Raw genomic sequence first — 143478 nt, forward strand, 5'->3', positions numbered from 1 at the left:
GTAACAAGTTCTACCAGATAAATTTGAGAATTCTCACTACCTGTTTGCCTCATAATGTGTGAATATTACAGAGAGGAGTAACATGTTAAATAGGGTTAAGCTGAAGAAAGAGTAATTCGTAATTATTATGCATTTGTAGACTCAGCATAAACCTCACCATGAAGGAACATTAGTTGATGTTCTATCATGGGGAGTAATCAAGGAACTTTCTGTAAATGTTTACTTATTTACTAATTCACTTTAATTCAATTTCATTCAATTTACTAAACATTCAAATTGTCAACCATTTGATCTCTTCATAGTGCCTGTTCAGGAAAGCTCTGACCCCCCTGTTGATCAACCTCTCCAGTCCCCATCATCACCAGAGCCCAGTGGCAAGAAGAGCGTAAGTAGAAAGTTCAATGGAACTTGCATTTGGTATAAAAGAACCTTTGATTTATTTAATGTTCATATATTCATTAATTTATTAATTTTATTTTCATTTCATATTTTTATTTATAATTTTTATTTTCATTTGCCAAAGGATGACGTAAGAGTGTCCTTCGGCAAGTGGCGGCTGTTGATTTTCCTTAGGATAAACCTTATCAGTGGGCGCATTAACAGTCACCCAAGGCTAATGAGAAGGAAAATGTATAATATAGAATAAATAATGTAGACAGTTAACCTGTTTAACAATCAAGGCAGTGGTTAAGAAGTTCAATCAACATGGGCTGATCATTTATTAATGATTGAATGATTTTATTCTTGATTAGAAATCCCGCTGGTTCAAACGGCCACGAAAGTCTTCAGCAGTTAGGCCAACAACAGAGGACACTGAGAAAGGTAACTTGTAATGTATCTTTATTTGTGATGAAAAAATTGAGGCAGTTACATTCTATCATGCTTAGGGTTTTACTGACAGTAAACTCTCGTATCTGATGAGTGTTTTCCTATGAATGATAGATAAAATACCTAAAGGTGAGATAATTAATGTATAATTAATTTAACGATTTCTTCTGATTAATTAACTACAGTTGAATTAAAAAGGAAATGTCACTATTAAATAAAAATTTTTCAATCCCTGCAGACTCACAGGTTGGAGTACATCGCATTGCTTTTGAAGAATCTCATTGTGATGAATATGTCGGCTCTTTTTTCACAAAAAGTGGTGAGTGATTGAAATCACAATTTAGGCTCGAGTTTTTGGTTCATTTAGTTTAAGAAAATAAGTCTTAACAGTGGTACGTTAATCTTTTCTGAAAGGAGTTTTAAACATTTCTTTATTCAGATCATTGTGACGAATCAGGCAATGATGTTTTCCTTTTGAACACTGGGAAGGTACCTTTGGTATCAAAACTGTTCCGAAGGTCAGAATCAAAGACGCTTGCTGAAAATCTCTGCTCGTAAGTGAGAGTATTTCTTTAATTCTATGTTAATGACTATACTATGTTTATTACTATGTTATCCAAAAGAAAACTTTTTTAAGGTGGTAATTAGATGCACACTCTGCTCTGGATATTTGGGATCCAGTTGAAAGTGCGATGTAGGTACTCACATGATGGTCATATACAATTCAATCATTCCCTATCGTGCAAAATGCAATGAAATTGAGGTCAATTTTTTGTTTCCTGCAATGCAAGATTTTACATCTTGTATTACCAATCATTATAACTATAATGTGGGTTAATCATCTTTGTTGGATCTCTGAATTCAGAGATGTAGAAGAATACATAAACAAAAATCTTGTCACGGACAAATTCACAGTTGTTATCCATGGAGAGGATGATGGTGCAAAGCTTTGTTCATTATAACTATAATGTGGGTTTATCATCTTTGTTTGATCTTTGAATTCAGAAATGTAGAAGAGTTTGTCCTGAAAAACCTGGTCACTGACAAATTCACAGTCATTATTCATGGAGAGGATAATGGTGCGAAGCTCTGTTCCCTTCATTTGGCGAAAAAATTTTACAAACTATTAAAGACCAGGTAAGAGAAGTTTGTACTGATGGAAACATATACCTACTTCAAATATTAGCAACCAAATCAACAAAGTCAGAAGTCAGATGATAAATTTGGTGAATTATACTGGTACTGGTAAAAAGCAACTGATGATGCTGATAACTTTGTACATCAGCGGATGTATTACAATTATTTTCCTAAACGGTACAGAATATGGTTTTATCTGACAGATTTTAGTAATGATATATATCAAACTGTAACGTTTCTTTCTTTTTTTTCTGCAGGTTCTTTGAAGGATTGAACTTTTGCATCATTTTAAAGGCCAAATTCACCCTGAAAGCTGTTTTCAAGCTTGCCAAACCCATTCATCCCGTGAGTATAAGAAACAAATAGTTTATTTTATAACTGAAAAATATGATACTGCTTGATTTTTTATATTCTTGTAAAATTAAAACCAAGTGGATTTAATAAAATTGATTTTACTGCACTTGGTTTGAGTTCATAAAACTAAAATGAAAGCCATTGACTTTAAAAAATGCAATCAGAAGTAAAGCAGAGACTGTTAGAAACAGATTATCTGGTTTCATTAACTGAGTCAATAATGTAAATTGACCGCTGTAAAGAGTTTCTTAAGCTGATGTTTCAAGTGTTAGTCCTTCGTCAGAGCAAAAGAAGGATTCTATTAGAACTAAAAGATAAAGCATGACTGTGAACTGCCTATAGAAGGGTTAAATGAGATTGAACACGTTGTAATAAATTCGTGTTATACATGTGAATGGCTGACAGGCTCAAGTTTATGCTAAGATTTTATGAATCTGAAAAATATTTTTGTTATTAGTAGACAATGGAAGTTTGTGTTTTCAAGTAACAGCAAGATTAAAAAGAAATTTTCATTGAAAAACATCTGTCAAAAATGGGAAGTTATTAAGTTGTACCATAATTCATGTCATTTGCTGACAATGTTCATCTTTTTTAGGAACAATGTGAAGCAAAAGATTTCTATGGTAAATGACGTTGATGAACTTGTGTTCCACGGTAAGAACTTCATTGAAAGGTGTACGAAGTATGTGCTAGAAAAGAATATAAATACATCTTTTTAGCATTTTCAAATGATGGAATGGCATAGCGATGAAGTTTAAGTTTGATGTTGTGATGTACTGGATTGCATTACATTCCGTGACATTTAATCAGTAGGTACAAATTACGACAAGTGCAATCAAAAGTTAAAGTGAAGAAGAAGTGAAAACAATTTTGGATTCAAAACTCCTTGGAAAGCTTATTGTTATATTAGCATTTAATGTGTTAAATTATGAGTGTTTGTCAGTTGATTTCCTTTTTGTTTTGTTCTAGGTATTCCGGACACAGTTCTCCGTTATACATGCTAGTTACTACAGATATCATGTTAGGGTTGGGGGGGGGGGGGGGGGGGAATGTTTCATATTGTCTTTTCTTTGTTTTTATATTGTAAACAGAGATTCAAGTTCTGTCAGATTTTTCTATACTTCAGTATGCCATGTCAGGGACGGACGGGGGGGGATGTTTCTTATCGCCTTTTCATTTCATGTATCAAGATTATTCTAAAATATTCTGCATACCAATGTTGCATGCCGCCCATGGCAGATTAGTTGTCAAGCTGTTGCACAGTGATTGATGTAGGAAGTACTTGAGAGATCAGAGGTTTCTCAGTGTCATTGTTAGGCCTTCAGTAACAAGATCGTATCGGTTTTACCCAATTTCTTCCAGATATGTCTCTGTTCTGATCATTAGGAAGCACTGAAAGCAAGAGCACTGAAGATACATTGTAGGGGATTTTTTAGGGTTTTCAAATTTTAGGGGCTTTTTTTAGGATTTTCAAATTTAATAGTATCTTCAAGAGAATAAGTCATGAATAAGTTTTAGTCTTTTTAACATGGAGAAGTGCATAATGTACTCGCCATCAAGATCAGTTGTGTCTCCTAGTGTTACATCACAAACTGGCTGCAAAGCACATTGCATGCTTATTTCTTGCAGAGACCCTTGAGGATCTCCTGAAGAAGAGCAGCATAACAACAGCTCTCTCTTTCTGTAGTATTCATCATTTTATTTACTACCGAATGTGACAGCAACCAATGACTGTGCATCATGCAGACTGTTATATAGCTAATCATTATAACAATTGGGCATATTTTTTTTCATTTTGTAAACTGAAATAAATATCTATATATACATACATGAAAAAAGAAGTGATTATCACCAAAGCTGACTGTTGAACATGCATTCAGCTAGAGTTTTCATAAGAACTCTACAAGTCGCCGTCGAATAAAACCAGCGGTGTTTTTAATTCAAACAAGCGCCAGGGAAATCCAAAATGACGGACGAAGTAGAAGAAGATTTGCAAAATAAGACGTTTCGGTGTCATTAACGCCCGATATTCGTCGTGTTTTATTTATTTTGTGTCTCCAAGATGAAGACAAGATTTACCACCGTTGATCTTTGCGCGGTGATCACAGAGCTAAGGGGAAGGTGAGATTATTATCGACGAAAACATTTCGTTGTCGAGTGCTTCCTCTTCTGCTTCGAGTTTTCAGTTGATGGCACTTTGAATTATCATCTTACTTGCTGAACTTGATATAAATCTCTTTTTATGACAGCCTCCTTGGCATGAGGGTGGCCAATGTATATGACATCGATAGCGGCAAGACCTATCTTCGATCCTTAAAGTTAAGCTTAATTGGACGCCATCGTAACGTGAACTCGAGCTTCCTGAAAAAAATAGGTGATTTTTCACGTGAGGCTGTAGTAACTACTCTACCTCGTTGACAGTTTTGTTTAGGATAGCTTAAGCAAGTTCGGTCATGATAAAACACAGACTGCAGACTGTGCAGGCCCCTAGAAAGAAATGTCATCAGATGACCTGTTCGTCTCGTCCTAGGAGATCGTTTCATTCTTTGTATCAACCGAAAAACAAAAAAATAGCCTTTGGCAACATTATTTCTTTTTAGGATCCCTGAAAATGATTTCCAAATGATGCTTTTGGATGATATTTAATCAGTACTCTAGAATAGAGGGAAATATTTTCAAGACCGAGGTCACAGTTTTTCACCATACGAAATTCTTTCCGAAAGAACCCGAATGATTTAGGGCTATAAATACGGCAAGTTCTTTCATAAACTGAACGGTTTTTGAGTGAGTCAATGGTAGTTAAAATAGAGGTTACGCAAATTAGAGAGAACATTTTCATTTGCGTAATGATAAAGGTGATTTAAAAGGCTTCCAAACAAACTTTGAAACATTTTTATACAAGTATCTGTCACAATCTGACACCTTTCAATTAGAGAGCGCGTAAGAAAAGAAAAAGCGCATGTACACTTTTGAAAAACAACGAAACTAGTTTGGCAAGAACTATCACGACAATGTTTTCTTCAAAAAACAGTCAATAGTCTAACGGAAAGTATTATTCGCTCTCATCGACGATCAATTTATGGACGAAGATTTACCTTTGTTCATTAAGTAAACGGCGAGGAAAGTAATTGTAAGTAAATTCAAATTTTTTATTTTGAAGTTGTGGGAGTTAGCTGGTTTGTTTGCTGCCATGGCGTGTGTAAATCTGTTTTTTCCTCCACAAAAAGTAAATTCGAATGATACACTCCAACGAGACACAAGGAGACTTAATGCGGCTTTGTTTCATTGAATTCCTTCTGTTAAGAAGAAAGTACCGGACCAGCGTGTCGTGCGATTCAATTTAACGCACGCGCGCTGAGACATTTAATTTGAACAGTTCGTAAGCAAGTTACGCGTACGATTTCTCGCGTGCTTTTTTTCAGATTTAGTCGCATTTTGGAGGTTTTTGTTTTTGAGTATGTATTTTAAGCCGTTACCGTTTTACCGTCTTTTTACCGATTAAACGTACCTGCTTTGAAAGGCGATTTTCGTTATCGCTTCCGAACATTTCTGGAGACCATGATGGGAGAAAGGTATGAACTGGTGTTTGTTTGAGGTTTCGTTTGTGATGTGAGTTTTTTAGTTCTGAGTTGTGCACTATGGCTGCCGAATCCGAGGACAGCGATGTTACCGAGAAAAATGACGAAATTGCGAATGGAGTCAACAGACAGAAGCAAAATGACGATCTGTTATCCGCAAAGACAAAAGTGACAAAACTCAGACATGAGTTAGAAAGACTGTGCGTGAAGGATTCCGAAGTAACGGACATAGAAAGTATGATTGAGTAGTTGTGGGCAGCCCTTGAAGACGCACAAGAAATTTTAGAGGAGCTGTCCGCCTTCTATGTCGAAGTCGGAGAAGACACTGGGAAAAACGAAGCTTTTAAAAAGTCAGAAACCATCGAAAAAGACGTACAAAGAGCGATCGAAGCGGGACAAAATGCGATCAAAGTCCGATCGTGCAAAATCATAAATATGAACACGCCATTAAGCGAGAACACGACGGATCGCTAAGAGCAATCGGCCAGAGAAGATTTGCTAAACGAGAGTCACTACAGCCACAACGACCGAAACCGATAATAGAAGCCGTTAAAAGTTTCGACATTCAATGGTGACAAAAGAAAGTTTGAAGATTTTTTGGGCCTTCTTTACAAGTCTAATAGGCGAGTCAACAGAGCCAGTAAATTTGAAGATGGCAAGGCGGCGACAATGCCTCACAGGGAACGCCTGGGAAGCCATCCGTGGTCTCGGAGTCACCGTCCACGAATACGAGGAGGCCAAAGAGATATTAAAAACGAAGTATGGAGGTACGCGCCGGGTTCTGCGAGCCTGCTTGGATCAACTAGAACAGGCGCCGGAGAGGTAGAAGATGGAACTCTTCACAGCTTGCTGGTGAAAAAGTTGCCTGACCGCCAGCTGGAAAATTACAGTCGCTGGTTGAACGAACGCGCCAGACAAAATTTAGTCACAGCTTTATAGAAGCAGCGGAAATGGCGAATGGAATTGAGCCGAAACCTGTCGAGCACGTTAGACCACCGAGAGTACCGAGTTACCAGGAACAGAGCAGGATGCGAAATTTTCAAGCTGCTGCAATAGGGAAGGAGCCAAATAGTACGAAGCCTCCATGTTCTCTCTACCAGAGTTTCGATCAGGGGGTGTGGTTTTGTAAGCAGTTTATGACCGAGGTGTGGATGACTGCTGGAAGATCGCTAAAGAAAAAAAGTTGTGTTTTCATTGCTTAGCCTCTGATCATAGAGGGAAAGATTGTCCATAGGCTCGCATGTATGGAATAGATGGTAGTTCTCGAAATCCCCACCGCCTTCTTCGTGGAAGTGAAGTTTCATCAGAAACCGGACCGATAACAATGTTACCTCATGCTGACGATGGGAAACGCCCAGATGTTCCACGGGAGGGAGCGCTCACTGTGACCCTGACCAGCTGTAATACAGAAACGCCGACTTAGTCTTACTCGTTACAGATTGTCCCTGTGTGGATGAAGGCTAATGGAAGAAAAGTAAAAATAAACGCCATCCTAGACGATGCATCGAACAAAACTTTCCAAAACGAAGCGGTTACTGAGATGCTGGGACTGCAAGAGCCATTCGGAAAAGTTCAAGTTTATGTGCTCAGTGACACCGTCGAAACATTTAAGTCCATGCCAATAAAAATTGAAATCGAAAGTGTAGATGGCAGGTTTTCAAAGGAAACAAGCGCAAAAACGTGTCCGTAGAAAGTCACTGGCAATTACAGAGTTGTGAACTGGAACGCCGGACCATCAGAATAAATGGCTGCATCTGACCCAGTGCAATTTTCCTAAGCCGGCAAATGATGGGCTTGTCGATCTTTTGATTGGCATTGATAACACTGAACTCCATCATTCGCACGTTGATCTCCGTGGAATAAAATGGTGGACCTATCGCCCGACTCGGACAACTTGGGCAGAGCTGTATTGGTGCACCTGACGAAAACGAGACCGCGAGAACACGATCTCACGTTATCCGTTCCTTGTTCAGTAGAGAACCTATTTGGAGCGAGGGAAAAGAATCCTGTTGTGACGTCGACAACAGCTTAAAGAGATTCTGGGAAATCGAGAAGTCTGGCACAGACCGCGATGGCAGACTCGTACTCACCGAAGAAGAAAGACTAGCCTTAGGCAAAAAGAAAGATTCCCTTAAGTACGAAAATGGAAGATATCGTGTAGCCGTCCCTTAGAAAGAAAACAAACCCGATCTCCCTGATACTAAATCCATGGCACTCTCTCGCCTCCCAAGCACCGATGGAAATCTGAAGAAAAACAGCCGCGTCGCCGATGAATATCGAGCAACTATTCAGGCCTATGTTGAAAAGGAATATTTACGAAAGATACCCTATGGAGTCGCAATTTGTTCCGCAGGAGAACGCTCGAAGAAACCAAGACCGCTATCCCCTTGCCACTGAGACCGTCCTTAAGTCAACCTTCATGGACGATTCTATTGACTGTGTTGAAAACGATGAGGAAAGCTATTGAAGCGATTCCGACAGAAGAGCGCACCAAAGAGATCGTGATGAACAGCGGTCAAGATCCGATAACGAAGACACTTGGAATTTCGTGGAACAGCACTGAAGATGTGTTTACCGTCACCTCTTCTGCAGTTTCTGCTGGTCCTTTGTACACTGTTCAAGGACGCGGAAAACCACGACAGAAGAGGTGGCTGTGCCTTTTTACTTGCTTGGAAACTCGAGCAGTGCATTTTAGAGATGGCCTGGGTACTTGATACCGACACTTTCTTAAACGCCTTCGCCCGTTGCACCAGTCGCTGTGGATTTCTTAAGGAAGTGATAAGCGACAGAGGCACAGAGGGTGGGTGCGGTGAGCAAGTTAAAGAAATTAGCCAGCAAGTTAGACCTACGACACCTTCAGAGCAAGACAGCGGAACTTGAACTGACATGGAGATTCAATCCACAAGGTGCCCCACATTTTGAAGGAGCCCACGAAGTAATGGTGAAAGCTGCTAAGAAAGCCATTTATGTCGTTGTAGGAGGACGAGATGTAAACGACGAGGAGCTGATCACTGTGTTCGCTGGGGTGGAATCCCTTCTTAATTCCCGTCCGTTGACTTATCAGAGTACAGATCGACGAGACGATGTTCCATTGACCCCTAACCATTTCTTGCACGGCCAAATGGGGAGACAGTTCGCGCCTGAGTCCGTTGAAACCACTCCTTTGCATCAGCGTCAACGGTAGTGAAAGGTCCAGGACATTATTTCACGAGTGTGGAGGAGATGGCTCAAGGAATGTATTCCTGCCCTTAACAGCCGACCGAAGTGGACTTCAGAATTCCGAGACCTAGCTAAAAGCTGGAGATGCAGTTCTTGTGATTCAGCCCGATACACCAAGAGGACGTTGGCCGTTAGAACGAATTGCTGAAGTGTATCCTGGACGTAATGGCCACACCCGTGTAGCTAAAGTTGCGTGTGGCGTCAAAACTGTCGTGAGACCAATTAATAAACTGATTTCGCTTGGAATTAATTGTTAATCACTTACTTAGAAACACACAAGGACTACCTCCCAGTGTGGGGAGGGGGCGAGTGGCGAGTTTTCCTGACCAATCACACAGTGTTTTAAGGTATATTCAGTGGAATTTGCAGATCGCTTTCGACACTCGTGTTCTATGTTCATCATCCTAAAGATGCAACAGTTCTCTTAGAGTTGCAATTCAATTTTTCTTAAGATAGATCTTATTTTCAATCTGAAAAACATAACTAGACGTGTAAGACTATTTAAACATAGTGATTGATTACAATAATCTGCAGTATTTTTTTATCCAAGACCTTCTTCAGCTTCGGTAATATTACGCTGGACAGCCCCTGGGACTTTCCGGCGTAATATGACCGAGGCAGAGGAAGATAGAGTCACGGAAGAGATCCTATTTGATCCTATTTGACAGTGACATGCCAGAGTCCAATCAATATGGGTACTGATTCATTAATTAATTGTACCCAAGACTGTATAAAGCTTTATTTATTTTTATTTTTTATGGCACTAAAGGATGAGATGAAATGTTGTTATTACCCGTCAGTCATGTCTTAGACTCGTGCGCTGGATGTCTCTCAGTTTTGATGTAAATATATGCAATTTCTTGTGAACTTTTTTTTTTGCAGGAGTTCGAACGGTAGATGGCAAAGATAGACTTCCGAAGAAAGATCATTTCAAAAATAGGAAGGAATTCAAACAGGCCGTGAGAGAATTCATCTCGTAAGTATCAAAATCACATAAGCTCAGTCCTAAGCGTCAAAAAATGAACAATGAAACAATCAATGAATTCGGTTTTCTCATGCTATCATGAATTATCAAACCTTCCTTTTTTTTTCTTTTTTTTTTGGGACAAGGATGTTGCAACATGTAATCCGTTTACGCAACGGTTACCAACGATAGAATGTCTTTTGCTTTTTGCGGATACCTTGAAGCTTTTATCCTCACTTTCGTGGACACCAATAACTTTTTTATTGTCGTTCATGGCGGAAGCAGTGGCACATAAGCTCAGTCCTAAGCGTCAAAAAATGAACAATGAAACAATCAATGAATTCGGTTTTCTCATGCTATCATGAATTATCAAACCTTCCTTTTTTTTTCTTTTTTTTTGGGACAAGGATGTTGCAACATGTAATCCGTTTACACAACGGTTACCAACGATAGAATGTCTGTTGCTTTTCGCGGATACCTTGAAGCTTTTATCCTCACTTTCGTGGACACGCATAACTTTTTTATTGTCGTTCATGGCGGAAGCAGTGGCACTGCTTCCGCCGTGAACGACAATCAAATGAAAAATGTGCTATCAAGGATGGGCTCGGAAAAGAGATCTACCAGAAATTGAAGAATGTTCTTTAGTTTTTGGTAGATCTCTTTATGGATCGGATGGGTAATTTGTGGTGATTTTGGATAAGCAGACAAATGTGATATACATCCTTTGTCGTCAGTATTCCGTTGTCTCACTCATGAGCCAGCGAGTAGTCAAACACTCGAAGAACAAGTAAGCAAACAAAAACAGTCTTGCAGACTTAAAAGAAAAAGTGCTTAGAGAACAAGTAGATTCAAAATATATTAAAAGAGTAAAACAAAATAATGGCTAAAGAGACAGCAGAAAAAATTAACACCGGCAGTAGAGAAAATAAAACAATTTAAAAAAAACTACAAATACAAAAAGACAATAATGATAAAATTCAAAATAAATATATGAGGCAACAAAGAAAAAAATTACACATAAAAATATTATATCAAACATAAAGACCTTACAAAAAATAAGACCTGTTAAAAAACAAATTAAACAAATAAAATGGAAAATAAGCAAAAATAGGAAGAAAACAAAACAGCCCAATCAAATGAGTGAGGAAGACAGGATCCGAAAGTCAAGTACTGAAGCATAAATTATGGTGAACGACTAGGGCGAGATGGATGTCATCTTTGCAGTTTTCCAACCTGCTCTACGAATTCCTTAAATCTTCTTTTCGTTCGAAAAGAAGATTTTACGAATTCGCAGAACATGTAAACTACCGTTATACAACTACTATAAAATGTACAAAGGTTACAACGTTTTCAGTACAGGTACAAACTTTGTACAAAATGTTTGTACCTGTACTGAAAACGTTGTAACCTTTAATGCTAAGCCTTACTTAATAAAGTTTAAATAGTATTGAGTCTATTGAATCTCTCCTGTAAGCTTCTTACGAGCGTTTGATGTCCTTGTGCAATATTGCCTCACTTCTTTATCGAGTGTGGCTCCAAGGCGTTTATGGAGACAGGCAAATTTCAGTTGTTAACCCGTTTTGAGTTTCCTTCTTGTGCGTCGATCAAATCGAAGCTTCAACATCCTCCCCCGACAAACCCTCAGGCAGTTGAACTTTTGAAGATTGGTTTGGGCAAATCCCCTCCCCCAACCCGCGCTGCAGAATTGCTAAGCCTTGCTTAATAAAAAAATAGCAATATACAATATTCCTTCACTTCGTGATCGAGCCAGGCCCTGAGGCGTGTATGAAGACAGGCAAATCTCAATTGTTCTCCCGTTTTGAGTTGTCCATCTTCAACATCCTCCCCCGGACAAACCTTTGGGCGCTCTCGCTTTTGAAGGTTGGTCTGTCCATATCTCTCCATTCCCCGCCCCCCTCCCCCCCAGAGGAAAAAATTGTTGAAATTCCCAACCCAACTTTTTCGTAGAAGGCAAAATCGACGACCGTGACTTTCTACTCGTCGACTAAACCGCCGCTTGACACTCCGGTTCAAATTCCCCACCCCAGCCAGGCAAAGGTTCAAATTCCCTAGCCTAGCCCCTGGGCACAGACGACGGTCAAATTCCAGTGGGTTTCCCGTGAGATGTTGAGATGGAAGATTGTCTTTAACTGTTTTTAACTCTATGCGCGCGCATGATTGTCGATAAAACTTAAAGCAAATCACCTCGTTACCCCGCTAAGGATATCAGCCAGGCTTCCATTTTGGTCCTGATCTCTTTACAATTATTGATGAATAAGATGAAATTTTAACTCAGGAAACACGAAACTTTCCATCCATCTTATTACCCAATTATTGGTTACATTTCGAATATTTACTATCGCTGGAAAAGGACACGTCATCACATTTGTTACGACAGCGTGACGAAACTAATTGAAACAAATTCTTTTTCTTCGCTTCTCTGAGCGTTACAGCTTTATTGTCGTAAAAAGAAAATTGCATTAGAAATCTGCTATTGGCGTTTCGATTCATGGAGGTATGTGATGCCTGTTTCTTCTGGTCGTCAGAATTTTCTCTAGAATGAATCAATATGATTTCAGATGTTTTGCCGCGTTCTCTGAAATCTTTTGGTTCCAAAAAAAAGAGAGGAAAAAAAAAACAAGCGCACAGTTTCATAAGATTATTGCTTGCACATACTTAATAATTATTGACTCTTAGCCTGGAGAGGCTAGAGATTCCACCCTGCTTGGAACTGCTGTCCGACATATGCAATCGTTATTAAAAGCATCTCACTTATTCGCAGCCTTCAGGGGATAACAGTTCGGCAGCCTCAGTCAAGTCCTGTGTTTTAGCATCGTGTCCGACGGATAATCCGGAACGAACGAATAGTCAAAGACTTTCTACCGAAGAATATGCCTGTAAAGAACCTGGAAAAGCATCCATTGAGGTAGGACTGTAGCGAAAGGCAATGGTTTATATTGGTATTATAATAACGTTGTAAGACGTTTGAGCCTCAATACGAGGCTATATGTTGTTTTCGTGAATCTTTTTAGGAGTTAATTCCGTTTACGGGACTGGAACAGTGGCTCGTAAACCATCCTATATTTATGTTAAGGAGATTTAATTTATGTAGGTATGCTTTTTTTCTAGAATTTTGCCGCCGCGGACGATTGCCTCGATACAGTTGACAACTCGGCAGAGCCTCGTCCCTGTTCACCAGAAGAGGTATGTATGTATAAGCTGTATCCAATCGAAACAGTTTTTGGGCGTAATAATCTATTGAAATCAATCTGCATTTACGACCAAGAAATAAAGGGGGTAAGTTTCTAAAGAAACTGTAGTGCTGCGTCAGTGGGAGAGTATAGCAGGTGATTTAGCGTTAACAATTTAGTTGAAAACATAAATCGGCCACCGTAAATCAATCTGCATTTACGACTAAGAAATAAAGGGGGTAAGTTTCTAAAGAAACTGTGGTGATGCGTCGGTGGGAGAGTATAGCAGGTAATTTAGTGTTAACAACTTAGTTGAAAACATAAATTGGCCACCGTAAAGGATATGAAAGCTGACGTTTCGAGCATTAGCCCTTCGTCAGAGCGATTGGAGGAATTGTGGGTTGTGGGTGAGTTTATATGCAGAAGGCGGAGCTACGCTATCGGTGGGATAGCCCGCAACTTCGACTTCCCGAACTGCCTAGATGTAAGGAAAGACCGCAAACTGCCATTTGCTGTTTTGTATGGTTAGGGAGATTAAAGTGTCTAGCGACTGGTTTGGATGCGTCTTTGAGATTTCTTTCCACGTCGCGAAGGTGTTTTGGAGTCGGTCACCTCATTCGTCTTCCTGTTTCGCCAATGTATAACTTATTACAATAAGTGCAAGTTATGCAGTAAATAACATTGGCGGAGGTACACGTAAAGTGATCAGTGATCTTAATGGATCTCTTGGGTCCCAATAATTTCTCTACGTTGTGAATGAAAGGACAAGTTTTGCATCGTGAGTGAGCGCATTTGAAAGTTCCAGATTAGTCATTGGTTTGAAATGAACTTCTGACCAAAAAGTTGCCTATGTTTTTGTCACGTTTGAACGAAATAAGTGGGGGTTGCGAAAAGATAGTGCAAGTCTCTGAATCGTTTTGGAGTAATTTAAAGTTTTTAAGAATGATAGATTTGACCGCGTGTTTGTGAGGGTGAAATGTAAGAGTGAATGGAATGCGGTCAGTGTTTTCCTTAACAGTCGTTTGTAGTGCTGACTGTCGAACAATTTGTTGGGCACGGTAATGGTCCGCTTGGACGAGAGAAACAGAATAGCCACGTTTATCGAAAAACTGGCACATTGCCTCTGATTTTTCGGAAAAATCATAGTCGTCACTACATAAATGACGAAGTCTGAGAAATTGTGAAAAAGGTATGGAGTTCTTGACTTTCATCCGGCTCTTAAATATACCTGGGAAATTTCCGACACTTCTTTGACTTTTCTAGACATCAAAATTTCAATTGAAGGCAACGGTTTATCCACTAGTGTTTACTACAAGCCTACAGATTCACAGAGTTACTTGTTGTATTCATCTTCACATCCTTCACACGTCAAGAACTCCATACCTTTTCATAATTTCTTACCCTTTACGGTGGCGAATTTACGTTTTCAACTCAGTTGTTAACTCTAAATTACCTGCATTTACGGCTGTTAGACTAAACCAGGTATCTAAAGCACGCAAATGCGGCCTGACATGTTATAATTAACTATCAAAGCAATGGTATCTAGCAAAGAGATAAAAGGAGCCTTAGAGATTTCTATGAACCCGTGCAAAGATTCTGCGGGCGAATTATTACAACAAGAAACTTTATTTTCTTCAGCAAATATCATATAAAGATATATTGTAGGCGTGGCTACTTCTAGTTTTCTAGCTATAACTGCTCCTCCTCTGGCGAATCTGCGGCTCAATTTGACATTTTTTTGTTATTCCTTAGAAGAAGAACAGTCCTGCAAAACAGGGTAATGTGGTGAACAACTTTCCTGATGCTGAGCCAAGCACTTCTTTTGGTACGGCAGTTTTCTCCAACCTCGTGGAGTGGAGAGTGAAGGATAAAGCCTCAGAGGACGACAAAAGTTCTGAGGTAAAACATGTAAACTAACTCTCATGATCCACTCTTATAAAAGAAAATGATCATTACCTCAAACACTCATTTACTTTGCACAGTCCAACACCTCACATATTTCTTCTCGTGGTGTAAAAGGATGAGACCTTGCGCGTCTACTCTAAATATACACACGAGGATTCAGTAATCGCTGTTAGAGACGCAACAGAAAAGACTGAGCGCACTCAACCTTCTATTGATAAAGTATAAAATAAATCTTATTGTATCTATTTCCTCTCGTAAGTTAAGGTGATGAGATAAAACAATTTTAGCTTAAAAAAATCCAAGGGCTAGCGACCTAAATATCAATCGTTTACGTTAAAGAACAAAGTTCCGGAGTTAGAAATTTGGCAGGAACCCTTCAATTTCACAAACTTTTATTCCGGCCTGGGTACAGCCTCCTTTACATTAAGCATCGTAAACATGCTTTGAAATATTTCATTGAAACATTAATACTTGTAACATTTACTCTTGTCTATCAGGGACAATCAGATGAGGATTGCGCCAAGCAACAAAGCAACAGAAAACATTCGCTGTCTTTTCTAGAAAAAAACGTTGTGGAACCGTTGGAAATTGGGCCTTGTAAGTCCTAAAAGTAGGGGAAATGACGCACACAACAAGTTTTTACACCTTATGAAAGTCACAAACACTAGTAAATTGCCTATTACGGTCATCATGTGTTTCTTAAAGGACTAAATTCGATTTCAAAGCGGAAAAGGGGTAATCTGAGCAGGGCGGGCAAAACGAAGCTAATATAACAAGTATAACAACTTACATGTACGTCAGAAATCAAAACAAGTCATAAAATAAATCATTTGTTGCATGGTGTAGCCACCTCCAATGTCATCATAAGGAGGTTTCGTTCTACTTGTCATCTTTACGCCTCGCATATCGTACATGTTGTGTAACCTCGTCCTTTGTCCTTTTTCTTTATTTAAATATTCAAAGCAACTTATTTACATATCTTATAAATATTTCCCCCCAATATTTTTAGCCCGGAAAGGAAAGTGGCCGACATATAAATGTGGAAGCTCAAACCTGGACGGAGGAAGTCGTAAGTTTTAAATAAAGCTACTTAGATGAACTAATGTTTTTAATATGAGCTGTTAATTTAACCGGCGTCAATTGGTCGGAAGCCTTATTGGTTGTTTGAGTGTTGTCCCGTATCTGATTGGTTAAAACAGTGTGGCGAGTTTTCCTGACCAATCACACAGCGTTATATGGTATATTCAATGGAATTTGCAATTCGCTTTCGACACTCTTGTTCTATGTTCACCGTCCTAGATCTTTTTTTTTTCTTCAATCTGAAAACGATTGCAATTAGACGTGTAAAAATATTTTAAACATGATGATTAATTACAATAGTATGTAGCATTTGTTTATCAAAGATCTTGGATAGTTTCATACAAGCTACTTTCTGTTAATAAAAAAAACATACCCAGCTTTTGAAGTACGTTTCTTCACAGTCGTGTACTTAACATTCCTTATTCTTGTCAAAAATATTAAAATTTGAGATCTCAAATAAGACTGCACCCATTTTTATTGATATGTTAAAGAGAGAAAACGAAACTAAAAGCTATTCTTTATTTAAGCATTTAAAAACAAGGAACCATTCGCAACATCAGTGACCACATCCAGCTTCGGTCCTACTGCACCAGACAGCCCCGGTTGTGATATGTCACAGGATGACCAAGTCACGGAAGAGATGCTATTTGACAGTGAGGATCCAGACTCCAATCGATATGAAGACGCCTTATATCGTCTGGGTAGTGATTCATTTATCATTTAAGCTCAAGACTTTATAAAGCTTTAGGGTTAGGGCCAGAATATTTATTTGCAACTGCCTTATTTTGGCTTTAATGGTTTATTTTTGATGGCACTCAAGGATGAAGTGAAATGATGTTATTACAAGTCAGTCAGGTCTTAGACTTGTGCGCTCTATGCCTCTCAGTTTTGATGTAGATACATGCAATTTCTCTCCTGATTTTTTTTTTGCAGGAGTTCGAACGGCTGACGGAAAAGATATCATCTGTATGGATACAGATAAACTTCCGAAGAAAGAACATTTCAAAAATAAGAAGGAATTCCAACAGGCCGTGAGAGAATTCATCTCGTAAGTATCAAAGTCATATAAGCTCAGTCTAATATGTTTGCCCAACGGTTACCAACGATATAATGTTGTTTTTTTTTTTTTGCAGATACCTTGAAGCTTTTATCCTCACTTACGTGGACACGCATCACTTTTTGATTGTCGTTCATGGCGGCAGTGAAAAATGCGCCATCAAGGATGGGCTAGGGAAAAAGATATATAAAAAACTAAAGAATGGGTAATCCAAATGATTTTTGATAAGCAAACAAACATGATATAGCTTCCTTGACGTCAGAATTCTGTTTTCTCACTCATGAGTCAGTGAGAAATAAAAAAAACCAAAGCTTTTATCCTCCCCTACGTGGACACGCATCACTTTTTGATTGTCGTTCATGGTGGCAGTGAAAAATGCGCCATCAAGGATGGGCTGGGAAAAGACATATAAAAATATATATATATTTTTATAAATTTCTTTTCTCAGCCCATCCTTTGATGACTAAAGAATGGGTAATCCAAAGCATTTTTGATAAGCAAAAAAATATGATATAGATTCTTTGACGTCAGAGTTCTGTTTTCTCACTCATGAGTCAGTGAAAAGTCAAACAAACAATCGAAGAGAAACTCCATATCTACGCACGCCCATGTATTATTCTCTATTTCTTTTCCTTTTCAGTTTCCTGGATCGCTTGTCTAAATGCATCATCTTCAAACCACAGAAGAAACTTAAGGCACTTGGTCTTTTCCTCCGTCCATTTCTCAAGTGAGTGTAAATATTTGTTGTATCCGTTTTGAAAAAAATTTAGACAAAGAAGGATTTGACAAGCAAAAAACACAACTATTTCATATGCAAAGTTATTCAGAGACGATATAATACAGTTTGTAATGTTAGCAGGATACAGTGATACGAGTGATAACAAAAGCGGACGAACGCGACGAGTATGATGACTTACAGCTGATTTAGTGTTAACAACTGAGTTGAAAACGTAAATTAGACACCGTAAAGGGTAAAAAAGCTGACGTTTCGAGCGTTAGCCCTTCGTCAGAGCGATTGGAGGAATTGCGGGTCGCGGGTGAGTTTATATGCAGAAAGTGGAGCTACGCTGTTGGTGGGAATGTGGTGACGAGAAAACAGGAATAAATTAGTTGAATGACGAAGGGCTAACGCTCGAAACGTCAGCTTTTTTACCCTTTACGGTGGCTAATTTACGTTTTCAACTCAGTCGTTAACACTAAATTACCTGCTATACTCTCTCACCGACTCAACACCACAGTTTTTTTTAGAAACTTACCTTTACTTTATTTATTTATGATTACTTACAACCGAATTGGACGACACAAAGTCTTATTATCAATTAATCAAAACAATTGCAATTTCTGAGAAAAGAAGAAAAGCCTAGTAATGAAAAAAAGGGAGAATTTGCATTGATCGACTGACAAAGGAGGCGTAAATTGTTTAATGTCGCTCTTGACTTAAACTACAAAATTGGAAGGTGATTGGCTAATTGAAATCTCCCTCCTCCCCAGCGCTTAACAATAAAGCTCCCCTGTCCTCTCCTGATTTTAATCTGAAACTTGTTTAATGTTTTTGCAGTAGAGAAATGAAGCAAAGGATTGCTATGACAAGGTCCAAAAGGTACCTTAATGATATCCAAGGTGAGACTTATAGAACAGGGTGGTAATCAATGTAGAGATATCTAAAATACATGCTGGAATAAAGGTGGAGGAGGGGGGGGGCAATTGTTACAGCAAAGAGCAAAATCACTGGTTGTTAAACCGTGGTAAATCAAATAATTTATGGGTAGCGAAAACTTTTATTGCAAAAAATTAAAAAAACGACATATTTATTTGAATGAAGCCGAACCCAGGAGGCTGAACTTTCTCTAGTGATAGCTTTCACATTTTTTTCTGCATTTGTTTCCAGGTATACCGGATTTTGTCACCAAACACCTTTAACCGTGCATTTACCATGAGTTGCAAGTTTGAAACAAGTAACGTAAAAAAAGCAAACAAAAAAAAAAAAACAATGGTTAAGCAAAACAAACAAATAAATGACCGAAATTCTAATTAGGTAAAAGCTCAAAAAAAGGAAAACAAAGAACAAACAAGCAAAAAAAAAAACCATATCAGACTTAAAAGAAAAAGTAAATTCAAAGCAAAATATATCAAAAGAATTTTAAAGAATAATAGCTAAAGAAACAACAGAAAAAAAAAAGATTGAACACAGCAAAGAAAATAAACGAAAGGTAACTAAATCTAAAAATAAAACACAAAATGGAACACAAAATAAAACAGAAAATAACCAGAATATGAAGAAATCAGAACACAATGAGCTTTTGAGCTTCTTGCGAGTTTTGATGTCCTTGTACAATATTGCCTCACTTCGTCATCGAGTCCGGCCCCAAGGCGTTTATGGAGACAGAAAAATTTCAACTGTTCACCCGGTTTGAGTTTCCTTCTTATGTATCGATCAAATCGAAGCTTCGATGTCCTCCCGCGGACAAACCCCTGGGTATTTGACCTTTTAAACATCGGTTTATGCAAATCCCCTCCTCCTCCTCGAGGCAAAATTGTTCAAATACCCCACCCACCCACCCAACTTTTTCGTAAAAGGCAAATTCGACAACCGTGACTTTCTAATCCTCGACCAAATCTCCGCTGGAAAGACTTGACACTTTCGGTTCAAACTCCCCACCCCAGCCAGGCAAAGGTTCAAATTCCCTAGCCCCTGAGCACGGACGACAGTCAAATACCAGTGGGTTGCCCGTGAGATGTTGAGATGAGAGATTGTCTTTAACTGTTTTTAACTTTGCGCGTGCGCATGATTGTCAATAAAACTTAAAGAAAATCACATCATTACCCCGCGAAGGATATCAGCCAGGCTTCCATTTTGGTCTTTACACTTATTGATAATAAAAAATAAATTTTAATCCAGAAAACACGAAACTTTCCACTCATCTAAAACCCAATTAATGGTCACATTTAGAATATTTATTATCGCTGAAAAAGGCACGTCATCACTATATGTCACGACAGCGTGAAGAAACTAGTCGAAACAAATTACACTTTCGCCGGATATTTAAGAGGCCCTGCGCCTAAGAAACGACCGATGATTTCTGGCTAAAAATTAAAATCGGCCGATTTTTATCTTCCAAGTAGAGGTTACCTAATACTATTCAAATATGAATTTATTTTGCTTCAGTTTCGCTTTAAACCAAAAATATCGAGCCGCGAACTTGTTACGTCTGATAGCAGCAAAATCTGTCCCAAAATATGCCCTTTCAAAAACCAGTTCTAAAATACCTATCGCAACACAAAATAATGATAAAACTACGCAGTTATGAAGAAAAAGGCGTTTTAATGCAATATCGTTCGATAAACATCGAAAACCTGCAGAAGCGAATGAAAAAATAAATTTTCAAATATTGCATATCAAATTGGATGGAGCGTTGGAGATGATTTTAAAATAATTATTTCTACAAAATCCAACACCGTTGAAAGCATTCACAGTGATGAATCAGACATTAGACAGATATACATTACGTTTCTGGAAAAACATTTTCCGGCCAAAGTATATTGACCTTGTACGAAGCGTTCAAATTTGCAAAGTTTACCGTTATGTTGCAACTTCAATGAAACACTTCTCTGTTGCCAATATGTCCATGGATAGCGTGGTAAATGTCACTTTAAACCTCGCTAGGCGCTCAGATACCATCCTAAATAGAACTATATGGTATTAAAAGAAAAAGGAAGATGAAAAATAGGAAAAGAAAATAATCTACATTTATCATCTGTTGAGGTGATTTGAATCTTGGAAATGCTATCGCGTGACAGCACTCATTTCTCAAAAGTACGGCGGAATCCAAGCAAATGCGTAAAATATAATTAATTTTAGCTTTTTTCCGATAATTGAAAGTGAAATTTCGGAACAAGCGAGCCGGCAAGTAGCAACAGAAGAACCAAACAAACGTTTGTAAACACACCAGGCGCCGTGATTTACGTTATTAAAACGTGAGCAGATACGAAAATCCTCAACGTAAAATAGGCTTATTAAATATTAAATCCGCAGTGTGATGATGTTTAATGATGATTTATAATGTTTTGTAGAGAGAAATAAAAAGAACTCCTTCAATTTTGTGCAGAAATTTTGTTGTTCTGCTCCGTAGTTCGTTGCCTTAATTTTTTCTTATAAATGGCAACCTAGTTGTCGTTTTTTTTTTTTTTTTTTTTTCATTGACGTAAGTTGGCCTTTCCAGCCTCGACAACATATCTGAGAGAACGGTATTTTCACCTAATGCATGGGCATCGAGGAATAAAAACATGTCCGGCACATTAAAAGAGGGCTATTTACATGTAGTTAATGAGACTTATTGGACCTGATGACGTCCTCAGCCATACCCCCAGGGGTACCTACCGACCAACTCTCCCGTCCCCTGATAGCAAGCGCTCTAACTGTTTAGGAACTGGGCATGCTCTGATGGTATTTTGGATAACAAGACGGTTACGGAACAGGTAAAATGAAGCATGATATCCAAAGTGAAATACTTCCTAGAAACCTTTCCAGTTTTTTGAAGCTTAGTACTCACTCTCAGCATCTGAAAACGGATGTTCATAACTGGTGCCCCATATATATTTCCATGTCTTTTGCTAGCGACACTTTGTTGTGATATTAAAGCTTCCTAGAAACCTTTCCAGTTTTTTGAAGCTTAGTACTCACTCTCAGCATCTGAAAATGGATGTTCATAACTGGTGCCCCATATATATTTCCATGTCTTTTGCTAGCGACACTTTGTTGTGATATTAAAGCTTCAATCCAGTCTAGTCCCTTTTTTTCTTTTCATTGCCTGTCCGTCAAACTGTGTAATGCACTTGTGGCCAAAAATTACTTAATGATCACTGCTTGTGGTCAAAGGTTTAAAATCATCTCTTTTGTATCATTCACGGGTCCGAAGAGCAAAGCTTATTGTTGGGGAGGAATGTCAGTTAATTTATAGGCAAGTGGTTTCATGCTACGTACGCTCATTTTCATATGCTCGCAAGCAAACTAAGCATCAAAGACAAAACAGCTTGTTTGAAGACTTGGTTTCCTTGAGGGAGGACGCGCTCTTTTCATTATTTCCTGGAGAGCTCCCGATCTTTCTCATCCTCCTATCCAGAACCTTTCATTTGCGAAGAAGTCTGTGCTAAATTCTTGCGGTCAGAAGTCCGCGCATCGTGGTGACCAAAGCAACCGACAGCCCTAGACTAGTTTACCTGCGCAATGACACACCCCTTTATTTTTCCTGACAAGCTGCCAATCTTTCTCACTCTCGTTTCTTGGACTTGTCCGTTGGTTTTCCAATCACTTTGAGTAAATGAGAGCCTGAGGCAGTCTATGGGCGAACGTTTACTAAAACCTGTCAATATCCTCTTATCCAGCAGTCTGCGCACTTGGGCAGTTTCCCGTGCTTTCCTAAACCAGTGCAAAGGCGCCTGAAAACGAGGTAGAAGTAACGTATATTTGCTAATCTGTTGATTAGTTAATTATCTCGTCTGTTACGTCATCACGACGTGCGAAAATTACAACCCGTCAGCATAACTTTGCGTTGGTTGGAGTTAGGCTCGTCATGATTCATTTGGAGTAAAATTCAAGAAAGTGATGGAAGGAATCAAAGAGATGAATTCTCTCAACGTGAGTACTATATAGCTATTCATTATCAATTTTTTTGTACTTGGGTTAAAATGAGCTCCTAACTACATTTCGTCTGACAAATTCGGAATTTGTCGTGTGCCAGGCCTTTGGGCTCTTGCATACATGAAGTTGAGTTGTCTTTAAATGAAAAGAAAAAGGAGAATTTATATGTGTTAGAGGAGGAAGCGAAGAGACAAAGCGTAGGAAATGAAGGACCAGATGTAAACGCAAAGGACTCGTATCCCCAAAACTCAAGTCAAAGTGACACCGTTTGAAATAAACACGGACCATGGAAAAAAAACGGAGCTGGGGACCAAAAAAACTCCAAAGGGCGGGTACTAAAGCAAGCACAAGGAAATCCTATTCTTAGTTATTGACAACTACGGCCAACTAATAAACATAAAAGTCTGCTAAATCAAGATGCGTAGGTCTTAGATAATCAAAATACGTCTCTTGTACGAATAAAGCAACAACACAACCATGGCAACAACAAAAACAACAACAACAACAGTCTTAGAAATCGACGGAATAGCACCGCTCCGGGTGGACTTGTTGGTAGTCCAAAATGGCTCATAGTAAGAACAAATCTGACTAGATTTCGATCTTTCAGCATTTTATGTGGTTAAGAACAATGAAAACTCGGAAAGATTTTGTCGCGGCAAGTGGATCTTTTCACGCGTGAAATGAAAATAAAATGCGCGCGCTTCATTATTTCATGAGCAGAGTTGTCAAAAATCCGAGACTGTAGCAAGTGAAAAAGACCCCAGGTTAGTGCAGACAGGGGATAGGCACAAAACGAAATATTTTCAAAACAACATAGTACTATGGAAAACATTGCGAGACGGAATTTCTGAACAAGGTTTTTTCCTATTCGTGCAATAGTACGGTCTTTTTGCACGCGCATACAGGTTGGAGAAAGACTTACTTACTAACGAGGTTTCGTTTCTACTGAATTGTTAATCTCATTCGTCATTCTTTTTGTTTGAAATAACTTTTTCAATTTTTGGGGATGATCGCCATCAAGAGAAGTGTCAGGGCAATAAAACGCAATAATGCAATAATCTACCTTTTTTTTAAGAAAGAACGCAGTTGGATTATTTTACCTATTACAATGGCTCACTTTTAAGCTTATTTTTAACATTTCCCAATGGGGCGAAATTGTTCACATAATCTGGATGCTAGAACAGTGGAGGAAAAATGATGATGATGATGATGATGATGATGATGATGATGATGACGAATCTCATCACATGTCAAATGACGTCTAGCAGAGGAGGAATACCACCCCCACTAATGAAGGGGCACCTAAAATATCCCTAGCCATGCAATATATTAAAAGTGTTGCTTGAAATCAATTAAAACACCCAAACTAATGATACATACAACTAACCTGTCTAAAGTGCACTAGATCCTGCTCAATTTGAAATCTTTATTATCAAATATCTTTGAGTCTACTATGCATGAACCTTTAAGGATTTACCAGCTTTTGGTTTACCAGTCTATATATTGTGACAGAACTCTAAAGAATGAAGATCTAGTGTGTATATCATACATGAACTACTTGAACCTCTAAAGGAATCAAGCCCAGAGTAATAGTTTGTTTACTTTTCTCAAATGACTTTTCTCCTTTTTAATATGTTAAAAAAAAATTTTTATTTGTTTCATTTTAAACTTGATGCATTAGCTGCCTTAAAGTTAGGAGCCTAATAAGTACCAGGTTCTTGAGTTTAAATATAGAATTATTTATGCAAATTCAAATAAGTGTAGTGCATGCCGTGCTTCAGGAACAATTTGTATCAAAAGACTCAATGATAACATTTAAATGCCTTTTTTAATTAATCATTAATATTATAACAGCAAATAGGAAGTTTATTTATACTTTTCTCTTTCACAGTTTTTCAGCTAAGAAGTAATTGTTATGATTTTTTACTTTCAGAATGCTACTCCCAGTTCTAGCGAGTCAATAAAAATTGACAAAGAGAAGCTTGACCGTTACGTAGGGAGTATAATAGCAGCAGCCGCATCAAGCTTGCAGGACGTGGTGATAAGGGTATCAAGCAGCACTAGAAAGTCAGAGAAAGATTCTGATAATGGTGTTGCATCATCTTTAAATGTGTGTGGAATCTTGACATTATCCTACAGTGAAGTGACTCCAAGTGAGAGTCTTACTGCAGTCTGTGAGCCTGAGGGAGGAACTCCAGTCCATGCCCCTATTCAAGAAGGTAAGAAATATGAGAAATATGAGGCCCAATTCCTGGGGCCTCATATTTCTGAGTTGGAATTGATGACCCTAGTCAAGAAGGTAATTACTGCTGTTTAATGAGTATGTTCTATTGCAAGTAGTTCAGCCAAGGGCTGCCGTTAGCCTTTTGTATATTCCAATTGGAATATTCTCTCAATCTGTTCTTACTTAGCATAATTAACTTAATTTGTAAAATTTGCCAGTGTTTTTAAACCCTTTAACTTAAATATCTGAATGTTAATTCTCCCCACTAGCTTCTACACATTTCCTTGTAAATTAGTTATGAGTATTTGGTTAGATCAAGGTAACAAGTTCTACCAGATAAGTTTGAGAATTCTCACTACCTGTTTGCCTCATGATGTGTGAATATTATAGAGAGAAGTAACATGTTAAATAGGTTAAGCTGAAGAAAGAGTAATTTGTAATTATTATGCATTTGTAGACTCAGTATAAACCTCACCATGAAGGAACGTTAGTTGATGTTCTATCATGGGGAGTAATCAAGGAATTTTCTGTGAATGTGTACTTATCTACTAAACATAAAAATAAATGTTCAAATTGTCAACCATTTGACCTCTTCATAGTGACTGTTCAGGAAAGCTCTGATCCCCCTGTTGATCAGCCTCCCCAGTCCCCATCATCACCTAAGCCCAGTGGCAAGAAGATCGTAAGTAGAAAGTTCAATGGAACTTACATTTGGTATAAAAGAACCTTTGATTTATTTTAATTAGTGTTCATATATTCATTCATATATTGATTTTATTTTCACCTTCATTTGCCAAAGGATGATGTAAGAGTTTCCTTCAGCAAGTGGTGGCTGTTGATTTTCCGGATCATGTGTACTATAGGCGGCCTCGGTCGACATATCGGCCGATACCTCGGCCGATATATCGGTCGACTATCGACCGACTATAGGTCGATTATCGGTCGACAGTCGACCGACTATCGGTCGATAGTCGACCGACTATCTGTCGATAGCCGACCGATAGATCGGCCGACAGTGGACGGATATATCGGCCGACAGTCGACCGATAAATGTCCACATATCGGCTGATGTATCGGCCGACAGTCGGTTGATTTATCGGTCGACTATCGGTCGACAATCGGTCGACTATCGGTCGACTATCGGTCGACTATCGGTCGATAGTCGACCGATAGATCGGCCGACAGTGGACGGATATATCGACCGACTATCGGTCGATAGTCGACCGACTATCTGTCGATAGTCGACCGATAGATCGGCCGACAGTGGACGGATATATCGGCCGACAGTCGACCGATAAATGTCCACATATCGGCTGATGTATCGGCCGACAGTCGGTTGATTTATCGGTCGACTATCGGTCGACAATCGGTCGACTATCGGTCGACTATCGGTCGACTGTCGGTCGATTGTCGACCGATAGTCAGTCGATTGCCGACCAATAGTCGACCGATATATCGGTCGATTGTCGGCCTATATGTCGACCGAGGCCACCTATAGTACACATGATCCTATTTTCCTTAGGATAACCTAAATTATCAATGGGCGCAACAACAGTCACCCAAGGCTAATGAGAAGGAAAATGTGTAACATAGAATGAATAACGTAGACGGTAAACCTGTTTAAAGAAGTTCAATCAACATGGGCTGATTATTGATTAATGATTGAATGATTTTATTCTTGATTAGAAATCCGGCCGGTTCAAATGGCCACGAAAATCTTCAGCAGTTAGGCCAACAAATGAGGACACTGAGAAAGGTTAATTGTAATGTAACTATCTTTGTGTTGAAAAAATGATTTAAAAGTGTTTTAACTCTTTAACTTAAATATCTGAATGTTAATTCTCCCCACTAGCTTCTACACATTTCCTTGTAAATTAGTTATGAGTATTTGGTTAAATAAAGGTAAAAAGTTCTACCAGATAAGTTTGAGAATTCTCACTACCTGTTTGCCTCATAATGTGTGAATATTACAGGGAGAAGTAACATGTTAAATAGGGTTAAGCTGAAGAAAGAGTAATTCGTAATTATTATGCATTTGTAGACGTAGCATAAACCTCACCATGAAGGAACATTAGTTGATGTTCTATCATGGGGAGTAATCAAGGAATTTTCTGTGAATGTGTACTTATTTACTAATTCACTTTAATTCAATTTCATTCAATTTACTAAACATTCAAATTGTCAACCATTTGACCTCTTCATAGTGCCTGTTCAGGAAAGCTCTGACCCCCCTGTTGATCCACCTCCCCAGTCCCCATCATCACCTGAGCCCAGTGGCAAGAAGATCGTAAGTAGAAAGTTCAATGGAACTTGCATTTGGTATAAAAGAACCTTTGATTTATTTAATGTTCATATATTCATTAATTTATTAATTTTATTTTCATTTCATATTTTTATTTTTAATTTTTATTTTCATTTGCCAAAGGATGACGTAAGAGTGTCCTTCGGCAAGTGGCGGCTGTTGATTTTCCTTAGGATAAACCTTATCAGTGGGCGCATTAACAGTCACCCAAGGCTAATGAGAAGGAAAATGTATAATATAGAATAAATAATGTAGACAGTTAACCTGTTTAACAATCAAGGCAGTGGTTAAGAAGTTCAATCAACATGGGCTGATCATTGATTAATGATTGAATGATTTTATTCTTGATTAGAAATCCCGCTGGTTCAAACGGCCACGAAAGTCTTCAGCAGTTAGGCCAACAACAGAGGACACTGAGAAAGGTAACTTGTAAGGTATCTTTATTTGTGCTGAAAAAATTGAGGCAGTAACATTCTATCATGCTTAGGGTTTTACTGACAGTAAACTCTCGTATCTGATGAGTGTTTTCCTATGAATGATAGATAAAATACCTAAAGGTGAAAGGTTTTTTTTTGTGTTAACTATCTTGTATTGCATGAGATTTCAACTGCAAGGTCTGTGAAAAGTTGTGTGATTGTTTGGGTTGAGATAATTAATGTATAATTAATTTAACGATTTCTTCTGATTAATTAACTACAGTTGAATTAAAAAGGAAATGTCACTATTAAATAAACATTTTTCAAACCCTGCAGACTCACAGGTTGGAGTACATCGCATTGCTTTTGAAGAATCTCATTGTGATGAATATGTCGGCTCTTTTTTCACAAAAAGTGGTGAGTGATTGAAATCACAATTTAGGCTCGAGTTTTTGGTTCATTTAGTTTAAGAAAATAAGTCTTAACAGTGGTATGTTAATCTTTTCTGAAAGGAGTTTTAAACATTTCTTTATTCAGATCATTGTGATGAATCAGGCAATGATGTTTTCCTTTTGAACACTGGGAAGGTATCAAAACTGTTCCGAAGGTCAGAATCAAAGACGCTTGCTGAAAATCTCTGCTCGTAAGTGAGAGTATTTCTTTAATTCTATGTTAATGACTAAACTATGTTTATTACTATGTTATCCAAAAGAAAACTTTTTTAAGGTGGTAATTAGATGCACACTCTGCTCTGGATATTTGGGATCCAGTTGAAAGTGCGATGTAAGTACTCACATGATGGTTATATACAATTCAATCATTCCCTATCGAGCAAAATGCAGTGAAATTGAGGTAAATTTTTTGTTTCCTGCAATGGAAGACTTTACATCCTGTATTATCAATCATTATAACTGTAATGTGGGTTAATCATCTTTGTTTGATCTCTGAATTCAGAAATTTAGAAGAATACATCAACAAAAATCTTGTCACTGACAAATTCACAGTTGTTATCCATGGAGAGGATGATGGTGCGAAGCTTTGTTCATTATAACTATAATGTGGGTTAATCATCTTTGTTTGATCTTTGAATTCAGAAATGTAGAAGAGTTTGTCCTGAAAAATCTGGTCACTGACAAATTCACAGTCATTATTCATGGAGAGGATGATGGTGCGAAGCTCTGTTCGCTTCATTTGGCGAAAAAATTTTACAAACTATTAAAGACCAGGTAAGAGAAGTTTGTACTGATGGAAACATATACCTACTTCAAATATTAGCAACCAAATCAACAAAGTCAGAAGTCAGATGATAAATTTGGTGAATTATACTGGTACTGGTAAAAAGCACCTGATGATGCTGATAACTTTGTACATCAGTGGATGTATTACAATTATTTTCCTAAACGGTACAGAATATGGTTTTATCTGACAGATTTTAGTAATGATATATATCAAACTGTAACGTTTCTTTCATTTTTTTCTGCAGGTTCTTTGAAGGATTGAACTTTTGCATCATTTTAAAGGCCAAATTCACCCTGAAAGCTGTTTTCAAGCTTGCCAAACCCATTCATCCCGTGAGTATAAGAAACAAATAGTTTATTTTATAACTGAAAAATATGATACTGCTTGATTTTTTATATTCTTGTAAAATTAAAACCAAGTGGATTTAATATAATTGATTTTACTGCACTTGGTTTGAGTTCATAAAACTAAAATAAAAGCCATTCACTTTAAAAAATGCAATCAGAAGTAAAGCAGAGACTGTTAGAAACAGATTATCTGGTTTCATTAACTGAGTCAATAATGTAAATTGACCGCTGTAAAGAGTTTCTTAAGCTGATGTCTCAAGTGTTAGTCCTTTGTAAGAGTAAAAGAAGGAGTCTATTAGAACTAAAAGATAAAGTGTGACTGTGAACATCTTTTAGAAGGGTTAGAAATGAGATTGACCAAGTTGTAATAAATTCATGTTATACATGTGAATGGCTGACAGGCTCAAATTTCCGTAGAGTTTATGCTAAGGTTTTATGAATGTGAAAAATATTTTTGGTATTAGACAATGGAAGTTTGTGTTTTCAAGTAACAGCAAGATTAAAAGGAAATTTTCATTGAAAAACATCGGTCAAAAATGGGAAGTTTTAAGTTGTACCATATTGCATGTCATTTGCTGACAGTGTTCATCTTTTTTAGGAACAATGTGAAGCAGAAGATTTCTATGGTAAATGATGTTGGTGAACTTGTGTTCCACGGTAAGAACTTTATTGAAAGGTGTACGAAGTATGTGCTAGAAAAGAATATAAATTCATTTTTTTAGCATTTTCAAATGATGGAATGGCATAGCGATGAAGTTTAAGTTTGATGTTGTGATGTACTGGATTGCATTATATTCCATAGCATTTAATTATTCCATAACATTTAAAGTGAAGAAGAAGTGAAAAAAATTTTAGATTCAAAACTCCTTGGAAAGCTTATTGTTATATTAGCATTTAATGTGTTAAATTATGAGTGTTTTTCAGTTGATTTCCTTTTTGTTTTGTTCTAGGTATTCCGGACACAGTTCTCCGTTATACATGCTAGTTACTACAGATATCATGTTAGGGTTGGGGGGGAATGTTTCATATTGTCTTTTCTTTGTTTTTATATTGTAAACAGAGATTCAAGTTCTGTCAGATTTTTCTATACTTCAATATACCATGTCAGGGATGGACGGGGGGGAATGTTTCTTATCGTCTTTTCATTTCATGTATCAAGATTATTCTAAAATATTCTGCATACCAATGTTGCATGCCGCCCATGGCAGATTAGTTGTCAAGCTGTTGCACAGTGATTGATGTAGGAAGTACTTTAGAGATCAGAGGTTTCTCAGTGTCATTGTTAGGCCTACAGTAACAAGATCGTATCGGTTTTACCCAATTTCTTCCAGATATGTCTCTGTTCTGATCATTAGGAAGCACTGAAAGCAAGAGCACTGAAGATACATTGTAGGGGATTTTTTAGGGTTTTCAAATTTTAGGGGCTTTTTTTAGGATTTTCAAATTTAATAGTATCTTCAAGAGAATAAGTCATGACTAAGTTTTAGTCTTTTTGACATGGAGAAGTGCATAATGTACTCGCCATCAAGATCAGTTGTGTCTCCTAGTGTTACATCACAAACTGGCTGCAAAGCACATTGCATGCTTATTTCTTGCAGAGACCCTTGAGGATCTCCTTAAGAAGAGCAGCATAACAACAGCTCTCTCTTTCTGTAGTATTCATCATTTTATTTACTACCGAATGTGACAGCAACCAATGACTGTGCATCATGCAGACTGTTATATATCTAATCATTATAACAATTGGGCATATTTTTTTTCATTTTGTAAACTGAAATAAATATCTATATATACATACATGAAAAAGAAGTGATTATCACCAAGGCTGACTGTTGAACATGCATTCAGCTAGAGTTTTCATAAGAACTTTTCAAGTCGCCGTCGAATAGAACCAGCGGTATTTTTAATTCAAACAAGCGCCAGGGAAATCCAAAATGACGGACGAAGTAGAAGAAGATTTGCAAAATAAGACGTTTCGGTGTCATTAACCCCCGATATTCGTCGTGTTTTATTTATTTTGTGTCTCCAAGATGAAGACAAGATTTACCACCGTTGATCTTTGCGCGGTGATCACAGAGCTAAGGGGAAGGTGAGATTATTATCGACGAAAACATTTCGTTGTCGAGTGCTTCCTCTTCTGCTTCGAGTTTTCAGTTGATGGCACTTTGAATTATCATCTTACTTGCTGAACTTGATATTAATCTCTTTTTATGACAGCCTCCTTGGCATGAGGGTGGCCAATGTATATGACATCGATAGCGGCAATACCTATCTTCGATCCTTAAAGTTAAGCTTAATTGGACGCCATCGTAACGTGAACTCGAGCTTCCTGAAAAAAATAGGTGATTTTTCACGTGAGGCTGTAGTAACTACTCTACCTCGTTGACGGGTTTGTTTAGGATAGCTTAAGCAAGTTCGGTCATGATAAAACACAGACTGCAGACTGTGCAGGCCCCTAAAAGAAATGTCATCAGATGACCTGTTCGTCTCGTCCTAGGAGATCGTTTCATTCTTTGTATCAACCGAAAAACAAAAAAATAGCCTTTGGCAACATAATTTCTTTTTAGGATCCCTGAAAATGATTTCCAAATGATGCTTTTGGATGATATTTAATCAGTACTCTAGAATAGAGGGAAATATTTTCAAGACCGAGGTCACAGTTTTTCACCATACGGACCGACCCTTAGCCGGTAAATAACATATTTATTTTTTTTAAACTTGACGAAACTCTTTCCGAAAGAACCTGAATGATTTAGGGCTGTAAACACAGCAAGATCTTCTATAAACCGAAGAATTATGAGCGATCGAGTGAATGGTAGTTAAAATAGAGGTGATGCAAATTAAAGAGAGATGCCTCACCGAAAATTTTTCGTTTGCGTAACGGTAAAGGTGATTTAAAAGGCTTCCAAACAAACTTTGAAACATTATTTTTACAAGTATCTGTGACAATCTGACACCTGTCAATTAGAGAGCGCGTAAGAAAAAAGAGCGCAAGAACATTTGAAAAACAGTGGAACTAGTTTTGCAAGGACTGTCACGACAATGTTTTCTTGAAAAACAGTTAATGATCTAACGGAAAGTATTATTCACTCTCATCGAAGATTAATTGATGTGCGAAGATTTACCTCTGTTCATTAAGTAAACGGGAAAGTAATTGTGAGTAAATTCAAATTTTTTATTTTGAAGTTGTGAGAGTTTGCTGGTTTGTTTGCTGCAATGGCGTGTGTAAATCTGGTCTTTCCTCCACAAAAACTAAACTCGAATGGCACACTCCAACGAGACACAAGGGGATTTAATGCGGCCTTTTCACGATAAATTCCTTCAGTTTTACGGTACAATTGTCCAAACTGAACGGACTTGGAAAGACTTACTGAGAGCGTATATTTGTTGTAGAACTGAAATTAAAACTTCGCTCGCTCTTTGACTACGAACAAATTGTTTGAGAAAATTCAGGTATTCAATAAATGAAAGTTCCATCGTTCAGTTTACCTGTAACCAAATACCTCACTTTTTAACTTTCTAGGTAATTTTTGTGAACGATTAAAATTAATTGCAGACGGTTTTTAGGCCGCTTGTCAACCAAAGTAATGACGCTATTGCTTATACAAATTCACTCTGAAACCAATATTTTACTGTCAACAAAAGTGATTTGAGAGAGAGAAAAGAGAGGATTCATAAGTTATTTATCGGCTTGAGGTAGTGGCCGACGTGTTTGCTTAAAAATACTGCCCAGCCGGAAAAACGAGATATATTTATGAAAAATGGCAACGAAAGTTTGGATGTACTCGGCGACTCACGAAAGCGTTACCGTGGCCCGCGGACAGAGATAGGAAAATACTGACCGGGTAAAGAGCCAATCAGATTGCAAGATTCGTTACCTTGCCCTCGGAAAAAAAAAATATGTGTTATTTTTTTCAAACTTAACGAAATTCATTCCGAAAGAACCCGAATGATTTAGGGCTATAAATACGGCAAGTTCTTCCATAAACTGAACGGTTTTTGAGTGAGTCAATGGTAGTTAAAATAGAGGTTACGCAAATTAAAGAGAACATTTTCATTTGCGTAATGATAAAGGTAATTTAAAAGGCTTCCAAACAAACTTTGAAACATTTTTATACAAGTATCTGTCACAATCTGACACCTGTCAATTAGAGAGCGCTTAAGAAAAGAAAAAGCGCATGTACACTTTTGAAAAACAACGAAACTAGTTTGGCAAGAACTATCACGACAATGTTTTCTTCAAAAACAGTCAATAATCTAACGGAAAGTATTATTCACTCTCATCGACGATCAATTTATGTACGAAGATTTACCTCTGTTCATTAAGTAAACGGCGAGGAAAGTAATTGTGAATAAATTCAAATTTTTTATTTTGAAGTTGTGGGAGTTTAGTGGTTTGTTTGCTGCCATGGCGTGTGCAAATCTGTTTTTTCCTCCACAAAAAGTAAATTCGAATGATACACTCCAACGAGACACAAGGAGACTTAATGCGGCTTTGTTTCATTGAATTCCTTCTGTTAAGAAGAAAGTACCGGACCAGCGTGTCGTGCGATTAGCTCACGCGCGCTGAGACATTTAATTTGATCAGTTCGTAAGCAAGTTACGCGTACGATTTCTCGCGTGGTTTTTTTTTTTTTTCAGATTTAGTCGCATTTTGGAAGTTTTTGTTTTTGAGAATGTATTTTAAGCCGTTACCGTTTTACCGTCTTTTTACCGATAAACGTACCTGCTTTGAAAGGAGATATTCGTTATCGCTTTCGAACATTTCTGGCGACCACGATGGGAGAAAGGTATGAACTAGTGTTTATTTGAGGTTTCGTTTGCAATGTGAGTTTTTGAGTTTTGAGTTGTGCACTATGGCTGCCGAATCCAAGGACAGTGATGTTACCGAGAAAAATGACAAAATTGCGAATGGAGTCAACAGACTGAAGCAAAATGACGATCTGTTAGTTCAGAAAACGCTCCGCAGAGGCAAAAGTGACAAAACTCAGACATGAGTTAGAAAGACTATGCGTGAAGGATTCCGAAGTAACGGACATAGAAAGGATGATTGAGTAGTTGTGGGCAGCCCTTGAAGACGCACAAGAAATTTTAGAGGAGCTGTCCGCCTTCTATGTCGAAGTCGGAGAAGACACTGGGAAAAACGAAGCTTTTAAAAAGTCAGAAACCATCGAAAAAGACGTACAAAGAGCGATCGAAGCGGGACAAAATGCGATCAAAGTCCGATCGTGCAAAATCATAAATATGAACACGCCATTAGGCGAGAACACGACGGATCGCTAAGAGCAATCGGCCAGAGAAGATTTGCTAAACGAGAGTCACCACAGCCACAACGACCGAAACCGATAATAGAAGCCGTTAAAAGTTTCGACATTCAATGGTGACAAAAGAAAGGTTGAAGATTTTTTGGGCCCTCTTTACAAGTCTAATAGGCGAGTCAACAGAGCCAGTAAATTTGAAGATGGCAAGGCTGCAACAATGCCTCACAGGGAACGCCTGGGAAGCCATCCGTGGTCTCGGAGTCACCGTCCACGAATACGAGGAGGCCAAAGAGATATTAAAAACGAATTATGGAGGTACGCGTCGGCTTTTGCGAGCCTACTTGGATCAACTAGAACAGGCGCCGGAGAGGTAGAAGATGGAACTCTTCACAGCTTGCTGGTGAAAAAGTTGCCTGATCGCCAGCTGGAAAATTACAGTCGCTGGTTGAACGAACGCGCCAGAAAAAATTCAGTCACAACTTTATAGAAGCAGCGGAAATGGCGAATGGAATTGAGCCGAAACCTGTCGAGCACGTTAGACCACCGAGAGTACCGAGTTACCAGGAACAGAGCAGGATGCGAGATTTTCATACTGCACTTCAATAGGGAAGGAGCCAAATAGTACGAAGCCTCCATGTTCTTTTTGCCAGAGTTTTGATCACGGGGTGTGGCTTTGTAAGGAGTTTTATGACAGAGGTATGGATGATCGCTGGAAGATCGCTAGAGAAAAAAGTTGTGTTTTCATTGCCTAGCCTCTGATCATAGGGGGAAAGATTTCCCAAAGGCTCGCACGTATGGAATAGATGGTTGTTCTCGAAATCACCACCGCCTTCTTCATAGAAGTGAAGTTTTATCAGAAACCGGACCGATAACAATGTTGCCTCATGCTGACGATGGGAAACAGATGTTCCACGGGAGGGGGCACTCGCTGTGACCTTGACCAGCTGTAATGCAGAAACGCCGACTTAGTCTTATTCGTCACGAACTGTCTCTATGTGGATGAAGGCTAATTGAAGAAAAGTAAAAATAAACGCCATCCTAGACGATGCATCGAACAAAACTTTCCAAAACGAAGCGGTCGCTGAGATACTGGGACTGCAAGAGCCATTCGAAAAAGTTCAAGTTTATATGCTCAATGACACCGTCGAAACATTTCAGTCCATGCCAATATAATAAAAATTGAAATCGAAAGTGTAGATGGCAGGTTTTCAAAGGAAATAAGCGCAAAAACGTGTCCGTAGAAAGTCACTGGCAATTACAGAGTTGTGAACTGGAACGCCGGACCATCAGAATAAATGACTGCATCTGACCCAGCGCAATTTTCCTAAGCCGGCAAAGGATGGACTTGTCGATCTTTTGATCGGCATTGATAACACTGAACTCCATCATCCGCACGTTGATCTCCGTGAAAAAAATGGTGGACCTATCGCCCGACTCGGACAACTTGGGTAGAGCTGTATTGGTGCACCTGACGAAAACGAGACCGCGAGAACACGATCTCACGTTATCCGTTCCTTGTTCACTAGAGAACCTATATGGAGAAAGGGAAAAGAATCCTGTTGTGACTGCTGGTCCTTTGTACACTGTTCAAGGACGCGGAAAACCACGACAGAAGAGGTGGTTGTGCCTTTTTACTTGCTTGGAAACTCCAGCAGGACATTTGGAGATGGCCTGGGGACTTGATACCGACACGTTCTTAAACGCCTTCGCCCGTTTCACCAGTCGCCGTGGAGTTCCTAAGGAAGTGATAAGCGCCAGAGGCATAGTGGGTGGATGCAGTGGGCGAGTTAAAGAAACTAGCCAGCAAGTTAGACTTACGACACCTTCAGAGCAAGACAGCAGAACTTGGACTGACATGGAGATTCAATCCACAAGGTGCCCCACATTTTGAAGGAGCCCATGAAGTAATGGTGAAAGCTGCTAAGAAAGCCATTTATGTCGTTGTAGGAGAACGAGATGTAAATGATGAGGAGCTGATCACTGTGTTCGCTAGGGTGGAATCCCGCTTTAATTCCCGTCCGTTGACTTATCAGAGTTCAGATCAACGAAACGATGTTCCATTGACCCCTAACCATTTCTTGCACGGCCAAATGGGGAGACAGTTCGCGCCTGAGTCCGTTGAAACCACTCCTTTGCATCCGCGTCAACGGTAGCGAAAGGTCCAGGACATTATTTCACGAGTGTAGAGGAGATGGCGCAAGGAATATATTCCTGCCCTTAACAACCGACCAAAGTGGACTTCAGAATTCCGAGGCCTAGCTACAAGCTGGAGATGTGGTTCTTGTGATTCAGCCCGATACCCTAAGAGGACGTTGGCCGTTAGAACGAATTCCTGAAGTGTATCCTGGACGTGATGGCCACACTCGTGTAGCTAAAGTTGCGTGTGGCGTCAAAACTGTCGTGAGACCAATTAATAAACTGATTTCGCTTGGAATTAATAGTTAATCACTTATTTATAAACACACTAACTCACTCCCAGTGAGGGGAGGGGGCGAGTGGCGAGTTTTCCTGACTAATCACACAGTGTTTTAAGGTATATTCAGTGGAATTTGCAGATCGCTTTCCACAGTCATGTTCTATGTTCACCATTCTAAAGATGCAACAGTTCTCTTAGAGTTGCAATCCAATTTTTCTTAAGATAGATCTTATTTTCAATCTGAAAAACATAATTAGACGTGTAAGACTATTTTAAACATAGTCATTGATTACAATAGTCTGTAGTCTTTTTTTTATCAAAGACCTTCTTCAGCTTCGGTAATATTACGCAGGACAGCCCCTGGGACTTTCCGGCGTAATATGACCGAGGCAGAGGAAGATTAAGTCACGGAAGAGATCCTATTTGATCCTATTTGACAGTGACGTGCTAGAGTCCAATCAATATGGGTACTGATTCATTAATTATTTATAACCAAGACTTTATAAAGCTTAAGGTTTCATATTAAGTTTTGAAAACCAAGGCCAGAACATTCGTTTCCAACTGCCTTATTTTGGCTTTTGGTTTATTTTTTTGTGGCATTAAAGGATGAAATGAAATGTTGTTATTACACGTCAGTCAGGTCTTAGACTTGTGCGCTGGATGTCTCTCAGTTTTGATGTAAATATATGCAATTTCTTGTGAACTTTTTTTTTTGCAGGAGTTCGAACGGTAGATGGTAAAGATAGACTTCCGAAGAAAGATCATTTCAAAAATAGGAAGGAATTCAAACAGGCCGTGAGAGAATTCATCTCGTAAGTATAAAAATCACATAAGCTCAGTCCTAAGCGTCAAAAAATGAACAATGAAACAATCAATGAATTCGGTTTTCTCATGCTATCATGAATTATCAAACCTTCCTTTTTTTTTTTTTTTTTTTTTGGGATAAGGATGTCGCAACATGTAAACCGTTTACACAACGGTTACCAACGATAGAATGTCTTTTGCCTTTTGTGGATACCTTGAAGCTTTTATCCTCACTTACGTGGACACGCATAACTTTTTTATTGTCGTTCATGGCGGAAGCAGTGGCACTGCTTCCGCCATGAACGACAATCAAATGAAAAATGTGCTATCAAGGATGGGCTCGGAAAAGAGATCTACCAGAAATTGAAGAATGTTCTTTAGTTTTTGGTAGATCTCTTTATGGATCGGATGGGTAATCTGTGGTGATTTTGGATAAGCAGACAAATGTGATATACATCCTTTGTCGTCAGTATTCTGTTGTCTCACTCATGAGCCAGCGAGTAGTCAAACACTCGAAGAACAAGTAAGCAAACAAAAACAGTCTTGCAGACTTAAAAGAAAAAGTGATTAGAGAACAAGTAGATTCAAAGCAAAATATATTAAAAGAATAAAACAAAATAATGGCTAAAGAAACAGCAGAAAAAAATTAAGACCGGCAGCAGAGAAATTAAAACAATTTTAAACAAACTACAAATACAAAAAGACAATAATGATAAAATTCAAAATAAATATATGAGGCAACAAAGAAAAAAATTACACATAAAAATATTATATCAAACATAAAGACCTTACAAAAAATAAGACCTGTTAAAAAAACAAATTAAACAAATAAAATAGAAAATAAGCAAAAATAGGAAGAAAACAAAACAGTGCAATCAAATGAGTGAGGAAGACAGGATCCGATAGTCAAGTACTGAAGCATAAATTATGGTGACCGACTGGGGCGAGATGGATGTCATCTTTGCAGTTTTCCAACCTGCTTTGCGAATTCCTTAAATCTTCATTTCGTTCGAAAAGAACATTTTACGAATTCGCAGAACATGTAAACTACCGTTATACAACTACTATAAAATGTACAAAGGTTACAACGTTTTCAGTACAAGTACAAACTTTGTACAAAATGTTTGTACCTGTACTGAAAACGTTGTAACCTTTAATGCTAAGCCTTACTTAATAAAATGTAAATAGTATTGAGTCTATTGAGTCTCTCCTGTAAGCTTCTTACGAGCGTTTGATGTCCTTGTGCAATATTGCCTCACTTCTTTATCGAGTGTGGCCCCACGGCGTTTATGAAGACAGGCAAATTTCAGTTGTTAACCCGTTTTGGGTTTCCTTCTTGTGCGTCGATCAGATCGAAGCTTCAACATCCTCCCCCGACAAACCCTCAGGCAGTTGAACTTTTGAAGATTGGTTTGGGCAAATCCCCTCCCCCACCCCGCGCTGCAGAATTGCTAAGCCTTGCTTAGTAAAAAAAAATAGCTGAGTCTATTGAGTCTCTCCTTTAAGATTTTTACGAGTTTTTGATGTCCTTGTACAATATTCCATCACTTCGAGATCGAGCCGGGCCCTGAGGCGTGTATGAAGACAGGCAAATCTCAATTGTTCTCTCGTTTTGAGTTGTCCATCTTCAACATCCTCCTGCGGGCAAACCTTTGGGCACTCTCGCTTTTGAAGGTTGGTCTGTCCATATCTCTCCATCCCCCCCCAGAGGAAAAAAATTGTTAAAATTCCCCACCCAACTTTTTAGTAGAAGGTTAAATCGACGACCGTGACTTTCTACTCGTCGACTAAACCGCCGCTTGACACTCCGGTTCAAATTCCCCACCCCAGCCAGGCAAAGGTTCAAATTCCCTAGCCCCTGGGCACAGACGACGGTCAAATGCCAGTGAGTTTCCCGTGAGATGTTGAGATGGAAGATTGTCTTTAACTGTTTTTAACTCTGTGCGCGCGCATGATTGTCGATAAAACTTAAAGCAAATCACCTCGTTACCCCGCTAAGGATATCAGCCAGGCTTCCATTTTGGTCCTGATCTCTTTACAATTATTGATGAATAAGATGAAATTTTAACTCAGGAAACACGAAACTTTCCACTCATTGGTTACATTTCGAATATTTACTATCGCTGGAAAAGGACACGTCATCACCATTTGTTACGACAGCGTGACGAAACTAATTGAAACAAATTCTTTTTCTTCGCTTCTCTGAGCATTACAGCTTTATTGTCGTAAAAAGAAAATCGCATTAGAAATCTGCTATTGGCGTTTCGATTCATGGAGGTATGTGATGCCTGTTTCACCTTGTCGTCAGAATTTTCTCTAGAATGAATCAATATGATTTCAGATGTTTTGTCGCGTTCTCTGAAATCTTTTGGTTCCAAAAAAAAGAGAGGAAAAAAAAACAAGCGCACAGTTTCATAAGATTATTGCTTGCACATACCTAATAATTACTGACTCTTAGCCTGGAGAGGCTAGAGATTCCACCCTGCTTGCACCTGCTGTCCGACATATGCAATCGTTATTAAAAGCATCTCACTTATTCGCAGCCTTCAGAGGATAACAGTTCGGCAGTCTTAGTCAAGTCCTGTGTTTTAGCATCGTGTCCGACGGATACTGCGGAACGAACGAATAGTCAAAGACTTTCTACCGAAGAATATGCCTGTAAAGAACCTGGAAAAGCATCCATTGAGGTAGGACTGTAGCGAAAGGCAATGGTTTATCTTGGTATTATAATAACCTTGTGAGACGTTTGAGCCTCAATACGAGGCTATATGTTGTTTTCGTGAATCTTTTTAGGAGTTAATTCCGTTTACGGGACTGGAACAGTGGCTCGTAAACCATCCTATATTTATGTTAAGGAGATTTAATTTATGTAGGTATGCTTTTTTTCTAGAATTTTGCCGCCGCGGACGATTGCCTCGATACAGTTGACAACTCGGCAGAGCCTCGTCCCTGTTCACCAGAAGAGGTATGTATGTATAAGCTGTATCCAATCGAAACAGTTTTTGGGCGTAATAATCTATTGAAATCAATCTGCATTTACGACCAAGAAATAAAGGGGGTAAGTTTCTAAAGAAACTGTAGTGCTGCGTCAGTGGGAGAGTATAGCAGGTGATTTAGCGTTAACAACTTAGTTGAAAACATAAATCGGCCACCGTAAATCAATCTGCATTTACGACTAAGAAATAAAGGGGGTAAGTTTCTAAAGAAACTGTGGTGATGCGTCGGTGGGAGAGTATAGCAGGTAATTTAGTGTTAACAACTTAGTTGAAAACATAAATTGGCCACCGTAAAGGATAAGAAAGCTGACGTTTCGAGCATTAGCCCTTCGTCAGAGCGATTGGAGGAATTGTGGGTTGTGGGTGAGTTTATATGCAGAAGGCGGAGCTACGCTATCGGTGGGAATATAGTGACGAGAAAACAGGAATAAATTAGTTGAATGAAAAGCGCTCGTTGATTCCGTGGGGATTAAGGGTGCCGATTTGGAAGATAAAGTTTTTCTTCTAGTGTTTTGCGACTTCCCGAACTGCCTAGATGTAAGGAAAGACCGCAAACTGCCATTTGCTGTTTTGTATGGTTAGGGAGCTTAAAGTGTCTAGCGACTGGTTTGGATGCGTCTTTGAGATTTCTTTCCACGTCGCGAAGGTGTTTTGGAGTCGGTCACCTCATTCGTCTTCCTGTTTCGCCAATGTATAACTTATTACAATAAGTGCAAGTTATGCAGTAAATAACATTGGCGGAGGTACACGTAAAGTGATCAGTGATCTTAATGGTCTCTTGGGTCCCAATAATTTCTCTACGTTGTGAATGAAAGGACAAGTTTTGCATCGTGAGTGAGCGCATTTGAAAGTTCCAGATTAGTCATTGGTTTGAAATGAACTTCTGACCAAAAAGTTGCCTATGTTTTTGTCACGTTTGAACGAAATAAGTGGGGGTTGCGAAAAGATAGTGCAAGTCTCTCTCTTGTGAGGGTGAAATGTAAGAGTGAATGGAATGCGGTCAGTGTTTTCCTTAACAGTCGTTTATAGTGCTGACTGTCGAACAATTTGTTGGGCACGGTAATGGTCCGCTTGGACGAGAGAAACAGAATAGCCACGTTTATCGAAAAACTGGCACATTGCCTCTGATTTTTCGGAAAAATCAGAGTCGTCACTACATAAATGACGAAGTCTGAGAAATTGTGAAAAAGGTATGGAGTTCTTGACTTTCATCCGGCTCTTAAATATACCTGGGAAATTTCCGACACTTCTTTGACTTTTCTAGACATCAAAATTTCAATTGAAGGCAACGGTTTATCCACTAGTGTTTACTACAAGCCTACAGATTCACAGAGTTACTTGTTGTATTCATCTTCACATCCTTCACACGTCAAGAACTCCATACCTTTTCATAATTTCTTACCCTTTACGGTGGCGAATTTACGTTTTCAACTCAGTTGTTAACTCTAAATTACCTGCATTTACGGCTGTTAGACTAAACCAGGTATCTAAAGCACGCAAATGCGGCCTGACATGTTATAATTAACTATCAAAGCAATGGTATCTAGCAAAGAGATAAAAGGAGCCTTAGAGATTTCTATGAACCCGTGCAAAGATTCTGCGGGCGAATTATTACAACAAGAAACTTTATTTTCTTCAGCAAATATCATATAAAGATATATTGTAGGCGTGGCTACTTCTAGTTTTCTAGCTATAACTGCTCCTCCTCTGGCGAATCTGCGGCTCAATTTGACATTTTTTTGTTATTCCTTAGAAGAAGAACAGTCCTGCAAAACAGGGTAATGTGGTGAACAACTTTCCTGATGCTGAGCCAAGCACTTCTTTTGGTACGGCAGTTTTCTCCAACCTCGTGGAGTGGAGAGTGAAGGATGAAGCCTCAGAGGACGACAAAAGTTCTGAGGTAAAACATGTAAACTAACTCTCATGATCCACTCTTATAAAAGAAAATGATCATTACCTCAAACACTCATTTACTTTGCACAGTCCAACACCTCACATATTTCTTCTCGTGGTGTAAAAGGATGAGACCTTGCGCGTCTACTCTAAATATACACACGAGGATTCAGTAATCGCTGTTAGAGACGCAACAGAAAAGACTGAGCGCACTCAACCTTCTATTGATAAAGTATAAAATAAATCTTACTGTATCTATTTCCTCTCGTAAGTTAAGGTGATGAGATAAAACAATTTTAGCTTAAAAAAATCCAAGGGCTAGCGACCTAAATATCAATCGTTTACGTTAAAGAACAAAGTTCCGGAGTTAGAAATTTGGCAGGAACCCTTCAATTTCACAAACTTTTATTCCGGCCTGGGTACAGCCTCCTTTACATTAAGCATCGTAAACATGCTTTGAAATATTTCATTGAAACATTAATTTGTCTATCAGGGACAATCAGATGAGGATTGCGCCAAGCAACAAAGCAACAGAAAACATTCGCTGTCTTTTCTAGAAAAAAACGTTGTGGAACCGTTGGAAATTGGGCCTTGTAAGTCCTAAAAGTAGGGGAAATGACGCACACAACAAGGTTTTACACCTTATGAAAGTCACAAACACTAGTAAATTGCCTATTACGGTCATCATGTGTTTCTTAAAGGACTAAATTCGATTTCAAAGCGGAAAAGGGGTAATCTGAGCAGGGCGGGCAAAACGAAGCTAATATAACAAGTATAACAACTTACATGTACGTCAGAAATCAAAACAAGTCATAAAATAAATCATTTGTTGCATGGTGTAGCCACCTCCAATGTCATCATAAGGAGGTTTCGTTCTACTTGTCATCTTTACGCCTCGCATATCGTACATGTTGTGTAACCTCGTCCTTTGTCCTTTTTCTTTATTTAAATATTCAAAGCAACTTATTTACATATCTGATAAATATTTCCCCCCAATATTTTTAGCCCGGAAAGGAAAGTGGCCGACATATAAATGTGGAAGCTCAAACCTGGACGGAGGAAGTCGTAAGTTTTAAATAAAGCTACTTAGATGAACTAATGTTTTGAGCTGTTAATTTAACCGGCGTCAATTGGTCGGAAGCCTTATTGGTTGTTTGAGTGTTGTCCCGTATCTGATTGGTTAAAACAGTGTGGCGAGTTTTCCTGACCAATCACACAGCGTTATAAGGTATATTCAATGGAATTTGCAATTCGCTTTCGACACTCTTGTTCTATGTTCACCGTCCTAGATCTTTTTTTTTTCTTCAATCTGAAAACGATTGCAATTAGACGTGTAAAAATATTTTAAACATGATGATTAATTACAATAGTATGTAGCATTTGTTTATCAAAGATCTTGGATAGTTTCATACAAGCTACTTTCTGTTAATAAAAAAAACATACCCAGCTTTTGAAGTACGTTTCTTCACAGTCGTGTACTTAACATTCCTTATTCTTGTCAAAAATATTAAAATTTGACATCTCAAATAAGACTGCACCCATTTTTATTGATATGTTAAAGAGAGAAAACGAAACTAAAAGCTATTCTTTATTTAAGCATTTAAAAACAAGGAACCATTCGCAACATCAGTGACCACATCCAGCTTCGGTCCTACTGCACCAGACAGCCCCGGTTGTGATATGTCACAGGATGACCAAGTCACGGAAGAGATGCTATTTGACAATGAGGATCCAGACTCCAATCGATATGAAGACGCCTTATATCGTCTGGGTAGTGATTCATTTATCATTTAAGCTCAAGACTGTATAAAGCTTTAGGGTTAGGGCCAGAATATTTATTTGCAACTGCCTTATTTTGGCTTTAATGGTTTATTTTTTATGGCACTCAAGGATGAAGTGAAATGATGTTATTACAAGTCAGTCAGGTCTTAGCCTTGTGCGCTCTATGCCTCTCAGTTTTGATGTAGATACATGCAATTTCTCTCCTGATTTTTTTTTTTGCAGGAGTTCGAACGGCTGACGGAAAAGATATCATCTGTATGGATACAGATAAACTTCCGAAGAAAGAACATTTCAAAAATAAGAAGGAATTCCAACAGGCCGTGAGAGAATTCATCTCGTAAGTATCAAAGTCATATAAGCTCAGTCTTAAGCGTAAAAAAATGTATAGTGAAACAATTACTGAAATCGGTTTTCTCGTGCTATCATGAATTATCAAACCTCGTGTCTGATGAGCCTCTTTCCAATCAGGCCCTACGTTTTTTTTTTTGATAGGCCCCGCCAAAGGATGTTGCAACGTGTAATATGTTTGCCCAACAGTTACCAACGATATAATGTTGGTTTTTTTTTTTGCAGATACCTTGAAGCTTTTATCCTCACTTACGTGGACACGCATCACTTTTTGATTGTCGTTCATGGCGGCAGTGAAAAATGCGCCATCAAGGATGGGCTAGGGAAAAAGATATATAAAAAACTAAAGAATGGGTAATCCAAATGATTTTTGATAAGCAAACAAACATGATATAGATTCCTTGACGTCAGAATTCTGTTTTCTCACTCATGAGTCAGTGAGAAATAAAAAAATCAAAGCTTTTATCCTCCCCTACGTGGACACGCATCACTTTTTGATTGTCTTTCATGGTGGCAGTGAAAAATGCGCCATCAAGGATGGGCTGGGAAAAGACATATAAAAATATATATATATTTTTATAAATTTCTTTTCTCAGCCCATCCTTTGATAACTAAAGAATGGGTAATCCAAAGCATTTTTGATAAACAAAAAAATATGATATAGATTCTTTGACGTCAGAGTTCTGTTTTCTCACTCATGAGTCAGTGAAAAGTCAAACAAACAATCGAAGAGAAACTCCATATCTACGCACGCCCATGTATTATTCTCTATTTCTTTTCCTTTTCAGTTTCCTGGATCGCTTGTCTAAATGCATCATCTTCAAACCACAGAAGAAACTTAAGGCACTTGGTCTTTTCCTCCGTCCATTTCTCAAGTGAGTGTAAATATTTGTTGTATCCGTTTTGAAAAAAATTTAGACAAAGAAGGATTTGACAAGCAAAAAGCACAACTATTTCATATGCAAAGTTATTCAGAGACGATATAATACAGTTTGTAATGTTAGCAGGATACAGTCATACGAGTGATAACAAAAGCGGACGAACGCGACGAGTATGATGACTTACAGCTGATTTAGTGTTAACAACTGAGTTGAAAACGTAAATTAGACACCGTAAAGGGTAAAAAAGCTGACGTTTCGAGCGTTAACCCTTCGTCAGAGCGATTGGAGGAATTGCGGGTCGTGGGTGAGTTTATATGCAGAAAGTGGAGCTACGCTGTTGGTGGGAATATGGTGACGAGAAAACAGGAATAAATTAGTTGAATGACGAAGGGCTAACGCTCGAAACGTCAGCTTTTTTACCCTTTACGGTGGCTAATTTACGTTTTCAACTCAGTCGTTAACACTAAATTACCTGCTATACTCTCTCACCGACTCAGCACCAAAGTTTTTTTTAGAAACTTACCTTTACTTTATTTATTTATGATTACTTACAACCGAATTGGACGACACAAAGTCTTCTTATCAATTAATCAAAACAATTACAATTTCTGAGAAAAGAACAAAAGCCTAGTAATGAAAGACAGGGAGAATTTGCATTGATCGACTGACAAAGGAGGCGTAAATTGTTTAATGTCGCTCTTGACTTAAACTACAAAATTGGAAGGTGATTGGCTAATTGAAATCTCCCTCCTTCCCAGCGCTTAACAGTCAAGCTCCCCTGTCCTCTCCTGATTTTAATCTGAAATTTGTTTAATGTTTTTGCAGTAGAGAAATGAAGCAAAGGATTGCTATGACAAGGTCCAAAAGGTACCTTAATGATATCCAAGGTGAGACTTATAGAACAGGGTGCTAATCAATGTAGAGATACCTAAAATACATGCTGGAATAAAGGTGGAGGAGGGGGGGGCAATTGTTACAGAAAAGAGCAAAATCACTGGTTGTTAAACCGTGGTAAATCAAATAATTTATGGGTAGCGAAAACTTTTTTTTGCAAAAAATAAAAAAAACCACATTTTTATTTGAATGAAGCCGAACCTAAGCGGCTGAACTTTCTCTAGTGACAGCTTTCACATTTTTTTCTGCCATTTGTTTCCAGGTATACCGGATTTTGTCACCAAACACCTTTAACCGTGCATTTACCATGAGTTGCAAGTTTGAAACAAGTAACGTAAAAAAAGCAAACAAAAAAAAAAAACAATGGTTAAGCAAAACAAACAAATAAATGACCGAAATTCTAATTAGGTAAAAGCTCAAAAAAAGGAAAACAAAGAACAAACAAGCAAAAAAAGAACCATATCAGACTTAAAAGAAAAAGTAAATTCAAAGCAAAATATATCAAAAGAATTTAAAAAAATACTGGCTAAAGAAACAACAGAAAAAAAAAGAGATTTAACACAGCAAAGAAAATAAACGAATGGTAACTAAATCTAAAAATAAAAAACAAAATAAAACAGAAAATAACCAGAATATGAAGAAAACAGAACACAATGAAACGAGTAAGAAATAAATACCTAAGAGGCGGCAACATTAACAACAGGCAGGATCGGAAAGTCAAGTACTAAAGCATCAAAGATCGTTCAATTAATCATGGTCAACAAGTAAGGCGACTTTGTGGATGTCATCTTTGGAGCTTCTTCAACCTGTTCTACGAATTTTTACCGACCTTAAAATTTACAAAATGTTTGTACTTGTACAGAAAACGTTGTAACCTTTAATGCTAAGCCTTATTTATTAAAATGTTAGGAGTAGTGAGTCTGTTGAGTCTCTCCTTTGAGCTTCTTGCGAGTTTTTGGTGTCCTTGCCTCACTTCGTGATCGAGTCCGGCCCCAAGGCGTTTATGGAGACAGAAAAATTTCAACTGTTCACCCGGTTTGAGTTTCCTTCTTATGTATCGATCAAATCGAAGCTTCGATGTCCTCCCGCGGACAAACCCCTGGGTATTTGAGCTTTTGAACATCGGTTTATGTAAATCCCCTCCTCCTCCTCGCGGCAAAATTGTTCAAATGCCCCACCCACCCAACTTTTCGTAAAAGGCAAATTCGACAACCGTGACTTTCTACTCCTCGACCAAATCTCCGCTGGAAAGACTTGACACTTTCGGTTCAAACTCCCCACCCCAGCCAGGCAAAGGTTCAAATTCTCTAGCCCCTGAGCACGGACGACGGTCAAATGCCAGTGGGTTGCCCGTGAGATGTTGAGGTGAGAGATTGTCTTTAACTGTTTTTAACTTTGCGCGTGTGCATGATTGTCAATAAAACTTAAAGCAAATCACATCATTACCCCGCGAAGGATATCAGCCAGGCTTCCATTTTGGTCTTTACACTTATTGATAATAAAAAAAGAAATTTTAATCCAGAAAACACGAAACTTTCCACTCATCTAAAACCCAATTAATGGTCACATTTAGAACATTTATTATCGCTGAAAAGGGCACGTCATCACTATATGTCACGTCATCACTATATGTCACGACAGCGTGAAGAAACTAGTAGAAACAAATTACACTTTCGCCGCAGAGGCCCTGCGCCTAAGAAACGACCGACGATTTCTGGCTAAAAATTCAAATCGGCCGATTTTTATCTTCCAAGTAGAGGTTACCTAATACTATTTAAAAATGAATTTATTTTGCTTCAGTTTCGCTCTAAACCAAAAACATATAGCAGCAAAATCTGTCCCAAAATATGCCCTTTCAAAAACCGGTTCAAAAATACCTGTCGCAACACAAAATAATGAGAAAACTACGCAGTTATGAAGAAAAAGGCCTTGTAATGCAATATCATTCGATAAACATCGAAAACCTGCAGAAGCGAATGAAAAATAAATTTTCAAATATTGCATATCAAATTAGATGGAGCGTTGGAGATGATGTTAAAATAATTATTTCTACAAAATCCAACGCTGTTGATAAGCATTCACAATGATGAATCAGACATTAGAAGGATATATATTACGTTTCTGGAAAAACATTTTTCGGCCAAAGTATATTGACCTTGTACGAAGCGTTCAAAGTTGCAAAGTTTACCGTTATGTTGCTACTTCGGTGAAACACTTTTCTGTTGCCGTTGGATGTCATGGATAGCGTGGTAAATGTCACTTTATGACATTTGTCACTTTAAATGTCACTTTATCTTGATACTTTTCCCTGAAGTTTCTTTGTACAGAATCTGGAAGTGAAATGTTCATTGAAATCCGGCCGAATTGAAACGCGTATTTTTTCACATCACAATTGGAAAACGAACTGCTTAAGGCACCTGCTTTATGAATCAACGACAGCCGGATTAACAGGAACTGCGCCTTAAAACTCGGCTACTTTGACTAATGTGGCCTTCCATTCAATGATTCGGAAAGGATATCAGAGCAAGCTCTTTTTAGTTCACCCGAAGGGCGGCCAATGAATTAAACAAAGAAGATATGGTCGCAGAGATTTGTTTCTGTAAAACAGCACAACGAAAGTTGGTTGGGAAGATGTGTCTAAACGGCATTTCGTGTTGTCTGTAATAGAATTGTCAACTTGTCGGTTTAAATTCTTGTGAGGTTGTCGGCCACCTGCAAATATGACAACAGGCACTTGTTGGCGATAAAACTTGAACTGGCGCAAAGAAAGAGCAGGTACGTAACAAGATCCGCCTTATCCACCCTCGCCTCGTTAAAAATGAGAAACATCAGGGCAGAGAAATGAAGCGACAGAATGGCGGGCAAATTTTTTGGTTTCATCGCTGCGATTGTGTTGATCGTACTTCAGTCGGGACAGGAGGTGTTGGCAAGCGGAACACCTCAACCGGAACAGATTCACATATCCAGCACAGGTGGGGAAAATTACTGTGATGTCTTTTTGTTTGAACTTCAGTCTCTGTCAGCGTTGTCACGGGTAACTCCAAACCAAACTACCGGAGCAAGGCAAAGATGAAAGTGCTTCTTGTACCATTTGATCGATTAGTCTCTGTATTTAGGTGAATTAAACGTGAATGAAGGTTACGGAATGCGATAAAAAAAAATCTCTAAACAATATGGCGCCGTACATTTCATAATCCATAACACTCAGCTAACTTTCCCAATTTTACAACAAAGATACTTGAATTAAGGTTTTGTGTAACCTTAAATAAAAGAAACAGTTGAAAACTATATTACGGTAAATACGGGACAATTTATGGCTGAAGTTTCTCTCTACGGCGACAGACTGTTTATTATATTTGTCAAAACATCAGACAGGTTTTTAGTTAAAAAATTGAAGGAAAGGTTCAGAGATATATTTTATATTTCAGTCAACGCTTGTGTCGTATTGAACTTTTTTAAATGCGCGACAAGATATATAACTACGGCTTAAATTTACTTCTGCTCAGAGATTTCAAGATATTGTTCTGAATTTGGTTGGAATTTGACCAGAGCCGACAAAACGTGTTACATAATGCGTGGGTTCGTCCAGATTGTGAAATGCTAAAAGAGAAGCCCGGGAAAAGCGACGCGTGAACTTTGGTTTGCCATTTCGTTTAATCCCAGTTAGAAACAGAAGTTAAAAACATGCACAAGCACGGAAATAAAAGCACACAAAACTTTCTCATTTGCTTTCCTTTATTTTTATTTCGGAAAAAATTAAAACAGGAACTTTATGTCTCTCTGCCGGAGTACATTAATCAGTCCTTCAGTTAATCTACTTCTCACGGTAATATTGCACTTGACGAAACCTCACCTTTGTCTCTCTAAGAAGACTTGTGTTTCTTGGTTCCACTATATCATTGAAGTCTCGGTTGCATTCTTTTGCAAAATTTGTTACCATTCTTTAGAAAGGTATGGGGTAGAAACTATTTTGAGAGTAGAGAAATGTGCACGCCCAAAATATCCATGAAAATCTTTCAGGTGACCCCACAGAAATGATGATCACGTGGGTGACGATGGCCGAGTCAGTTAAGAGCGTTGTGGAGTATGGGGAGAGGTACAAACTACCGCTGAACATGAAAACATTCGGTTCTGCTACCAAGTACAAAGCTTGTGGCTGGAAGAAGCGGATCATTTATATGCATCGAGTCAAGCTCGAAGGATTGACTCCGGGTTCTGGATATGGTAAGGATTTCTTTGTTGCTACCTTAAAAAATTTTCAATTTCGAACAAGTAACAAAATAACTAGCAGTTCCAATCAGAAAAGATGAAGGTAAAGCACTTAACAATTATTGATAGATCAAAGTGATCAGCGGGAAATTATAACGAAAATCGCAGGAAAGCGTTGACAACCGAGTTGTGATTAGTCCTAAACTTCCTTCTGGTTGGTTACGTGGATAGTGCAAGCTTTTTAAACCAATGAAAGAGTGAAGAGAGTGAATTGAAGCAAAACCAACGAAGTCCCAGACCTTTTTCGACATTAACCTCTACCTGTAGCTGTTTTTTTCTTTTTCTTTTAATCACATTCTAACTGTTACGAATTCAAATACTTTTTTGTGTTTCCTTAGATTATCGAGTTGGCAGCTCAGATGGCTGGAGCGCCTTGTACAATTTTAACGCCACAAAAGCTGGAACGGCCTGGCAACCGAGATTTGCCATATATGGAGATCTAGGAGTAGACAACGCCCAGTCTCTCTCCAAGCTACAGAAGGAGGTTCAGGGAGGACAATACGATGCCATTTTGCACGTTGGTATGGACATCTACATCCACACAAAACTGCACATCGCAACTGATGCTAAAAGGAGGAAAAAAACAGGCCATAGAATTAAGCCTAGAATTTTTTCTGATATCTAATAACATACTTTGTAGAGGCCCAACCTTCTCGTGTTCCCGGTCACGATTTCAGCTCACACTATTCTTTTAAAATAGCTGTACACATTTTTAACTTTTTCTCTGATTGTTCCTTTTCTTACTTCTTCTGCAGGCGACTTTGCTTACAATATGGAATCAGTGAGTAGAAAAAATATTCTTATTATTGTATGCAAGTAATTTAATTGCCAATAATTGGTAATTAATCTAATTAACTGCGTGATTTTCCGCTTCTACCTTGGAAAAAGATTCTCTATGGTTTTTCATTTGTGTCTTTTTGCCTGTTGAGTGGACCCCGATCAATATTATTTACACATCAGTAGGGATTGTGTGTGTAAAAACTATTACCCACTTTTCAGGATAATTCACAAGTAGGAGACAGGTTTATGAATCAAATAGAGCCGATGGCAGCGTACGTTCCTTACATGACATGCCCTGGGAACCACGAACAAGCTTGGTAAGTTCCCGCATGACTTCATTTACAACAATTGTGATCGAACTTAAGATTCATTTTCAGGTTTTTTTTCATTTAATCAACGCCCAGCTCTATTATAGTTTCACTTCTGTTACCGCGGTCACCATTTATAAAACGATATATGATTCCAACTGAATTAACGGTGCCAATCAGTGCAAAGACCAAAGCAAGCCATGATGACGACAAATGCAGATGGAATTCTTAATTCATGTTGTCAGATTTGCAGTTTTGTGTATGAGGAGTCTTTTGTGACAAGAGTCTCACTACAAAATTGGTCATATATCTTCAAATAATTGGAGTTTTTATCTAATTTTTTCTGTTAAGAGATCAAAAATTAGACATACCTGTACATTCGTAAATACAATATTAACTAGTGACTTGGACTAAATTTGTACACCGAGCCGTTTTGAAATATCCGCACTAAGTGTGGTGCTTCCTTACCCAGAGGGAATGAGCAAGTCTAACTACAGGAGTCATTTGAACTTGGTGCTCTTGTACTCATTTTCAATTAGCAACCCAATGTTAATTTTACAAGTACGAATATCTCAGTCTAATCCGCGTTTCTCTTTTTTTCTTTTTTTGTGAGAAAAAACCTCTAAAACGTTCTAGTTATTTTCACGCTTCTTTTTACCTCCAGTAACTTTTCCAACTACAGAGAGCGTTTCAGTATGCCTGGTAACACAGAAGGAATTTATTACAGGTAGGATGCCGCCATTGCGCATGCGTCAGTTTGTCTTGTTCACATAACAGCCCCTAAATTTGTCGTGTTTCTAAATCTTAATCAGAGCCTTTTTTACTTTTGATTTGACCCAACTGATCGCATATGATATCCAACGTAAAATGTGTTAATTTTCTCTCCCTTGGTCAGTTGGAACATTGGACCAGTACACATCATAAGTTTTAGTACAGAATTGTACTACTTCCTCGAATATGGCATGGAACCTCTTGTTCGGCAATACAAGTGGCTTCAACGAGATTTAGAGGTACCAGTCTCCTTTTGCTATCCACTTCAGCTGATCATAAAGCTCTTTGAGGGCCGTTATTTATACTAGTTATAAAACATTTCCGGATGGTATTCATGGGAATTTCCCCCGAGTCACTCAAAAAAGCACAAGAAAAGTGGAATATTTCATAGTTTTTTTGTTGCATACTTATTTTCTACGATGCCACGAGAAAAAACATGTAAAAACATAATTAAGACGAAATACGCATAGACTTCATTGGAATGAGGTAGTTTAGTATTGTCAACTGAGTTGATAACGTAAATCCGCCACCTCAAAGAGTTTAAAAGTTGACGTTTAGAGCGTTAGCCGTCCATAGCTCTGATGAAGGGCTAACGCTTGAAGCGTCAGCTTTTAAACTCTTTACGGTGGCCAATTTACGTTATCAACTCAGTTGATAATATCAAGTTACCCTGTTATACTCTCCAACCGACGTAGCACCACAGTTTCTTCAATAGAATGGTTTTGACAATTTTTTTTACACTTTATGTATCAAAATACAAAGAATTCGTGGCAAATGGATTCATGATATTAAAACACTTGAAAATGCCACTTCGTAATTTTTTACGACGGGAATATGATCACAGCGCACGATGGGAAGGTGGGTGTAATACCTTCGAATACGCAACGTATTTCATGTCATCTTATTGACTTTATTTTCTATTGTATGAACAGTTTCCAATTGCTTTTACGTGTACAAAAAGTATAACGTTGATTGTGTTTGCAGGAAGCCAGTAAGCCAGAAAATCGAGCACAGCGTCCCTGGATAATAACTATGGCACACAGACCCATGTATTGTTCCAACGCTGTGGGTGACGGCTGTGAAAATCACGAAAACGCTGTAAGTAATCCAAGTGACATACTGTTATTCGAGCAGCCTCCAGTTATCTTGATTGACTTGCTTGTTCCTGGTTTGCTTGCATTTTTCACTCAATCAGAAACATAAATGATAAACTTAAGATTTCGATGACATTTAGGTGATATCGTCAAACCCCAGAACACTACGGGGATATGGTTCTTTTTTGCGCTGAACTCATAATAGCTGCGCATGTCTTTAACCTTTTACTCCTAAAAGTGATTGACGTGTAACTTCTTCCCGGCTATAATAGCCATACATTATCCTGAAAACTGGTAATGAGAAGAATTTGTAAACTTGATTTAACTCCAAGTTCTCGTAACTAATTTACGAGGAAATGTGCCGTAACTAAAGGGGAGAAGTAAATATGAGATGTTGGGAGTTATACGGTTAATTCAACTTTTGTTACTCTAGATTGATCTGGTCCTGAAGATAAAGCACTACACCAAAAAAAGATAATATTTCTTAATTCTCTTTTTTCACGCGCAGATTTCTTTATCACAGTAATGTCGTTGCAGGCTGGGTCGAATAATTCTTGAACAAAAGGCTTGCACTTTGAGAAGTTCCATTTCGACATACAGCTTTGATTAGTGTCTGAAATCCTTGTTTTGTAGATAAGGACAGGATTATCGTCGGCAAAGCTGTTTCCTTTAGAAGATCTTTTATATAGACATGGTAATTATTTTGCGGAAACTCCGTCACATTAACCGTATTCTGTTAGTATTGTTGTAATCTTCATTCTTTGGTTGACACGCAAATGAAAAATTAATGGTCCATCAACCTTATAGCAAAGGAACTCGCGTAGACATTGTAAGCAGAATTTCTTCTAGAGTAGACAACCTGAATTTCCTGCCCTGTATATAATTATGTGTAATTATTTAAAGCCGCCAGTATGGTACATGCATGAGCTATTGTAAACTTGACAGAATCGTACACACATTTTCATCGGTTATCACACACGAGATATCGATGGACATAAGCATAGATAAGGGCATTATCGGTAACTTTATCTTGCATGTAATTTTTTACTTGTCTTTTTTGTTATCCAAGCTATTGCTATCGTTTTATTTTTAATCTGTATAATTTTGACATCACTTAGCTATGTTAATAGACAGACTCACGGCAACACGGAATGTTTAGCAATCTTTTCTCTAATTTTTCTCCTTTCTCTTTGATATAATTGTTAGGGGTGGATGTAGAGTTTTGGGCTCACGAACATTCCTATGAGCGCCTTTATCCAGTGTATAATCATCAGGTAGATCTTAGACCACATGACTGTTTAATCTATGTCAATCAGTAACTTGTAAGTATATACATTTCTTTTAGCAGGTCTTAATACTATTGCTTCACGCACGTATGACGGAACTCACAGTATTAACTCAACAACAGAGCATATATGATTCAAATTAATATGTTTACGTAATCCACAAAAAATCCATATAAAGAAAAGTAACTCTCGGGTCATGCAGTGATGACGAAGAAACGTTACCCAATAGTCGCGCAGAATTGACATAGAAAAGTTCAGAGGGACTGGTTCACGTCCGGAGTTGTCCTTTCGCCTATTGAACCTTTCATTTCCATTCTCATTCCATTCCCGTTCCCATTCCCATTTCAGTACCGTTTTCATTCTCATACCCATTCCATTCCCATTCAGATGGTTTTCAGACTTTTTCTTCCCATCTTATCCTGGCTTCTTTGTTGATTGTCTCATCTGCAAGCTGTCTCACTCACTGACGAGTTAAGTAATTGACCTTTGGCCCTGACTCCCTGATTAACTTTTTGATTGAATTATTAATTGATTGATTTAGATCCGGAGCGGTTCAAAAGAAAAGCCATACACCAATCCAAGGGCACCTGTACACATCACCACGGGATCAGCGGTAAGAAAAACATTTTAAACACCAAACGTTATTTCCTTAATGACTAAACCCACTGAATAAAATGATTCCCAGTCCTGTATGGAGTTAAATTTACAAAGCAGCGGGTCAAATTGTACAAAGAAGTAGCGGGGGTCAAGATTAATGATAAACGAGTCGTAATAATGATACCCGACCCACCCCTTCCCCCTGATATAAAACGTACTGACCCAAACTAAGCTGGTTCAAGTCAGAAATTGGATGGTCCGCTCTCCTCATAAACCAGCTTTTCTAATAGTTTTAAAACTTAACACTGAAATTGAGTTAACTGTCCATACAGTTTGTCCAACCATCGCAAGTTAGATCAGAGCTGAGATTCTTACGTTCATGACAACGAGGTTGTATTATACACGGTCTCAGTTTGTCAGCGGTTGTGATGGACAGATAACTGCTTGAACTTCTTTATCATGAAAACATTCGTACACAATCTTGAAACACCAGTATATATTTATTTTATACAGGGATGCAAGTATTGCCATGACAAATTCAAGAGAGATTACGGTCCTTGGACGGCGTTCCGCACACTAGATTATGGGTACACTAGGGTACAGGTGTTCAACAGCAGTCACTTGTCACTTGAACAAGTCAGCATTGATAAGGTCAGCGGTAGCTGCTGTATTTCGTTATGGACATCATTATGTGAAGTGTGTGTGCTCGATCACTTCAATTAATAACTTTGATGGAGAGCATTTCGTCTTGAAGTTGCAAAGTACATTTGATGAATCGATCACAATGTCTCATTCGCGATTTAGCTCTTAATGATCAAGGAACGCCATGAGCAGGATTCGGTAAAATCTTCACCGTCAGGAGGTTTGATTTGCGAAATACCCCCAATAAAGAAAAGGCTTACGGCTTTGAACACCCAAATGGACACTATTACAGAGAAACATTCTATTTAAATTCTTACTAGCTTGCGCGAAGGCCTTCGTTATCAGCCATTCAGCACAAGCATTCTTTCTCCTGTGAGAAAGTTTGTGGCCTTAAGCAACGCAGGACGGCGTCGCAGCGAGAAGTGTGCGAGGGGTATGGTTCTGATAATAAATTGCCAGACCCCTAGCAGACCTCTTACCGGCTCGATGTGCTCAAGAAGTTCAGTTTACCCACCGGTGAAGAAACACACGTGATGTAATGTAATTTCAGTCTAATGTATAGTAACAGTTTATTTAATAATGGTGCCATGTGATCACCAATATGTCCTGTTTGTTGGCTCTTTTTTTACTCTTAGATCGTACGATGAGATCTCGGAGCTCAATAGATACTTGGAAATGAATTATAACTAGTATTGGATGTTCTTTTAACTTCGAAATATTATGCTACTTAAATATAGCACAGCACAAATTTCCTATTTATATAACTGATAAAAACTAATTATTTTGTTTTGTACAACTAAATCTTTGACCACAGGACTACCAGGTAATAGACAGAATATGGATCATCAAAGATAAACACGGTCCAGAGGCCTGGAAAGGAGGAGAAGATAACACCGAGACCAGTGAGGAAACTGATGAGAAAGTGTCTGAAATTCATGTAACATCCGTGGAGTGACTCGAATTTCGGGAGAACTTCTTCAGACAGTTGAAGTCGCTTTTGCGAAAGTTTTTGCAAGGAATCGGTTACAATGATAGAGGAAGTCTGCTCCGCCAGTTACCACATGAGAAAGTTCGAGTATTTGCATATCGCAAAAATATGAATTTTGTGCTTGCTGATAGTTTGCTAACAACGTCTACGAGGATCAATAGACTTGATTTTTCATTCCTCCATTAGGGAACAAATTGGTCGAGAGAATGCATCGTGATACGATCAAAATCAAAACATTTCTTCTCGGAGGGAAGTTCAGGTCGCTATCTCGTGGCAAAATATGTGTGTCTGGTGGGTGATCTTTTAAACATAAAGTTTTTTCAGCACGTTAAGGCCTGTTCTGGTCATCGGTTGAAGATACTGCTTTCAACAACTCAAAAATTATATCTGTAAATTTGTGGCTGGTCCATGCAAAATAGCTTTCAAATCGTAAGGAAGTTATGACCCCTTCTTACTATAAATACTTTGCACGTGATTTTTTGGCGCACAATTTTAAAATACTTTCAAGCTAAGGCGGACCATTGAGATTAACTAACAATCATGTCGCTGCTTCGTCGAGCTTCCCTTAAGCTTTAAAATAAGTTTGAGGGTCGTTAATAGGTACGAGTCAAAAACCGACTCAACACTTCTGATTGATAACAGAAGACATCTCCATAATCACAACCTAGTTCTGCTGCGCCGCGTTGTGTCCTTCTAAAGAATTCTTCTTTACCTTCCTTACTTTCTGAACTAGCTTACCCAAAAGGATTTCAAATGATAAAAAGTAATGGCCTGATTCGTATTCCTTGGCTGAGCTCAGAAGAAACAGCAAGAATAAGAATGTGCGCAGTACAGTTGGTAAGAAATAAAACATAAAGTTTTCATGGAGTTGAGAGCGTGTTTGTAAAATACACGGCCGCAGAAGTTGCTTCCAATATCTATCGCAACCTTTACTTGAAAGTCTATGTCAGGCAGCTGTGCACACAACATAACAGCTTTGAATAACCAGGGAAACCGATGCGAGATGTTAGTATTGCTTCTGATCTAAACTTATCACTTGAATATCGCCACCTTGACTTGAAATAGTATGCAGTACAAGAGTCATTTAAGTTGGCTATAAAATTGCGAAAGTTTGGTGAGCAGTATTGCTTGTTTTCGGCGAAAGTGGTAGAAATCTCCTTCTCTCCGTGGCAATCCTCTACCCCGAGAATTCGACGTAGCGCAACACATTTAGCAAGGAAATTTTGCGCATGCAATTACCAAATGTATTCGACTGCATTACAGGTTACATTAAAAATTGAGGATTTATTGTGTACATTGGACAATTTAACTAAAAAACTAGGAAGCTTTAACAACTGCAACTTCCCACTGAGCAAACGTCCGCCACACCCCGAAAAAAGAAGGGCCCCCCCCAGTTCATTTGTTACCATGTACGCGCCTCCTGTAACTAATAACAGTTCAGACAACCTTGCTTAAATTAAGTAAAATACACCATAGAAAATAACGGAAAAAGTTATTTTCCATTAGTCACACGGCTGGGAGACGTTTTCCTATAACTTCTTGGAAGAAAATCGAATCCCGTCACGTTGTTGAATGAAAAACCAAATCAGTCCATTCGCATGTTCCGCGGATTTTCTCGCACTCTGATCGCGGGCTCCGAGTTCACATGCGTCCATTATTTGTTAGGATTGGTATTGCCTATTGGTTTTTTTCCCATAACTCTCTCGTCCTTCCTCACGCCTCCATGACTCTTCTGTGCGGCATTTTCTTTCTCTCTTTACTAGTGTTTTTCTTTCCTTTCTTCTTGAGATATTGCTGCAGCTTTCCTGATGATTTCAGTTTTTTGAATTTCTCCGCCAGCTCCAACTTCTTTTTATCAGCTATTTAATAAGTAAAGAAATGAAAGGTATAGCACTGGCATTGTAGAGGACAACACACTGCGAACAATGCCAATAACACATTAAAAAGCCTTCGCAATTTCAAAAATTTGAAAGCGTACATGATTGGATCAAAACTCACATTTCTTTAGGTAATATGGTGTTTTTCCTTGCTTCACTAATTCCAGTTCTGCCGTCTTTCTCTTTCTTTCTACTTCTCTCTTTTGAGCTGCAGCTTTCTTCGTTGCTTCTTGTTGATCCTGGAAAAAAGACAAGACTTCAGATGAAATTATCTGTACTTAAATGAATGGAATTATTCAAATTATAATGGAACGACTTGCTTTGAAAAAAGGAATACGTAATCTTATCTTTTTTTAGAATCTTGGAACTCATTAGATTTGTTTGGTTGATCTACATATAGGATCACTATCACATCTGTCTATGAAAAGATAAGGCTCTCTTCATGTTCATGACCTCATTAAACGTCTTCTTAAACCTTAAACTATCAATATATGATTGTTAATTAGCCATTTTACAGTTGTGTACTTAGTTATCAAGCCTCTGATTTGGAGTGAGGCTGAAGGTGACCTTGTTGTGATAGAGACCAGTATCTAGTTATCATGATAACAAAGTAATTTGCATTTGAAAAGCAAGCAAGGTTTGTATCATAACAAGGTCAATCTTGGCCTCACTCTTGTTCAAAAGCTTGGCAACCAAGCATGCACTGTACAATGGACTATTCTCCCCTCTTGCTGCTACACATTTCCTTGTAAATTATTTACAAAAATTTGGTGTCAAAGCAAAGTAACAACTTCCTCTTCATAGCTTGGCTGTTCCTGTTATCTGTTTACTGAAAAATGTATGGATATTACAGGGAGAAGTTACATGTTCATGACTTCTGTAAGTTGAAGGGTAAGGAAGTTCTCATTGCCATCACCTTTTGTGCAATGTCTTTATTTTCTGTACAAAGAGATCCAAGGGGAAGAGGGGAGGCTGGTAAATTGTACTACAAAATATTTACCATTCTCTTCAGTAATGACTCCAGCTGATGTTTTCTCTCTGGATGCTTGGTTTTCTGCATTTCTTTCTGTAATTGCTGCAAGAAAATCAAGAGAAATTATCACCTTCAAACAGCAAGTGTGCCTACCAGTAGATCTGCCTTGTTATGCATATGAGGACTTTGTAAGAATAGTTGTTGAGTACTTACGAAGACAATGAAACTTCTGTTTGCAGTGGTGGTGGCAATGACAATGATAATAATAACTATAACAATGATGATTAAATTACAGTAAAAAAAATATTTGATCTACTGAAATCAGATATCAATTGCTCACCTTCTTCTCATTTGCCTTTACATCATCTAAGAAGGAGTATGCTTTATCAAACATTTCTTGGTTGAAACTGCCTGACAATTCATCAAACCTGGGATCTCTTGCCATCTAAATCAATGAAATTAGACTGCTTTTCATCACAAAAATTTACAACCAGCACATTGTGGGGGAGGCAGTAGTCCTGCAGTTAGCATGCTGCACCCTAGATCAAAGTGTCTTGGTTCAGGCCAATAGCTAACTGCTTTCATGGAAGAAATACTCTTACAGTGCTGCTCTTCAGGGAGTATAATTATTAGGTAATGGCAAACAATCAGCGGGACGCAACAAAATTTTGGGGGTAAGCAACTATGATTCCAAACTTTGTAGTAAACTCATGCAGAAAAAAAAACTGGATAAGCTTTTATATCTAGCAAGTAACTCTCATTTAAGAAATACTCCCCAGTGCTGCTCTTCAGAGAGTATAATTATTAGGTAATGGAAAACAATCAGCGAGATGCAACAAAATTTTGGGGGTAAGCAACAATGACTCCACACTTTGTAGTTAACTCATGCAAAAAAAAAAAACCGGATAAGCTTTTATATCTAGCAAGTAACTATCATTTCCAGACTTTTCACACCCTTTCAGGGTCTTTAATGTACAATAAACTTAATCTGATATGTACTACTAAACAAGTTTTTTTTTTTCACTGGGTCATTAAAGAGTCTGCATAAAAAGGATGTTTTGTTAATTTCTAGACAATACCCTTTAGAAAAAAGTTGTATTGTTGTAATTTTGTTACATTATAATAATAATTTTAGTGGGAAAGGCTAACATGCATAAGAGCAAAAAAACTCACTCGTTTTTTAACTGGAATAACTTGTCTTAGTCTAGGAACTGGTTTCTTTGATGACAATTCTCTTGGCCTGTAAAAATCATAGCATTTAATTATCAAAACAGTCTGTTCTCTGTCTCATGAGCAAATTATTTAATGGAGGGGGAAGGGGGATAAAATATTCTAACTCTTAACCTTTCAAGGTTTTCACATGTACTTTTATCATTTTTTTTTTCCAAAAACCTTTCTCAAAACAACTCTACATGTATTGCAGTGCAATGTATATGTAGATGGTTTGTCAGGCTGGCATTTTTCTTTTAGTCCGATGGGTCTCACAGTCAACATTTTCCTCTCTCACCTGTTTTTGTTTTCCCTTTTAAGTGACTTTGTTGCATTTGTTCCTTTCTTGTCAAAGAGACCATGAATTGCTTCATTGTATCTTGAAATGAAATAGTCCCAATAAGCCTTAATATTCATTGGAAATGAGTTGGCCTTAAGGTTCAAATGCTAAAGTTCAAACAACATCAAACATAAATGTTTCCTGCTCTAACTTGAGCTCAGGCCAGGCCAATTCACTTTAATTTGACAAATAGATAATTTTTCACAGTTTAGATAGATGCACATTGTAGCCAGAGCTTATGGTTTTTTTTTTGTTTTTTTTTTTGGGCACTTCATATATGTTTATATGAATATTGCTTTAACTACATCAGGACCATGTTGTTTGGATGCTGATCAGCGTTCACCCAGGGTTAAATTTTTATTTTCTTTTATTCTTTTAAGGGCATCCAGTCATCAAATTGTAGACAAAAATAATTGCAATGAATTTTCTTTTAAAGCTTTCAGATCTTAAATCAGATTTCAGACTAACCCTGGTTTATCTTAGCCCAGCTTTGAACAACCTGACCCAGAATGGAAACCCTGTTGAGTTGCTTACCGTCCAGCATCTCATCAGGCTTCCCTAACAGTTTGTCAGAAGCCACTCACACTCCAGGGTGGAGAAAGGAGACACAAGAGTAGGTATCTCACCAAGGAACACAATATAATTACCCTGGCAAGTTCTCAAAGCTGCACTTTGGGCACCCAGTATCAACCATAATAAATAAATCTCCAATTTGGTTCCACAGGATTTTCCCCCAACATTATTAATATCATTGCACTGCACACTAATAAATGTAAGTATCATTAATAAAAGTTTTACAGAAACCCAAGTTTTTGTTAGTTACCTATTTACTGTAAGTTAATGGCTATTGTGGTGAGTGTAATAATTATTATAATTTCATGTTACCAAAGTATTGCAAATATTTTTGTATATTTGTTATATTGTCATCAAAAAAGGGTTCTCAGTTATAAGGTTCAGGCTGATGTCACTGTACCAATACTCTATCTTTTTCGATTGAATATTTTGCTATGTATGAAATCAATACTTTATTGACCCCTCGTATGTCAGCGACGCCATACCTCTTGGAGCCAACTCTGTGCTTAAGCTCTTCAAGTTCACAAAAAGGAATCTCAGATAGTTCTACAAAAGATCAATGGAAAGAAATCGACATTTTTCCTTTCCTACAGTTGCATTTAAACGACTAACCAACGTTTCACGTGTATTAAAGCTATAAGGCGCTAGCCGTGACTCTTAAAAACTAACTACAAACAAGATAATTCACTTTACGTAAACTTCTGATTGTCAGCAGTCCATTAATCCCTTGAAAGACACTCACCTTCTTTAAGCCGACTCTGAGATAAAAAAAAAAATTTTAAAGACACAGATTAAAAGAAATAAGCTTAGTTAACGAAGGTTATGAAATGGAAATTTTTCAAGAGAGACAACAAGTCTTACAATTTGGCCTTCTTCCTCCCCATCAGAGTTATCTGGGCTTGTATCATCATCCGGAGATTTTGAAATACTATCATTTGGATCATAAACATCCATGCTTCTTTAGAATTTCCCTTTTATCGAAAAGAAAAAGAAGCGTAAATCGCTATGAAACACATCTACCTTCGGTTCGCCATCTTGGACGAGCACAACCAAGGCAGACTGGATCGAGAGAGTTTCCAAACTAGCATATTTCCGGGCTCTCTCGATCGTGTCAGGGAAGTGCAGAACGCCTGGCAAAATCTTGTTATTGCTATGCATTTTCATCAATGGATCCGTTCAAAAAGGAATTCAAACGATACAAACAACGTCAGCCTCCACCAGACCTATCAGAAGTGATCGATTTTACTCAACCTGTGGGAGAACCCTTTAAGAAATGGGTAACCTGATATTTTCGTATCGAAAAATTTTGCTAACGTAACTGTGAGTTCTGTGTCATCCAAATTGATTGGGTATCCTTGTTTGTATACATTGCGTTTGTTACCACTAAAAACCCTAAGAGTGACTAGCATCTATTTTCTCACTACAATATCACTCCTGAATCACACATTAAGGTCATGAGAATAAATGAAATGGTCACAAGGGAAGGAACCTTTTGATTGGCAAACAAATTCTCCTCGTCAGCACCTTAGCAAATGTAAATAGGACAGTGTGGAGAATATGCATACTGATGTAAGGGTGTAAAGGGTTAAATAACTTTCAAATTAGCCAATTGAAATGACTTAATTACATTTTTTAACAGGTTACCACAACCGAAACACATATTTCAGATGTAGCACGAACATCTGACTTTGGATTGCGTCCAAGTAACGAGTGGCGTGTTTATGGAATTCATGACCATCCAGGTAAGCTGAATGATTCTCAGTGTCATCTCTTCTGAATGGTTAATGCAAATGACTGGTGAACATTTTGAATAGTCACTGGTGGTTTAATTCTAGATATACAGTTAGATTGTCAACTGAAAAAAAATCAATAGAAAGAAAAACTCATTTAAAACTGATTAAGTCAGTAATCCATGTCAAATTTGCCGTCATTAAGCCTTCACTCCCTAACACGATCAGTATGCATGTTCTCCTTACTGTACTCTTTACATTTCCTAAGGAGCCCACTACAAGAATTTGCACAACAATCATGAGTTTCTTCAATTTGTTATAATTTCCTTAATTCTGGTGTCCTTAATACTTTATTCAGAGTGACATTGTAAAGGAAAATTTGATGTTAGTCACTCTAGGGGTCAATGGGTTAACCAGATTCTCGAACAGTTTTTGCTAATCCTTGCCCATACATTTTGTGTTTGTATGCCATATAGAAAGTTATAGTTTTGGGTTTTTTTTTCAATTTAAAGGCAATCTTAAGGATGCCAGAAATTACTTAAGCGTCACAATATCACAATTTTTTTCAATTCTATTTTGCCTGCAGGTTTTATTTTTATTGTAAATCCATTCTTGCCTGGGACACAGTGGCAGTGGATTGAAAAATGTATCAAAGACTATCCTTGTAAGCCAAATTTGTGTAATCTAGATGCTCACATGGAAAGAACATGTGCAAACACAATCTGGGATGAGAGCAGATCTTCTGAAAGGTAAAATGAGGCCTTGCCATTATATTCATTTTTGCCACAAGAAGTAGAGTGCACATCATGTACCAAATATCAAGAAATACTTTTTTCTTTCATTTTATCTAGTTTCAATTAAGTGAAACAAATCCTATATCAAAAGGTACAGGTAATTATTCATAATTTTTGTGTTGCTTATTTGCAGTTGTATGAAGAAGAGTTTACTGTACAAACTCCGCTGGGTTACTCTAGGATATCATTATAACTGGGATGATAAGGTATATGAATTAAGTAGGATGACATAGAAAGTGTTCCCATCTGAAGTGACAAAGAAAGATTCCTTCAGTTTTTGTGGAGAATTTTAACATAGCTCAACTGTTAATGAAAGTTAATTTAAACTGAGACATGGAATTCAACAATTTTGGAAGATGTTGCTGCTTGCAAAACTTATTGGAGAATGACAAGGAGGATTCATTAAGTAATATTTTTACTTCCACTCAGTGACACTTAAGTTTTATTGCAGACTTATAACAAAAAAAGACATACACCATTTCCACCTGATCTAGGACAGCTTATGGAATTCATTGCCACAACTTTACAATTCCCCAGGTAAATTTCTCTGTTTTCCTAGGCACAGTTTTGTGTGTAAAAAAAATTACTAATTCACATTATCAACTGATTGTGCCAGAAATTGTCACAATGCCTTGATTCCCAAAATTTAAGGAAAGAAGTCAAGGTTTCTTTAATGCTTCTTAAGTTTCATTGAAGTTGACCTGATTTTAAATAAAAGGATGCTTTTTTTCCTAATGGTTTTCTCTCTTTTCCAATCATTTGTGTCTACAAAACATCAGTAGCTATACAGCCTGCATTTTGGAATATTTCAGCAAGTTTTTCAAATTTCTTCAAGAACCACAAGTGTGACTTACAAATGCCTATTCTTAGTCAGTAAAAAAGCCTACATAAATAGGCGTGTGAATATTAAAGCAGTAATAGAATTCAAGGGAAAGATTAGGTGTTATGGAACCTTTTTTTGTTATAAGCTTCAAGCCTGAGGCTGGAATAATCAACTACTATCATCTGGATTCAACACTGTCTGGACATACAGATCATTCTGAGTTTGACCTCACAGCTCCTCTGTTCTCTTTGAGGTACGTTATGTAGAAGGGTAAGCTTAGATAGGGCATAGTTGGGTTTGTAGCAATTCACAAAAAAATCCAACAGACTTTCACTCACCATCTCTATTACTTTTTTCACTGACCAAGACCATGGCTTAGACTAAGTATCCTTTATGAAACACTTTGAACCCGGAGTTATAGAACTTTTGACAAAAATAGGGGAATCAGAACTCTTGCTAAAATGGTTTGTAAGAAAAAAGTGATCAGCTTTTGATAGCCTGTCTGTTTTTTAAGGAATTAAAATGGTGTGTTTAAAATATAATTATGCGGTTGTACCATGAGGAATAGTAAACATGAATTGAAGAAAAATTAATCAAATCATGGCTGCGTTGTCAAGAATAAAAAAAAAATCAACTGTTATCATTATTGTAATCATTATTATTACTATTATTATAAGTAATAGAAGTAGTAGTGGTAGTATTTAAATTTCTCTTTCTGCAGCTTTGGACAAACAGCAATCTTTCTTCTTGGCGGGAAAACGAGGGAGCAGGTGCCACTCGCGATGTACTTGCGCAGCGGAGATATTATGATTATGGCGAGAAACTCACGACTGGCCTACCACGCTGTACCGCGGATTCTTTCACCACCAACACACGCAGGCGCACAAAGCTTGCCACTGTGCTTATTGAAAGATAAAGATAAACCAAGCGAGAATTGCAGCGAGAAGGATGATGTTATTCTTGAACACTACCTTACTGATTCGAGGATAAATGTCAACGTAAGACAGGTTTTAGCACCAGGAAAGGAATTTCCAGGTGAGGGTCTCGAGGAAGAGTGACGATTGTGGATGATTTGCCCCATTCAAAGAGCAGGTTTTGAAATGAAACCATTCTACTAGGAAGAGGGCAGTATCAAGTACTCCACCTCTTGACGTGATTCGAGCCATCGTCGTCAACTTACAGCGCCAAATACGTCGTCTTTTTCGATGCGCGAGACCTGCTTAGTGTGAATGAGAGAGTTAAGAATTAACCTCGAGAAATTACATACATATACATATGTTGCTTCCCTTCACGTCTTTCGCGTGATGTGTGACGTCACAAACGCCTATGGGTCACGTACTGAATGCGCATGAAGCAATCAGCTTGTCACGCATTGTCAGTGGCGACTAAATTTTTTGGGTAATTGGAAAATCGGAAAGAGGTGAAGAAAAAGCCATCGACTTGCCACAGTGGCCTGCCTCAGCCAGGTAAGGTGTGAATCTGCTGGGAAGTAGTCCTTTGGTCAATTTACACTCAGCTGAAAATATGGGAACTGCTCTGCTCTAATTGGAATTATATTTGTAAACAATATGTGTCAATTTAACGTAATATTAAATGGGACATTCTTAATGAAGATTGTGGAGGTATATTTTCCACCAGCGTTTAAGCTATGGAAAGAAGGCTGCTCATCTTATTTTTGAGTGCTTTAATTTTGTTCGATGTGACGGCTACTTTTCCTCTTTTCCGTGGCCTTCGTGAAGAATATGAGCCGCAACCTGAAGCTGAACTTAAAAAATCTAGTGGTGTTATTATGGCTGAAACTCGTTTGAAGACAAAGACAGATTTCTCAAGAAATGCGCTTGATCTTAACAGCGAGATTCACAGGCATCGCGAGCATGGGCGTGGGTCGTCATTACATGCGCGTTTAGCTTCAAGGGATGAGAGTAAAGCTCAAAGAAAGAAGAGATCAAAATTCCTAGCGCTTTCAATCTTCGGTGGATGTGTGGCTTTCATGTCGCTGTCGTTTGCCATAATGTGCTGTGTGCAACGCGTTAAGGCTTCGGCGAAGCGAGTGAAGGAAGCGACGCACGTGGACGTGCGCCCGCGGCAAGAGGCTGACCTCCCAGGGCAGGTCAGTAAGATTGATGATGATGCAGTACATATCGACGTGGGGCAGTATTAGTGTTGTTCGATTGGACAAATCGAGTCTTTATATGCAAGTCATAGCTAACCAAAGAAAAGAACCGTTTACCTGTCTTCGAATATTTTATTCTTGTCTCTCAGAGTACAATAGCTATATTTTGAACCGTATAAACAGTATTCTGAGGAACCTAGACTGTCTTTGTGCTGGGCTAAAATATTTCAAGGCAGCCGATCGTACAGAAGATCTAGCTCGCGAAGCAGTGTATTTTAAAATTACAACCGCAACTTGTTATTCTCGTAAGTTATCACAACGTGGAAATAATAAATATCTATTTCTCAAGATAAATGGCTATAGATAGCTATATACAGCTCTAACTATAATCCATCGAGTATTTCAAACAGCGTGCGATCGGTTTTTGAGTGTCATGTGACCAAATATGTCCTTGGTAAAACGAGAACTTTTGGTGTTTTTTCCAACGTGATATTCACCAATTTTGAAACTTTGTACTCAACGGGATGAAGGACTTCCTTTATATACTAAAGGAAGCGACCAACTTGTCTTTTAGTCATACAAAAGAACACTGTAAAGTCGCTAGCATATGTTCTCATTAAATAGAGGCTGTCGTTTGTTTATGTGGCATAAATTATACCTTTCCCTCAGATTTTTTCCATTACATGAACTGTTGTGAAGTGGAGAGGTTTTGAAGAAGTCTGTCAAAGGTGAATTTCTTTCATGCAACATAAAAAGTATCCAATTGATTTCTGTCCCAGACAATGAGTTCCTCCTCCAGTGTGGTCGCTCAGAGCAATGAACTGAGAGTTATTTCAGTAACGTTTTGAGTTGAATACTTCTTAAAACACCATTCATATATGTATTCCAAATCACTGGAAATGTCCCAAAGCGTATATCGATTTAGTCTATTACCTCCTGTTGAAATATCAGGCTGAAACATTTCCCTCGCCTTTGTCATTAAAAAAAAAGTGATACGAAAATAACTGTCAGGTTGAAATTGACATTAGCTAGGTTGATATTCTGTAAATTCCTATTTGCGTATTTTATAGGAAAATTCATTACCAGACGTGGGAATCCCGCGTTAAATTGCACGCGAAAACCGATATCGCGCGAATCGCGAAGCGATGAGTAAATATCATCTATATATCTTGTATTTATTTATCTCTGGGTTGGGGTGGTGGGAATGGCGGGAGGATTTTGGTTGTGTCATGATAGAATTTACCTGATTCCTCTACAAGGCTCTTTAAAAAATTCAAACGATCCACCTTATTGGTGGTCAATTCTCTGTAGTCCTCCCTTTATACTCTGTTGGTAACAAATGACACTTCCCCCTCTTCCTCATGAAAACCATGTGATCCCCAAAAAATCCTCCAGCCCCAAACCCTCCCTTCCCCTTCCCCCTTCCCCAACCCGGGCAGTAGATAATGACTAGTCCATAAGAATGAGTTTTGGGGGAAGTCTGACGGGTCTTCAACATGTGACATCGTGTCTTGCGGTCCTTTGGATACAGAATAATTTCTTTGAATGTTCATGCAAAACGATGTTATAACGATGTCAGCTATCGGTAGATAATTTTCTAACTGAATTAAGTGTGATTTGGAAGAAGCTGTTCCTCCTGCGTTCGAGGAGCTGTCGTCTTTCTTTGTTGTGAGCTCTCCTCAGTTCGTTAGCAATTTCACAGAACCTTTGATAAAATGTATTCACCTCCTGTTTCAATTGTTGTCGCAGAGACGCGAAATGTTTGTCAGGTTCTGAGTTAAATGATAAAATAAATAGATGAATGAATAAATGAATTAGTAATAAATGACTGGTAAAATAACAAACGGATAAACATGTATATAACTTAGAGTTGCGTGCTGGTGTACCTTTCCAACAAACGTTGCCGATTGCAATGCTTCTGCATAGTTTTGGTTTAATTCATTAATTGTAAGTTAGCACAATATATGTCTATGTCTGTTCCTTTCAGAGTTGACGTCTTTCGAACTTACTTATCATGGTTGAGTGCTGTTTCACTTTCCTGCAGTATATCTGACCCACCAACCCGCAAAGGAGTGCAAAGCCCAAGACAATCGTCAGAGCGAGATAGCTGAAAGAGAACTGGGAACTATCCGGGTCAAACAATCCGCCACTTATTTCCTCCGCGATTGATTCTTCGTGAGGCTGACACAAAAGAGAACCGAAAATAACATTCAAATTGGATTCAATGAATAATTGGAAATGTTTTAAATTAAAGGAATGCTCCCATGCGGAAATAAATGGGAAAAATGAATAAAATAAATTATATTTTTCAGTGCCTTATATTCAGAGATGGACAGTTGGGTATCGATTTGTAGCCAGAGATAGATACAGAGGGGTGGACTGGGCAGACAGAAAGACAGACTGATAGGCAGACAACTTGACAGACTGACAGACAGACCGATAGACCGACAGACAACTTGACAGACTGAGACAGAAAAACAGATAGCTTGACAGACAGACAGAAGCTTGATAGACAGACAGACAAAAAGCTCGATAGACAGACGGACCGACAGACAGCTTGATAGATAGATAGACAGACAGACAGACATCGACACATAGGTGACACACAGGCATATAGAGGGACGAATGGATGGACGGAGAGGCGTGAAAAAGAAGGACAGTCAGACTTATAAACCAGTAAAAACAAACCGCGAAGAAGGAAGATCAGACAAAACGAACTCCTCGAACGAGTTTACTGTAGCGAATGAAGAAAGATGTTCTTTGTCTGTAATAATTTTTCTGATAATAAAATCAGCATACCACAGGAATCCTTATTGTTTCTTCTATCTTGTGGTAGATCTCCCATTTATGGAACTTCGCGAAGTCAAAGAAACACTTTTCTAACTTCATTGACGGTCCTGCTAGAACCACTCCGTAGGTCTTCTGGTAGTCGAAGACCTTTAATACTCGTAAATCGCGATTGGAGGACAGATGCCTTTGCATGGACAGGACATACACGTCAATAAGAGCGCCTTCTACCTCTTTGTCTTTGAGAGCTTTGTTTATGGCACTATATGTATGATACTGTTGAACTATGAAACGGAAGAAAAGGGTAGTTAATTTAACTAGGAGTCAACATTTTATAAATCAAGAAAGTACTGTATGTTACATGCCACTATGCTACCAATGGAGAACATCTGCGCAGGATGGAAAACCAAACTATACATCTTGAGAATCTGGGGGGAAAGCAGCATGAAATCCGACCTCTTTTTGCATGAATTTTGAAACTGAAGTTTATGTCTGGCAAAAGAATTGCTCTCGGTCCGAACTAAAGGTTATTGCGATAAAAATAACGTTAAATCAAGCCCCTGCCTCCGAGATGGATTCGCCATTTTCAGGTTAATGGTAATAGATAAAATCGCGGAATTGGACGCAGTCATACAGTAACGCGGCGGAAATTCTTAACAAACCGTCTTCAAGTGAAGAAGTAAAAATGATCGGTAGTAGAAGATGTCGGACGTAAAGTGGTCTGCAAGAGTTAAGATAGTTCTGAAGTAACTATGCCTACGTGTCGTACCTGGATTCATACGTGCCACTTTGCGCAGCCCAAATAAATATTCCGGAGAACCTTGGATGGCTCCAACCTAAAGAAAGTGTATGGCTTCAGTTTGGAAGGTGTCATTTGTGATGACCGAAATTTATCCTTTTTAAGTAACTACGAGTTTTCACCATACCCAAAGCCGATTGGGAGCTCGAAGGTATCTTTGGAGACTATAGGGTATTTTCGGATAATGACCTCGATTTCGCTTTCCATCGACATGATTGGCTGAGCAAAACGTAACATTTTCCATAGATGGATCTAATTATCACATCCTGTAATAGTTTTACTAGGTTCAGCCTTCCGCTCAGCGGCGCTCCTTTGGCTTTTTCTGGAGTCAATCGTCTCTTCAATGACTGTGACCAAGAGATTATAAACTGTTTATATTCTCTCGCTGTAACTCATACGATGAACTTACCTTAGCACCATAAACTTTCTTGTTGGTGGTTTTAAACAAAGAGTATGATATGAGAGCATTGGTCATATCAGCCAAAAGAAACGAAATCATGACGAGGCCAAATAGCGTCCAGGCTATCGCAAAAAGTCTTCCTAGGAGGGTACGAGGAACCTTGTCGCCATAACTTGAAAAAAATGAAAAAAAGACTACTTTTAACGAAAAACTTGGTACATACCCAATTGCACCTCTATTAAATGAGCGTTCTATCAGGAACAACACAGAAGTTTCGCACCTTACGTTCTTTAGAGAACGTTTCATTTCACCATAAAGAAAAAATGCATTTCTTTGACTTTAGCTTTACCTCCTTCCACCGATCAGTTTGAAAAAGTAAATATTTCATAATCAAGCTAAAAAATATATTTTCAGTCATCGTGCTCGTCTCTCTTGTAACCCAGCCTTTTACCCCAAGATGATAAACTCCTCACCCTAATGTTGTGCATGTGATGAAGGACCACCAAAATCCTTCCCATAATCCTCCTATGAACGAACTTGGAAACTCCTCGGGGTTAGTTGTCGATTCCTATCAAATATAAGAGGGGAACACAGCAAACTTTTAAACATAATAGACGGGTATCAATTTTGTTAATTTTAACACCATTTCTAAGAATGCACCTCTCAAGTATTTATTCTTGAAAATATAATATATTTTTAATCATTTTCACAATACTAGGATTTTATAGAGCCTCTGCTACTGATAAGTCACTTAATCAGAACTAAACGAGCAAATTATGACGGAATTGTAGATGATATTCATTGCGCGCCCATATCGACAGTTGTGAGTGCTAATACGACGATCAACGGTACGCAGGAAATTCAGTATCTTCACTGAGATTTGTTGACGAATTTGCAGCTCTTCCAAGGATCAGTGAAAGTTAGCGAGAAGAAGCTTACTTTATTTTCGGTTGGCAATTAATGGCATATAAATCGCTGTCGACATTTGTGGCCTATCATGACTTATTACCTCTGTGAACTAACTCATCTCAATTTTCCAATATTAACTAAGAGAACACCGACCAAAAATCAAAAAGGAACTTTGTAATACAAATGGAACTCATTCAACTTACAAGAACCCATATAACACTTGCGGCCAGCACCATCATTAACAATGAAAGGAGCAGCATGGGGAAGCAGGCAGTGGCGACCCATATCACAAAACTGGCTCTCTCTTCAGGTGAAGGCACAGGTACCACAAAAGCCACCCCGGCCGACTCCATCAAAGGTACATAGCGATACACCCCAAATGTAGACTGACCCCTGTACCCCTCTATGGGGAAGCTCAAGTCGGTCTCGTACTCAATCTTGTGTACTAGCGACACGTTATCCTTTTCAGCGGGTACTCCTTCTCTGTCATGTTCATAATCCACTGAAGTGGCTCCGTGTCCATTGGTGCAAGGCAAACAGCACGTGCGAGTTGCCCAGTTTAATATAAATGGAAAAGCTCCTATGTAAGAACCGTTCTCAAGCTTCATGTAAGGAGGCAGGGAATGCCAGTTAGTTGTCATTCTCAATGGGCACGTGCAAGTTTCTGAAAGACAATAGTTAATGATAAGACTGATTTGATTCATTCGTTTCGCATCAAACAAGAGATAATGCGTTCTCCTTTTATACTGGTGCTTGCGACCATATTTTATTTTTCTATAAAAGACTTTGTTGACAACATTTTCTAAATGTTTTCGGCTTCAAGCTTAATTCGAGCTAACGAGGGAGACTACGAGGAAAACATGAAGACAGTTTTTGACCATGAGTTGATGAGTGTTGATCACAAGTTGTGGATGAAATATATACATCATACATCCTAGCTTTCTTTTTCTTTTTTTTTTCCTGTCTCATTTTTCAGGCATTCTTTTTACAACTTTAACACACCCGCTATAATGCTTTGAGTTTCCGCTCCGTCCCCTTTCACTGTGAATGCTAACACTCGTATGTCATATACAGCATAGTTCAGAAGCCCTGTCAATGTAAAATTCAGTGCTGTTGGTTTGGCTGTTGCGATTAATGTCGGTTGGCTCACGTCTTCTTCAGCTATACTCAGTACTCTGTAGAGGATGCGATATCCCAACAAGATTCCGTGCACAAAGCCCTCAGGGACTGGCTTCCAGGACACCAGAATGGAATGTGGTCCACTCAAGTTAACCGCGCTAGGTCCCACAGGTGGCTTGCTGGGGACTTAAAAACAGTCAAGTATACGTTTCAACTGGTTTAGTGTTTTGATGATTTAACATCATCGTTTTCCTGACTTTATACACTTCACACTTCCGATTTATTTCTTGTTACTTTGAAGTAAGACGAGGTTTAATCCTATACAATATGCGATTTACTCATCTGTAATAAAAGTTCACTGCAAACTTAGAAAAGATTTATTTTTTATTTTATATCATACTCGCGAAACTAAGATTTGGTGTGCCTCAGCAGCAGCAAACCATCACATAATTAGAATCACTAGGCCCATGACATGACGGTGAAATTTCTAAGGTCACTCCTATCATAGGTAGTTGACCACGTTTATGATCAGTGGTATCTATATAATTAATACCACAGTTATTCCACTCCACTACATATTAACAACTATAATGTTTGCAATACACTTACTGTCCTCATCCGTGCTCACGTTATAAGTTAGGCTTATTTGGCCGTCGCCTTTACTCGTAAAGCCAACAATTTGAAAGGAGTAATAAGTAAACTTTTTTAGGTTGAATATTCTAAGAGATGTTGCGTTCGGAGGTAAGGTTCTAACGGTTTCGTTGAGAGTTTCGACAGATCTTATGCGCCTTCTTCTCCCATGATATGCGTTTGTGTGCTGATAGTAAAACACTCGGTATCCCAGGAGAATGCCATGAACTAGTTTCTTGGGAATCTGTTCCCAAGTGATCAAAAGACTCGTGGAACTTGTGTTAGTTGAGGCGATATTCAGCGGTGGAAGACTTGGGACTAAACACGAAAAAAAGATGAAGAATGCTATCAAAATTGTGGAAAGGTTTTCTCAAAAAAGTCTCGTTTCCTTTTCTTTTACTTTACTTCATTTAAATTTCTCAACTCTCCGTCAACATTTAAAGTAATAGAGTACACTACCAATCGCCCTCAACAATCTGTGGCTGGTCTTTGAGAATCCTAGGGCCTGGACCCAATGCAACCGCTATTTCAGTTGTCACACTATTGTTTATGTCAATCAACACACTCGTTCCTTAAAATTGTTGCGTGACGAATTGGTAACGGCCGTGTAAGAGGCAGAGCCCAGTAAACGCAACTTACTCACGGTTCTAGTTATAACTACAGTAGCTTAGTTACTCTACATCTTACCATCTTGATCTGTGATGATAACAATGGGTGGACTATTCACTCCAAAGAATTTGCTAATTCCTTGAATTTGAAAACTATAATTGGTATACTTTTCAAGATTTGTCAGGTTTACAGACAACTGGTCGATTGGCAGTCTTAGCGTATGCGTCTTTACCGGATCATTCAAATCGTTCAGTTCGACATAGACAACTCTGTACTCCCGCAAAACGCCAGCTACTAATTCCGGTGGAATAGCAGACCACTGAAGGTAGATAGAGCGGGAGGTGGTGTTTTGCCCGGTGACATTCCACGGGTATACTTGAGGTGCTGTAGAGACAATGAAACAAGAGCAGAATTTTTTTTTTTTTAACCAGAGAAATTTTAATTTAGAGTCGAATGTGAAAAGCTACTCAAGCTACTCATATTTTGAGAGAAGAGTAGTTAAAAAGCAATCTATCGGCAAAGCGAACGTGCATCATGAAAGAGGAAAGAAGGTGAGACGAGCAAAGGACGTCTTTGGGGCTCGGTCGCTCCTTTTTCTTCTTGATCTTTGGTGGGTCAAGAAGTCGCATTTGCCCCCATGAGGCTCCAAACAGGGGAAATCTTGCCTTTAAATCACATTAAAGGCAACAGTATCTGAATTTAGTTTCTTCTACCATATTCCTTACCTTCTTCTTCTGTTCTTACGGTGATTGGTGGACTCTTTGGCCCATTTCCTTTTATGGTAAATGCAAGCACTTGTATCGTGTAGAAGGTATATGGTCTTAGGAAGCTCAAAGTGACGTTTTTTCTTGGAAATGGAACAGTTTCATTAAAGACTTCGTCCGATGACTCATTGAAGAAAACCATATATCCAAGCAGGATACCATTGACGTCACGAAAGGGGACATCCTCCCATAAGACCCGGATGTCGTGCTTGCTGATGTTATAGCCATAAACATGCTGCGGGGGAGCTCCAGGGACTAAAGATAAATTGACATAGTTATACCTCATAGTAATACCTCCCCAAGGACGATTCAACCAGTAGGGCAGGTGGGGCATTTGCGCAACCAATTATGGACGATACAAAAAAAGAAGAGGTTGGAGGGAATAGGAGGGAGACCTGAGGGATAAAGACATCGATTAACCAGATATCGGTCGGATTATGCTAATCAAATTCTTAAAATAAGTATTACTTTAATTTTGTTAATTCAAAGGCAATCCTCCGCTCACTGAGGGAAAATCACGGCTGGGCGAAGGCCTGGCATCGATTCCAGGTTTAAGTCGAAAGTCTACAGTCGTGGTTTTTATAGAGGAAGGAAAACCTGTAGACCTGGACAAAAAACCTCTGAGGTTGGAAGAGAACAGAAAAAAGACTACACCCACAAGTGGCTACTAGCTCAAGATGTGCCTGAACGTGCCACACGAAACCGCAGACAAAACGATAGACCACGTTGCAGACTTTTTGAGATGCTGGCCTATGACAACAATTTAAGAAATAGTATCCGGACTTCAGCGGCGAAGGCAGAGCATTATCATCCTAGCTTCGCCCTCCCCAGTCTCTCTGAATATGTTTTAAATAACGAATTAAAATTTAGATTAGTTGTTACTTCCCTTACCATCCTGATCAGTAGTGCTGTTGATGCGGTGAAAAGGACCTGCTCCCTTCACTGTATAGGCGAGAACCCTAAATTCGTACTCAACGTACTCGTCTAAACTTTCCACCTCCAGCGACAAAGTTGAACTGCACACTCGTACTTGCACAGTGGATTCCAGACCATCTAATCTGTCGTAAGTGATGTGGTAACCACGGAGTATGCCGTGAAGAAAGTAGGGGTCAGCCAATGGCTTCCATGACAACAAGATTGAGGTAGAGCTCGTATTCCATGCGGTAATATGCGAAGGCCTCCAGGTTGGCACTAGGAGAAAAAGTGTATTTTGTTGTAAGAAAAATGTCCATCATTTAATTTCATGTACACAAAACAAAAACGAGATGGATACTGAGATAATAACTTGGGCTTCGCATACGCTACACTGAATATATTTTGTACGCTTCATGGTGGACAATTTAACCCTCTCGCCCCCAAGATCCCGTCAGTAATTCTTTCTACTGTCTGCCATACAATTCTTAAAATGTTGGTGCGGAGAATTTGGTATTGGATCAACTAATAATCCCCTAAATGATATTTTCCTTTATTCTCATCATTTATGTACTTGATATTCAAAGGATATTGTGAGGAGAAATTCTGTCTCGGGAGTTAACCTTATTATCGTGGACACTGGGCTTATCCGGAAGAATCAATAGACGTTTTCAAATTATAAGCTGCGTAGTATGGAGATCGACTGGCTCATGAACATCTTTTTGCGTTAGATCTGCATATGACTGTGTTGAAGACCAGCAGGTTTCAGCAGGTGTCAAACTTAGTGACAATTTTATTGTGAAATCTTCATCAGTGTGCTACAATAATGACTTAAGGAATAAATTTAAGGTATTTCAAAATGTTAATGTTTCTATGGAAACAGAGATCAACATATGTTTCCTGACTCAGCGACGAAATATTTTTAACAATCTTAATTTTGGAAAGTATTCTGAAGTACATAATGAACATGGTAAATTTTCTTTTCTTCCCCTTTAGGCGAGCCAAGAAACGTTAAAGGCGCTAACTTCGCATGCCAGATGCTTTTGACACCGAATCATCTGTTTTGCTTATTATACTTAACTTGAGGACATGAAAATGAGATAGAAAAAAACTAGAAATTGCATTTGTATTCAGAGTATCTGTAAAGCCTCGATACGCTAGCTCGCACCGATACGAAAAGAGATCCCTCCACACACGGCTAGCGCTAACAATGGGTTCAGTAAATCTTACAGACAATGGAAAGAAACAATTTGAACAATTGTATTGCTCTGCAGTTTTAGCCGAAGAAACTCAAGAATGGTTTGTGTATATTTCAGCGACGAATATTTTTCTTTCCATAACGGCTTTCACGTGGAATTTCCTAACGCTTGTGGCCTTGCGCAAGGAATCTTCTCTTCATCCGCCGTCGAAGCTCTTGCTTCGCTGTCTATGTATCTCTGATCTCGGGATTGGTCTTCTTGCGGAGCCTCTTCATGTCGCTTATGTACTGGCACTAACGAACGGACGTTGGGATGTCTGTCCGTATGTATTATTCTCTTCAACTATGATAAGCTATACTTTAAGTGGAGTCACTTTGCTGACTATGACCGCTATTAGCGTGGACAGACTTCTCGCCCTCTTGCTAGGCCTTCAATACAAAACTGTTGTCACTATAAAGCGAACGCGTGTGTTCGTACTCGCCTTTTGGATTGTGTCGGGAATCTCAGCAACGACGTTTTTGGTTAACTACTTTCTAAGCTTATTATACGCTACTGTCGCAATATCTTTGTGTGTGTTAACATCTATTTTTTCGTACGCTAAAATTTTTTCCACTCTTAGAAATCATCAGAGACAAATTTGCCCTCAGCAAGTGAATCAAACTTGTCGCCGATTGGATAAAGCGCGACACCGAAAGCGAGCGCTCGCTGCGCTGTGGTTGCAGTTCGCGCTAGTTTTGTGTTATTTACCGTTTGGTGCAGTAAGTTTTGTGGGAGCTAAGACCTCGGCTCAAGAAAAAGTGTCTTCGTCCTTTTTCTTTGCCAGAGTGATTACAATCACCTTAGTATATCTCAACTCGTCACTAAACCCGGTTCTTTACTTTTGGAAGATGAAGTCGGTGAGACAAGCAATGAAAAAGACAATTGAAAACATACTTCGTTTGTTTAGAAATTGACTGTTATTATATTTTCCGAAAGATTTGTTTATTTTGATGTTTAACAGCTCATCGGCTGCTTAAAGGAGTACGTTGTTTTGTTGCCTTGGGAAAGAAGAAAAAAAATTGAGCCCGCCCTGAATTCATCCGCTTTTGTTTGTTGGAGGTAGGAATTTCCTAGGAAGAAATTAGGTTTTTTAGAGTTTCTTCTGGTACAAGAAGGAGACTTTTAAAATTTTAAATTTTTTAATTTGATGTCGGGTTAACACAGGAACATTTTGTACTTGTTTGATTAACTTTTAGGACTGAATAATGCAATCATAATGCAGTTGGTCACTCCCCTGAATAATGCCTATCTTCACTAAACTGAAAAAACAAAAATGTCATTTGGTCCACAAAAAGTTGAAAAAAATTAAAAAAACCAAAAAAGACACGAAAGCGTTTGCGGTTAGGAGATCAGATGTTCCATGTCGCCATAAACGAAAAAAAAAACAATTTGAATCCCAAGTGACTTCCGCCTTAGTAAAAGAGAAATATGCGAATTTTATAAAAAGCATTTTATCATCGAGTTCTAAAATGTTGTTGTCCATACTACTTATCCTCGACAGATAAAAATTATATATTCTTCGAATATTTGTCTTGGTCTACAACAAAGTTTGACGGACCTTGGAAACAATCCTTTAGCCTTTTATCCCCTACGAGAGACCAGCAGTATCTAATGTCTCCTTACATTATCACCACTGAATTAATTCTAGAGCCAGGAGCCCATTACTTGGGCTCCTGATAAAGCTCATGCGAGTGAGAAAGAAATGTTCACAAAATTAATGTTAAAAATATCTTGACTGTTATAAAAGTTTTCACTGTATGTATGGAAGGAAGCGGATAGAGAACACAATGGAGGAAGTGGATATAACTGTTAGCGTGTAAAGGGTCGATTAGCGGTTGATGAACCCACCACCTGCCTTTGTACGCTCTCCTCACGTATTCTTCCCCCTCCAGGAAAACGCAACCAAAAGAAGCGTCTTTCTTTGAGTCTAAGCTTACAAGAACGTCTGATAGAATATTCAATTTTATTCGGGCGTCATTTTTAAACAATTTAATTCGAATTATAGACTATGGTGCTTCAACATGTCCAACAAGGAAAAATATGATTGAATAACTGAATGACGTCTATTTTTAAAGGCTTCGCAGGCGTCATTTTTGAAAATTGAAAAGTTTAATTTCATATGCAACAGCTGCCTTATTTACCTTAAAGTCTATAAAACAGACCATCACTGACTACATCTTTTTTTATTTTTTAATGATTTCCTTTGTTAAAATTGAAATTTCAATCGCTTGTTCCTTTCTTTGTTTCTTTTGTTGCCTCGAAACTTTGGTGTCCAAGCATAAAAGGCCACTTAAAATTCATGTCACGTTACAACTTTCAATGGAAATGAAAGTACAAAATAAACAGAACGTAGTGGCCACATTCCATGCTAAGTGAAATGATCCCCGCATTACATTTTCTACTTCAGGATGGTTTTTATATCAAAAATAAACAACATAATTGCGTATTGCCGTAACTTGCCTCGGAACACGCATCTTTGCATCGTTGCTAAGCTATCTGCTAACCCGGCCAACTTAGCCCATCGCCAGCTTTATCTTTTTCATGAAATGCAACCGATTAAGTCAAATTTTTCCAGTTATAACTAAAGTTAAATGAAAACTAAACCAAAAGGTAAAAATCAATTAATTATTTTGAGTTCCTATGTTTCCACCTTCTTTCGCCATTATACGTAACGCCGAGGTTAAATAGACTTAAATTACAAACGTGACCATTTTGATAATTTTAAAATTTAAAAATGACAAATTAAGGAAGTTTTTTAGAAGAAAAATCAAACTGACGCGGAGGTCGAGACACGGCAAAGGTGTAGGTTGTCATCAATAGGTTAACCCCTCAACTCCCAAGATCTCACAAGTAATTCATTCTCCTTACTGTCTCATATACAGTTCTTGTGATTTTAGTTTGGAGAACTTGGTATTGGATCAACTTATAATCCCCTCACTGATATTATTCTTTATTCTCATCACTTGTCTGCTTCATATTATATTGATATTGTGAGAAAAAATTTCTGTCTTGGCCACTTATGGGAATTTAAGGGTTAATTTATCTTTTTTTGGTTCTGCAGCATATTCATAGAAAACTTCGTATCCCATACTGACTGAACGTTTTTTTAACGTAAGGGTAATTATATTCAAAAATAAGAAAATGTTATAATGATGATAACTGTAAAATAATTGATAGCCTGATGGATCGCCCACCAATCCGAGCCAAAAAACCTTGCTGGAGGTGCTAGCGGGTAGTACATTGGACGTGCTTATATCGAAAATATTTGTTGACAATTAACGACCTATTGGTGTCGTTTTCGACCATCTTGCGTTGAGTTATAATTTGATGTCAAGTGATGGCAGGAGAGTGCTGGATAAATGAGTGGTGCAATTGATCTCAGTTTGAACCCAATTGGTGAAAGTCAAATTACCCCGCAATTGAAACAACAATGACAATCGTTATGCGTGATTCACGGCTTGCGTCGATGATGCGACTATTTATAGCGATGCACTGCAATTTCTCACGTACTGTACCGAAGCGCTTCACTCATTCCAATTTAGAAAAAAAATCTTTATCGACTCATTAGAGAAAGATAAGGATGGAAAACGAAACCGTCGATGAAATACAAAAAACTTCAGGTAACTTATACTGTTCCCTTGATGGAGCTCTTGTTGAGGACGTGAAGCAGTTTTCGATGTTTTTGGCAGCTTTTGACATTATTCTGTCATTAGTCGCATTTCTGGGAAACACTCTGATCCTCGATGCTCTTCGCAAGGAGTCTTCCATCCGTCCACCTTTTGGTCCACAAAAAGTCGAAAAAAAATTTAAAAAACGCGAAAAGACACGAAAGCGTTTGCGTTTGAGATCAGATGTTCCATATAACCATTCACGAAAAAAGACTTCCACCTTAGTAAAAGAAAAATATGCAAATTTTATAAAAAGCATTTTATCATCGAGTTCTAAAATGTTGTTGTCCATACTACTCCTCGACAGATAAAAATTATATATTCTTCGAATATTTGTCTTGGTCTACAACAAAGTTTGACAGATCTTAGAAACAATCCTTTAGCCTTTTATCCCCTACGAGAGACCAGCAGTATCTAATGTCTCCTTACATTATCACCACTGAATTAATTCTAGAGCCAGGAGCCCATTACTTGGGCTCTTGATAAAGCTCATGCGAGTGAAAGAAATGTTCACAAAATTAATGTTAAAAATGTCTTGCCTGTTATAAAAATTTTCACTGTCAGTATGGAAGGAAGCGGATAGAGAACACAATGGAGGAAGTGAATATAACTGTTAGCGTGTAAAGGGCCGATTAGTGGTTGATGAACCCACCATCTGCCCTTGTACGCTCTCCTCACGCATTCTTCCCCCTCCAGGAAAACGCAACCAAAAGAAGCGTCTTTCTTTGAGTCTAAGCTTACAAGAACGTCTGATAGAATGTTCAACTTTAGTGGGGCGTCATTTTTAAAAAATTTAATTCGAATTATGGACTATGGTGTTTTAACATGTCCAACAGGGAAAAATTTAATTGAATAACTGAATGACGTCTATTTTTAAAAGGCTTCGCAGGCGTCATTTTGAAAATTGAAAAAGTTTAATTTCATATGCAACAGCTGCCTTAATTACCTTAAAGTCTATAAAACAGATCATCACTGACTACATCCTTTTTTATTTTTTAATGAATTCCTTTGTTAAAAATTGAAATTTTTAATCGCTTGTTTCTTTGTTTCTTTTGTTGCCTCGAAACTTTGGTGTCCACGCATAAAAGGTCATTTAAAATTCATGTCACGTTACAAATTTCAATGGAAATGAAAGTACAAAATAAACAGAACGCAGTGGCCACATTCCATGCTAAGTGAAATGATCCACGCATTACATTTTCTACTTCAGCATGGTTTTTTTTTCAAAAATAAACAACATGATTGCGTATTGCCGTAACGTGCCTCGGAACACGCATCTTTGCATCATTGCTAAGCCATTTGCTAATCCAGCCAACTTAGCTCATCGCCAGCTTTATCCGTTTCATGAAATGCAACCGATTAAGTCAAATTTTTCCAGTTCAGTATTACTGAAGTTAAATGAAAAGTAAACCAAAAGGTAAAAACCAATTATTTTCAGTTCCTATGTTTCCACCTTCTTTCGCCATTAGATATTAACGCCGAGGTTAAATGGACTTAAATTACAAACGTGACCATTTTGATAATTTTAAAATTTAAAAATGACAAATTAAGGAAGTTTTTTAGAAGGAAAATCAAACTGACTCGGAGGTCGAGACACGGCAAAGGTGTAGGTTGTCATCAATAGGTTAACCCCTCAACTCCCAAGATCTCACAAGTAATTCATTCTCCTTACTGTCTCATATACAGATCCTGTGATAGTTTGGAGAACTTGGTATTGGATCAACTTATAATCCCCTTACTGATATTATTCTTTATTCTCATCACTTGTCTGCTTCATATTATATTGATATTGCAAGAAAAAAATTCTGTCTTGGTCACTTATAGGAGTTTAAGGGTTAATTTATCTTTTTTTGGCTCTGCAGCATATTCATAGAAAACTTCATATCCCATACTGACTGAACGATTTTTAACGTAAGGGTAATTATATTCAAAAATAAGAAAATGTTATAATTATGATAACTGTTAAATAATTGATAGCCTGATGGATCGCCCACCAATCCGAACCGAAAAACCTTGCTGGAAGTGCTAACGGGAAGTACCTTGGGCGTACTTATATCGAAAATATTTGTTGACAATTAACGACCTATTGGTGTCGTTTTCGACCATCTTGCGTTGAGTTATAATTTGATGTTAAGTGATGGCAGGAAAGTGCTGGATAAATGAGTGGTGCAATTGATCTCAGCTTGAACCCAATTGGTGAAAGTCAAATTACCCCGCAATTGAAACAACAATGACAATCGTTATGCGTGATTCACGGCTTGCGTCGATGATGCGACTATTTATAGCGATGCACTGCAATCTTCTCACGTACTGTACCGAAGCGCTTCACTAATTCCAACTTAGAAAAAAAATCTTTGTTGATTCGTTAAAGAAAAATAAGGATGGAAAACGAAACCGCCGATGAAATACAAAAAACTGCAGGTATTTTATACTGTTCCCTTGACGAAGCTCTTGTTAAGGACGTGAAGCAGTTTTTGATGTTTTTGGCAGCTTTTAACATTATTCTGTCATTAGTCGCATTTCTGGGAAATACTCTGATCCTCTATGCTCTTCGCAAGGAGTCTTCCATCCGTCCACCTTCAAAGCTCTTTTTTCGCTGTCTTGCAGCAACTGATATTTGCGTTGGAACTTTGATCGGGCCGCTCGGTGTTTACTATTGGATATCCACCGCAAACAAGCGATTGAGTAACTGTCAAGCTGTTGTCTCCGTCCTATTCCTGACGGCAAACATCTTGACCATAGTCTCTCTGTTGACGGTGACTGCGATAAGCGTGGACAGACTGCTTGGCCTGTCACTGGGGCAGAAATTCAAACATGTTGTTACCTTGAAGCGAACGTACGTGGTTGTAACTGCCTTTTGGATCATGTCGATTGGCATTGCGATACTGCCCCTGTATAATTTCCTCGTGTATTCCTGGTGCGTTTACACGATCGTAACATTATGTTTAGCAACCGCGATATTTACTTACACCAAGATATTTTGCACGCTCCGTCACAATCACAATCGAGCAATCTGCGTTATTCGTCATATGACTCCGCTAACTTTGGCGCGATACAAGAAGGCAGTATCCAGCTCCCTTTGGGTGCAAGCGACGATGGTCGTTTGTTTTCTACCCCATGTTATAGTAGGTATACTCGGACAAGTTTTGCAGGATCGGAGTAAACATGCAAACTCTTTTCTTTTTATTACAAAGGCGTGTACAGTGACTTTAGTTTACATAAACTCCTCTTTAAACCCGATTCTTTACTGTTGGAGGATCAAATCAATCAGAAATGCAGTGAAAGACAGAATGAAACAAATTTTTTGCTGTTAGCTCTTGCTGTTTCATTTTGCGTTATAAAACTAAACCAACTTGCAACAAGCATTCAACTTGCCTGAAATGGTCTTCATTCTCGGAACGTTATTCTATTTAGAGAACCTTGGCGAAGCTGTGTTGAAATATCAAATAGTACAAGAGGAGATAAAACTTGATATGTTTCATTAGCATTCGGTAAAGATACCCAAACATAGCTCATAATTTTCTTTAGAAAAAATAAAAACAAATTGGCTGTGTCTAGTTCCACTGTACCATACCCAAGAGGACTGTACTTCAAACCGCCCACTTGAGTCATACAAACACAATGTATGCTTCAGAAGAGCTCTTTTCAACGAAAACGTTCTCTCAATTTACACAAGCGAAGAAAACAGCTTATTTATTGGAGGGGTTCGCTCTGCTTAATCTACTTGTTAGGATGAATTAGTGAATAGACCTGCCTTTTGGTCCTTCCGCAATTTCTTGAAAACTCTTTTTCTATTTTTTTTTTGTTGTTATTTTTTTTTTGTTTTTTTCTTGCACTCCATCTTAATTTTAAGCATGACTCGCGCTTCGGCACTCGACTCCGAGTCTCGGTTACATTTGCTTGGAAAATATTTGCCATTGCTTTTAATATGGCTAAATGTTCCTATCACGTTTGAAAACTGTGGTTTACTTTTTATCCAAGAGCTGCCCGAAATGGCGAATGAAAAGGTAAGGAAAAACTTCGATCTCATAAGCATTACCGTCGTTATGAATGAGGCAAAACAGCGTTAAAGATATGTTAGGGTGAGTTGCACCGATTCCTAATTTCTGCTATCATCATTGTTCGTTTTCCATATCGTGATTGATAAGGTTTACCACAATTAATATTGGCAATCTTTAAAACGTACGATTAACATGTTCCAACTAATGCTAATCGAACAACGATAAATTTATCTTCAAAGCTTATTTTAAGGTTAGTTATCTTCCTTATTGCAATTAATGCCACCCTTAAAACCTTTTGCTTAGTGAGTTATGAGTGATAAAATGTATATTCAGTATCCAATTGGTAAAAACAAAACGGCAAAAAGGAGAGGAAGAAAGTGCGGCTGACAAAACGTGGTTATTGAAAATTCGGAATTAAAAAAATTCGAAATGTTTTTCATGAATATTTATTGGTTCCAAGTATCAAACCTTCACGAGAGCTGAAAGTCTTTGTTGTTCTTGTTTTTGTTGCTTCTCTTTTATTTATTTATTCATTTATTTTGTTTATTCGAGGAATACGTACCATTCGCTCTACGACCTTTCATTGAGATTCAGTAAACCATTTATTCAGCTTGTACGTAACGTATTCATTTGCCAAAGACGTGTTCAATCATCGAATGATGGCTGAAAGCTTAAATTGGCCATCCGTAGAAGACTTTATAAAAAATAATCAACAAAGACAGCGGAATCAAAATTTCCGAAGCCAGATCCTTCAAATTTAAACAAAGCGTAAAAACCGGTCATTAGCAAAGACAACCTATGAGGAAAAAACGCTTACTTGTCGGACTATAAACAAGAATCGACGAAAGCACGTCATATCGCACCAATAGCAATTAACCAATATGCTTAATAAACAGCGGCACTTCGTCATTCAAAACCGATGGACATTCGCAGTAAATTACATGTGGTAATGGAAAAGTCGCGATCCTGAATTGAATAGACAAACGATTAAAATTCTTTTTGTCGATTAAAATTCGGTACGTTTCATTTAGATGCAAATGTGTGTCGCTCAGGCACAGTAATTTTCACAAACAGCACCAGAAAGTCTAAAATTTACATCTTAGAAATAATAGAAATTTAGAAATAATATCTTCACCGGGGAAACAATCTCCAAGTTACTTGTGTATGTAAAAATACAAGGGAAGAAAATATTTGTTTTATTCAGTGTTTTTCAATATTTTTGTCTCCTTTTCAACCGCAGTAAAGCTTAGTGGGTTTAATTACGTTCTCTAAAGAAACGAAACGATCATGCACTTCGGAAAGCAGATGCTCCTTCGCCCTTAAAAAATTGAATTTGCTCCCTTTAAAATCGAATTTAAAAAAATACGGCCAAAAATAATTTCTTTCATATGCTGACAAATAAAAAAACCTGCAAAAGTGAAAGGTGGAAAGAAGCTTAGAACTTGATGAGATAAGTTATTTATTTTTATGAATGACATTTTCAGTACAACTGTCTGATACTATGCTAATACTTCAAATCGGAAACGCGTTTTGACTTAGAAATAAAATTAAAAAATTAAAAGGCGGCAGCTAACTGTATTCCTTTTAATCGTACGAGACTGAGTTAATTTTAAACTTAAAGCGACAAAGTACTTTTTTAACTCTGGCTTTCACTGCATCTCTCACTGATGCAATCTTCCAACAGTAAAGAATTGGATTTAAGGACGAGTTTAAGTAAACTAAAGTCACTGTATATACTTTCATTAGAAAAACTGATGACGTTGCAGGTTCACCAGGATCCTGTAAAACTTGTGACACTACTCCGGCAACAGCATACGGTAAGTAACACACAACCATTGTCAGCTGCACACATAATGCGCTGGACACTGCGTTTCTGTAGCGTGCCAAGGTGAGCGGAGTCATTTGACGAAACGCGCTGAGTGTCTGGTCCTGATGATGACGAAGAGTACGGAATATCTTGGTGTAAGTAAAAAGAGCGGTTACTAAACAAACTGTTATGACCGTATAGGCGAACCACAAATACGCCCGAAAGTTTATTGAGGACATCACCCCAAAAATAATGGATATGATCCAAAAGGCAGTTAAAACCGCATACACCCGCTTCAAAGTCACCTCTCGGTTATATCTCAAACGCAACAAAAGGGCAAGAAGTCTGTCAACCCCTATTGCAGTTGAAGTTAAAAGGGAGACTTGTGTTAGGATACTGCCAATAACAAAAACTATGGCAACTAGAAAGCGACAATAAATCCATCGATCTTTCATTATGGAAATCCAGTGAAAGACAACCAGAGGCCCTATTATGACACCAACACAAATATCAGTCGTTGCAAGGCAGCGAAAGAAGAGCTTTGATGGTGGACGAATGGAAGACTCTTTGCGAAGTGCATCGAGAATTACAACGTTTCCAAGAAAGGCCGTAATGGACAGAAAAATGTTGAAAGTTGACAAAAACGTTAACTGAGGTCGTATGTCCTGGATTAGAGTTTGCGATAGAGTACAGTATATGTTTCCCACAGTCGCTTGTTTTCTGTCGAGAGTTTCATTTGCCATTCTTCTCTTGGTATATAGTCACTCGACAATGCACTCGACCAAACTGTGTTTTCAAATTAAACCATATTTATGCACGGCCACTGCATGAACCCCAATTAATCAGCGCACCACACGTGTGCGTTATACAAAATATTTTGTATTTTTGTACACAGATTGCTTGACATTAATTTGCTTGAAGGAGTTAAATGGCGCCGGCCTTCTCTCTCGGCAATTTTTTCATTTGCGAAGTGGTGCGAATAATTACAATCACTCACGATTCACTGCTTCTCTTTATCATCTTTTAAGGAAAAGAAATCCTCTCAGCAACACTTCCACCAAACATGCGGGATCATGTTCCAAGTAACGCAAGTACACCGTGGATAATCCTACACTTCTAACGACGACCCAAAGCGTAAGAGGTGGAGCCGTTCTTTAATCCCTTTTAAGATCAATAACAAATTCAAGTTTCTGATTTTGATCTTAAATTGAGAACTTCCCCTTCCGTTTATGTAGATCAGTTTTGCAGCAATCAAATGCCGTTTTAACTATGCCTTATTGAAACGGTTCTTGTAGGGCTGATCAAGCTCCCCTGGTATAATAGTTTAACGTCTCCTGTTCTTCTTTCTGTTAGTTTGACAAAATTACGTGTCCAATTAAAATTGGACAGTGGTAGTGTCCAATTTTGGACACGTAATTTTGCGATGAAAGCAGAACGTGACCATCTACACTAATCTAAAATCTAATTTTTTCCTTTCAAATGCTTCTTTCGAATCAAAAGTGATATACTTTGCATTAAATTTCCTGAATCATTTAATACATTGACACTTTTTCTCACTGTTTAGGTGGCTTTGAAACAAATTGCACAACTTAGTGATGACGAAAGGCAGTTAGAAATTTCTACCGAAACGACAACCTCAGTTTTTTTTACGAGAAAAAAAATCTCTGAAGAGCATTATACCATTTGACGGTGTTCAACCCAAAGAAGAAATTATGCTTGATTTCCTCAGCTCAGTGTGTTGAGCTTCACAATGCTTTATCTCCAAAACATAGCTTTCTTCTTAACCTGCACCTTAAACAACCTCTTAAGATTTCAAATGGCCAAGTAGCTAAGAGAAATGTATAACTTGGAAACGCAGTGCAGACTAAACAACTGGAAATTGATTATTTCTGAAATAGCTCACGAAGAGGAACCAATCAAACACGTCCTCTCGATAAAGTCAAATTTCAGTTTTCAATCTGTGACTGAAAGAAAAGGCTTCCGGCTTTAAGGGAAGAGAAAGAGCAATTTCTTGCTTAAAAACAGATTTACAATGAAGGAAACCCTTGTACATACTAGTAAGTATAAACAATTTTTACAAAGCTTGACATGTCCTATTGATCGTGGGGTTCGATGAAAATTTATTACAAATAGAAAAGACAAAAAATACATATTTCCCCTCAGGGAAGTTTCTGCCATAACAGATAACGATGCGGTATGTGGTCAAATAAGCCCGGGGCGCTTTTGAAATTCGCTTTTTCGTGGAAATGGGGCGCTAATTCAAAGGGCTATATGCGTCACCAAGTTCCGGTGACCCTCCCAATCGCATTTAATTTCTGAATTTTTTTTCTTTAAGTTTACAGTGAAAAATAACCGTAGTAAACCATCTGCTCTTACTTTTGTGATCATTATTTCTCGCGAGGATATTAGACAACACGTTAAATGATTTGAATAATTATAAAATACGTTAGTCGTTATCACCTGTCGCGATGATATTAGACAACGCATTAAACTACTTGAATAACTTCCAAAGTCGTTGGAGACCATCTCTATCATATATTAATGATTGATTATTCTGGTGGAGAGAAGACACGTACATCAGTTTTGAGCCCGAACGGAGAACTCATTTGCAACTGGCGCTAATTCGAGCATTTAGGGTATTTATTTCATTGTTAAATTTTTGCTATTGCAGAGGCTTCAAAGAATATTGTTACGGGAAGAACATTGGCGCCATCGACATGTCCCATACTAATGATTATCATGTTTGTGAGCGTTGTCATGTGACTGATGATCATAAGGATTTAACGAGAACTTTCGTGTTATTTCCATATGAACTGAGGGTTCGTAGCCAGCTTGCGTATTATTCGCGCAGGTTTTATGATATTCACGGTTATGGCTATTGATTGAAAGCGGTCGTGGATAAGAAGACGACTGAATATCACGAGACTTTGCCCTCGACAATTCAAACACCCGTATCCCCAATTAATTACAGTAATTATACAAATCGAGTCGCCAGGCTAAGGATAGGATGGCGAATGAGAGTGTTTATGGAGGACAAAAGACTATGGAAAATGTTAACTGTTTACTTCTGAAGACTCTTATCGAAGAAGTAGAGCTCCAAATGACGTTTTTGTCAGTTTTTAACATTTTCATGTCCTTTGCTGCAGTCTTGGGTAATGTTGTGATCATCGATGCTCTTTCCAACGATTTCTTTTGTCGTTCATCCTCCAAGTTCTTCTTCCGCTGTCTGGCAACAACAGATATTTGTGTTGGAGTTATTTTAGAGCCTCTCACTGTCTGCTATTGGTTATCCATGGTGAAAGAACGATGGAATCATTGTCACTCCGTGGTAACCGCTATTTTCGTAATCGGCAATATCACAACTACAGTCTCTTTGATGACGGTGACTGCAATTATCATTGACAGACTTCTCGCCTTGCAGTTGGGACTCAGATACAAACATGTCGTAACGTCAAGGCGTATACACATAACTATCGCTGCCTTTTGGATCATTTCGTCAGCCGCTACAGTAATTTCCTTGTTGAATTTCCTCGCATATCTTTGGTATGTTTATGTAGTCATAGCATTATGCTTGGTAACCTCATCAATCGCCTTCGCCAAGATGTTCTGTACTCTTTGCGGGCATCAGAATCAAATACTTAGCTCTGAGCACCAGACAACTTCGTTGAACTTGATACGACTTAAAAAGGAAGTGTCCACCGCTTTCTGGGTGAAGTTGACAATGGTTGTTTGTTATCTTCCTCATGTTATAGTTGGCGTAGTATCGCAAATGTTGCAGGATCCAAGTGATCCCATATCATCGACATTTTTTATTACAAAGGCGTCTGCACTGACTTTATTTTATTTAAATTCGTCATTAAACCCTATTCTTTACTTTTGGAAGATCAAATCCATCAGACATACAGCGAAAACCAGATTTAAAAAATTACTCTTTGTTAGCTCTCGACGAAATATTGATCTCAATCCAAGATGGACAAAAGCGCCACATGTCGTTAGTAACTTCTGAGTCATCGTATTTGAATATTAATACACGCATTGCTAGTCAATATATCAACACGACACATTTCGTGCCATGTCGAAAGGCTCTAATACTAAATGATGTACGACATTACTTTGTCAAATAAAGAAACAAAATCGACATCACTCGTTTCATATTCTCTCTCAAGTTTTTGCTCTTCTTTATGAATAGCTGAAGGGCGATAGCTTTTCGCGATAGGGACGCGATTGAAGTGAACGAAGCCAGATGCGTCACGGCGCCCCTACGGCTAAACGTGTCAGAATTTATTTTTCCTATTGAGCGGGATTTCACATGAGAGAAGAGGAAAACCAGCGACGCTGTTAAAAATTGCTTCTCACTATCAAAAAGATATTTTAAAAAATTGAGAACAAAAATGCGTTTTATAAGAAAAAAAGGTTCACGGCCAAAGAAAAAGCTACGAATGAGTAGTTTCGTCAGGTCAGAAATAAGTGTTTTCAGGTAAAACACTGAATCAAACAAATTTAAATTTAGCGAGACAGCTCACTCTTAAGATGAAATAATCAACCTAGAATAAAATAATTACCTCGACTTTTAATACATTTCTCGTTTAATCTGCATTCAAATTGCCCTTTAGTGTTTTGGCGCTTCTCTTAGGAAGTCCTACATGTATTACATTTGCGTATTCACAAACTACGCATGTCCCAACGAAGATAACAACGGTTTAACTGTGGCGATCTTTCCAGAAATGCTGAAGCTATTATCGAATTATTTCTGTCGCTCATAACACTTTTCCGTGCCATTTTCGTTACCTTTTACAGTTAATTTTTCCTGTAAAAGATTGACAGTTAAACAAGGCTTCAAAGACGACAAATTTGAAGACAGAAGCCTAATATTTAATTTCTACCCTTTACTAAGAGCAGATGGTTGTACGTGCGTCTTATTTGTAGCATTTTCTAAACAATTAGTGTTGAAATATTGAATATGCGAGTGGCTTCGGATCAGTTTCATGAAAATTAGTGGATTTTGTTGTGCTTACGGACGCTGACAAAGACGAGAAAATGCATCCCATTTTGGACGGCTTTATTTTTCAATAGTGTAGGATACAAGTTAGATATGATAACAGATGGTTAAGAGTGGGACTGGGACTGCAGTCGTTCCCATCATTTCTTTTCCGTTGCTTGAAGCGGAATTACTTTGAAGCGCTTTTCGAATAACAAAGCTATCTCTTCATCGAATTATTTCCATGGAAGTTCCAATTTATTTTCAGCCCTCAAAGCACTTCCTTAATGGCCTGACGTATGACAAAACGACTCAGATATGGACCGAACATCATACAATTACTGTTGAATAAATTGACATTCATTTTTTTTTTAAGGAACAAGACTGTTTTTTATTCTTGCCGGTCGGTGTTTATCTTTTAAAAGCGACCAGACTGGCTGCAAATTTCGATCGAGAAAAATTTTTCTAAAACTTATCGCTTGATTGTTTTTCAGTTTGACATTCGTCTTTTTTTTTTTTTTTTTTTTTTGCTTTCTTTTCTTTCTGATGAACCACTCTAAAGGAGTTCGTTCTTTACCCAGATGGGAGTGTGAAGCAAAGCGAAGAGGAAAAAAAAAAAACAGCTACACGCCCCGTATATTCACTTTGTAATATATCGTTAACACATTCCTTTCACTATTACGCCTTTATCAAAAATTAACGTTGAGGTCCTACGAACTGGTTACCCCTTCAATGCCGAATTTTGTCCTGTTTTCATAAGCATGAGGAGTCATGAAGAATGCATGGGGTGTTAGTTCCTAGCACATTTTCATAGGAATTCATCGAGTATGCTTCACAGTTTGATACTGCGCGTACCAATTTGCACCTCGGAGGGGAGAGAGCTGCTACAAGAGGAAAGAGTCCTGCTCTACAACAGTACACAACACAGCAACGCAATATATAACTCCAGTAGAACTCAAACTTCAGGTCATCCAATCCCGGTAGGGTCTAACACGCCGGCCACCATGCCAACACGTTTCACGCATCATTTTAATAGCAAGGGCGGTTAGAGAAAAGAAGGGATAAGCTATTTGCAAAACACATCTTCTAAAAAAAAAATTTTTCAAGGGGAGAGTAATTGGTAAATTAGCGAACTTAGACTGTTTTGCAAAAAAAAGACCGACAAATTTTGACATCCAACAAACAAACACTCTTTCCCTCTTCTGGTCGCTATCATTCCACTGATATTGTAACTTTCTGACTTTGAATAGTAGCACGTTTTGAGTGGCTCTGAGCGTATGAACATTCGTACTATGACTTCAGTTTCTTGTTCCAAGCAAAACATTATTCTAGGAATTTATGTATCCAAGCAAAACAATATTCTAGGAATTTATGTATCCAAGCAAAACAATATTCTAGGAATTTATGTATCCAAGCAAAACGATATTCAAGGAATTTATGTATCCAAGCAAAACATTATTCTAGGAATTTATGTATCCAAGCAAAACAATATTCTAGGAATTTATGTATCCAAGCAAAACGATATTCAAGGAATTTATGTATTCAAGCAAAACGATATTCAAGAAATTTATGTATCCAAGCAAAACGATATTCTAGGAATTTATGTATCCAAGCAAAACAATATTCTAGGAATTTATGTATCCAAGCAAAACGATATTCAAGGAATTTATGTATCAAAGCAAAACATTATTCTAGGAATTTATGTATCCAAGCAAAACAATATTCTAGGAATTTATGTATCCAAGCAAAACGATATTCAAGGAATTTATGTATCCAAGCAAAACGATATTTAAGGAATTTATGTATCTAAGAAGCTTTGATGATGTAATCCTAAGGCAGATATAAGAAATGAGAAATGATGATTGAGAATCTGAATTAGCCCCATTTATATAAGGAAAAAATTTAATTTATGCTCACATTAAAATGTCAAACAATCAGTTAAAAAAAGAGAGGCATCTCTGAATCTAATGGAAGCCGAATCCTTCATCTGTTGATTTTGAGTTGCGACTCTGTCAAGATATTAATTACATCCGGGAAGTGACTGAAATACCACAGATGTTCACCGTCAGATATCGGCCATAGTTTATCATAAACTTAAGTACGATTTGCACCGTTATTTTACCTTTCCTATAATTAATACTAATAATTCTTCCCCAGTAACTAAAAGATGGTAAGTTTTTGGTGCGAGCTACCGTCCGTTATCTGAACACTTCCTCTTATAGTAAGTACATTTTCCTCCGCAGAGAAACAAATTAGTTGTAGATTACAATGAGCTGCCGAAAGGTTGTTGATATTAGCTGAAATGATAATTATACATAGAGCAAACAGTACTGATAGATTTGCATTTTTTTCCCTCGATATTTGTAATTACTTGTCTAGTACACTTGAGTTCAATTCTAACAGCTTTTTAGGAGGCTCCCTTTGGCTGACAAAACAAAGCATAGAGGAAGCCGAGGCCAAACCGTTATGGAACATCTGTTAACAAGTTTCACTGCTGGAGACCACGGTAGCTGTTGATAGAAAGTTTCATCTACTTTTACCTTTCCAACCGAAATGGTAAACATTACAGTAGATGGGAAGAAAGACGCATTTGGGGGATTTTGCTCAGCAGAGCGTTTACCAAATGGAATGCAAAACCAGCTGAAATCCCTGACAACTTTCACCTCATTTTTATCCTTGACTGCAATTCTAGGTAATTCTTTGATCCTGGCTGCCTTACGCAAGGAATCGTCTATTCATCCGCCATCAAAGCTATTACTCGGCACCCTAGCAGTAACTGATCTCTTTGTTGGGCTCATATCAGAACCTTTGTTTGCTGTGCATTTGCTATCTGTGGCAAGCGAACGATGGACTGCTTGCGAATTGTCGTACTCCATGGCCTTTATAGCAGGTTATATACTGGGCTCTGTGTCTTTGTTAACACTGACTGCAATAAGCGTGGACAGGCTTCTCGCCCTCACATTGGGGCTGAGATACAGACAAGTTGTAACTATTAAGCGAACATCCTTGATGATAGCTGTCTTTTGGATCGTTTCAATCGTGGCGGCAACAATTTCCCTTCAAAACTACTTCATAACCCTGTGGTATAGCTACATCGGAACGTTGTTATGTTTAGTGACCTTAGTCTTATCCTATACAAAAATTTTTAAAACGCTCTGTCAACAGCGGGTACGAGTAGAAGAATCCCTTGCTCAGCAGCCAAGGCAGATGACTCCGCGGCACATGTTCCATATAGCGCGACAACGGGAGGCGGTCTCTAGTGCATTGTGGGTTCAGCTGACTTTGGTAGCTTGTTATTTGCCATTTGTTGTTGATGGCGTAGTGAGTAGAGCCATGCCTCTTCAAGATGTACTATCCCGCTCTTATTATTTTGCCAAAATGAGCACTATTACCGTGGTTTATTCAAACTCATCATTAAACCCTTTTCTTTATTGCTGGAAGATCAGGGATGTGAGACGAGCAGTCAAAGATATAATCAAGAAATTTATTCGCTGTTGACAGAACTAAGTCCAAACGAATTATTCTTTACTTCGGAAAGATGACAGATGTGAGACAAGCAGTCAAAGATACAACCTAGAAAATTATGAGCGTATGGTACGTCTTTGTTACATCATAATATCTGATATTCTTTCTCGGCCTGTTAATTAAAATTTTTATTACCATCATTTCCAAGCAATTTTTAACATTTAAGTTACTGTTTTCAGTATCCTCAATAAGTCCTTCCAGTCGCAAACAGTTGATTTCGCCCCTCAGGCCTCACTTTTAAGTTGCAATACAGTAAATTAAGATGAGGAAGTAGCTACAAAGTATTTAGACCGAACGAACAATTAGGAGAATACAACACGGAGGCGGCAAAGATTCGAGGAAAATATGACATAAACGTGACTTGGGATGAATTTTCAGTAGATGACGTAATTACGCCCGTCAACCCAGTAATTCCTTCTGCTTTCTACTTGTTTTCCTTACTGATTGAATTCTTAGTTGAGAAAATTTCAAAATTTAGCAAAATAAAAAATAATTAAGGAAGTGAGATAACAATGGAAAGGCATGAAACAACATTAGTGGTGGTAAGTGCGAATCAAACACTAGAAGCTATAAAATAAAGCTCCTCCAACAGATTTAAAAGAAGTTTCCCGTTGTGATAAATTAAAAAACAAACCATACCTTGTTTATAATTAAAAATCAATCACTCGAAATTTTCTAATTTTCCTTCAAGACAATTTCCAACAGGATCCTGTGATTTATTTTGACTGCTCTTTGTCGAAAATGTTTAAATCATTTGTGTCGAGCACCTGTCTCTTTAGAGATCACGTCCGAAACCCACACTCAATTTAAGCTGATGAATTCAAATTTTTCATACTCATTCATTTCATTATATTGATGTTTAGCGGATGTTCCGCTGCAACATTCATGGAATAAAAAGATGTTTGATAGTTATACGAATTTAAAAGTTTCATTTCGCATTTTGAGACATTTTGTATGAAATAGTAATAGCAACTCCTAGAATCAATCTTTGAGTTAGATGTCATTTTTAGATCATGTTTCTTTTCATCGCCCAAAGGAACATCTGCTCGTCTGGTGTTTTGCTTTTCTCAGTGTTTTCGTGGTCCGTGGAATTTTTTCATTAAAGGTTGAGGCAGGAAGCGGGACGTTACAATTGCACAGTGCCTGTTCTTTTTCTCGCACTCAGTAATGCCATGTTTCTATTTGATTTCTAGGCTCTTACGTTACGTTGTTTTTCAGTTCCCTGACCAATCATATTTTACCAGGTATAGAATGGAATCGATGGGGGAGTATACTTTTATAAAAGCCGTTATGATAGAGAAACTTAAACTCTTAAGCGAATAATCTTTAATCAGTGAATAATCGAGATGGACTTAAGTCAACTGAACGACTGCTGTGCTCAGCAGAATTGCCTTTTCAGTTGAACCATCACTTCACATGCCTTTCAGTGTCTAGCATCGTTTTATCCATAACTTCATTTATGGGAAATAATTTGATGTTAGCGGCCTTTCACATAGAATCTTCTCTGCACGCGTCGCCTAAAAATTTTACTGCGTTGTTTGGCTGTCAGTGATCTTGGTATTGGTCTTGTTACGGAACCTCTCTATTCGGCATATCTTAATTCTACCCTGGCCAAACGATGGAATGTGTGTCGCTTTGCATTTGCTTCAGGTACTCTGACAGGCTTTCTCTTTTCATAAGTTTCTTTGACGACACTTACCAAAATTAGTGTAGAAAGCCTACTTGCATTAAAACTAGCTAGGCTTCCGATATAAACAAGTTGTCACTTTGAAGCATGCTTACATTGCTGTTGGTGTTATTTGGATCGTGTCTATCTTCTCCACAGCTGTCTCCTTCCTTAAATACTTTATAACCCTGATAATTGCATACACAGTCATATCTTTATACTTAGTAATCTCTGCATATTGCTACATAAACATTTATCTGACTCTTCGTGAGCATCGGTCTCAAGCGCATTGTATTCGCGTTCTGCAACAAAGCCCAGCCGTTCCACTGAACATAGCCACATACAGGAAAACCTTGTCGGGTTGTGTATGGCTACAGCAGGCAGTTGTAATTTGCTGTCTTCCAAATACTGATAACTTTGTTTTTCGAAAGTTTCAACATTTATCATTTTTAATGGATATTCCGACAGAAATGTTTCGCTCTTCGATATCGCCGCTGCTCATCCCTACGTCATACAGGACGATCGTTATGCGTAGAACGCTTGATTCGTCATTTATTACGCCCAAAATGTGAATAAGGGCAAAACTACATGCGAATCCCGGTATGGCTAAAGTGGCATTAAACGAATTGATCCGCCGCTGATTGCGACGAATTTGAAAACAATTTTGCCGGAGAAATTGGAAAGAAATTTTTTTCCTTGCCGAAGCGATCACACTAAGCAATAAATGCGAAGGTCGTGATGGTTTTTTTTTCCTTTACACAGTCATTTCGTTTACGTCCTTTATTTTGAAACGTCATACTGATGATATCGAGGCAAGTGATCAACTGAACAAGCCGCTTGTTAAGTTGGACCATTTTTGAGTTCTACAAGTTCTCATTTTCAATGTGAGATTAGGAGCAAATCCTTCTTTGAGAAAATGAGTTGTATTTGCATGGGAATAACAACTTAAATAGACTCTCATTCGTTTCAATATAAAGTCTGCGCATCTCAGGAATGTCCTATTAAGCTTTTCAGTTTCTTTTAATTCCCTTTTAAGCTAGAGTTAACGGACATATTGGCCACCACCAACATGTGATCGTTAAAAAACAGATATCGCTATTTGCATGCAAAATAAACCGGGTTTTTGACGCTATTTTAAGCTATAACATAATCCATCTTCACTTACCGTCCTCGTCAGTGATTGCAATAGTCGGTTCGCTCTTGATTCCTTCTCCTTTGATGGTGAACGACGACACCTGGATTGTGTAGTTTGTATACTTCTCTAATCCTAAGAGGCTGAAAGTTCGCGTTGGAACCAATATTGTTATGTTCCGTAAAATAACTGCACTGTGATTAGTTCTCCACATAATTAGCCTGTATCCTCGGATGATACCCAATTGATCAGGGAAGGAGACCTCGCCCCAGTCCACACGAAGGCTTGTCGAGCTTGTGTTTATAGCAACGATGTTACTTGGAGGAGCCCTGGGAACTGAAAAAAAAATTAAGCCAATCAGCCGGAGAGATAAGAAATATATACCTGCCCGATGGTTGTTCCATCGACTTTCTTTCAAACTAACAACTAGCGAGTTTCATTCATTTGAATACTAAAGCTTACCAGGGAGCTGCGCCTCAAAGAGTTAAAGATGCTTGTTTTGACGCCGATGCAAAGCATTAGAATTAATTACTCACCGTGCTCGTCTGTTCTTTTGAGTATGAAAGGGCTCTTGGCACCTTCGCCAATCCTGGTAAAGGCGGTAACAGTAATGTTATAATCTCTGTACTCCTCTAAGCCTGTTAATGTCGTTTGGCGGGCCAGGGGATCACGAACTGTTTTAAAATTCCAAAGTGCATGGCTGTCGTTTATATTCAAATAATGCACGTGAAATCCAAGGAGAACACCAAGCACCAGCCGTACATTTGGGTCAAATTCCCATTCGATCAGAAGACTCCAAGCGCTCGTGTTCCTTCCACGTACTTCGAAAGGAGCTCCGATAGGAACTGGAAATGAGTTCGTTCAAAGATAGCTATTTTACAAACTGTGATAAATAACATTCGAAGCATTTTTGATACAAATAATCTCCCTCTGGTTATAAAAATTCTGAAATAGCATGAAAGCTAAACATCAACTTTGAGAATTGTTTCTGTTTTCATTTTCCGCTTATATACAATCAAGCAGGCGATACACCCCAAAGTATGACTGATGAATAAATCTTTATAATTAGTGAGAGGAGTAAAAAAAGTAAAGATCGTGGCAGGATGAAGCTATTGTAAACTGCTTTGGACTTCTTTGGACTGCTTTGCAAACCCATAAAAATTGAAATATTTATATTTACATTGGAAAGACTATGGGCGAGGCTCTTGAAATTAAAAAATGCAATGAAGCGAACTACTCGATCTTAAATGGATGTATAGGACGAACACTAATAATAGAGTAACACCTCAAGTTAACGAACCTTAGCAACCTATTGTATAAATTTAACTAGCCTTAGTTTGCATCACTTTATACTGATGAAGCCCTAACCGGCGAAACGTTTACTACCAAAGTATATAATATTTGTGCCTTTCGAGGTCTATATTTTTTTTTCTCATATACATAGATAAATATATATTTGTGCACTGACCAGTTACAAAATCTAGCATTTCCTTTTCCCAAGGATTGAGGATGTCGAAGATAACCTGAGCGTCTTTAGTTACCGTTATGATTCATACTTACAGTCCTCTTCTGTCATGGCGGGTACATCTTTACTCAGTGGTCCATCTCCTTTTATAGTGAAAGCCAACATCGAAACGCTATAGCCGTAGAACTTCATTAGAGAGAAAAAGTCAAAATGGTGTCGGTCAGGAGCTGCAGTTTCATTACGTAAAAACTCTCCAGTGTTGTTGTCCTTCAAGAACAGCCGATAGCCTCGAATGATACCGTGATGACAACATTCAGGAACTTGGTTCCAGACTGTTCTCAAACTGGTCGAGCTCATGTTGAACAGCTGAAGATCTGTTGGAGCCTCGGTTGGAACTGGGAGGGAATGAAGTTCATAACCTTAACCCTTTAACCCCTTAGAGCGACTAAGGTCAGGAAAATAAAGGAACTGATCACCAACGAAAGAAGCTCTTGATTGTTAGACAAATTCTCCTTGTGAGCGCCTTATGAAATGTTTAGAGAACAGTATGGAGAATATGCATACTGATGTTAGAGTGTAAAGGGTTTCGTTCATAACGTAATAAAACTGGGCAACACGTCACTGGGAGAAGCTTCGATCCAGAACCCATGAGTGACCAAGACAGAATTTCTCCCTACAATATCCATACAATTTCAAACAGACAAGTGATGAGAATAAAGATAAATATCAATTAGGGGGTTATCAGTTGATCCAAACAAATTCTTAGAACTAAAATCAAAAGAATTGTACAGCAGTCAGTATGGATAATTACTAATGAGATCTTAGGGGTGAAAGAATTAAGAAAGCTTATTGAGCTGAAAATTGGTTGTTGAAGTGAATGATATCGCGTTTCACATTCACAATTTTTAAAAAACCATACAGTGAAATCATCAATTTATGCGATATTGAGAACATGGGCTACCACTACAAATACGTTTTTATTTCTCATGGTCAGAAATTAAGTACTGTCTTTTGATACTCTCCAGTAGAGCTTACAGAAAAACCAATATTCAGAGATCTAGATAACAGTGAAATGTTATTTCAATCAGTGCAAAGGACGCATTTTGATATTATTATCAACTTTCAGAACAACATTTGAAAGGAAAGCTATTGTTGAAATTCAAGGATTTTTTCTCCTGAGATGGTCGTTCGAATCCATAACTGTCAAAAATGAACGCGTCCGAGGCTTATTTTGAGACTACATCATGCTAAGAAATGATAAACCTGAGACGTTGCCCTCTGGGAGACAATACCGTTACAGCTGTTTTAAGTCTGTTTTAAGTGTCAAGGCATCTGATCAGTCGTGTCGATGATTTCATTATGAATCTCGCTTGTCTCTTAGAGAGTTGAGAGCAGAATAAATCTACGCTCCGTGACTTTAAAAGTAAGGAGAATTCGCTCAATAGGGTTGTGTACACCCAGTCCCTTTTCGGATTTCCCTATACTGGAAAGGTCTTAAGATAACTCTTTAATTAGCCTAAGAGGAATGACTCGTGGGATAGGTAAGGGGGTGATACAACACCACAGCTTGGAAATAATTTATTTGCATCACGTCCGAACGTAAGTTGTAAGTGTTACAAGTGTCAGCGACATGCACGCCGGATATCGAAATAGCCGATGAAGTTTTCACATCAGTATTCATGTAACTATCTAAAACCATTTAAAAATTAAACTTCCTTCCAGTATCTACTTTCATATCAAACAATAAAACCTCACCGTCCTCGTCTGTTGATGCGGTAACCTCCCCATCTGGCCCCTCCCCAAAGAGGGAATATGCGCGAACACGAGCACTGTAGGTCGTAAACTTTTTCAAACCTGTGAAATCTGAGGTGTTTGTGCTGAGGGGCACTGTATAATTTCCTACTATTGCATCAGAGTGTCCACTTTCCTCCAAAAACACGCGATATCCCCTCATCTCGCCATGATGAAAGTGGTCTGGAACTTTACCCCAGGTGACACGGAGGCTTGTGGAACTTGTATTAAAAATATAGATGGGTACAGGATGGTGACCGGGTGCTTGAATGTATAAAAATAGAAAAGAAAAACACTAAGAAGAAGAAGACCTGAAAGTTCAGAAAATAGAGGAAGTCGTGATGAAAGTGGAAAGTGCGAATATGAATCTATCCCGATTGATTTTGTAAACAGTTTTGAGACCTACGTAGTTATAGTCATTCAATTTCACAAATTCATGATGAAATAGATGAAATAGATTAAATAAATGAACAGTTGGACTGAGGACCGGACTGACGGAAAGAAGATTATACCAGAGTACTTTAATTAGCCATTACTCAAAAAGAGATCTTGCTCATAGGCTGAAAACACAATAAGATCCGTTTGTCCAGTAGTATCTTCGCTTATTGCCACTCGGTAATCGATACCCGAGATCACTATTTTAGGCATTATAATCTCTTAACACTTGAAGTTTGATACTTAGTCAATTATTGATTTCTTCCAATGGATGGATGTTGAAGGACAGGCAGACGAAAGAATTATTGTATGTATGGATGGATGGATGGATGGATGAATAGATGCAGGGAGGGAGAGAAAGATTTGTATGACACTAACCTGTACCCAAAGTACGCATATACACATGTTCGCTGATCACTCCGTGACCCTTGCTCGTTTTCCCAGCCACTGAAATCTTATAAAACCTGTAAATCTCTAATTCAGTTATTTCAGCTTCTCTAATGTTATTTCCATTTACTTCCTGTCGTTGTAACGGCGCAGAGCTGCTGTTAGCAAGTTGGTAAAATATTCTAAATCCCCTTAAAATGCCAAGAACGTCTCGCACTTTGTCTTCAAAATACCACGACAATCTTATACTTGTTGTTTCTGGATCAGAAGGGACAACATTGCTTGGGGCAACTATGGGCACTACAAAAACAAAAAAAGAATTATGAGCTTTTATCTATCGTTATTTATATAATAACATAACGCCTATGGCGCTCATCGAAGGCTTGCTCTTCAAATCCACGATAGCCTTCACCCTATTTATTTTTAACTGAACTTCATTCTTTTGGGGGGCAGGACAATGTTTTCATTGATGATTCTTTTTTGGGGGGAAACAATGCGAGAGACTAGTAAGATGGCCTCGATAAAAGCCAACCTAAACCTTATACTCATATAGCCATGTAAACATTTATTATGAGCTTCGTGACCCATGTATTCTCCAACATCAACTATTACAACCTTGCTCTCTTAGACAATTTGAAAACCAGAGAAATCGAGGTCCGTCCCCTTTCAACAGTCACCGTACCTTAGCATTCAGTTTCCCTCTGATTATTTTAAGAAATAAATTATATGATTTTGCACAAACCCCATTCATCTGTCATGCCAGTGACTTCGACGCTAAATGGTCCAACTCCCAAGGTTGTAAAAGCCTTAATGCGGACTCCATATTCCCAGTAGATCTCCAAACTGGTGAAATCCAGTCTTCGCTTCTGTTCCGCCAGAACACTTACATTGTGCATTATATCTGAGCTCTCACCCTGCACATCTCGTAAGTGAACCTCGTATGACACGACAGGTCCGTGCACATGACATACATGCACGGTATCCCACGTGACTTTCACGCTGTGATTACTTGTTGCAGTGATACGAATGTCTCGGGGGCCACGGGCAGGAACTGTGAGTGTTGAAGAGAATATACATAATAATCATTAGAACTAGAATGGTATATATCATCGGAAACAAATACAATCAAACCCTTATTTTTTCGCTTTTTGTTGTTGTTGGTGTTATTATTGTTGTTTTTATTTACTTTGAACAGCATAGCAACGTATGGACAATAATACCTGAGTCATTAGTCTTTACTCGAACTTCAGAGGCGACCCCATGTCCTGGGCTTGTTACTCCGCTGATTTTAACAATATAAACCACCCAAGCTTGTAAACCAGTGACTGTGAATGAAGACACGTTCAACCCCACGTCGTTTGGAGGCACATGATAACTCGTGCATGGCTTTCCCTGCCCGTGCACGCGGAACCCCCTTGGCATTCCGTTCCAGTCCTCCTTTGGAATACTGCTTTTGTTCCATCGCACAAATACACTTGTCATGTTGATATTATAAGCTTCCAGGATGACAGGACCACTGGCTGGCACTATAAGGGACCAAGGTTTGTATGGTTATGGAAAGTATTGAATCTAAAGGGAAGACTCTGATTTGTGGGAAGTATAAAGAAGTCATGAAGGAGACTATATGTTTCAAACCTTGAATATTTTTTGGTTGTGGAATAAAGAAGGTTGAATTTATTTATCCTGGTGTGTGATCATAAAACACATTTATATTAAAGGTAACCTGCGAAAGACAAAGACTGAATTTAAGCTTAGTGAAAATACCGCCAGTCACCCAGATTATGGTAAACAGTTACATCTCAAATTTTACGCTTTACGTTAGTTGAGGGCCTCAATGGGATACTGGCTTTTACGGCCAACGGTTAAACTTTTTGTCATTTTACGATTTACCCAAAATGACACAAAATGACTCGCTGAAGACGGAAAAATTTTAAAGGTCAACTTTTTTACGACTTGTGGTTGAAATTTGTCAATTTTTACTCCTAAAAGCTGTACTTTTTGGCCGTTTTACGGCTAACGGTTAACCCCATTGAGACCCTCTTAGCTCGAGGGTGACCGTCTTTTGAAATAATAAGACCGCTCTATACGGTTTCATTTCTGATCTTCAGTTTGGACTTTATCACGCGTTTGATGCGTTACTTCTTCAAATGTGTTTCACGTCATAAAATCAGCCTTTGCTCACTGTTCTTTATGGTTCAGTCGTTTTAAAACTCTTATGTGCACCCTCAGCGGCGTTTGTAGTACACCTCCCCTCCCCTCTCCCCCCTCCCCACACTATGTTTATCCACCTTCTTCCGCTGTTTCAAGAATAGTGATTGGTCCTAACAAACCAGCGGCTTGAAAGGAATACGGCGTAACCCGAACTGAATAGTTTGTATAGGGCTTCAAGCCAGAAATTTTGTAATAGTGAGGCCAGCCTCCACGGACATCATGTGGTTTCCACGAGTCGTTGCTGTCTGTTTTCTTGTGCAGCACAGTATATCCCATTAGATGCTTATGATGATTCAGTTTTTCCACGGCGTTGAAAGAGATTCCCAAATGCCTTGAACCAATGTCACTACTGTTTGCGACGATGTTAAGTCCCTCACAAAAAACTGTTGGATACAAGAATGCGTCAACGTTTACAAATTAAGCTTACAAATTATATTTCTCACCCAGAAAAGAAATTAGGGCTAAAGGTGTGTGCTTTTGTCGGTCAAGTGCTTCTTTAGCCGCCAGATGAAGAGGGAACATTTACGTTGAAATTGGGCATACTATTGCTCAATGCATAACAGTAACTTTGGTAGAAAACTTGTCTGTTAAATAGGCCGCAGGTTGATATAATGGTCAGAAGAAATTTGAATGGTATGGATTTGGTTAGAAGCTAAACACTTGATGTAAAAAAAAAATGATTTTGACTTTATTGGATTTACGTCCAAAAGACACTGACCATCTTGTAGAGAGAACGAATCTCTGAGTATTAAAAAATGCAGATGGTTTGCTACAAGACAAATTCTGACAACAAAATTAGCTTGAGCAACGACGGTAACGAGGAAGCAGTCAAAGCAAGACGAAATAGGACAAGAAGACAACCTAACTGTGACATGATAACAACTTGACATGGTGAAGCAGTATGTTTTTACTCACATCCATCGTCCGCGTCGCAGTCCGTAATGTTGGCAACAGTTCCCCCAAGAAAACGTCCGTTTTCAAGACAATCCTGTAAAACGAAGCTGTCTTCCCAAGAAGTCTTCCGGTCAAATTTGAGTTCAATATGTGCCTTCACACCGCCAGAGCTGTCAGAGCTGGAGATCAAACAAAGTCAGCATTTCTTAGCGGAAAAGACTGAATTATCCCACTGCCCAAAGGTAAGCAAAATAGGAATCCCCTTAGGTCTCAATAGACAAATTAAGGTTGAACTCACATCAGTGGTAATTTATTTGCTTGATCTTTTTTTTAAATGTATTTTGTGGGCTGGTTTAATTTTAAGTGGGTTTCTTTAACATATTTACCATAGGTATATGAGAATTTGTATATATATATACACTCTCTTGCTTAGTATTACTTACGTAAATTGTTGAATGTCTTTGTGGCTAAGGCCATCGTTATTGTTATAAATTCTCTCAATCTGTAAAAATGAATTATAGGCGGGAATTGAACAACCCACTAAAGAGAAGTAAAAGATAATCAGATATTTGCTAAAACAAATCACAAGTGAACAAGTTTACCCGTAAAATAATCAAATGTTCATGCATATTTTATTTTATCAAAACTTTAAGAAATGACCCACACCAAAATGAAGTGTAGTCAGATTATCGACATAATAATATTCGTAAACCCATTTTAGCGCCCACATTACCATAGAAGGCTTTTCCAATCACGAGTCAGCAGTTGTGTTTAATAGCGCGTAACTTTACGAAGAGACTCTCGCCAAATAACCAACTCGTCGCAATCGACAACTTCTTTTCCATCACATTCAAATAATCTCCTGTTATTTGCCTTCAAAATCCAACTAGTAGTTAGGTCTTCCTCGGAAACTCTCTAATTGTAAACGATAAATCTGAGCAGGTCTTTGTTTAAACACCTCCAGAGTTGTTTCTTATTAAAAGGCACATTAAAATGGTCGGACCATAATCGCCACTCTTTGCGGAAGACCCTTCACTTAACTTGCACTTATCAAAAGTCAAACCAATCAAAAAAATTGCTTTATAACAAAATTTTGAAAAAGCTCTAACTCAGCACCTTTTACTTGGTTCGCTTTACCAGGTGTTTCACTTCTAAGAAAAGAAATTTAACAATTTCCAGGCATTTTTTTAAATTTATATTCTTAGAGGTCAAATGACAGTCCACCAGACCATCTTTTTCGCTAATGATATGATTTGTGTTGACTTGAAATTTAGATCCTCCTCCTCTCGCTAAAGAAAGTTTTAAGGAGAGGTCTTCTCCGAACTCAGTTTTCGAGAAGTTGAATTTTCCCTACCTGACTGATGATTTCATTTTTTAAGGTTTGGAACTGTGTCGATCCACTGTTGCTGAAGTCTGAATTCCATGGCTTGTCGAGGGTAATTTCAAGAGAAAGTGTGGTATTACCACCAAAATCTAGAAAGAAAGTCAAGAAACAAAACAAGAAAGATGATAAGTTTTGAGCTCGGTTAGCAAATAGAGAAAGATGTTTCTCCTTCTTGTCACGAGCGTGGGATAAAGGAAAAATTCTGATTGCCCACGAGGAAACGAATCTAAGAGCTCCGATGCTCTACCACTAAGCCACAGAGACTCTATGGTGAGCAGGGCCCATTGCGAAGTTCATATATGATACGCGTCCTACATACTGCTACGATCAGCAATGTCATTAGCGTCATGTTTTTTAACTAGAATAAGAAAGATATTATAATAATGATGGTAGAATAAGAGTGATGGTAACTCTGTGTCCCCATCATGGGTACTGAATTTTTTTCTGTGTCCACACTCGTGAGAAGACGAAAAAAATATTTCTCCAAAGACAAGAAAGTCAAAGTAGGTTAATAATTGCCCATGATAAAGAGAATGATTTCAAAAACGATGACTATTGTAATTTCGTAATAATCACTCATAATTAGTAGCTGAAAGGGCGAGAAAATAGGCGAATGGGGCGGCGAGTGCTGCACCTGGTGTCGACTGAAGTAAAGGGCTTGGACTGCACGCAAATTTGAATGATTGATCTGCAAAAGCTTCTCAGACTCATACGCACAGGAGAGGGTTTTGTCTTTAAAATGAGCCCACCAAGGAACCAGTATTGATGTTAAGTCTTATCTCTGAGACTTTTCTACTAGATCACATACCAGTGACTCAGGGTGGTGACACTGGTATAATGCGGTTTCCAGAGAGTAGCTGTTAAAGCTGTGTCCCCTCCTAACCTTCACCTCTTCTAACGAAGGATCATTGGATTAGATGTTAATGTGATGTTGCTATGTGTGGGCTCATGCTCTAAACACATTTTCCCCTTCTTTTTTAAATCATTACGATCTGTTTCTGTTGCTTACCTGTGATGTAACTCCACGGTACGGTGTGGGGTGGTTCATCCCTATACCATATGGCTACGTTATCAAAATAAGCCACAGGGAAAGCTGCATTTCCTAGGCTATAATCTCTCTCTGTGGGCAGTGGAGAGGTTATTGAACCGCAGGTAATGTAACCAGAAGGATCTACATTTCCCTCCACCGTCACGTTTAGCATTCCTTCGTTATCAGCGCTGTTCTTCCACCGGAGATGGATGTACGTCCACGAGTTTACGACCAGTTTAAACCATCGGAAACAAAAATTTGTGCTGCCGAAAACAGTCGCATTGAAGAATCCACTATCCTCGTCGTAAAAGATCGATACCCCTTGCCGGAATTCCGTACCTACGCTGTTACCGAAAAACATTTGCGTACTGTTGATGCTACGCTCCCCGCCTCGTCTAAATTTCAAAAACATGGTAATTGACAAGCCGGCTGTGCAGGTTGAAGGATCGAAGAGACATGATGACCTACTGACTCTTAGGAGGTCTATGGACGAATTCTTTCTTGTTCCTTGAAGATAGATGCCTTTCCCCGTTGGCGAGTCAAGAATTTCTGGAGATCCATGAAGCGTTATTGGTTTTTCAGTTCTTTTATCAATGATTTGTGACTCTGCTGTTTGTTCAAAGTCCCAGTAGTGGTCTGCATCGCTATAGAGGCTATTAATGTCTCCTGACAAAAAAAGAAAGAAAAAAAGAAAACATCACGAAACTCTAGGGCGGAAGCACGTTATCTTACAAAACCAAAATTCAAGACCAAATTAATCGCCGCGGCGATAGATCGGCTTTGTTGTTTAAAAGCAGCGGATTGCTTTCATCAAACTTTGCTGGCGACGCAACCTGTTGATATTTATGCAGTTGGTAGGTTGTGAACCAAAATTCCATCTTTACATCAGATACAAGACAGAAAAACAGAAATTTTTTGCACCTTTATGGCAAGGACGCAAAAGACGTGTCATTGTTAGCAGAAGTAACTGTCAATGGCTACACATTGGACGCGTAATTCTGTGAAAGGGAAAAACTCTTTTGTTGTTTCACCATATGGTTATTTTAAATTGATTGTTAGGGAAACTTTAGAGAAATCGTGATTTTCTGGAAATGTCGCTTATTGCCACGGCTTTTCGGCTAAATTTCTCTTCCACAGGCTCCGGTGGGACCTTTTTCAAACTCCCGCAGATATGTTAATTTTCTCCAGAGCAGCCGCCTCCTCTAACAATGCGGTACACGAACAGTGATTAGTGCTGAAGTTTATCAAGAGGAAGGAACGGTTTACAATAACTTTTCAAAAAGGAAATAAAGATAAAAACGACAGGTTTTAAGTGGAAGAACCACAAATAAAACAGTTAAGCATCAAAACTAACTAGTGCCGCTGATCCAGCTTGTAACACACGCACGTTATGTGTAATTTTTCTAGTAATAGCATAAACAATAACTTTCTAAGCTATAGTTTCTTCGTTCCGCCTTGAACAGTTAATAAACTGAAGCAAGATTCCCTGAGGAGGAAAGCCCGCGTAATTTATGACCAATCAAAGCTCTCCAGGTTACGCTTCGCTGCTAATATTCTAGATCCCTAATTTTTCGCTACTGCAAGAAAATGTCGTGAGAACAATAAGCATTCTGCGCGATGGCTTAAATCTTGCAGGATTCTTACTTAAATTTCTTTTCTTTGTGACGGAAAGGTGCGACAGTATATCAATACAAAATAATAATATCTACATTCTCATCGCCACATCGTCGTTTCACGTATCGCAAAATACTCGTGTAAACTCACAGAAAATGTATCATCCGTATTGGCTTATTCGCTACCTGCCACCCTAACGAAAACTTGAGTTGACTAGATTCCCTATACCCAAAGGATATCATCTTAACATTAACTTTTAATGAAAAACACAACAGGTTCGTCGTTCAAGTATCAGTTCCCAATGTTGTCACCAAAATGTTGACAAGAAAAAAATTTTAAAAATCGAGCCAGAGGATTACGTAGAGAAATCGTAATTAGTTTAACCTTTTTTGACAGAGCAGAGCGGAAATTTAAAAAGAACCTTATTCTTGCTTCTTTTCTTCACATTCACTCACAGTCTAATTTCAAACGACAATTTTCCGACTCCAGACAAAAGTAGATATGGTTTTTACACCAAAAAAAAAGGATCAATAAAACATTTTGTCTGTAGATAAACACAGGTTAAATGAAGTGATTATGTGAGTGAAATTTTCACGTAGAGTCTTGGTCCATAGTATTTTCAAAGAATGCCATAAACAATGCTTCGTAGTCAATGAAAAAGGCGAAATTAAATAATGTCAGAGTCCAGTCGGAATTAACATTGACTTGTAGGCGACCAAACACTTCCATAACCTTTTCTTACCTAGGGCGTTTGAAGAGAAGATCACCAATATGCTCTGTTGAGAAAAAAAAGTGAAAAAAATCTTTACTTCATCTCTGCGGTGCTCCTAAAAAATTATAGTTTAACATATAAACTTCCTTTGGATATTAAATTTGTACACTCACCAAAACAACTGTCCGTGTGGTTAACATAAGTTCTATCTCGTAGAACATGATTTGTCGGGCGACAATCTGGTAAAAAGGTATTTTGATGTCTTTTAGCCGTAAAGTAAAATCTTAACAGATTCGTGCGCTTTAAAATCATTTAGAATTTGCTTCTAACCTGTAGTTGCTATGTGCCGTATCTTGTTACGCCACCAATGTCACAAATAAAATTATGGTATGATGGTACTCACTTTGCAAACCATTAAACTTGAATCTTATTTGCGCCACGTAAAATTGTTGGTGCGAAGGTACGATAGAAAGTTCTGTTCCGGACAATTAAGGCGAGTATTAGATCTCTTTACTAAAGACTTGATCAATTAAACTCAGGAGGATAATTTACAATGAGGGCAGGTGTTGCACGGCGGCATTTGTGAGATCGGTGGTGAAATTCTTTTAACCTCTCATGCCAACTGCCAACGAGTTTAATCATGAGAATTTTGAACCTGATCCAAACAAAGGAAAAATCCAGACCTGCATACTCTCCTAAGGCTAATGTTTCGTACATTACACCTATGATAGTAGAAGGAGTCTTGGACATTTAAAAAGGGACTGATTCTAAGAATTGCGTGAAAAATTCCTTGAATAGACCCCAAAATGACGTGGTATTTTCTGCACTTGGAGGAAAAGTCTTGCTAGAGCCATGCAGAGACGTTCATGGTTACGGGCGGATCAACGCATATTGAATTTTTTCTGCTTTCTTTTGACTGTTTATAAACTAAAATGAAAATACTTGCATAGACTGATTCTGAGCGATACGTTCCTTCTGTCAAATAAGTAAAAGGGAAAAACTGGAAGATGAAAAATTTCGCGGAAGGATCTGGCTTCAGAACAAGTCAAAGATATAATTTATTCCAAACATTTTACAACCGGCGGCAGAATTTAAAGTGCCGAATGCTCCCAACTGAGAAGACATTCTATCCGCCATGCAAGAGAATTTCCACATATATACCGATAGATGGCTTTCATGAAAGTTTGTCTTAATCGTTCACCTGTTTGGGTGAATGCTGATTTTACCGATAAAATGAAAATCTATCTCGGACACTTTTTACCTCAGTGAGCTTTCATAGCCCCTTGTTGTACAAGCTGTGATAAGAATAATACCCTATATCATGTAGTACCACGAGACATGGTTGTTACAATTTTTGTCAACTTCTCTTCTTTGAATATTTGCAGCTCACAAAAAATTGTAAATAAGGCTTTTAAATGCATGATGTAAATTCGTGATAAATTTGACCCTCCACATGACTTGAGGCTATAGGTGATTGTACGCCCACACCACGTTAACACAGCACGGTCCTTAGCATGCATGTCTTAAAGTCCCGGATAGGATGAAGGAGTAAAAACTTGTCATTGAGAGGCTTGCTAAACCGTTCGTTTTCTAAAGCATGTTTCACACCACGCTTAGTGCGCTATCTTAAGCACACGTAGTGTGATATGGGAGCACGCTAAGCGTGTAATCTAATTTACATAAAGAAACGAGCTCAAATTTTCTAGAGTTAAAAATAATCCTCTAAGAAAGAGTTATCTCCACAATTAAGTGCTCGAACGTTCGCGCTTGATCGAAACAAGCACGAAATGACAAGTTGTTATTTAGCTAAGTTTTTGATTATGCGCTTCAGCCTACGATAAAAAAAAATTTTTTTGCAGTCATCCTAAGGCAAAAGTTAATACTTTTTCGCTCTTTTGCATTTTCTTCTCATTTTCTCTGTATCATATGATCAGTTTCAAAGGATCACAACTTTAAAGGCCACTAATTGGTATCACGAATTTCTTCGAATTACAGTGATACATCAGCTGTAGTCGCTGTTGCACCATAATAAAGTAATCTTGAACTTAATGCGTAAGAACTTTGAAGTGAATGGTTAAACCATAACAGACTGCCCGAATGGTTCAGTGCGCACAGTTGCCTTAACAACAAAGAAAAACATCCTTTGTACTCTACAAAGACACAGCTAATTTTCCGTCCCGGCATTGTTTAAGTCTTCATTTTGCCGCATCACAGCACAAAATCAAGGTATATTTACAAAGAACGGCCGTACATGTTTCACTAGCTATCAATTATTGACGGCTTCCATTCGGTAGAGAGTGAATCACCTTGGGGCAAAGTGGTTTAAGTGAATTGGATTCCGCCTGTTTAAGGCCCTATGATAAATATTTAAGGTAAGAAACTTCGATAGCCAGGGAGACAGAGCATAATCCATTAAAGAACGTACTATTGTGTGTTTAACAAATAACGCTTAGTGATAAAGATGTCTCGAGGCGAGCTCACAGTTTCTTCTAAAACTTAATATGCTATAGGCCTCGAATTTTCTTTCACGGCTTTTTGAGATTTGTGAACACGACTTCATCGGACAAATCTCTGGTTCCGGCGAAAGTTATATTCAAACGCTAGTGATATTCGCCGGTCTGCTTTGTGTGGTTGTTGATGTAGGTTAAATCTGGCAAACTGGCATTTTAATGTATTATGTGTCAAGTTCGCTAAGAAATACCACTTTCTCAAGGGCTAGAGATGAAGAAAGTGTGAATTGTTGATCAATGTGAGTTGGATGTAGGAGATACGGTTTCGTTTTCTGTTTCATGCTGAGCATAATCAGAACTCATTTTATTTGCATAATTGTTCTTCACTTGATTGTTTTGAAATTGTTCATGGCTCTGTGTCCCTGGTACCTCATTTTGAGTTCAAAATGATTGTTTGATGCAAAAGTCAATTTTATTTTTTCGTATTTTGTGTGGTTTTTCTTTCGTAATCTAAAACCAATACAATAAGGTGGGAATTTTTCAATTTTAAGTTACCCTCCTAGCGTACATAAGCCAGCCTTTCGGCAAGAAAAGTTAATTCACATAACCGAGTGTCACGCACCTGCAACTTAAGCTATTAAAATATTGAGAAAGCTTTGAAAGGGAACAATTTTAGCAGGCAGAGCTGTCTTCTTAAGTGTCAGGAAAACTTTGCCGCAGACACTTCAATGATCTGTACATATATCACTGCGAGGGCTGGAGGAGGAACAATGATTGCATAACAATTTGCGTGATATCGCTAAGTTAGAAAATTTAACCTTGGCATGGATAAACCAACGACAACTTAGACAGTTTCAGTTTCAGCTTTTACCAAGCTTTACTAAAATGGCTTATGTTTTAGTTCAAGAGATCACTAATGCAAGCCGTTAAATATATTAGGCATACTTCAAGTGTTTTTGGAAGACAAATCATGATTAACTTGCCTTTCATGTGAGAATTGCTCAATATCGTCGAGTTTAAAAAAAACTAAATTTGCAAGGAGCGTATGACAAAGACAAAATTCGAGTACTACAGACCTTCGCATTTTGCGCTCTGATGCTCTGATTATATTATGATTAAGCATCAAACAAACAGATTTCGATTTAGGTAATTATTAAAGTTTACCTGTGACAAGCATTATGCTTATTGCTAAGATCGAAAAAGTCAAAAGCGTCATTTGAGTAAAAGAATAAGAGAGATGGTAAAGAAATCTTCGCTTACTCGGCTTTTTCTGTCTTACTGACTTCATCGTAAAGTTTCCAATCATCAAAATATTGATAATTTCTTTCATTACTTGGCTAACTAATGCATGATGTTAAAGTTGTGGTTGTGATCATCCCTAAGGCATTATGTGATCCTATCTAGGAAGGAGCTTCACTTCCTTATATATCAAAGTGGTATAACATAACCCATCTTATCGAATAAGCCATGAATATCTTTCTCAACGGCATGATAAGTAATCACAGTATCGGTGTATCCCGTTGTGTCTCCTTACTTGACTAGAACATTAGACCAAACTGTTGTTTATGCTTATAAAAGTTTACAGAATCATGGCGTCTCAAGCTGAAGCCTCCTTGAAGCGTATACAAACCCACAAGGGTGTGGCGGGAACCATTGTGGTAAACTCTGAGGGGATCCCCTTGAGGACAGACATGGACAACTCCAACACGCTTCAATATGCCTCTTTGTGCAGAACGCTTTCCACCATGGCCAGTAGTATGGTACGGGATATGGATCCAGAAAATGAGCTTGTCATTTTGCGAGTCCAATCCAGGAAAAATGAACTAATAATAGCACCTTATGAAGATTATCTTTTAGTTGTCATTCAAAACAACAATGAATAAGAATGACCGCATTTTCACCGAAGTTTTCGCCAAGAGTGTCGTAACTGTGTATTTGTGTTTGCAAACCGTCTAAAAGTAGGAGGGAGATACACTGTTTTTGTTCGATGCACTTATAGTAAATCGGTATGGTAATAGAACTGAAGAAGTATAGAGAAATATATTTTATATCGTTCTTCTTTAATCTTTCAAAGTGCTCGCACATCCTTAGGCTCTTTAGAAATATTACAACTAGAAACTCAGTTATACTTAAGTAAATTTCATGCCTGAGTCGCTTAAAATGTTGGATATAGTTTTAATGTCCCGTAGCTCATGCCTCAAAACAAAAAAATGTAATGAAGAGGAAATAGAAACTGATGGAAATCATTGATGACTTAAGCCAAAGCGTGTTAAGTCTGAAACTCGAGAAAAGAAAGCAAAAGCAAACTCTTTTGCATCGACTGCACTTGACATTTTATCTGTGCATTCCTCTCGACCGTCGACCGGAATTTGAGCTTTTTGGCAAATTAACAAAATTTAAAAGCACAAGCCTTTGGAAAGATAAAATTTCTTAGATGAAACTCGTATCTCTACAGAATTTGCCACCATAAAATGGGATGCGAATTTTTGTTGATGTTGCTGTAATTACTGTGTAGGTTTTAATGTTTTGAAGATGATTGTAAAGAGCTCCAACCCAAATCGAGTTATGGAGAGTCCGCTATGGGAAAACGAAACATAAGAGTTCGCTCGGCTCGTCAAGCCAATGAATGATAAATTTTTCCTGGCAAAGATTTAAAATCATAAAACAAACTACGGTCTCACACAAACAAGGTGCAAAAATACACTTTTGCGAACTAACCTTCTTTACGCAAAGACATGAGCGTACCAGAGTCACTGTTATTTCTTTCGCAGATAATTTTATGTTGAACGAACACAGCTTGAATTGATTCACCCGCAATCTAAACTCTTCAGCGAGGTTTAAAACAGCCCTCTTTGGACGTGTTTTAACTCATATATTTTATATTTCCCATCGCTTTTCAACACTTTGAAGTGACGTTAACAAGCAACGCGGGTACCCCCTCGATTTTTCCCGCCACTCGTGACGTCATTACGCCCGAAGTTTTTCCCAGTCTGAAAATCGATCATGATCGATGTTAGTAAGCTCGCTGCGATGGCAAAAGTCACGAAAGAAACACAAATTTAGAAAAATAATAATTTTATTAATTTACGACTCTTCTGCCTCCAAACATACGTAATTAAATAGCAGATCTTGGCCTCTATTATCTCTCAAAGACGGAACCCAAAAGCGGAAAATATTTTTGTTTTTGTACATCTGTATTATTTTCTACATCATTTAATACAGAATGACAGAAACTGACGAAAGAGATGAAAAGATCAAAATTTAATTGAGATCATCTACTTGCTGATCAAAAGTTCTACTTCCTGTGACCGCTCAAGTTTAACATCACTAAAATTGTGTTTAGCCAGGTTGCAAGAAAGGTGGTTAATGTCAATCTGGGATTAAAAGTTCATTTAAGCTTTAATTTCTCATTTGGAAGAGCGTGTATAACACCCAAGGTTTTATCTCAGTATGGCACTAAACTAACGGGAAAAATCCCTGAGAAAAAAAATCCCTTTTGCATAGCTTTAAAACTGGATTTAATATTTACACTGACTTCGGGTTAGGTATTTTGAAGAACTCTACCTAGTTGAACCGGGTTTTCCGGCTGGGTCTTTTTTCCTATTCTTTTGTAATCATTTTTTCCTGAACTGGTCTAAGCCAGACTGAACAAAATACGAACGTTTGAACGTTCAAGTACTAACTTGCTCCCTGATCCCTTGGAAGAAAACATAATCCTTGTTGTTTTGGTTTTCTTTTCTTTTTTTTTTTTCGTTGTAGGGAAAAACTGAACTCTACGAGTTAAAATATTAAAGGAGTGTATCAGAAAGAGCTTCATCAATCTTAGTTTTGGCAGCTCGTACTCCGTTCATTGGCTATTTAACAGTGATGAAGACTAACACTAGTTTTCATTCACCACTGAATGAAATTCACAAAGGCAAATTACAATGACAAGTAAGCAACTAGTAATTGAAACAGAATTTTATTTGTACATTAAAGTAGGTTTATATTCAAAGAGAAATTCTGAACAAATTAGTGTTTTGTAATTCATAAAAATTCAAAATACGTGTACGCACAATCTTGAAAAACCAAGTGTCGCGTTAATAAGCACTGCAAGGTGCAACATTTGATTTGATTGATTATAACTTATGTCAAATTCCCCGCCCCTTCCCCACGCATTTTTGTTCCTCGCTGGAAATGTTTGTACAATAACACATTAGGAAAAGGGTTTTGCAAACCTCTGAACATCTAGTTCCTGTGAAGGCCGTGAGCTCAATTTCGAATAGATACAATGATCTTTTCTTTGTTTATTAATATTGCTTATAACATTGCGTTTATGTAGTCATCTAATTGGGTAAGTGGACTTTTCTTTTCTTAGAAAAAAGTGAGAATTTGATTACCGAGCAAGTCCTAAGAGTGTACATTTTTTTATATTTTCGAAGTTACGAAACAAAGGGGTTTTCTATTCTATTTTCATGTTTTGTTGCTCCATTCATTGGAAGTGGTAGTTCAATCGCTAATGGCGACTTCGGGCTGCTGCCTTTATTAATTTGCCTCGTTTAGCTCACTCATTCAATTTTCCTGGTCCTCCGAGGCCTGGAGTGGCTTACTAGGACAAACAAAATTAACTTTCCTTTTCCATCGGGCAAGTAATTTGGAACGAGAGCCACTTTGTATTGTATTTTACACTTAAACACTACCCTTTATCGATCGTTCTACTCAATTTTTTAATTGTCAAGTTCGTTAAAACCTGATGAAGTCATTATCAGACGCTGTCGCCATCTGAGTCAAATGGGTCGTATGATAAGCATCCTGGCGAGTTACTGCCATGCGCACTGTCAAAAGAAATTTGAGATCTACTTCCGGGAGTTAGTTCAAGGCCGAACATGAAATCGCCCACTTCCTGATCGCTGGAAATCGAAGATAATGGACTGCAAGAACATCTCGGTACACTCTCACTGGAGAAACCATTTGTCATCGGAAACGTTACTGTCCCACGTGTACGGCGCTTGTCCAAGAAGCGCTTAATGGCGCTTTGAAACATCAAAGCTGTAGAAATTGGATCCCGGTATTTTGTACGAGGAGGAGTCGTGTTTTTAGGAGAAGAAACACTTTTTTCCAAAACGCTGCTGTTCTCAGCTGCTGTGATAGCAGGAATCGAACCATCTTCCTTTAAAGTTTCATCAGTTAAGGACACAGTAGCAAATTCCTCACTAGATATTTCATTAGAAGTTGAGCGAGATTTGCTGATGCGTGATTTCTTTCTGACTCCCCGCCTTCTAAAATGTGTTTCTAACTTGGATGCTATTTGCTCAAAGGCAAGTGGTGATTCGCCTTTCTGCTCCAAAAGACGCTTGACTAAGCATCGAAGGAGATCGAAGCACTGAACCCGATACCCCATCCGAACGTTGATTCCCATTCTAACAAGCTCTTGTTCGTTTGGCTTTGGAATTTTGAAAGGCTCGTTAAGGTGAGCTACGAAGTCCGACACTTGATCAACGAGAAGATACTGTTTTCCATCGGTCACAAACGATGCCCACTTTTCATAATAGCTATCTAGATCTTCCTTTTTGATGACAAGCCCTCCTTCTTGAGCTCTGTTTACATTCTCTAGGATTATAGCAATGTACATGTTTACAATGATGAGGAAAACTATGAAAATGTATGATACAAGGTAAATGACTGCCCCCACGGGATATCCACAGTTACCATTCGGGAATCCCCCATAGTCTGGATCGCAATCGGGTTCACGAAGCATTAGAGATTCCAGAATGTCGTTCCAGCCTGCTCCCGTAGACAAACGAAATAGCAGCATCATAGACCGGCCAAAAGTCTCGAAGTTTACCGTATCGTCCAGGTTCTTTTGTTTCTTTACGTGGCCAAACGTTGACATCCCAATGATGGCGTATATAAAAATGACCAAGAAGAGCAGTGTGCCGACATTTAGGAGGGCTGGTAACGAAATTATCAACGCTACGAGAAGCTGACGGATTCCTTTTGCGAACTGCAGGATCCTTAGTAATCTAGCTACTCTTGCAACGCGAAGGACTCGGAGGAGACCTGGATTCATAAATCTGATGTTTCCTGTGGTTAGTTCTTCCATCGCCAATCGTGTGATATGGTGAAAAAACAATTTACATAAGCACTTTGTATTTCAGAAAATAAATGTGTGAATGATAACTAAACAAAACAAAGCGAGAAGAATAAAAAGCTTTTAAATTTTTTACTTCACTCCAGAACGAAAATCCGAAAAAAAAACAGAATTCCACTTTTTTTTCCAAGGGTACAAGTAGTTACCGCTGAAGTAGCACGAAATTCTAAATATACTTCCAAGGAACCACTGCAAATGAAGAAACTAATATCTATATGTACGGAATTGTAGTTAGATCCTTATCGTTGTCTCGCCTCGTTTCAGTACTGTTTTATACTGGCAAAGATACAATGCTATTTCCTTCATTCCTAATGGAAGGTACTTTACCACTTTAGAACCTTTTACTCTGTTACTTACCAATAATTGAAGCAATTACAATGAAGAAATCAAAGATGTTCCAGGCCTTGGTAAAATAATACTGGCGTAATGCAACAAGTTTCATCGCAGCTTCCAAGATGAAGACCGCTGTAAATATCCAATTGAACACTTGTGTTTCCCGGACACGATGTCACAGGCTTTATTAAGGAATATCATCATCTGAACTCGTTGTTAATTTTTAAATGTCGACAAACAGTTTTTGTAATGTTTGATGAAGATTTCCCTTCCACCCATTTCTATTGATGTTTATTAATTTTGCTGGGATATTATAGTCTTGATATTCGGTTGTCATTAAAATGAGATAAAGAAAAAAATTAAAATCTAAATGCAATTGTTTAGCCTTGATTGTGGTATTTTACCAATTTTCAGGGGCAGTAAAACACTTTATTTTCTCATTCAAAAAGGATATGAAGTGCACTTGTCATCGCTTCCGATTGGCCATAGTGTTGCCACATCATAACGGACATATTCAACATAATCATCCCCAGTATTCCCATCTCAAAGACTTTACTGGTAACCAGGTCATACAGAAGTTGTAGAACCTTGTTCTGTAATAAAAAGCACAGTGATGTGTTATCACATCGTACTTTAGAAGTTAGCTGATTACGTTCGTTGAAAATGCTTTACGCCGAGGGAAAATTGATAATGAGTTTAAGTTCTAAAAAATTAGATTTGGACATTGTTAATCTTGAAGTACCCATTAAATTAATGACTGTAAACAAAGAAAAGAAAAACTAATTTTTCAAACTTCTCCTAGATGTGGAATATGACCTAAAAAATTTTATACCACTGAAATAAGATATGGTTTTTATACGTATTGAAAGCTCTTGGCTGTAACCTTTTTTAAAAGAAGATCCGGGTTTTCCACTCCTATAGCTCCATTAACCTGATGACGAATCTAATATTGCTTGCTACGGTATTACAAGTAACTCAGTCTTTCACTGAGCAAAGGGTTAACACCTGTGTGTCAACCAAGTCTCGGAAAAGGATCACTCTGGCGCGGTGTTATTATGATACAGAAATGAGTACAAACCTGTGGTTTGATTGAGTTGTCTGGTGGTTTACTTTTTGCAGATTCCTTTAATATGTCCACCCACTTCCTTTGGGCGTCAGTCAGTAGCATCCCCATATAACTCAGCTCATCGTACTAAAACGCCAAAGTCAAAATTTAGTAAAATTGATGCGAATTGAAATGGGAGCCGGTCACCAAATATGTTTATTTGATCAAGAGGCCGGCGAATATTTAACTATCAAGGCTACCGATACGGCGTTTATTCGAGGCCGGCGGCGCACATTCGAGGAGAAAATGTACGGTAAATCATTTCTGAATATGATGCAAACAGAATCCCGCTCTGATTTTCGATAAAAGCAGTTTACAGGATTTTGTAAATGTGTTACAACTGAAATGGTAAACTGGTGGACAATAGAGAGACAACAGGAGTGTTTTATGATTCTGAAGCTGCTTTATTCACCAAGAAGTACTTACTCTTCTCTTCAAACTGTTAAAGTTGTCAATTATGACTCCAACAAACAAGTTGAGCACAAAGAAAGCACCCATAACGATGAAAATAACGAAGTAAATGTAAGCACCGAGGTAACTCTCGTCTGCAGGTTGTTCATCTACCTGAAAGGAACACACAAAACAGGGAGAGCAGTTGAATTGTCTTGCAAACATTTTGCGCAAACTGTCCCCGAAAACTCAAAACAAATAAATTCCACTTTGAAAACCTAACCTTACAGAGTCGACTTCCTAAAAATTCGACGTGGGGGAAAGATGCTCAACTCGCCCATATTTTCTATAACCGAGTTCACCTCCAGCATGTGTAAGGTCCAGCAGAATTGAAATAGTACAACCCTTTCCCAATTAAGTAGAGCTGATCAGAACAATCATGGAAGAGAACAAAGTTATCCTCTCAAAGGGCCACAATATGACAGTTTTTTTAAATAGTCTCCTGGTCTTGGGGAAAACTCCGTGGGCAAGAGTATCTGCACAAGAACTTCATTAAGTTCCTCTTTTAGGCTTGAAGTCTCTCCTTTAAAACTTTTAAAGGAGATCTCGCTCACAGACAAAATAAGATGAGCAGATTATTTCAATTCCTCAGAAGAAACGTACAACTTTTCTGACGTCATAATTTTTACATTTATGTGCATACTCTCTTTGTCATATTTAGTCTTTTCCTGTTGTAAATTCTGATATTTAAGAGTTTGTATATTAATGAGTAAATTTGAAAAAAAAACCTCTTTTGAATCCACTGCATCATCCATAAGTTCCATCCACCCTTCAAATGTTGCCTGTATTGAAAAAGGATGCTGTAGAATATATTCATCATCAAATGTGCTTAAGTTATTGAAATTTTATACACGCTAAGCCTTTTCATTTGAAAACAGAGGGCTGACAATCATTTATTAAAAACTATTTTAGCATTTACGTTTTAGAACGTCTTAGAAACCTCTCTTGTTTTCATTTTGAGATCCCATTGGTCCTGTGTGATATCGACCTTTGTTCTGATTATAAGTCTTGGTTACGAAGGTTTTGGTTTTACTAAACCTTCAGCGAAATGTTCTCGAAGGCAGAGAAATAGTGTGATATTGTCATTGGTATTAAAGCGTGGAATAGCCTTCAAGCGGAATACTCACATCTTTTTGAGATCTTATTGGCCCTGTGTGATATCGACCTTGTTCTGTTTAAAAGTTTTGACTGCTGAGGTTTTGGTGTAACGAAACTTTCAGCGAAATGTTGTTGAAGGTATTGATTGGTATGGAATGGCGTGACTTACGATATTTTCATTGATAATAAAGCGTAGAATAGCCTTCAAGCGAAATACTCACAACTTCTTTAGATCCCATTAGCCCTGTGTGATATCGACATTGTTCTGATTAGAAAGTTTTGATTACTGAGGTTTTGGTTTAACGAAACCTTCAGTGAAATGTTCTTGAAGGCACTGCAATGGTGTGACTTATGATGTTGCCATTGACATTAAAGCGTCGAATAGCCTACGAGCGAAATACTCACAACTTGGAACAAGGCGAGAAAGCCGTTGATGACATTATCGAAGTTCACATTTGAGTTCATCCATCGATATTTCTCAGGATACTTCAGGCACGTGGATTTGTTAGGCACTAATTCTGCTGATACGCGCTCGCCATCCATATCTATGCATTTATAGAACTTCCCGGCGAAAAGCTGGACTCCTAAGATACTGAAGATCAGCCAGAATAACAAGGAAACCAACAGCACATTGGCTATTCCAGGTATGGCAGAAAAGAGAGCATTTACGACGACCTGGTTAGAAAAAATATTGAAAAAGGAGTCAGGGACATCTATAAATTTTTTATGGGTGAAAAATGTAAACTGAACTACTTCTTTTGCTGTCCTGGGTTTGCTCGGATATTTTCTTTAGGCAAACAGAAGCAAACGCGAGGCGACAGGGAGTGCCGAGACATGCGCAAAGAGAGGAGATCGGGTACCCCTCGCGCACGTCTGGAAAACGTGAAAAAAAATAGCATCTTGTCAACCCATGTGTCATTCGTCCATTACTTTTAATCAAACTATTCCTTAATTTGATTTTGATCCTTTTCGTTGTGAGGGAAAATTTGTAAGATTTTTTTGGGGGTTTTCTTTACCTTCATCCCTTCCAGACGTGAAACTGCTCTCAATGGCCTCAAAGCTCTCACTGTCCTCAGAGAGCGCAAAGATGCCAAAGTTTGATCTTCAAACACACACACCAGTGAAATCTTGATGAAGACAAAAAAATAGCAATAAAAAACAAAACGTGACAGCGAAAAGCACGAAGAGAGTGGAATTTGATTCAAAGTAAGACTAACATGAAAGAATTGAAAGCTTCACCATATCTCGCACCCAGATCTTAATTTGATTCCTATTATGTCAACTGAGAGGAATTTTAGGGGTCTAAATAGCAACTTGAGTATTATCTTAAAGCTGGTTTAATAGTCAACGTTGGCGTGGTGGCCTTACAAATTTACGGGTCATGACAAGTGAATGCCTTTGTGCGAAGAGTCTTGCACATATAAGTTTGAAGTACAAGTGTATTATTAGGGAGAGCTTTACAGGCTTGTGATCCTTCACCGAAACGCCATGTTTGAAATAGAGAGAGGAGGGAGAATATGAAGACTTACTTCCTCTAAAAGACTTACCGCGACTATTAACGAATCAAGGCAATTCCAAAACGAGGAGAAATATCCAACCAAGCCCAATCCTATAAGTTTTAGGACAAACTCTAAGGCGAAGATGAACGCAAAGAAGTAATTCAGGTTTTCCAGAGCTTTTTGTAGCGTAGGCTTGCTTGGAAGGTACACATCCTCAAACACCTTGAGGAAACAATTTCCATGTAACACATAAGCAAAAAAAAGCCTAAGTCAAGCTGAGCTGTCAAGGCCAGTGGCTAGTTTCCGTTGTATAAAGTGACCGGTAAAATTGCTACTCTCCTTGGACGAGAGTAGTCAAACGTGCCAGGTATTTGTTATCTTGATCCTGCATCAAATTCTCGTAACTAATTTATAGAGAAGTGTGTAGCTGCTAAGGGAGAGAATTAAAAATCATACCTAGGGAGTTTGTAAAAGGGTTAATAATAAAAGGAGCGGAGATAAACCCTCACCAGAACTAAACTGCTAATAAGCACTGTGAATAGAATAAACCATTCAAAGTATCTGTGTTCCACAAGTGTCCGTGTGCGCCAGCGAAACAACAGCCAGTTGTTGCACGTAATATTCTTGCAGCAGGCGCAACTAGTCAAAGGTGACATACAGAACTCTGGGAAACAGTCGTCAACTTCGGCTGGTTGTACTGGTGACTTTCCTTGGCGGTTTGGGCTTGAAGTTACACCAGGAATGATATTAGCTGAAAGAGGTGTTGAGGTAAAGTAATTTCATTTTGATTTTAAAACAAGTCATTTTAGCGACCACTTGTAACGACAAAAGCAATGATTTTTCTAATAGACAAGAAGCGAAATTATTCTCACAGTTGACCTGAATTTGAAAAAAAGTGAAGGAAAAGAAGCCCTGAAAAGATGTTGGCAACGACACAATTCGAACCTATACCTCCCTGATACTAGTTACGCGCTGTTAATAACTGAGCTACAACTCCAGAAGCGAGTAAAGTGCCAAAGTCTAGTGCTTTTTCTTCTCCTAAAGAAACCTGATTGCAATTAAGTGAAAAAATTTAACTTGCGGATGATAAAAATAACGGAATGATCCTTACAGGATAGCTGCATTCAATGCAATATCCCAACAAGCAGAAACCGACTTCATTTAGACCTTTCATAAATGGATAATTTTTCTTCCGTAAGTCCAATTTTGATAAAAGTCGCTCTTAGAAGCACTTCACTGACTTACCTACGGTCGAGTATTCCCTTCCCTGGCTAAACTTCCTTACATTTCTATTATCTTTCTCCCTGCCAAAGGCTTGTATTTCTTGAGAGGAATTGCAGCTTCCATCACCCGACCGATGATCAGAGACGGGGAACACCGGAATCTTCCTGGTTTTCGTTAGCTTCCTTAGGAGTTTTTTGAATACATCCTCTTCGTCATCATCATCGTTCGCACCTTCTTCCTCTTCTTCATCACCGCTGTCAAAAGCGTTAAGGAGCAGGGCTAGAAATAGATTGAGAACCTACATGGAAGCAAAATTAGTGATTAGGATTCCTCTTATAAACTTTAATATCTAGAAATTAAGACTGATTTTGAGCCCTTTGGTCAAAAGAGAATTAATTATGAGTGGTTCTAAAAAGCATTAAAAGCTCGGCTGGTTTGCTCTAATTAAAGATCAGGTCAGCATTCGACTTGTAGCTCATCCAACTAAAGTTTATCCATGTTTCCGTACCATGAAGTTACTTGAAGTGCGGCTTTCCCCCAAGATGGGATACAATTCCAGTTCAGACTTACATTTATTCCTATTTGCTTAAAAGTTGAAGGTCTATGATGATTTATCGCAACACAGTTTAAAGCATTACGTACAGCGTGCAGTTATAGGGAGCGATTCAACTCACAATAAAATTGCCGATGACAAAAGCTGGAATGAAGAAGGGAATGGCAGCAGCAGGGCTGGTTGCTCTCATGCAATCCCATAAGGGCTCGATCCATTCCCCACACAGGACTCTGAACACCATCATGAAAGCGTGCCAGAAGTCGTTGAAGTTCCATCGTGGCACACCGTCCTCTCCAAACTTGTCCGGTGTGTATGATTTACCAAACATCTTCATTCCCATCAGGGCAAAGATGTAAATCACAAGACCCAGGATGAGGGTGATGTTGCCGATTGGTCCAACGCTGTTGGATATTGTAGACAATAGTCTTCGCATCGTCTCCCAGGACTGCGCCAGTTTTAAGATTCTAAACTGTATGTATTTGAGGAGGAGAAAGCGAGAAGGGAAAATGTTGAACCACCTTTTCTGGGAAAATAATTTAACCCTTAAACGTACTCCCATGAATGACCAAAACAGAAGTTCTCCTTACCATGTCAATACAATATCAACCAGATGTGTTGAGAATAAAGAAAAATATCAATTTGGGGATAATTAATTGATCCAATACTGAAGCGAAGCGACTCCGCATGTTTTCACAGTCAAGTTTTATGGTTAGAGCAAGAAATTCGCCTGAATTTACTATAATTTGGTTAGAAAAGAGATTCGACTTGGAAACTTGGAGAGGACTGGCAGAAATAGGGGTGAACTTGTCATATCTAATAGGAAAAACAAGTCGAAATGGTAGCGAACCGGGCAGGGGCGAACTTTCAATGGGGCGAAACATCCATAGACAAATTTAAAGGAATGAGGTCTTACCAAGCGAAATGTTCGGAAGACACTGGTTCCAGAGGATTCTTTGAAGTCCGCTAGCTCAAGTCCTGTGTCCACTAAGCTGATGATGACAATGATACCATCAAATATGTTCCATTTGCCTTGAATGTAGTACAATGGACCCAGCGCAACAAGTTTCAGAATCATTTCCACAGTAAAGATGGTGGTAAACATCTGCAGAGAAAAAAATTGAATCCATGATTATACCCTGAAGACGCAAGACGAACTTTTTATTACCGCAATGCAGTTCTGCTCGACCAAAATCGAAAAACCTGTGCGATGAGACGAAGTGGTTACTACATCATCGGGAGCAAGCTTCTTCTACTTTGGTCTGAGTAAAAAACGTCTGATTGTGAAACCATATTCGGGACTGTAATGGTTTTTCCTTGGTTTGCTCTATGTGTAATTGGTCTAAAATTAACTGACACCTCCCTCTCAACGCATCAGGTGCAAAACTAAAACCAATATATGGTGACTTAGTCAAAAAAATATATTTTTTTTTTGCCTTAAGCAGTTTGCTTGTTTCACTTTGAGCTCTAATTGACTATCTCTAATATTTTTCATTTTGCTCTGATTTCCCGCTCTAATCAGTCTTGGCTTTACGACACTCAATCGGAAAGCGTTCTATATTTAAATATATGATTCTTCTCTCAAAGCACAAATTTCATTATCAGAAAAAGAAAGGATCAGGCAAACGCATATTCTTCTCATATAAGCTATGTCGCTTGCGTCGAAATGTTACGGCCATGTGACACTCGACATAAATTACCACGAAACGTGATTCCTTGATGCTGAGTATAAGAGACTATACCTCTTGATGATTTGATTAATCAGATAATGGTACCTTACCAAATTCAGCACATCAAGGACCTTTTTGAACTGCGAGTCAATCTGATGATGATCCACGGCAAGGACCACTGTATTGGCGAGAATGAATCCCATAATAGTCACTTCCACAATAGAGTGACCCATAACGTCACACATCATTCTCTGAAGGCGCCTTTTCCACGTCATATCTGTACGAAATGCCTCGTTCTTCATTTTTTCGTCAAGAATTTCTTTGAAAGAGTTTTTACTTCCGATAAGGCGAAGCAGTGACGGGGGAGGCGGCTCTTTCGGGACTCTAAAGGTAATCTCTTCAACCTTCTTTTGAGTTCTGATGGAGTGAATTGTCTTGATAAGAACCTGAACTTTAGTGGTCAGCGGATGAAGGTGTTCCAGTGTGTCGGAGTCTGCTGGGTACGACATGGCAGTTTTGTTTTCATGTTTCTGTCTCGCGGTCTTACCGTGAATTTAAAGAAAAATCGGCACAATGAAATGAAGAAATTACAGTTTGCAAATAATGCTTATTAAGTACCGTAATTTATTCTTTTTATATTTAGAAAATGACGGATGGTTATGATGAAGAGAATTTCATGCGGTTTAGAAAGGGAAATTGAACTCACCTCTTTGTGGATAGATTTGATCTCCAGTTCGTAAGATAAAGCAACCACGGCTAGCACGAGATTTAAAAGGTAAAAAGAGCAGAAAAATATGCCACCAAGGAAGTAGAACACGCACCAGATTCCACTGGCTGCCAGAATCTGAAAGGAATCGATTAAGCCTTTTACTCCCAAGAAATCATCAGTAATTCGCCTTACTGTATGCCATAAAATTCTTGTGATGTTAGTTTGGTGTTTGATCAGCTATAACTACTATCTCAAGAAAATTGATGCACCAGCGCCTCATACTCAATTTCCTACGAGATCCTTCGCACCAAAAGCAAGGAAATTAGCACTGATTATGAAAATTTTCATAAAATACCAAAGCAAAGTCGATCAAAATTCTTCTAAGGGCTGAACAAACCTTGTTGTAGATATTTTCCCAGAAGTCCATCGTCAGAAGCTGAAATGACATTACCAAAGACCATCCCATGTGATCAAAGTTCGTGTAACCAAAATCAGGATTCGGCCCGGCATCAGGCAAGCACGTATAGTTTGTGGGGCATGTCCTAAGGAGAGTTAATGAACGAAGACTCATAAAGACTCAACAACCACACTAACCTAACAAAGAGGTCAAAAACATCAGCGCATGTGTAATAGAAGTTAAGGTTACTAGGTAACGTATTCTCAAGGTGTCAAGACCAAATTATCTTTAGAGCAACCACACGAGCGAGTAAGTTGCGATGTTTGAAAACTGTGTGACGTTTTTGGTGAAGATCAAAACAAAATCAGTGGTAAATCAGCGGAATACTCATAGTCAAATGAGTTTTGTTTACTTCAAGTCTCGAATTTTCCTTTCCCTGACTTTTATTTTCCTTGAACGTATTTTTTTTTAACAATTATATTTTTGACGAATAGGCATATTTTGGGGAACGGTGGTTGTTTCTTATGAGTTCCTTTGAAATTTTGCACGAAAAATTGTTGCACGCCTCATCAAAATTGACCCCTTGCGCATGTCCTGCAATTGACAGCTGTGTTTACTAACCTTAACAACTTCGTGAACGCATGTGGTTCACACCGATTTAACATACCGACAACACTTCTACGGGGTTTTGGTCACCAAGTAAACATAGCATAATGAAAACCTTCCATATGTCTTTTATAATACATCATCGAGAGCTCCATAGCTCGAGTTAGAATATTGGTCAGCGGCACTAGTCACCTTTCCCAACCATGCACGGGCTGAGCAAGTGTCAAAATTCACTCGGTACATTATATACCGTGCACTATGGCGTGCCCTTTGGATTCATTATTCAATAAATACCATACCTCGCGGCTGTCCCATTTCCACAGATGACTGGTTTACCCTCTTCGTAAATCCAAAAACCTGCGAAAAAAAACAAAGCTATGTAAGATCTCAGCCAGGACACTTTTGGTTTTGATATCCGGAGTATCTGAGCAAAAATAGAGATCGCAGAAGATGAAGTAAGAAGAGCAAGGAGGAGATAAAAGGTGAAGAAAAGAAATGGTAAAGGAAAAGAACAGCCGAACAAAAATTAAAGTAGAAGATTTAAAATTCTCCGACTTCTTCGTATTTTCTGCATCAAAGGGCATTAGAAATATTCTGCTTCAAGTCAGTCAGCTGTGATAGCTGTGAATGAAAGTCCAGTCGAGACGGAAGAGGTGTTGTGCCACAGTGGCTGTTTATCATTTGATTGTGGTTGGTTCTTAGAGAGTCTTTGGTTCTGAGAGAGTCTTACTCCCCCAACTTTCGCCTCTTTACTAATGAAATTCAGGAAGTGAAGAGTAAGGAAGTTTGATCATCAGCAAAAAAAATGTCTCGCGATAAATTTTACACTAAGAACATACTTTCGTTATTTGCTCTGTATGTGGTGCTGAGCGAATCGTCGTCGAGCACGCATTTGTATCTGAGGTGACCCACAAACAGCTGGAGACCGATAAGCGCCATAACAGCGAGAAAGAAGACGAATAGAATAAGGACATCCTTCAGCATTTTCATTGACCGAAGTAACGTGTTAACCATCGCCTTCAAACCTAGAAAAAATAGGATAGTGAGCTTCCGAGAAACGATAAAACAGGTGGTGAACGCTTTCGGGTGATCAGACGGAAGCAAACGTGTAGACAAAAGGGCAGACAGACACAAAAATGCACACAAAGTACGTAAGCAGACGGAGACACACATGCACAGACTCCCAGGACAGACACGCGGAAAACCAGACAGACAGACACGCAGGCAAACTGATGGACGGACAGTTAGACAGATAGGCAAACAGGCAGATGGACAGACAAACAGACAGACACACAGACACACAGATAAACGGACAGACACACGGATAAACAGACAGACACACGGATAGACGGACGAAAAGAAGAGGTAGAACAAAATCCTCTTTATGCACCACATCGCGAGAGTTCCATGGTAAATACTTTTATTTTACGTGTAAACTTACACGCGAATATTTGAAAATAAGTTGACTCACCTTTCAGAACAGATATCGTACGTAACGCTCTTAAAACACGCACAGTTCTTATTCCAGAAAAGTTTGCGACATTCGGTGAAAACGTTACATATCTAGAAAAAAAAAATTAAAATTGTCAAACGGACGAGCAGACACTTTTCTGCTATTTCAGAAAAACTCAAAATTCAAACAGCTCTCCTAGAGTGTAAGCATTCTGCAGTAGCAAATTTTGATAACAATTTACCCCAGTATAACCACTGTAAAATCCAAACAGTTCCAAGGGTTTCTCAGATACGCGTAAGAATGGAGGACAAACCCACGAGAAATGATCTTAAGAAACATCTCCGATGTGTAGATGAAGGTAAATATGTATCTGGAATAAAAGAAATCACATGATTAGCTTTTATAGCATTGCATTGATTCCTTTCTCAACAGAAAGTTCTCAAGTTCTCTTCTTTCTCAACAGAAAGTTCTGTCTGACGAGCGCTTAGGCGCGAAACTCAGAGTAACAGAGAATCGATGCGTCCTCTTTGATTCTTTCACTTATATATACTCAGCTCTGCTACCACAGCATTGAGCACTTTATGCCAAGGTAGACTCTGCCCCCACATTTATATATATATATATATATATATATATATATATATATACCTCTATGTCTCCTTTGAATCGCTTTATCAAAGATGGCCAGAATATAGCTGTTCTAGAAATCTTACAGACATTACTAGTCGTATTACTTATTAAAAATGACCTTTGTTCCTGTTTTTTTTCTTATTCTTGCGAAATAGACTAGAAACATTTATGTCTAAAGTCGTGACACAAAAGTTACCGGGCTTTTTCCAAACAACAATCACACAACGGTGCTTTTTTGAGGTAACATTGTTACATGACATGCCGGAAACGACTGAGAGGGAGACTACAAGCTAATTCATGATTCGTTTAATTTACAACTGAAATGAGACAGGTACTTACTCTGCTTCCTCTGGGGGGTTGTTTAAAGCCAGGCAGATGCAATTTATCAGAATAATGAATATGACAAAAAATTCAAAATATCTGTAAGGTATAGTTTAGGAAAAAACACGGCGAATGTCGTGTTCGGTTGTGTTTTCAGATCTTGACCGGGCATTTTAACAGCATCGGCTTTGATTTTAAGGCACTAAACTTAAATAAATCTGAGAAAACGTTTTTGATAAGTTAGAATTAATGACAGGATACTGATGAGTGATGATCTTGATGGCCAACAGTCTGAGTGGATGAAGTGGCTCAAAGAGGAAGAGCGATTTAGACATATTGAATCTGTAAGCTTGGTCGTTCGACATCTTCGACCGGCGACTAAGGACCAGGAACGTTTCCTTGGATGGTTTGGCCGGCGACTGTAGGTGAGATTGAAAAAAAACTATGATTCATCAGTCACGGGGAATGCAATCAGAGGTTTTCAATAATATAGTTTTAACTGTTTGATAAAACCTCGAAAACAGCTACCACTATCTAAGATGAAAGCTATATGCCCTCAACGATGTATAAAAGCAAATTTTAATTTTTCGTACCTTACTCGTAGAAAGATTTACAGCCTTCAAATTCAGCTTCTTCGGGAATTCGAAAGTTAAGGAGTTCAAATAGACACTTATTTCCTATCATCACACCTATTACCATTCCCTCTCCCCTTCACCCTCTCCCCCCCCCCCCACCCAACCCCCTTGACGTTTTAAAACAGACTCATTTAATAGTGACATTTATAGCAGACAAAATCTTTAACTCTCCAATTCGATTTCAAAAACTAAAACTTGATTTGTTAATGGTCTTAGTTTTTATTTTCTTCCTGCTCATAAAAAAAATCATTTAACATCTTCCTTTCAGATTGTTATGGTTTGTTTTGTTATTGTTTGGAACAATTCTGCCGAATATTATATTTTAGCTAGACGTCACAGTTGGCAGTCAAGGATGTGTACGTCATCATGGTCAGTGCGGTTTTAAGTCCATTCATTATAAGTTTAATTGAATCGGAATTAGAAGGCCTTCGCATTTTCTAGATTTCCTCTTGAAAATGATTTACAGCTAATGTACGTGCTTCTGGTCCTGGTGATAATACGTGCAAAGCTTAGGTTCAGTAAAACAAAAAAAATAATATTCGTGGGCATGATGAAGTGAGTCCAATAAGCATGCGAATGTTTTTTGCAAGCTGGTAAACATACTTCGTAATTTATCGGCGACTTTGTTTTTAAGTTTGGCAAGAAACTGAGTTAATTTTCCTGTAACTTTAAAACAGTGAATGAAACGCAGCATGAATACATCGTTAAATAGTCGAAACAGAGGAAACCACTACAACGGTCGAAAATGGATTTCAAAATTCATTAGTGTAATCACTTAAATTGACAAAAACCTGTCAAGTCGAGATGGCCAAAAATTGACCTCGTTCAATTTTTGGCGTTTGCGTGCTAAACCGAAAAGATAACGTTAAAGCAAAGGGAATGATATGTCCAAATCCAGGTTTCTTGATTATGATACCGTGATATAAATGTATCATGCCCTCAAGGCAATGGTTTAAGAGCTGTTATAGAGAAAATGGGCCATAAATCATTTGACAAGTCGGCCCGGAAGTGGGATATATTTTTTTATTTACAGCTGTTTAATTCAATTTAAAATGTTCAGCTCTTCTGAAATTTCCACTCAACAAAGCCGCTTATAGCTATAGTTGCCTGAAATAGCACTAATAGAGTAACCGCAGAGGTCTCGGAAAAGTTATCGCACCTCTGGCCAAGCTATTAATGAGGGAGTGTGTTCGATTGTTATGCTGTTTCGAATCCGGTCTTCGTGGTTTTCGAAGCCTTACAGGGATTTTTTTTCCAATAAATGGGCCGCATAATCCCACCGAAATTTTCGGCTTTTGCCCTCTCCCGCCTTCCCCTCCCCCATACCCCTTCGGAATTAATCGTCAAAGCCAGTTTAAACGAGCCGTGGGCGTTTAATAAGTTTATGTGTTAGGCGGGCGTCGATAAAAGTGGAAACATCAGAGATAAGACCGCGTGGTAAACAAATATGTGGAACACAACAATTACATCTACAAATTAGGAATGTTCCTTCAGTCTACAGATCACATCCTTTAACAGACCACATCCTTTAGCAGTCAATGCTTAAACGATTCACAGCCAAAAACTGGTTAATCAAGTCAAATTTGAGGATCATTTTCCGGTAAATGCCGCCTTGAAGTTCGATCCTTGAAATGAAACTTTGATCAAGAATTGCTCTTGTCATTTCACACCAAGAGAATTCGAGTTTTTAGACTTCCTTTTTGCTTCTTCTCGAGTGTTCATGAGCATTTTATATACAATTTGAAATATTATAACAACTATCAGACCATTTATTGTTTCTTGAATGATTTAAAAACCAAAGGTATTCTTTAATAACCAAGTAATTAACCTGGATCATTGCCAACAGTTTATAACTTTAGTTTTGTTTTTCTTGATTATTACTTCATAGATTATGAAAGAGCAAAAAAGCTCTATGTCATATCACTGAATTGAATCAGTAATCGTTTTTTTTTAAAGTCCATTTTCAAAACCTATCTTTTCAATAACCGTATCATTCTTTTGATTACCAGTTTATAACATACGATTGCGCAAACGTTCACTTAAAGAAACTTTCTTTACAAAAATTTTTAACAATATTTAAAAAGGAAAAAAAATTTGAAACCATTGTGTTGTGGTGTGTAGAATCGCGAATGTTTTCGCGGTGGATCCTCTACTGTTTGAAAACAAACATTTCCGGCAACGATCAATAGACTATGTTTATGTTTAATTTTCTAGAATACTCAAAGAAAAAAAACCTCTAAAAAACAAGCAACTAGCCAAAGTAAAAATATTGTCCCACAATTTAGTAAAATAGGCTTATATTTGCAGTATCGAAAAACACTTTTCAAATACTGAAAATTAAACAACTTTGCTGAGAAGTTTTCTTTTTGGATCAATTAAGACCTGATCACGTCTTACGCAACAAATTAACGAATTCCATTTTTACCACAATGGTAATTAAAACCAAGATGCAATCAAATGGGTTTGAAATATGGGGCAAATTTGAATCCTTTTTATGTTTGCACGGGCTTTAACGTAATTTGATCGCGTAAGTCCAGGTTTTAGGGGCACAACTGTAGTGCGAAAATTTAAAACAGTAACCTACTTACCAGTGAGCTTAATCACACCGATTAGTTATAAAAACAAAAAGTGGATGATCTTCGGTTGAGCTTCACAGACGATCCGCACTTACCCCATTACCCGTCGCGTCGAAATCGTGTAATGGTTTTCCTAAGAGATAAGAAGGCGCTTGTCTAAGCTGTCCTTTCTTAAATGTAGAGCCGTTGGGCAGAGCTGGAAGACCATTCGCGTTGTTTGGTAACATTTCTCGTGGACCTTGGGCCGTCATTACAACCCTCGAGATTTCCGCAGCTTTTACTAGTGATTTATCCGCATAGGAACCATTCCCAATATGGGAATAGTCCGCCATTATCGCTTTTACAACTAAAAAGACTGTCTCTTATCGCTGGCTAGTCTGGTCAGAGCGAAAGCACTCTGAAAAATAGAAGGGATCGAACGTAACAATTTTGGGACAATGTTGGTTGCGTAGCTCTTTATCACCTGAATGTAGGTCTCACCGCGGCATAAAACAAAACACAGCGTCTTGTCCATTGTAAAGTGATCTTAAAATTGTTTGTGGTTTTGGAAGAATTTTTCGGTTAAATTTTTAATGGCATGTCGAGAAAAAAGCCTATAACGAGGAAATGCGGTTGCAGAGAGCGAAACAAAATTCGGAGACATGGAATAGTTTTTTTTGCTTTTTTTTAACCTACAGCTATCCGGTTTTTCTGAAGATAGGTTTGAAATTTGAATGTCTTGCGATTCAACAGAGAATGGTTTAAAAATTTAATCAAACTTTTTAGAAAACCAATAAAGGTGTTGATGTTCAACTACTCTGCTAAGCAATAATTACATCTTATGTCGCAAAAAAGGTTTAGAACCGAAAATTCTGTTACGTAATACATTCCCATTTTTTTCAATTGTTTTTAGTGTTTCAGCAGGAGCTAATATTGTGATTACTTCACCAAATTTTTTTTAGGGCTACTACAGGATTCCCCTGAGCTTTTTTTTTTCCTTTTTCATTTTTTTGAATAAGCCAATTGCATTAGGAATTTGTTCATATAAGTACTCAAAACAAAGGAAGAACAAAATGTTTCATTTTATTTTTCGTTTAAAATGAATTTTTTCATTCGCCATGATTTTAAAAAAAATGAGATTTTTAATTACGTACTTTTCACAGAATAAAGGAAAACAAACTCGTTTCTAACCATTATCTGTAAGCTATTGTTGTGCTGCACGGAAGTACTTGGATTCTCTTTGAAGTTAAGCTGGAATTGTACTTTTTGTCAAAATAATCTTATATCTTTGTCTATGCAACATGTTCTATTGATTGGATTTAACTACGCTCGAAGTTTTCTGAGAAGAATGTTTTGTTTGAAGGTTTAACCAAACTGTGGTTAAAGTACCTAAAGGTTCATAAAAATTGAAATAAATATGATGTATATGTTCTCTTTTTATTTTGGTACTAAATCCTTTAGTATCAGTCATTGACTAATGACATGAGCGTCTGATGGTGGTGGCATCATTGATAAAAGCTAGCTTCTCATTTGACTTTATTGTGCAACTTCCTTCTTTCCATTTTGCAGCTTATAACTTCCCTAAAAAAAATATCTGCTTATTATTTTGATAAATCGTGCTGAGTTTAATTACTTTTCGACAGCAAAAAAAAAACCACATATTTCTAAACCCTACAGATACTTAATTCCATGGCAATTAAACTTTTTCTTCTTTTAAACCTTTGATCTCTAAGAGTGACTAACATCTTATTTCTCCTTACAATATCATCCCTAAATCACACATTAAGGTCACCAACTCAAGAAGCTCTTGATTGTTAAACAAATTCTCCTTGTCAGCTCCTTAAGAAATGTGTGGAAAACAGAAGGGAGAATATCCATACTGATGTTATGGTGTAAGGAGTTTTTTAATCTTATTTTTTTTAGATGATATTTGCCTTGTTGTTTTTAAGATCATATGATGCAAAAATTTGCTACAATTCCTCCAGACGCTAAAAGTTGCTTAAAAATTGCCGAGTAAAATCTGGACGTCCAACTTAGATCCGCATCTGAGAACGACTTATCAAGAAACGCCCGCGCCCATGATGACGAACAGTTGTGCCTAAATCCTATCGTCTAGGGGTACGCCCGAGGAGCACCAGCACTATCGAAGATTGTCGGCTATTGTAATATGGCGGACTATTCCGATAACACCATTTACGATTCACTAATAGTCAAAAAACGTGATTGAACCAGACATGAACATTATAACATGCTTTACATGTGAAGAGTACATTGTTGAGTTTAAATCAAGGAAATTTCGCTAAATTTTGTATGGCTGTTTCCTTCACCCTCGTCGATCTTAAGTTTCTTATTCAGCTGAGTTTTAGCTGAACACTGTAGCTGCTAAGACCTAAGCTTGCAAAGGTAAACGAAACTTATGAATAGTATCGCCACTATAATGCCCTTGTCATAGTGCTACTGGTCAGAAAGATCCCCAAGATGAAATTTCTATTCTATTGTACTTGTAGCCGGTAGGCGGTTGCCTCTTAGGAGGTCTAGAAAATACTACCGACTAGAGGTACAGCTTGCATATTTAATCAACTTTGCTCAACTGTTATTACGGTTTGCTTTGCACTTAACTTTTTCTGCACTCCTAATTAGTCTTACACTCGTTTGAATCACTATTATAAAGAGTACGTATTTAGGCACAACCGACGAACTGGGCACAAAAGTGTACTGTTGTACCTATGTCCGCTTATTGCAGATATGTCCTCTGACGTAATGCGATTTAGTGGTCAATTATCTTGTGATCTATCGAGCAACACACGGCTTGGGACTTGTTAAGAGACTCCGTTGTAGTTCTGCCTTTATGCAAAAGTACTTATTGAAGGGGGTCGGGATAAGTGGAAAATTTGACCAGTATTTTTCGGTAACAACGGATGAACAACCTCCTGCTGATTTCAGGAAAACCTGCTCTCCGTAGATCATTGGCTCTCTCACACACATTACTTCCCTTGAAGTTTTGTCGTTTCTTCGTTAACTCCGTGTGATCGCATTGTTGTTATAACCTAGGCGTGGAAGAACAACTTGCCGCGTAGATAACAAAGCGATTTTCGACTGAAGGTTGCGTTGTTGTTCACGCTTTATAAGCAGTCTTGCGCTATTTACGGTTTTCATTGCTCGACTTGCGACTCAAATTACAAAATTTTACCCACAAGCTAAGAAAAAAGCACGATATAGCGTCATATCACAATTGTTATATTTTCTTTAAAAGTTGAAGATCATAGATCATGGTTCGTCAACATAAAATTATATACTTTTGACGCTTCATCCTGATCTGCCGGAGGTGAGATCGACTGAGAGGTCACAGTTGTGATTATTTGTCTGCGTCACGAAGTCTTTCTTCATTCACAGAAGTTTGGCCTTCAGTTTATGTTCTGTATCTCACTGAGCCCTCCGTTAACAAAAGTTGAAGTAGTAGATTGTGATTTTATTCGGTGGCTCCACTGATTTTAGCTGTTACAGTTAGCCGCATATTTCACACTGTCCAAGAGTGTTCTGTTATTATCCCGGAGCGCTTCAAGCTGATCGAAAAGATAATGATCTTTGAAAACCAAATTCCTCAAGTGAAACTTATGAGCACGTACATTACATGATAGCCAGTACGGTAGCCGTTCACGAATATACACTAACCGCTGAGCCATACTTGCTTTCCATCCTATCTTTCAATTACCTAAACAAGGCCACCGACCGCCGGACACCAGGGTAAATAATCAGCAACGACGCTTCGTCGGTCTATCTTATCTTGGGACCTTCTCAAAGTCTCTTGCGTTTAAATAAAACCAGTTCTCTTGTAATCGCAGACGAATGGACTCTCATGTTAACGATTGGATGTCGCTGATAAAGAATGATATAACACATGAGTTCCTGAACTATGGATTTTCAATATATACAGTGTATTTGTTGCTGTTGTTGTTTTGTGTTTTTTTTTAGTCATGTTTCTAAATCATTGTAGGATATAATGCTCTTGTGGGTGGATTTGTCATAATTTACTCCGTTTATGACGAATTCACATAGTGATCAAATAGAAAATCGGGGTGAAGATGGCTATGGCAAGTCAGTAGGATATATTCCACTAAAGGATGAATTTCACAGAATTTACCCCTTTTCAAATTCTCAAACTTCGAGAGAGGAAATCTTTACGATCTTCTTACCAAACTCCTCTAAGAAGATTTCTTTTAGAATATTTGCAGATGATACTTATATTTTCTTTACCGGTAATGATCCAAACGAGGTTGAATTTACAATGAATGAAGAGATTAGGTGAGTTTAAAATACTGTGCTATTAATAAGTTATCTGTAAATTTTAAGAAAACTAATTATATTCTAATAGCATCATCAAAGAAAAAAGTACATATAAATATCCACAATATTGATTGTAAAAGCTATATTAAGTATCTAGGTATTTACCTTGATGAGCATCTACAGTGGGAATCCCAAATTCCACGAGTAAATAATAAATTAGCAAAGAATGTAGGTATAATTAATAAGCTAGGACACTATCTTGATTTTCATGTGCTCAAACAGTTATATTATACCCTTATTTATCCATACTTTAACTATGGTCTTGCCAGCTGGGGTGCTGCTTACAAAACTAGATCAAATAAAATCTTCACTGAGCAGAATAGATGTATACGAAGTATGGTCTTTACTCATGGCAGAGAACATGTCAACCCCTATTATAATCTTCTTGGAATCTTGAAACTTTTAATATTTACAGACTAAAAGTGTCACTTTTTACATATAAACTTAAGAATGACAAAAGTAACACTCCAACTGTACTACTGAGTATTCTCACACTTACATCAAAGATTCACTCGTATAATACCAGGTATGTTGCAAATCAAAACTTCTTTAAGCCATCAGTACGCACTAATTATGGTAGGTCTACATTTAAATTCTCTGCAATAAAAATCTGGGAATCTGTACTACCTGAATTTAAACGTTTTCCATACATGCTATTCAAAAAACGGTATAAAAGATTCTTATTGAGTACTCAAAACTGACCATAGTTTAACTTTCAGCTATATAAGATAATGCTTCACAATATGGAGTTTTCCTTTTATCCTAACTTGCATTTTTGTATGTCTTTCCTCTCTTACGATAACAATATCGTCTTTAATGTAACTATTAATTTAAATTATACTTAACATGCGGCCAACCCCAACTCATATCAACACATGGCAGTGGCCAACTCGAAAGCTCATTGGCTACTTTGGTCATTGTACACGATTAAATATTCTTTCTTCTAGTTCATTTCTGTTTGTATTTTTTCTATATCATTGTAAATCATGTTATGTTACCGGTAAGGTATTTTTTCCGTAAAGAGTGTGAAATAATAAAGTGTGTGTGTGTGTGTGTGTGTGTGAAAGCGTTTTGCATTGCTTCTCTCCTCCAGTTGGGAAGTGACACACGGAAGACACGATCACAACGCACTTTCATTGGAAGAAATAAAACTGCATTATATTGGTTATTAGGTTTGAGGACATAACTACAACGGGAGAACACAACTACAACACCACACTTTGGGTGGTTGTTCGTTCCCAAACCTCCCCCGAGTTACTCTTATCGAAAGGCACAGATCCCTCCTCTGTCACGCCCACTTCTTTTCGCGCCTAGAAACGTCTAGACAGAGGATTAGTACAGAGAATTAAAATTCACCTCAACAATTATGTAGTATTGAAGCACATTCGAGAGCTAGGTTTGCGTGCTCAGTGTCAAATATTTGGAATAATCTGACTAGGCTGTGGCAACCGCCTACGCAATCCTTTCAAGAGATCTTGTCACGCACTACTGCAAGGCCCCTTGGAAAGGAATGCGTGACGGCTCTGGCGAACGCACCCCGAATATATTAAATGTCTATATTTGAAACAGTTTGCACGCGTCGCTGATCAGGAAAAATAACTTACTTCTGCAGCTAAATTTGTCCGATGTAAATCACTCGTGCGAGATTATTTATTTTTATACCAATCGCATGGTGATTGTATAAGTTTGTGGTTTGTCTATTTTGAAAGGAACCACTATAAAAAAACATATGACCGTGACCTCTTGATAGTGTTTGTCAACGTCTACACAGTGTCTTTGTTGAGTCTAAATTTTCTTCTTAGTTTGTGAGCGCTCACAAATACCGCGTGATGGCCCAAGAAACCGTGTAGTTTTAAGGATTGAAAGTCGTAATTTTTCGTTGTAAAGCAACGAAGAGGTAAAACACCAAGCGTTTTCTCTTTGTAACTACATGAGCGAACATCCGATAGGAGCCTTTACACCTAATTGAGGAGACAATTATACTGAAAACAAATACTAATAGAGAGACTGATAACTAGTGTTTGCCGCAGTGATAAAAACGCAATTTTTTTACGGGTGGCTATTGCAATCGAAAAACGACACACATTACCGTAAATTGGCATGTTCTAGCACTTTCTATGACTGTTAATTGGGAGAGCATTTATCCTGTTTTAAAAATTACCATATTGTAATTGGAAGGATACGCGCCACCAAGGAGGGGCCACAAAAAAAAATTCCTTTGTGCTTCAGTGCATGCGCAAGATACTTTTCCTGCGGCTGGAAAAGGGCGGACTTGTGTTTGGGTTACTACATAGTTTAAAGCGATATATCAGCTAAGGTTTGATCTGTAACAACTCCATCAAACAGGTATTGTGATCTTTTTGCTACTTTGTACTCGAGCTAAGACTACGCCATGGCTGTCATGTTGCGAAAAGCACAAACGGATATACGTGAATACGTGACTGGATGAGTCGCTTCATGAAGGCGTTGTTCATTACATTCGGAACATACGAGTGATCGTTCGTTCGAGAACATTTACATTTGCGCGCTTAAGTTCAGGTATTACCTCGATTGTGCACTTTTCGTTACAGGATGCCTTACAAACAGTGGTACGAAGATCTTGAGCAGATCAAGCGTCGGTGCAGGCAGAGCGGCACTCTTTTTGAGGATCCAGAGTTTCCTGCGATCGACAGCAAAGTCTTCAAGAAGCGAGTGTTACCTGGTGGTCAGTCGTTCGAATGGCTTCGACCTCAGGTACGATGGCAAACATTGTTTTACTTCTTATCACAGTATCTATGGTTTTATTTGGTTCTGGAGAGTGTTAAAACTCTTGTTTGTCACAACAAGTTTATTTTTATCGGGAAAGCTTTACTATATTGTAGTGAAGGGCTCGTATGACTTCTTCAATACCAATGATATTTACAGCGTGACTCGCGGTGCTTTTGCTCTTAACGTTCTTTTAAAATCTCGTCTTCAAATTCTGCTGGGTATTCAGCTAGCTCAAGGTTTCCCATAGCTTTTCTCTCTGTAACTCAGGAAACATTTATATTAAATATATTCGCACGCCATTCATTTCATAAAAGTTAAATGTATGTAAAGAATAATAATTTTCTGTGGTCGGCGGAGCTCTTTTGAATTTTGGTGACAATTATTTCGCATACTTAAAATGGCGTCATTTGGATCCCAAGAGAGAAAAGTCGGCATCGACCTGCAACGAAAAAAAAAATATTTCAGACGAAACAAAACATTCCAGTTGAATTGATCAGCTATTTGAGCAAAGCATGTTAAGTGAACTTCTGTAGAGAATGCTCTGGAACACTTAGCTTGTGATAGCAATATTCACAGTTCACAATTTTTCATCAGAGAATTTACATGAAGAAGGCAATTCTCGTACTCCATCTACTGAGGGATTCTTTTGGCAACCTCACTTTTTGTGAGGCTCATTAACACTCGTGTAGCAACATGTGTTGTTAAATGCCAATCTCCCGGAGTTTGAATTATTGCCACCTATTGTTCCCATTACGATTCTCTTCCCTAGAGCAAGGAAAAATGCTAATTACCACGAGTAAAATTCCATCAACGTGCGATTTGCATGTTTTGTTTGTAACTTGAATTGACAATTTATCATCATAAAAATCCTTTGTGTGTTTCTGAAAAAAAAAAAACTTCTTTGTGCATTCTTTGTTGTTCAGTTGTGAGATAGTGCATCATCCGATTACTTACTCGAAGAAGACTTCGTATCGATTTCATTTGGCGCCTTTAGTTTTTAGATCCAAATAGTATAATCTTTCACGCAACAAGAGAAGGGAAATCTTCTAGATACTTAGGTTTTGGAACATCTGAAATGTGATTTTTTGAATAATAGAAGGAATTAAAAGATCAGTCTTGAAAATTTAACCATCAAAAGCCTTGTCAACCTCATTTGTTTTCAATCAAAAGTAAGTCACAATGGTTAACCCTTTACACCCTAACATCAGTATGCATATTCTCTACACTGTTCTCTATACATTTCCTGAAGTGCTAAGAAGGAGAGTTTGTTTAACAATCAAGAGCTGCTTTAGTTGGTGATCATTTTCATTATTCATGTGACCTTAATGTATGATGCAGTGGGGGACTTTGTAAGGAGAAATTAGATGTTGGTCACTCCTTGGAGTTGAAAGGTTTATTGGACTTTCACCTGAACCATATGGCTCTCAATTAAGCATATTAGTACTAATATGAGCCCCTGAAACCTTTCTATGCAGACACTGGGCGGCAATAATAGCCTATTCTCATGAATAGGCACTTGATTAAAGTATGCAAAAATTGGCTCTGCCCAACTCAATTTGTTAAATATTCAACAAATGCCAGCGTGGTACTGAAATATCACAACCCTGACGTATCTGGAATAAGCTTAATGGAGTTTATATTTGGTAGTGGTTGTATTATGGCTTCAGTGAGTGCATTTTCTTCAAATTTATGAACTTTTAATTTTCTTTTCAAAGGAACTGTTGGACGCCCAGCAATCAAGCGAAAAGGCAGAATTTGTGGTGGGTGGAGCATCCCGTCTTGA

At 38.2% G+C, this 143478-nt stretch overlaps 12 protein-coding genes and 1 long non-coding RNA gene across 16 annotated transcripts in view; 9 read left to right on the plus strand and 4 right to left on the minus strand.

Annotated features, from left to right (window-relative positions):
- Positions 1-3323, plus strand: part of LOC136282579 (uncharacterized) — a 7021-nt gene extending 3698 nt beyond the window's left edge. The window contains exons 5-13 of the mRNA XM_066170258.1: positions 303-385; positions 753-822; positions 1067-1147; positions 1268-1382; positions 1834-1965; positions 2223-2310; positions 2780-2802; positions 2915-2973; positions 3289-3323. Of these exons, the coding sequence (XP_066026355.1) occupies positions 303-385; positions 753-822; positions 1067-1147; positions 1268-1382; positions 1834-1965; positions 2223-2310; positions 2780-2802; positions 2915-2973; positions 3289-3323 (686 nt within the window). The remainder of the gene's footprint in view (positions 1-302; positions 386-752; positions 823-1066; positions 1148-1267; positions 1383-1833; positions 1966-2222; positions 2311-2779; positions 2803-2914; positions 2974-3288) is intronic.
- Positions 3324-34165: 30842 nt separating this feature from the next.
- LOC136282089 (uncharacterized) lies at positions 34166-43429 on the plus strand. Its single transcript, XR_010718082.1, has 6 exons — positions 34166-34269; positions 37875-37968; positions 40504-40647; positions 40851-40925; positions 42710-42856; positions 43343-43429. It is a non-coding gene; the product is annotated as an uncharacterized lncRNA (long non-coding RNA).
- A 770-nt stretch (positions 43430-44199) lies between these two features.
- LOC136282580 (uncharacterized) lies at positions 44200-47048 on the plus strand. Its single transcript, XM_066170259.1, has 7 exons — positions 44200-44218; positions 44447-44620; positions 44854-44968; positions 45205-45333; positions 45768-45854; positions 46686-46747; positions 47017-47048. The coding sequence occupies exons 1-7, from the start codon at positions 44200-44202 to the stop codon at positions 47046-47048; spliced, it is 618 nt and encodes a 205-aa protein (XP_066026356.1).
- Positions 47049-49071: 2023 nt separating this feature from the next.
- Positions 49072-58670, plus strand: LOC131785121 (acid phosphatase type 7-like). The gene is made up of 13 exons (XM_059101966.2): positions 49072-49726; positions 50775-50978; positions 51362-51544; positions 51779-51804; positions 52023-52120; positions 52776-52838; positions 53007-53121; positions 53867-53980; positions 54610-54670; positions 55183-55250; positions 55804-55875; positions 56373-56510; positions 57316-58670. Exons 1-13 carry the CDS (start codon positions 49609-49611, stop codon positions 57454-57456), a joined length of 1401 nt encoding a protein of 466 aa, XP_058957949.1. The 5' UTR covers positions 49072-49608; the 3' UTR covers positions 57457-58670.
- Positions 58671-58753: 83 nt separating this feature from the next.
- Positions 58754-63496, minus strand: LOC131785123 (ribosomal RNA processing protein 36 homolog). Its single transcript, XM_059101967.2, has 9 exons — positions 63323-63496; positions 63204-63219; positions 62947-63007; positions 61847-61927; positions 61513-61579; positions 60680-60784; positions 60367-60441; positions 59488-59605; positions 58754-59348 (listed from the first exon to the last, which is right to left on the minus strand). The coding sequence occupies exons 1-9, from the start codon at positions 63413-63415 to the stop codon at positions 59203-59205; spliced, it is 762 nt and encodes a 253-aa protein (XP_058957950.2). The 5' UTR covers positions 63416-63496; the 3' UTR covers positions 58754-59202.
- Positions 63497-63570: 74 nt separating this feature from the next.
- On the plus strand, positions 63571-68562 carry LOC131785130 (nucleic acid dioxygenase ALKBH1). Its single transcript, XM_059101975.2, has 7 exons — positions 63571-63738; positions 64101-64203; positions 64778-64940; positions 65119-65191; positions 65437-65522; positions 65954-66061; positions 66530-68562. Exons 1-7 carry the CDS (start codon positions 63628-63630, stop codon positions 66864-66866), a joined length of 981 nt encoding a protein of 326 aa, XP_058957958.2. The 5' UTR covers positions 63571-63627; the 3' UTR covers positions 66867-68562.
- A 784-nt stretch (positions 68563-69346) lies between these two features.
- On the minus strand, positions 69347-100562 carry LOC131785124 (phosphatidylinositol phosphatase PTPRQ-like). The gene is made up of 15 exons (XM_059101968.2): positions 100426-100562; positions 99402-99710; positions 98899-99201; positions 76830-77129; positions 75900-76193; positions 75253-75558; positions 74545-74883; positions 73819-74121; positions 73020-73480; positions 72381-72475; positions 71917-72079; positions 71478-71544; positions 70721-70992; positions 69931-70102; positions 69347-69693 (listed from the first exon to the last, which is right to left on the minus strand). Exons 1-15 carry the CDS (start codon positions 100520-100522, stop codon positions 69497-69499), a joined length of 3678 nt encoding a protein of 1225 aa, XP_058957951.2. The 5' UTR covers positions 100523-100562; the 3' UTR covers positions 69347-69496.
- Positions 83880-85070, plus strand: LOC131785127 (adenosine receptor A1-like). The gene has a single exon (XM_059101972.2). The coding sequence runs from the start codon at positions 84138-84140 to the stop codon at positions 85068-85070; it is 933 nt and encodes a 310-aa protein (XP_058957955.2). The 5' UTR covers positions 83880-84137.
- On the minus strand, positions 87261-89397 carry LOC131785126 (adenosine receptor A3-like). Its single transcript, XM_059101971.2, has 2 exons — positions 89245-89397; positions 87261-88725 (listed from the first exon to the last, which is right to left on the minus strand). The coding sequence occupies exon 2, from the start codon at positions 88305-88307 to the stop codon at positions 87342-87344; it is 966 nt and encodes a 321-aa protein (XP_058957954.2). The 5' UTR covers positions 88308-88725; positions 89245-89397; the 3' UTR covers positions 87261-87341.
- On the plus strand, positions 87449-91695 carry LOC131785125 (adenosine receptor A3). 2 transcript variants are annotated; one of them, XM_059101969.2, is made up of 3 exons: positions 87449-87574; positions 88593-88698; positions 90236-91695. In XM_059101969.2, exon 3 carries the CDS (start codon positions 90572-90574, stop codon positions 91568-91570), a length of 999 nt encoding a protein of 332 aa, XP_058957952.1. In that variant the 5' UTR covers positions 87449-87574; positions 88593-88698; positions 90236-90571; the 3' UTR covers positions 91571-91695. The 2 variants fall into 2 exon arrangements, with proteins under 2 accessions (XP_058957952.1, XP_066025535.1); XM_066169438.1 differs by lacking the exon at positions 87449-87574 and adding an exon at positions 87592-87719.
- LOC136282150 (melanocyte-stimulating hormone receptor-like) lies at positions 94675-96454 on the plus strand. Its single transcript, XM_066169439.1, has 2 exons — positions 94675-94712; positions 94946-96454. Exon 2 carries the CDS (start codon positions 95096-95098, stop codon positions 96038-96040), a length of 945 nt encoding a protein of 314 aa, XP_066025536.1. The 5' UTR covers positions 94675-94712; positions 94946-95095; the 3' UTR covers positions 96041-96454.
- Positions 100563-117428: 16866 nt separating the features above from the next.
- On the minus strand, positions 117429-135000 carry LOC131785119 (sodium channel protein 1 brain-like). The gene is made up of 23 exons (XM_066169404.1): positions 134720-135000; positions 131675-131832; positions 131432-131512; positions 130704-130832; positions 130481-130572; positions 129849-130034; positions 129309-129366; positions 128404-128548; positions 128004-128141; positions 127408-127839; positions 126544-126732; positions 125752-126099; positions 125099-125375; positions 124363-124604; positions 123902-124075; positions 123371-123481; positions 122760-123029; positions 121985-122038; positions 121233-121370; positions 120780-120893; positions 120156-120294; positions 119726-119857; positions 117429-119328 (listed from the first exon to the last, which is right to left on the minus strand). The coding sequence occupies exons 1-23, from the start codon at positions 134954-134956 to the stop codon at positions 117983-117985; spliced, it is 5190 nt and encodes a 1729-aa protein (XP_066025501.1). The 5' UTR covers positions 134957-135000; the 3' UTR covers positions 117429-117982.
- A 6157-nt stretch (positions 135001-141157) lies between these two features.
- The window catches only part of LOC131785137 (calpain-9), a 32156-nt gene continuing 29835 nt past the window's right edge, over positions 141158-143478 (plus strand). For all 3 annotated transcript variants that reach the window (XM_066169777.1, XM_066169775.1, XM_066169776.1), the window contains exons 1-3: positions 141158-141293; positions 141518-141680; positions 143411-143478. The exon at positions 143411-143478 is cut by the window's right edge and continues 282 nt beyond it. In XM_066169777.1, the coding sequence (XP_066025874.1) occupies positions 141519-141680; positions 143411-143478 (230 nt within the window). In that variant the 5' untranslated portion in view covers positions 141158-141293; position 141518. The remainder of the gene's footprint in view (positions 141294-141517; positions 141681-143410) is intronic.

The sequence above is a fragment of the Pocillopora verrucosa genome, chromosome 7 (assembly GCF_036669915.1).
Source record: "Pocillopora verrucosa isolate sample1 chromosome 7, ASM3666991v2, whole genome shotgun sequence".
In the NCBI taxonomy this organism is placed as follows: Eukaryota; Metazoa; Cnidaria; class Anthozoa; order Scleractinia; family Pocilloporidae; genus Pocillopora; species Pocillopora verrucosa.

Coding starts and splice junctions, on each gene's coding strand:
- LOC136282580 (XM_066170259.1), top strand. Junction 44,621..44,853: donor AGACGCCTTATATCGTCTGG/GTAGTGATTCAT, acceptor TTTTTTTTGCAG/GAGTTCGAACGGCTGACGGA. Junction 45,334..45,767: donor TATAAAAAACTAAAGAATGG/GTAATCCAAATG, acceptor TTTCCTTTTCAG/TTTCCTGGATCGCTTGTCTA.
- LOC131785121 (XM_059101966.2), top strand. CDS start 49,609: ATGGCGGGCAAATTTTTTGGTTTCATCGCTGCGATTGTGTTGATCGTA. Junction 50,979..51,361: donor GACTCCGGGTTCTGGATATG/GTAAGGATTTCT, acceptor GTGTTTCCTTAG/ATTATCGAGTTGGCAGCTCA. Junction 54,671..55,182: donor AGATCTTTTATATAGACATG/GTAATTATTTTG, acceptor TATAATTGTTAG/GGGTGGATGTAGAGTTTTGG.
- LOC131785123 (XM_059101967.2), bottom strand. CDS start 63,415: ATGGATGTTTATGATCCAAATGATAGTATTTCAAAATCTCCGGATGAT. Junction 60,785..61,512: donor TTATTCCAGTTAAAAAACGA/GTGAGTTTTTTT, acceptor TCATTGATTTAG/ATGGCAAGAGATCCCAGGTT. Junction 60,442..60,679: donor TAAAGGCAAATGAGAAGAAG/GTGAGCAATTGA, acceptor ATTTTCTTGCAG/CAATTACAGAAAGAAATGCA.
- LOC131785130 (XM_059101975.2), top strand. CDS start 63,628: ATGGATCCGTTCAAAAAGGAATTCAAACGATACAAACAACGTCAGCCT. Junction 64,204..64,777: donor TGGAATTCATGACCATCCAG/GTAAGCTGAATG, acceptor TTTTGCCTGCAG/GTTTTATTTTTATTGTAAAT. Junction 65,192..65,436: donor ATTATAACTGGGATGATAAG/GTATATGAATTA, acceptor GTTTTATTGCAG/ACTTATAACAAAAAAAGACA.
- LOC131785127 (XM_059101972.2), top strand. CDS start 84,138: ATGGAAAACGAAACCGCCGATGAAATACAAAAAACTGCAGGTATTTTA.
- LOC131785126 (XM_059101971.2), bottom strand. CDS start 88,307: ATGGCAAATGAAACTCTCGACAGAAAACAAGCGACTGTGGGAAACATA.
- LOC131785125 (XM_059101969.2), top strand. CDS start 90,572: ATGGCGAATGAGAGTGTTTATGGAGGACAAAAGACTATGGAAAATGTT.
- LOC136282150 (XM_066169439.1), top strand. CDS start 95,096: ATGGTAAACATTACAGTAGATGGGAAGAAAGACGCATTTGGGGGATTT.
- LOC131785124 (XM_059101968.2), bottom strand. CDS start 100,522: ATGAAGTTCTACGGCTATAGCGTTTCGATGTTGGCTTTCACTATAAAA. Junction 76,194..76,829: donor CAGCACTACTGATCAGGATG/GTAAGGGAAGTA, acceptor ATTTATCTTTAG/TCCCTGGAGCTCCCCCGCAG. Junction 70,993..71,477: donor AGTGGCACGTATGAATCCAG/GTACGACACGTA, acceptor TCCGTTTCATAG/TTCAACAGTATCATACATAT.
- LOC131785119 (XM_066169404.1), bottom strand. CDS start 134,956: ATGGCGGACTATTCCCATATTGGGAATGGTTCCTATGCGGATAAATCA. Junction 126,100..126,543: donor TCTTCCGAACATTTCGCTTG/GTAAGACCTCAT, acceptor AAATACATACAG/TTTAGAATCTTAAAACTGGC. Junction 123,030..123,370: donor CACGTCTGGAAGGGATGAAG/GTAAAGAAAACC, acceptor TTTTCTAACCAG/GTCGTCGTAAATGCTCTCTT.